At 38.5% G+C, this 125,559-nt stretch overlaps 7 protein-coding genes across 8 annotated transcripts; 6 read left to right on the forward strand and 1 right to left on the reverse strand.

Moving 5' to 3' along the window:
- The first annotated feature begins 323 nt into the window (after window positions 1–323).
- Src64B (Tyrosine-protein kinase Src64B) lies at window positions 324–54,270 on the forward strand. Its single transcript, XM_028316142.1, has 9 exons — window positions 324–640; window positions 35,354–35,438; window positions 39,127–39,261; window positions 40,586–40,796; window positions 42,123–42,394; window positions 43,333–43,520; window positions 44,135–44,341; window positions 45,059–45,241; window positions 52,638–54,270. Exons 2-9 carry the CDS (start codon window positions 35,390–35,392, stop codon window positions 52,980–52,982), a joined length of 1,590 nt encoding a protein of 529 aa, XP_028171943.1. The 5' UTR covers window positions 324–640; window positions 35,354–35,389; the 3' UTR covers window positions 52,983–54,270.
- Window positions 45,401–45,825, forward strand: LOC114361173 (tyrosine-protein kinase Src64B-like). The gene has a single exon (XM_028316141.1). The coding sequence runs from the start codon at window positions 45,652–45,654 to the stop codon at window positions 45,814–45,816; it is 165 nt and encodes a 54-aa protein (XP_028171942.1). The 5' UTR covers window positions 45,401–45,651; the 3' UTR covers window positions 45,817–45,825.
- On the forward strand, window positions 47,339–47,823 carry LOC114361170 (tyrosine-protein kinase Src64B-like). The gene has a single exon (XM_028316138.1). The coding sequence runs from the start codon at window positions 47,592–47,594 to the stop codon at window positions 47,754–47,756; it is 165 nt and encodes a 54-aa protein (XP_028171939.1). The 5' UTR covers window positions 47,339–47,591; the 3' UTR covers window positions 47,757–47,823.
- Window positions 48,340–49,403, forward strand: LOC114361171 (tyrosine-protein kinase Src64B-like). Its single transcript, XM_028316139.1, has 2 exons — window positions 48,340–48,710; window positions 48,818–49,403. The coding sequence occupies exon 2, from the start codon at window positions 48,936–48,938 to the stop codon at window positions 49,098–49,100; it is 165 nt and encodes a 54-aa protein (XP_028171940.1). The 5' UTR covers window positions 48,340–48,710; window positions 48,818–48,935; the 3' UTR covers window positions 49,101–49,403.
- LOC114361172 (tyrosine-protein kinase Src64B-like) lies at window positions 49,689–50,767 on the forward strand. The gene is made up of 2 exons (XM_028316140.1): window positions 49,689–50,035; window positions 50,543–50,767. Exons 1-2 carry the CDS (start codon window positions 49,895–49,897, stop codon window positions 50,564–50,566), a joined length of 165 nt encoding a protein of 54 aa, XP_028171941.1. The 5' UTR covers window positions 49,689–49,894; the 3' UTR covers window positions 50,567–50,767.
- Papst2 (adenosine 3'-phospho 5'-phosphosulfate transporter 2) lies at window positions 54,105–58,234 on the reverse strand. 2 transcript variants are annotated; one of them, XM_028316137.1, is made up of 7 exons: window positions 58,210–58,234; window positions 57,769–57,809; window positions 57,239–57,574; window positions 56,612–56,838; window positions 56,074–56,300; window positions 55,446–55,627; window positions 54,377–54,944 (listed from the first exon to the last, which is right to left on the reverse strand). In XM_028316137.1, the coding sequence occupies exons 3-7, from the start codon at window positions 57,538–57,540 to the stop codon at window positions 54,767–54,769; spliced, it is 1,116 nt and encodes a 371-aa protein (XP_028171938.1). In that variant the 5' UTR covers window positions 57,541–57,574; window positions 57,769–57,809; window positions 58,210–58,234; the 3' UTR covers window positions 54,377–54,766. The 2 variants fall into 2 exon arrangements, with proteins under 2 accessions (XP_028171937.1, XP_028171938.1); XM_028316136.1 differs by lacking the exon at window positions 58,210–58,234 and having other exon boundaries at window positions 54,105–54,944; window positions 57,689–57,793.
- Window positions 58,235–59,554: 1,320 nt separating this feature from the next.
- On the forward strand, window positions 59,555–71,436 carry LOC114361140 (E3 ubiquitin-protein ligase MARCH6). Its single transcript, XM_028316091.1, has 11 exons — window positions 59,555–59,693; window positions 59,775–60,863; window positions 61,830–62,081; window positions 62,600–62,800; window positions 63,123–63,308; window positions 64,367–64,495; window positions 64,631–64,721; window positions 65,127–65,308; window positions 68,070–68,254; window positions 69,668–69,857; window positions 71,080–71,436. Exons 2-11 carry the CDS (start codon window positions 59,811–59,813, stop codon window positions 71,194–71,196), a joined length of 2,586 nt encoding a protein of 861 aa, XP_028171892.1. The 5' UTR covers window positions 59,555–59,693; window positions 59,775–59,810; the 3' UTR covers window positions 71,197–71,436.
- The last annotated feature ends 54,123 nt before the right edge of the window (window positions 71,437–125,559 follow it).

Here is a 125,559-nt window from a genome sequence, read left to right on the forward strand (position 1 = left end):
TGCTTATACATCTCCATCCTTCGTCTCATTGTTTATTTTTGTAACCGTATTGTCAATAGACATCTGTTTTGGTAGCTCCGCTCCTCATTGTCACAGCCGCCGGTCCTAATGAATCTGTTTCAAATTCCAAATCCATTCCGTTTCATGTTGCCGAAGATTTGAAAGTATTACATATTAGGGAGGTCATTCATCTTTATTCGGGGGCTTTGCATTTGGTATCTCCAGGTTTGTGTGTTCGTTATCATATCAGCAACAGTGACACAAGGCTGGTTCGACGCCTTTACGAGCGCCCGACGCGCGCGCCCCCTGCTGCGTCTCCCCTCTACCCAAGTAACACTGATGCAGTCGCCATTCAGTCGCGGACGGTGCCACACGTCGCGTCCCCAAGAAAAGCTTCTCGTGATCGAGCTTTGTCTATATTTTAATGATGTGCCATCTGCTTCTTCGTTTTGTATTACACTTTGAGCGTAACTGAACAAATGCTGTGAACCTGTGCCCAACTGTTTCGACGTATTTTGTCTCTACATAGTGGTAGTTAACGGTTTCGGTGGTGTCGCTATCGTTTATTTTAACCAAGTTCGTGACAGTGTTTCAATTCTGGGATGTTTATGACGCTGTAAGATCATCTACAATAATTCAGGTACATTACTTTTGTTATTTTTAAAATATAATATGAATTTAATGCTAATGTAAGCATACCTTTGGTCTGAGGACTGAGGACGCTATACAATTTGATGCCCTCAAATTAGTATTAGTTAAAATTCTTAGAATTCGTTTATTATTCCGTCTGTGATGACATTAATATTTAATTATCCCACGATCCCACGGACGGAGGGTGGGATCGGTGTGCGGAAACGAGACGGCTAAACCCATACACTTTTAGAGGGGTTGTTGCCTGCCAGCATTTTGTGTTAGTCCGTCACACTATAGGGATTTACGTGTGAATATAATGCTTCGGTTATCTATTCATCGTGTATTTGGAAACCATTCTCGTTATTGCTTTCATTACGTGTGCCCCCATTGTTCCACGGAGCTTTATCTATAATCCAGTAATGGACGAAAAAGTATTTCAATTAGGCAGTATATCGTTTTATTCTATTTACATGGGCGTTTGTCTTCATTTGTTCCGTTAATGATAAATGACTTCAAAGCAATTGGATCGTGAGATCGTACTTCATGCCTGTCGAATGTTAAATGATGAGCCCAACCCCCGATACCTACATCACGCAAGTTTTAACATGAACACACCAGTTTTGACGTGTTCAAACACGAACTTATCAAAATTCCCAGCCCTGTTGTTGTTCGACTATCTAAACATTTAACTGAATTAGTAAAAAATAACTGTATTGTTTCTTATCTAGTTGTGTGAGTAACTTAAGTAAGTATGCTGTCTAATAACTTATGCAATATAACATTAAATAACTTCACATTTCTGTTATGTAGGTATACTTTCTTACTTAACAATAGCTTCATTAATTTCACACATCCATTAAATAATAAGCTCTAAATGAGAGGTGTATAATTGGATAATGATATTTTTAATTTTAAATCATACTTTCTACGTATTCATTTAGGTACATTTAGATTTAAGTAGGTAATTCATCGTAATGATCACAAATTAAAGTTAACGTGATCATTAGTGCTGAAAATTTATCGAATTTCACCTTTCTCAAATATTACTTGACCAATATTCTCATGTAGATAACTTATGTGTATTTATTTGTTAATAAAGACAAGTTTTCAATTTCTGTTAGCAGAAAAACATATAAAAAGTTCATTTAACTCAGCTTTAATTGCTGCAAACAGGGTTTTGCTTGGTTGGTCAGTCTGTTAAAGATCGTACATCTAAATCTCGTTTTATTGTAAAGAAACTGATTCAATGGATTCATTCAGAAAGCCTTCAATTAAAGTTGAAGTAAATCTTTAATTGACTCAACAACATCTTATTTTTGGGGATTGTGCGCGACGAATTTTAAAGTTATGACATAATAGTTGAATAGAACGTTTTAATGACCGTTCCACTGATTTAACGCTACATTTTTTATGTTCAATAATACGTTTCTATTAGCTAATGCATTTAGCGTCACTGTCGTATTAAGATTCGTTTGTCGTAACTTCAATAGCATTAATACGCCTGATTGTCTGCGGGAGAACGATCACTTAGTTAAAAGGACACTGACCCATTCAATCTCTAAGGTCCGATTTATGGACACTGTTGACATCAATGTTATCGTGCCAGTGCATCACACAATTCATGTTTGTATTACATCCGAGAATAGAGTTCGTTTTCATAACAATAAAATAACTTTCGCTCTCGGACAGTCATGGACTTATCTGCTTGTTGAAATAAAATTATACTTTTAAAAGCAAAGAAAAGATTTAAAATTCTAATGATGTTACAAATCTGTGATGACTCAGACATTCCCAAGATGCAGTTATTAGTCATGATGATGAGTTCCCTCGAGGCTTATTCGTTTTTGACACCTCGTTGCTTTCGGTTTAAATGTTATTAAATCATGTTATTTCAATTTCATTCACGGTATTTAAATGTGCTCGACACAGGGACCAAAAGATATACTGACCTCATAATCTCAATTTCACTTCATATTTAGTTTCGATTTTGTTTGAATTTGTTGAAAAGTTGCTGCCCAAAATAAATGGTATAAACTTGGAGTTGTTGCCACACTTAACTATTTGAAAGTGCTCAACGTGTCCGAAAATTTCTTCTTACTCATTCCAATATTACCGTATATTTGGGTTAACGATGCTTATTGTTGATACAAACGACTTTTCGTCTCCATCTCACTTGATTGATTCGCCTACATCTTTTGAAGATTGCTTCGTGTTATTCCTTTTTTATTTGGTTTCAGTTGGGTCATGTTTTATTCATGTCACATTCCTTCGCTCGGCATATTAGCTGTTTGAGGCATTTCTAATTGCATCTGAGAAATGAACACCCAACAATCGGATCAAAGGCCGGCGACCTGTCTGCTACTCAGCCATTGAATCGGTGGTTGTCATTAATATTTATGGGCAGTGCTCTCTTCCACCAACCGCTTCGGGGAAGTAGACAGTAGACACCTTAAAGTCTTTTCCATTACACCGTCCGCCATAAGAAGTACGTGATAATTGACGATAAAAAGTCCCCCAAAATTGGTCGATTGGGCTTTGTTGACTTTATATTTTTGGATACACAAGTTAAAATATTACCGTTCTTTTTTGCTTTAAATGTTGTTAATGGAAAATAAACCCATTACCAAAAATAAAATCAATTCAGTTTCGAATACTGTAATACGCTTATCTGTAGGACTGCGGTCTGTAAATTAATAATTAAAATTAACGGTACATTACATACCTACATTATCGAACTAAATATCCCCGAAATTTTGGCCCAAGCAAAAGCGAATTTAAATAGATGCAAAAAATTGTATAATAAAATACTGTGACTCCAATATATTTGAAGTATCGTGTCGTGCCGCATGACAAAGTGCAACCGTGCAAGACGATACTCCTTACAAAGAGATAGTGTCTCGCACCGCATCTTAGTCATCATTTCCTGGCATATCTAGGGTCAGGGAGGCAACAGTGACTCACTTTTTTTTCGAAGCTTAATAAAAATAGATATCGCTTTAATATTGGCCTAAAATTTGCTCACATTTTAGATACACTATTGAACTGTAACTGAGCACTCATGATTCTACATTATTTACTACTTATGTCAAAGTAGGAACCTAAAACAAAAAAATGATAATTGAGCCACTGTGGACTACTAGGTGTACACACTGACTCACTACCGTGGTACACAGTATTAAAACGTGGTACGGCAGTATTTATATGAAAAGAAAATGCCCATTCCGCGTAGTTTTTTATTAGAAATAATAACAAAACTGCACAAGCTATTCTTATTATAATCAACAATTCAACACGACTCTTAGTACTTTTATTGCTACCTATAAGATCTTAAGTCATCTCAATCTCTTCGTTATTTATTTCTTCCCTATTTTTCTGTCGGTTTTTTTCCGTGGCATTCTGTAAATAAAAAATAATCGATTTAAAGTTATAAAAATATTGAATTCGTATAAAGTATTAAAATTGAGTCACTGTGTACTTCTACGCCATTTTGTAAATATTTGATCAAAAAAACCAAGATGTAAAACAAATTAGTCAAAATTCGGATTAAAGACAATTGATACAAGACCTACTATCCGATAAATATAACGGCTATTACCTATAGCAACAAACAAAGATATGAAAACAATCGAAACTCACCTTAGAATGTAATTTAGTGGGCGCGAAAACAAAAAACATTCCCTCACCCTTCCGCACGGCACTTGACCGGCGAGCAAACTGGTTTAAACGTGTTCGGGTACCAAGACCTTTGAATCGGTAAAAGAGACAAATATATATTCCTATGCCTTCAGGTCGAAACAAGACTGAGCCACTGTAGCCGACCGAGTCACTGTTGCCTCCTTGACCCTACTCGTATATCAATTTCGCGTTGAAAGGTTTCCAAATTTCTTGATGCTATTCATTTTGTTTGAACTGTCGAGTAATGGTTCCCACAATTTTGATGACACCCTAATAATCATAAAAACGTTGTACCTATTTATGTTTCGTTTACTTCATCCATTCCCTAATTTTCTCCTAATGTAAAAGAAGAACAACACTAAACAAAGTTTGGTACAGCTTCTTTTACGTAATGTGTATGGATAAATACTTCATTATCGTCTGGAAGCAAGTTAGCGACGAAAACATTCTCCGTCGGACGTGGGATGTCAGTAGTTGCGAAACTCGCTGTGGGAGCTTCGAACACTCCTGGCCCTCCGCACGCCGTTAGCATAGGTAATCTTGACACTAATACACACAAAGATGTACAGATAGAACGTGCTTGTTTTGTTTGAAATTGAACGCTAAATTACGAGATTAAAGATATAAAGCAATACAGAAATTGGACACTTATCGAGGGAAAATGACAATAAAAATTTTGCCCATGAGACTTAAAAATTCAGAAGAATAAATCCATGAAGCGGCTGGATCAAGGTAATAACGAGTTTGATATTATGATGAATCTGACAAGCCCAATGTCACCACCTTGTCATCCGAAGACATAAAGCCAAGGCCTTTTGATACCGATCAGCTGTCCGTAAATACAATTTGCATCATTACTTGTGTTGCAATCTGGTTAAACAGGTCACAATGGAAGACAAGCGATCATATAACGATGAAGACGTCAAGATAGCAGCGATCTATGTAACTGACTGTTATGATGGATAACTTACTAACAAAGGTTGTTTTCGATTTGCTCAGGCGCTGATGGAGTGTTTGGAAAAACAACAATGAAATCGTGTTTGTCAACAGTTTCATTGATTTCGTAATACACTTAGTATTTCCGTACATGGTTGCTGTGTGCGAATATGATTACAGTAATTTCGGTCGTGACAATATGCGTTTAAGGCAGGAAAAGGTTTTTTTCTTGGAGTCTGCAGACGGAAGCTGCGATTGACGAGCAGCGCACGATAAGGGATCCTGCGGATTAACGCCATTAAAGCACTTGTTGATCGCAACCGGCTTCGTGATGATGTCTTACGGAAATTTGAGCAATTACGGTTTAGTATTCGTTAATACCCCGTACATGTTGGAGGCCGTGGAATAAATCATGCAAATAATCAACGAATATGTTTTAACAACGTAGAGCCATCCATCACCACATACGCGTCCACTATTTTAAAGGAACAAACAATTAAATTATGCGATGTTCTGATATAAAATAAAGAAAGTATGTTGTATTAACCCACCAAACGACATTTCTGATTAGTCTTTTACGTGACATTTAAAGGTTGAATTGCGGAGCAAATGTTAAATGAAGCAGGTCACGATTTTTACAGTCTACTTCACGTGCATGTCGCATCATCGACGAAGCAGTTATGTTTTGTAAATATTCGATGTTTGTTTCTCTTTGAACTAGTTTAACTGACAACAATTTAATCTAATGAATCGGTCGATTATCCAACGATGTATGAATCATCGGTCCTTAAAATAGAATCAGGAGGAGATGAATTGACGCCATTACTTTTTGGTCATTTAACTGACCGTTTGTCTCCACAAATCAGATCCTAAATAACACGTTAAGCACATGTCACTTGTGAAGCGCTGAGTCTGGAGGCGTGCTCTAAATAAAATTCAATTAATGTTCTCGCTACACCATTAGGTAATCTGCTCTATCATTGCGTTGTAATAAAACTAGTTAATACGGGACTACCAGATGATGGTAATAGGAACGCCTATGCGGGCTACGATTATTGCCCATAAAATTGCTGTTTCTGTAGTCTATTGTTGTTGCATTGCTATCTCTCTATTTAATTTATTCGTGGTGTACTTTTTACGGATGTCAGATAATGAATATCGTAAATCCTTGGTAGTCATTGAATTGCTGTTACCTTTTTCTCATATTTTGACTGGATCTCCGTGGTTGAAAATTCATAGGTTTAATTTGACTTTTATGATGGCCATGAAATAATTTAGTATTATAATAGCTTCACTCGCAAAGAAAATGTCTTAAGATTTATTCTATCAACGCAGGTGTAGCCACTTCATTCTCATTAATATTACCTAGCTGTGGCCCTCTCGCCTTAATAATTCTATAAAAGCTTTACTCATGACATGACTAATTATCGGCGCGTGACCTTCGTGTCCGGGCTAAAAGCAATGACCCCCAGTGCTGCCTTCACAATTCAATTATGCCCACTGATGCCAATACAACCTTAATGCTATTTAATATTAATAGCCTAAGTAGTATTGCCGAAGTTAAATGTATCTTTTCTGTTCATGTTCATTTATTACTTTAATACTTATTTTAACCAAAAGTTATAGCGATTGCCTAACTAATGTTATAAACTTATTCGAATACAAATAGTAGAGCGCATTGCTAATGATAAATGATGATGAACTCCAGTTGCATTGGAAATGACCTTAATTTGTGGTCATTTCTCCGAGGAACAGTTTACATTATGAAAAGGTTAGATAAAATGCCCTTTATTGTATGATTTCACGATAACTTTTCATTTCATAATAGTAATGTTCATTTCATCCACCCACGCATTATTTGTACAAAAGATAGAAGGATACAGGATAATAATAAATACTTATAGACTCTAATTCTCTTTTAGCTTTGATCTCTATTATATTTAGTAGATGTTACAATTTTGTTCTTGTATTAAGTCCTAAACGAACTAATGCATATTGCATTAAAAACATAAGACCATCAAGTAAGTGTCTTTTAGCGTTAACTACCGGAATTCCGTAGCATAAACTGTTGTCTTAATCATCTTAACGCACTTTAGAAACCTGTTCGATACCAAAATATTCGTGGTAATTTACACCATGCGACCAATCTGTGAGAGCTACCATTCATATATCATTTCTCTTAAACATCAAAGGATTTAAAACGATCCACCTCAGTATATGAATGAAAAGGACGAAAGTTGAAATACGTATGTGCTTTACCCTAATTAACATTCACTGTTAGACGAACGAAACGTGAAACGACCCCATTGAGATGATAAAAATACAGTTTTAAAATAAAAATAGAATTTCCAAGGGAAGAACTCGTTATGCAACTATGATCTCAGTTTGGACTTTGGAAGCTTTCACAAACTCGTCTTCAAGTTTGAAGATTCGTCTGTCGTAATGTTGTTCCAGTGGAGACTTAGTGAGCAGTAAAACTGACGTCGCATCAACGGTACCTTGATAAAACACCATAAACTCGGAATGGCAGTGTGTCCCGTGTTTGTGGTGCGCTGACCCTGCCGTGGCCGTTAACCGAAACGGACGATTATGTTTCGATCCATTCGTTTCTTTTACTACATTTCCAACCTCTGCTTTCAAACGTGACGCAGTTAAAGTAACTACTTCAGCAATAACTATCATTTGTTCTTCTGAACTGTTAAACGCTTACACAATCTTTTGTCTAAGAAGCCACGGTGAGACCATCTGGGCCGAATACGCGAGTGTAACTGTTTCTTAATTTGATAGCGAGTCAGTTGTGCAACCAATGCGTTTATCTAGTTACAGTGCGACTGGACAAAGGTTTTTAATTTTGTCCCTGACTACAATGCCTTTTGATTAGTGTGCTTACAAGTCACAATAGATAGGCACGTACCTAATTACTAAATAATTTGCGTGAACGATTATTGCAAACTGGATTTAACCGCATGCAAATTATAAAAAGTTGACTAATCGTAACATTGCTTAGGAAACTGCTTAGTTTGTTTCAATAGATGTTGTGCGCATTGGAACCAGTGGACCCGTTAATTTTCATGTGCTCTGATTGTCTTATTGTATTATCCAATTTGGGTACTTAGATGAAGCAATTCCAATAATTCGACTCCTGGAAACGGTTCAATGAGCATTGCTTATTGACTATATCATGTACTTATTATTCTCATAGAGATGTGTATCTTCTATAATTATGTTATTACGATAACTAAACAAAAACAACAGCTATTACATTCTTAGGAACTCCGTCAATCTGGATATTATGTTAACAAACATTGTAGTCTCAAGCTCAGTTGTTGAGTTTATCTCTGAATATATCCTTTAGAATCTTGTGCATGTGCATCTTAATTCTATAACATTACTTAACAACCACAAGGGCGATTCAGTATAACCAACGGTTGGCCGAGCTTACATCGATCGTGTCTACAATTTTATGAGTCATAAAATTACCCACCGCAATTGTATGTTCTAGGAAGACTCCAGGCATGTTTGTATTTCTATGAGTAACACTATGTTTAACTAATATAAAACTATTAATATTTTCAGGTACTAGCCATGTAATCCCTGTTCGCCACTGGTAAGATCCTCAGACTAGTCTAGTACTAAAACTAATGTTAGTCCCAAATTCGCAGCGAAACTTTTGGAAATTTTAGCGCTAGTTAGATAAACTGTGTTGTTTGAGTTGAAAACTTTGGCACATTAATTTAGTGTTTAAATTCATTATTATTCTACGTAAACTGAGAGCTAAAATACTACTTTTGTTTTGTTGAAGAGGATCAGAATGTTTATAATTCATAATTTGGGGTTTTGTTTCGTGGCTTTTGCAGAATATTTGCGAAGGTATGGCGATGCTACTATTTAAATTACTATATTGTTTACGCCCTATTATGAGTATGTTAACTGTAACTTTAGTTCTTTTGTTCAGCTTACCGAATTCTTCAGTATTTAATTCGTCTTTACCGGATGGCAGGATTATAAGAAGAGGATTCTTCTTTTAATCCTGTGTCAAGTAACATGAGTGTAAGATAATGATAGAGCATTATATCTAATTTGTTCAAATATTTTGTATCATGATGTACTATCACAACATTCGTAGTATGCAATGTGCATATTACCACTATTACCAGATATTACCAAACAGCAATCCAGTTCCCGTTGATATTATATTAGGTAAACTTAGTGAAAGTTTTGCTTCAGCGCGTCATGGCGGCGCAGTAATTAAATCATACTTGGCGTGCGCCGAATAGTTCTTGGAGCTTTGGCATGATCACTTTGAAAGCAGTACTACTGTCCATAATATTTCATAAATTATGATATGAAGGACTTCAAAAATATGAAGTTTGCGATGGATTTCCTGGGATGTAATTTAAGCGGGACTCAAGTAAATCTAAGACAATGTTAAATTTTCTAAATCGAGAAAGACATGAATTTTCAAAAGGATGGGTCTCTTAAAATCTGAATATTAACTAACAATCTATGTATATCTGATTAGATATGAATCAGAACAATGTGAATATGCCAGATTTTATCTTACTTTATTGTATAGGATACCCTCGGAGGCCCTGGTTAATTACGCGTGCTTACGGATATTTATACGTTTCATATAATTTTCTGAAGACTACAGAGACTTATTACCTTTTTCATACATTTTGAACATAAATCGCCTAGTATATTTATTTCTTACTTAACAATAATAGTCGGGAACTATGAAGAAGTACAATAATATGGATATCTTTGCATTGTTTAATACTAATCAGGTGCTGCCACACGACGTCTATACTTAGGCATAGCGCAAGATTTTTTAAATAACAAAAACTTTCACGGCTTCCAGCGGAGTTAACGAACCGAACGATATAATATTACCATATTTTTTCGCTGCTGAGTCTCGCGCACGATAATCTGCGGAGTAGGGCCCTGTTGAACTTCCGTTTGCATGGTTACCCTGCGTGACGTATGTGTTAAAGAGGATCATCGACCTTCATAAGGCGTTTAACCCTCCGGTGTCTTTGGCCTTACCCTGTAGAGATAGTTACAATTCCAACCTTGTTTCCAACTTTAAGTAAATCGACCCACTTATGCCATCGATTCGATACGAACCTCTAACAATACACGCCTCCAAATGGCATTGTGATTGAGGATTAGAAAGGTAGTTGTGAACGTGTTAACTCTCTTGGTCTTTTACTGAAATTCCCCAGATTGTGCTTTCATGCATCGCATCGTTATACACTAGTTTCGCCGAGAATGTTGAGATTTTCACAAAAGAGATCGTTGTGGTAAAAGTAATTTGACTCAAGTGCTAATTTCTAGAAAATATTTTGTTTTTAAGCCACCTATAACTATACAAAAGACTTGAATGTGCCCTTCATGCACAATACAAGTGAACTTACCGACTCAATTTTCTCACGAAACTAAACGATCTAATTCTATGTTACAGTATTTCTATACGAGTCAGTGGCTCGACCGCGGGAGAGCGGAGTCTAACAATACGTCTTTAGTGCAAAACCAGGGGTTACGGTAATCAAGCACTGTCAAGCCATAGATGTGGTGCCCTGGGGTGACCGTTCGATTTAATTGCAGTTATTACGCAACCCTGCCACTATTAGGTCCTCAATGCAGAAGCCAAGACCAGATTCCCAACCTTTTTTGCTCAGACCCCACATTTTAATGAGTACAACTCAATAATCATGTTAAATTCATGTAACCATGTACATAATTGTGCCTACTCTTTGAATATACAGCTTCGATGTACCAAAATAGGACGGATTTCACCAAACTGGCAAGGAAAACGAGGCTAAAATTATGATATTGATGCTAATTATATCTACCTAAAATGGATGTAACTTTAGTTCCTTGATAACACAAACTAGCCCCTATAAAAGGCCAGATATACTCGTACAACGACGCCGATAAATTCTTCAGCTGTCGAAAAACAGTGCAAATGGAAGCCATTTAGATGTTCTCAATGTCCACTGCTCCCTAGTGGGATCTTGAATCTTGATACTTGAGAACCGCTGATGCAGACGGTTCACTCCACGAACCTTTTTAGAAGAGAATTCTCACGATTATTGGACTTAAACTAGCAATCTCAGCTGTTAAAATTGACGGACGATGGACGGAGGCGTGACACGAACTACTCACGCTAGCAGAGTAATTTAAATCACAGACAAACTTATGATTCACACATAAATTATCGCGTTAGACGTGTAAACGTTTTAGTTATTTACTTAAATTGAAATAGGAAGCACGAGTAGTATTGATGATACCCTCAAGTTCCTATAGTTCAACCGAAGTTAATTGATACAAGCAGCTATTTAAAAAAATATTTATAAGAGCTTATGGAAGTAAAGTTGGTTACGAGTTTGGTTACCGAAGCAATTTTTTTACCCCATACATCCCTGGGGACTCGTTTACCGAAAATCGAAACCCATGGCCTACATTCGTCCCAAGTTCCGATCCATCCCATGATATATGGGGCCCTTTGGAAAATAATCTTGCCAATAATACATATACGAATGTATCACTATTAAAATATTTCCACATACAATATCATCGCCTAATCTTGCAAGGCGATGTCTTTGACGTCAGCAAAGTTAATTTGTTATTTTATGTTTTCGACAGACAGGTTTATTAACTAACTTCGTGGGTAACCCTTGTATCTTGGAACTGCCAACAGGGTCCACCTTTTTTTCGGAATTGAGATGAGGAACTAAAAACCTCATTTTATTTTTGCGAGTAGGCTTTTAAAAGCACCTTCACACGTCCCACTATTTATTAACCCTGCTTTGGAACAGTAAATGATCCAGTGGTGAGTAGAAGTTACACATTCGTTCGGTATGAGTAGAGATGTGCCGCTGAGAAAGTTCTCGTTCCCGGCAATATTCCCAGTGAGAATATTCTCGAGAACCGAGAACGCTCCCGGGAATATTCTCAGTGTTCTCGACAAAATACATTTAGTTTTAATTTTAATTTTGTTGTTTATATGTGATATTATTTGTAATGTTTCGATGTTTTATTAACTGGGCGTTAAGACTAGTCGTTATAAACAAGACATGAAACGAGTGAGTGAGATATTGCTGTCTTGCTCACTCTTTTCGTGGCGAACGCGTACCGCGGCTTTAGGACTCGGCTACGGTATTTGAACATCAGTGTGCCTCTGAGTTTTAAGGCCCTTGCCACCCTGGCGGATTGCAAGCGGATTCAAAGGGATTCAAAGTGGATTTAAAGCGGAGTGGCGACGCGACGGAGAAGCGGCGTGAAAATATCGTAAAGCTTCCCAAAGGCTGCCCAGCCGAGCTGGATTCGATGATTGACCTTTTTTTCGAAGTTGGACCTACCTAACTTGACTGTTTGTCCCAGGTATACATTATTGTCAACAACCTCGAGCGTAGAGGGTCCACCTTTTAGAGGAGTGGGTGCAACACGGTCTTTAGACATGATTTTTAAATCTTGTCCATGTTCATTTTGAGACCCACTTGTTGAGAGACTCTATTGAGGCCATCGAGCATTGTGCCTAAATCTTCTACGATCTCAGCCATGATTACGATATAGTCTGCTGTCTGGGTGATGTACTCGCCGTTGATATTTATGCTGAATCCGCTCCAGCCCAGAAGCTTGAAAACATCTTCCAGGGCGGTGGTGATGACGTCTCCCTGTCTCACCCCTCGCTGCAACTGGATAGGTTTCGGGTCGTGATCTTAAAACGGACTGTCACTGTGACGTGTTTGTACAAGCCTTTCAACACTTTAATGTATCAATAGTCAATTTGGCACAGTTGAAAAGACTGAAGCACTGCCCATGTTTCAAACGAATCGAAGGCTTTCTCATAGTTCAAAAACGCAAAGTAGCTGATTATACTCCTTGATCTTCCATATAGTCTGCCTTTGCGTATATTATTATGGTATATGGTACTAAAGCCTTTTCGGAAACCGGATTGTTCGGGGGGCTGAAAGTCGTCAAGCCTGCTAGCGTGGCTATTCGTAATGACTATCGAAAACAGCTTGTAGACATGGCTCAGAACCGAAATGGGTCTATAATTCTTCAACAAGGTTTTGTCACCTTTTTTTGAAGAGGAGTATTACCATTCTTCTAAGTGTCGGATCAATCTAGCTATCATGTATGTATTTTCTATAAAATGTATCAAATGATCCGTCAGACAGGCTATCCACAACTTATCCAGAAGTGGCGAAACAGGCCCTTACTATGCGATTGTGAAATATGCCCTTAAAGTCAAATAATAATAGTTTAAAAAACTAAAAACACGCTTTTAATTACTAACAGCACTAAAAAGCCAAAAATCATCAGCATTAAAGTGCTCGAAAAGACAAATCCAACGAATCCAAACTCGATGAGTTTCCACCGTTTCGTTTAGGAGGTCCTATGGCTACCTCCTGACTCCATGATTAGGACACTGGACATTATCTAGCACTTAAAGATCTTGAAAAGACATCCAATGAACCCAAACTCGATGTGATTCCGCCGTTTTGTTTAGGAGTTCTTTTGGCCACCTTCCAGTCCCATCCAGACCAGACCAGCTGGTACCACAATATTGTATTGTCATTTCTAATCTACATATAATTGCCAAGTTTCATGATGATACAAGACTTAAAAGTGCGTGTAATTCAGATTTTAAGATTCCATTACATAGTTAGTTACATAAAAACGTCTGCTCGTTTGCCTCCTATCACATAAAAAAAAATACACGACGACCTAATAAGAGCGTGTTAAAAACGAAAAAATGGACGGTTACATTATTTAATTACGTGTAAAAAGAAATTTCTGTCATCTTACATTATCATTAAAACGACATTTCAAGACGAAAAAAATAAAATATAATAAAGGTGCAGTTGCCAAGAATATTGCCGAGAAAGTTCCTGAGAATATTCTCGGGAACACTGAGAATATTCTCGGGAACACTGAGAATATAGCCTTTCACTGCAAATAGAGTGTATTGTTTAATATACACTTATCTGTTGACTTCATTTAATACTATTTTACTTAAGAAAGTTTGTTTATTTACATTTGATGAACATGATTCTCAACCTTTCTCACTTAGGAGAACGCTCCCGGGAACGCTCCCGAGAATATTCTCAGTTGAGAGAGCGTTCTCGGGAACGGCACATCAATAGGTATGAGCATTGAACAGTGCAAATGAGTTAAACCATAGTCAGTTCGTGCTAAATATAAATCTGCACGCTCAAGTTCAGAGACCTAGTAATGGATTTACTGTGCCGTTCAGTCTACCGCGAAATCCAGATAAGTTACTAACTTGCCGATACAATTTATTATTTTTTATCGTCGGCTAATCTATTTACAGTTTTGCTATCGTTTCTTTTAAATTAAAGTCAAAGTTATTGCGTATAATAGTGGATAGGTATTGTTATTTATAGAATGGGAAATCAATAAACTGAAAGCGCTTTTCTAATTAATGTTTTGGACGAGAAGTACCATTAACGACTAAACGATACGTTCGTTAATTAAGTAAGTACTCTCTCAGCTTCGTGAAATTTAATTGACGTAATCGCGACGAAAACGAATCTAATTAATAAATTCCATGAAGTACAAAGCATCGCAGTGCGGTGATACCCCGCGCCTTTGACATTGCGCTGAAATGTTTTCCTCCGGAGACTCACAACGCATTTCATTTCCCAACATTTTCCAACTCTGCATTTTTTAAATTCATTCGCCGCACATATTATTTTTACGGCGCTTTAAGATAATTGTAGAGTTTAACATGCTAACGGCGTTGTTTTTTCACCTCACCACCAAATTGCCTTTTGCGGACCGTTTCAGCTCGCTTATTTTGCATTCAAAATGTATCATTTCGAAATGTAATATCAATCTCAGTTCGTTCCATGTTCGAAATCAAACTTGAAACATTCCTCTCCCCGTCATCACAACAAGAAAGTCAGTAAGTGAACTGTTCGCAATGCAGTGATTCGAACTATTGCATTTGCGGCGAAATCAAAATTGTTCCGAATACTGCGACCACATTTCCCCAGCGGCGTTTACGATCGAGAAACGCTTGAACAATAACAGTTCATATGATATCGGTATTAAATTACTCGCGAAAGTGCTGATGCTGGACAGTTAATAGTCGCTTTATATCAACCGATTTAATAGATTCTTTTTTCAGTGTAGTTTATCTTAGTCTCTCGTTGTTCAGACGTGTGGATGCAACGTGTAGACAGAATGTTAGCAGCTTTGCTGAGAAACCCAACAAAATTGACTCCCGCCTCGGTATTCGTCTTTGTACATCTGTCGCCTAATTAGATCCAGTTCACCTGCTTGATTAATTCTCCAGGAGCGGGGACCAAAAAGGTCGTACAGGCACCATACAAGGCGCAGAAATCTGCACTGTGCGCCGTGGCTGTGTAATTGAGCGTATGATACGTGACGCTGACCGGCTGCGACCAGCCAGGGTGGATGAACGGTCTCTGCAGGGCTGCTACTTAGATATTGTACTTTTGTTTACTCACACATTTCTAGAAGAAAATATGCTACCTCCTAATTTAAGATTTCTTTAATCGGGCATTAACTTGCGTCATTTCCGCAATAAGGCAATTAAATCTCATTAAAGTGTTCCTGTGATTTCAAAGCCTTATGTTAGATGATTATCATCACATGCAAGTGCAATTAATAAATCCATAGATTTAAATCAGCACTATCAATTGGTGTTCGATTTGTGTAAAATCAATTAATGCGATCCATCTGGAGATAGTGGCGATAACCCTTGTTTCTACGCATTCTGTAAGTGGCTACATAGCACATGGTATGTGGACGTACGAAGCATGTGGTCAAGCCGCAGCTGCGCTGTGTCGCAAATGGGTGTAGGTAAAACAGTATTATAACAACATCTGAACAATAATAACGGTACACCTTAGACACGTGCGGGTATCACGTTTCGACTGCAGACACCGGCGTAGGGTAATTGTCACGTAGCTGCAATCATTAAGCCGCGCGATAATTGTGAACAAACATCCGAAACCGTGGTTGTTACTTGTTCCTCGGCTATTATTGCGCGAGTTTTCACTGCGCGAGCGCCCGCGCCTACAGGGGAGGAAGCGGCCGCGATAAGCCTCGACTCGAAAGCGTAATGGCTACTAATGTAACCAAAGAAAAGCGGCATATCGCCCCATCGATCACGTCATGACCCAACGCGGAAACATGATGGAAAACCGTAACGTGCCTGTAATACATTGCGCCTACCGACCGTGTGTAGCGGCCGTAAGACTCGCTTTATGTTCAGGTGGCTTCTCTTTGTTTGAAACTCTTTGATGTACTGTAAACATCTTTATACAAAGCGTTATTTAAATGGACATAATTTGTTTGGAGATTAATCGAGGTCCAGTGGGAGTACCGCCTACACTCCGTTGTTGTGAAGTAATCACGGTTTAAATCGTCCTTCAGAAAGGACAGAACTGAACAAACAAAATTTTCTTGCTATTTTTAACTTTAATTAGAGCTTTTAGCAGTTAGAACTAAATACGTAAACTAGCCTTTTCATCTTCACAGTTATTGCTCTGCCTACGTCCTGTGGAACGGCGCCTTTATTTCACACTTCAAATATTCGAGCCTCCTCCTCCCGAGGTTCCTTTGAACCCTGACACGGTGTAATGTCTGTGTTGATTTTCCTCCACTCTCCAACTACAGACTGTTTACTTGGATTACGTAGTAATTAGAACACTTGTTTATTAATTAGGACACTGGCACACCTTAATTAACTATCAAGGTGTAAACTTTTCATAAAAGTGAAAAATGTTTTAATATTTCTTTTCAAACCGTGAATACTCGTACCTTATTTGTACGCTTTAACTTTCTTATGTAATAAATTTCGACGTCGTCGATTAATTAAGTTGGATAAATTAAATTTATTTCTCTGCCATACAAGATGGGGAAGATGATGTATTTTCTTAATTGAAATATGATGTTATTTTATCCCCACGAATTCTGAGCAGCTCATCAATCCGGCGTCTAATGAAAATTCATCATAGTTCTTATTCCCTCAACGTCATACATATTGAACAGCCGTTCGGGTGTCGTGATTACGTTTTCGTGTACATGCGTATAGGCATGGTCTATGAACGCATCGAGTTCGTACATGGCATCAGCCACGCTATCGGAGTCATCATCATGCATCGTGATAATCACTGCCCGCCGGTCACGGATCTCCTCAAATCCGTTGTTTTGCCACCACTATTATTATTTATTTTTATTGCATGTGAGTACTAGTTTCCTGTTGGCATTGGATTCTATTGATTTAGTGACGGGTGGTTAGCATGATTACTATGTCAAGATGATTATTTTGACTTCCAAATGCTAATTTGCTTTTGAAGCCAGTCAAATCTCTAGGCCATTTCAAATCCTAGTTGCCTTGCTCACTGAAATTACCGATGCCAAAGTTGATACGGGTAAGTTACAGAATTTCGATGGTTGGAAACTAATTTGTAATTCAGTTTCAATCCTTTCTCTAAATAGTTGAAGCAGTTGTCTGATAACTGGAAAGTAATTAGACCTCAAGGAATGACCTTGACTGTATAAAATACGAAGGAAATATTTGGCAAAAAGTTTGGGAGAAAGATCGTAATTTCTTTCGAGATCGAACTAGCTACCTACTTAATATTCTAAAATCATATTGCTGACGAGATCCGAAGTTCCATTGGTAATACAAATCGTTGGTTTATGCAAAAGGCCAGACTAGCGATAGACTACTAAATTCTAATTCCTTATGCTCGCAGCAAGGTGTGTTCAAACTAGGGCGTAAAATGTTTCCAAGGGCCCTCCAGGGGCCGACAATAGGTGTTTTATGTGCTCGAACTCTGTATATTGCTGTAGAGCTCGTGTTTAGTATTTACTCTTGATATGGACTGTAATTTTATTTACATACCAGTTCATTCGCTAAGGGTCACTTACACTCGTAACGGCAGACTGAAGTCTTTAGGGATGAAATAATGCTGCGTTGGAAGGGGCGAAATCCGATACAATAGCTATTTTAGTAACGAACTTTGAACTTAAAGTCAGAAGGTTTTGAGAAAGCGTCAAACTTCTGTGTAAATATAACTTTAATGTTGACAGCTATATCTGTACTTATCGTTAATTGTAAAAGTTAGATAGAATCTGCCACTAAATCTATTTTAGTCATATCTAATTTCATCAAGTTCTCCGATGCTATTATTAGTAATTAATCATCTATGTATCTGTTTAACTTGTAAATCGTACAGCACCCGGTCATTAGCACAAATACCAAACATTTAATTTTATCTGGAATTGTGTGTATATGTTTGTGTTCCAATTTGTATGGGACCTCCTGATCGCCGCAGGTGTTTAGAGCGGATGCAGAATGACGACCCATCGGGCATCGGAAGCTATAAATTGTGACCGCCTAAAAACGGCACTTTAGTTAATTAAACTCCGTCTAATCGGATCGTATAATTATGTCAGTGGAGTACAAGGCCAGTAAGAAACAATGTAACACGTACTGATTAATTAATTTCGTCAACTTGGTAACTTACAAGTTTACACCTCTGTTTAGGGGTGAAAGTGACTATTGTATATTGCTTGCTAATTAGTAACTGTTTACCACAAAACTATAAATTAAACGTTTGTTCGGTTTGTCTTTAGGCCACCTAAAATGCTTTGTAGAATATTCCAACTTTTGGTTTTGTTTGTCAACAGTCAATTTATGTTAAAACAAGTCATTATAAAATACACCTACGTCATTAATGAAATAATGTTAGGTACATTACTTAGTTTCCAAGTGAGGAAACTACGGTTGCTTACAGGTCAGTCCGTATTAATGTTAACAACAGATTTTCCCTTTTTATTAATCGGTTACTTAGCTCTGACATGGTTGATTAAAATTCGTGAACATATAAAACTATGTTTATGTTGCAGTAACTGGCTGACTGGCTGTTATAACAAAAAACGCAGTGAAGTTAACGTTACCTTAACTTACATAACTTGTTTACCATTGTGTGGAAAAATTTAAAATAAACATTACCCAACTGCTCGCTGCAGTAAAGTAGCTATTAATAATGCGGTGTGCGCTGGAAGTCTCATGTTTCTACACCACGTAAAATCATAATAAATTATCGTCGTCTACACGAAAATATCTAATTAGCTACCCCTTCTTTTCTAGCAAGCCAATTTTTTGGGAGTAAAATTATAGTTTATACTCCCTCTTCCATCAATTTTAGCCAGTCCAATGCATCGTACTTTTTTATAGAAGTGGGTGCAAATAGGCATTTTGGTCACCTCATGGTGAAGCCTTCATCACCTGCCAAAATCGATTCAAATTGCAAACCAATCTTGGAATGTTATTAGTATTTTTGGTTTAATCTATGACTGTATTTTAAACCGACTAGACAAGTTGTAATAGTTCACGAAGCGAAGAAATCCATCCACGTTACTAAGAGTAGGTACGTATTGTTTCTTCGGAACTCTACCCATGCAACAAGCAACACGGATGCCACCGATGCGTCAACCGAAATAGAATGCCAAAGCAATTTCAAGCGGCAATTCTCGCTGGTCACCCCTCTTGGTATAACCCGAGTCTTGCTCATGTATGAAGATAAAAGATTACATTTACGTTTCGTCCCTCCGGCACAAGTCAGTTACAGTAGTTCTGAGCAAATGAGCCAATAAATTGTAGGCGACGCGACGGCTAGCCTCGTAGGTGCAGAAACATGGTGTTGACGATGGCCACCAGAAGTAGGTACTTAAGCTATAACTTCGTATTTTGTATACCTGAAAATTACAAACTAATCTACTTATTATTATTAACCTACTAAACTTACCGAAGTCCTGTGACTTACCTTGCATTTTGTTCTATTAACTAAATTTAAATGTATCTATGTTTAAGCTATGAGTATGTTTACATCGTGGTAATAATATGTAAACTGTAAGTCGACCACATAACTTACACTGTGTGATGTGTTTTTGGAGTTTAAATTAAATAACAAGTAAGCGAATCTGGGTGCGCGCGTAGGTAATAATATTATCGCGCGCCTAGAACATTCCGAGCTAGCCGTTAGCAATGCGGCCCGCTGATTGGCCGGAGGCCTCTCGCCTTTTATGGTGAGAAGCTTCTAGCGGCTCACCGCGCCGCACACGCGGCCGAGAGCCGCCAGTCGTCGTCGAACTCTCACCCTCTGCGAACGTACTAGTGCGCACACCCGGACGCGCCTTCATTTTCAACGTACCTACCTGGACTTTCATTTCATCTATCACCTACGTTCACCCATCGACCTACATCGTCTACACATGGGAACACGAAAACTTATCTTCGCAATACTTTCGTAAGACTATCAAATGAACTCGGCCGTAATTACTGAATCACAGCAGATTACGATCGACATGTTGACACAGACACCGTTTACGATAATTATCTCGATAAAATATTTGCACGAGAGTATCATTCCAATTACGTATTTTAGGTACGAGTATGTTGGGAATTTCGTAACGGTAAATGTGTTAAATAACTATGCTTCGTGCTTCGGTGAGTTTGCTCGGATGGAGTTCAAAGTACTCTTTTTATTGTGGACAGTGACGATTATTCATGCTCCCATAAGAAATTCGTAAAAGGCTTGCGCAATGATCGTGATGGATGCCATTCCATACAGTAACATTAGAGGCAAGTCCCACTTTCTCCTTATTCGAATAGCTTACATTGATGTTCTGTTATCCCTTATCCAGATCTCCGTTGTTCCCGCAAGTTGTTATCCGAACTCGTATGCAATATCAAAGGAGGGTAATCTTGTATCGTTGGAAAAACAAATATCCATCTGTAGGTAGAGCCGCAGTGAGGAATACTCCCAGGTTCGTATGAACTCCCGTCTTGCGGCAAATATAAAATTGCCTTGGTTTCCGAATTCATTCAGTCACGTTTCCGCGTTACAGAGTGCTTCTAAAAGGAAGCTCAATTTATAACACCGCAGCTTCGTTCGGTTTCTTATTTCTTTGTTCTTGTATTGTTGCTAACAGAGCATTTTTAATGTAATACATAATAAATGTAGGTACTTATTTTTATTTTGTGTAATTTTTGTAATCGAATCTTCGTTTCTTACATAACAATTTATTCTCGGTGCTATAAGCAGAGTGTAGAGTTGCAGACATATAAATCTTAATCAAATCTCAGCAAGACGCAATCGTATTATTGCCACGAGTACGGCAAGCAAGTGATAGCAAGGACGTTGACCACCGACACATCAACAACTTCCAAACGCTCTGTCTCTACACTCCCCTTTAACAATCTTGAGTGCCTTTCAGGAGTTCCAAAACTTCAATTCTGCAAAATATGAAGAGTTACAAACTTACAACCGAACAGCGTCGTTGAAATTTCCGACTGTATCAAGTATTAATTATAATTACGTTTCTCGAAAAAGTGACTGAAGTTAACAGTTGCGTGAGAGGCGTTCGGAAGTGGGCTACGCAGAGGGAAGCCATGCGGTATTGATCGCGCGCGCCCCACGCGTATGACCATCGGCGACAGGAGGGCGTCCCGGCTTCCCGTAACCCGTAAACACTCCAGTACGTCGTACGCGTCTATTGGGCTACCAACAGCTGGCAGGGATTAAATGCTTACACGAAATTGACAGACTAATACAACTGCTTCTGCGAACGCTAAGGCTGAAGCGAAAATTTATGTTTTACGCAGCAATGAATCATTTGAAGTGACTGAAGAAACGAACAAGTTAAACAATTAGTTTGCTGTCGTGTAAAGCAAGCCACAGACAATTTGCATGCGAAATTGTCGGCCGGCTAACGTGACGATGCTGACGCAAATGACGAGACGAATGTAAAAATTACTAAAAACGTTTCCTGAATAATTTCACGCTTGAAATCGTCAAAAATTTTCCACTAATTCTGGAAAAAGAATTTAATGTCGTATAATCTTTTTGTATCACGGCGTTTCAAAGCTTTCGCTCAACCTAATCTGTCTAATGGATGTTTGTTTTTATTTGCTACTATTATTTTCTACGGATTTCGGCTTACCCATTTGTCCCAATTCGGTGTTTTGAATACAAACATTGGGCGCTACCGTAAGCTGAACGGACATAAACATCCCGTGAAACCAAATGATGTAGGTTAACCCAATACAGTTTAATCATTACGATATTAAGCCTCTCTATATCCTCAACTAATAGGCTGAAGCCACCAAGTTGTTAAACAGATAATATTTTTAGTAAAGTGAAAATAAACGTAGGCAATACGGAAACAATTTTTTGTTGTTGCCGGAATGAAACTGAGTCGTCTATATTTATCAAACACGCTGCCCCCATGCGGGCCCATTGTTGTCTCATCCTGTACACTCATCCATTGTGTTCCAGTGTTGAACCCTGTTGACGTCCCGCTAAAGATATGCGAAGGTGAAGGGCTTATTCAGCAGCACCTAAGCTGCATCGACGAGGTAAACTATGGAAGTTATGTGTCCCTTCGGTAGGATATTACAAGATGCGGCGGGTTTCCCCAGCGTATGTCCAAGATATTTTATTGCAAGGGAAGCGCTATCTAACCTCAGGATAGAGAATTACAAACACATGCTTATCTTTTCGCTCCACCCCTAACTGCTAATATATTGGACAATGCTCGTTCAAGCGTTATTAATATCTTAGCTCACGCCTTAATGAATCAACTAATAGTTTTTAGTTCTAAACATTTTTATCTTCTCTAACTGGGTAGTTTAAAAAAGACTGATTTATCTTGAGAAAAATTTCTAATTTATGATTTAAAACAGAATTGTTATTACACTTTCGAAATTGCTAACAGTGAAAACCGGTCTTTCTATAAAGCTGTGTTCAGTAGCCGAGGTATTTCGCGCAGACGTAGTGCACACCTCGTCTTAACAGTAATCGGTTCTATTGTTTGCCTAGCCATTGTCAGGCTTAACATACCACACTTGTGTGCCTAGTGGATATGATCTAAGATACAGCGGGTCCCGTAAATGGCACGTATACTGCTTATGGTGTGAACGCTCCTACATCTAGGAGTTACGGTGTAAGGTTTGCCAAGTCTATATTGTTGCAAGAGCTTGCAGTATTTTTGCCCCTTCCGCATCACACACTGTAATTTTTCTGCAAACAATTGCATGGCGTGATTATTAATCAAATTGCAACCGATTTAAGAGCGGATGACGAGCAATTGAATCTGTCGTATCCAATGATCGAAGTACATGATATTGTGTGTCCAATGACGATGGTATCCGGCGGAAAGCGTCTAGTGATGCCTCCTTCGCAGGTCCATTCGAGCGTGTAGTGTGTTTTAATGAGCCTCATTATAAGCACGACTGTTTATCAAAGCTTCCTGCATAATCAGAGTTAGTGCTTACAAACCTTCCTTGCTTATTATGTTCGCAGCCTTGTATTGCAGCTCATGTAATTAGTGTTGTCGCTTCTGCGAATCAAGCATCCACACAGCATACTTAAACAGCCTATCAAGCATTGAATTTCTTACTTTCTAAAATGAATCGTGACCGAATTAAATCTCAGCTTTCAATTAATCATATAGCTAATTTATTATCATCGATTTAATACTTAGAATCGAATATCTCTTCGTAATTCTAAAGATAATTAGAAACAGGAGTCAGATTAGTTCATTAAATCCCTTAATCTACTTCTAGGTAATAATCCACCGTCACATGATAAAGCTTACGCCGTAATCATTAATATGGGACGAGATTACATACCTGAATTGTTTTTATTCCGAATATTTGAGATTAACTCGAATCTTGGTTGTTGAATAAAGGTAAGCATAATTTGTATGTTAAGTGATTACTTAGGTATCTCGTATCTCTAAGCAAGTCTTAGCAAGATAGCCCGTTAATCACGGGCATTCAGTTTGAGCACCCGACCGCCCGGACCATTGTCTCGGCAGCAGGCAGCTGCGTCCGACGCCGACGCTCACGAAATACAAATCAATGTCAAGTTCAGCAGAAGCGACGTGTGACGACTGAAAAGCGTGTAAAACGCTTTATCTATTGTGCGAAATCAGAACTGTAGGAGTATAAGGTTATGCAATTAACACATGTGTGTCCACCCACTTGACTGTGTCCAGCTATGTCTGTCATTCACGAATGTCACATTCCGAGTCTGACTTAGCTGACTGATTAACTAAGTTCATTGGTCAATCATCATCAGCTGTTTTGGGTGAAACTTAAATGGAAGGTTTTATGGAGGTGTACTATGTTAACGACTAAAAAGTATTCGTAAATTTTCTAGATTCTAGATTATTTTGGACTGCCGTTTCTCGTGTAAATTACTCTACTGCCAAGTTCATTGAAACGACGCGTGATAATTGACAAGTGGCAAAAGACACACTTTTTCTAATCTTTTGTGTAGCGCAGTAGGGAATTTGAGTTCACACGGATTTGTAATTAACTAATTAACAATAGAGAGCGTCTGCCACACGCATTGTTTCGTAGAAGGTTAATCTGTACGAGAGTTAGCAATAATGTGGGCGCATAATGTATTAAACAGGTGAATTACATTCTGGAATCTGGAGGATAATTCACGTTAAACGATTAACATGTTCAATTTCACCTGATACCATTTGCCGTTGGATAAAATCATCTAATATTTCATGCTATTAAATCACAACATTCGCAATATGGAATGTCGATGAATAATAAACGACAAGGATTCAAGGCTCTCACGACTCGCGATATGAGCAACCATACATTACTGTAATAAACGTTTATCAGTATCGTAAATATAGAGTGCGATGGAACGTCACAACTGTATCGAATGGTCGGAGTTCAATACCGTGCGTGGATGCTATTCGTCAACGACGATTAGTTCTCACAAGCGTGTGCAACAATACGGCACGTGCAAATCTCGTTGGAAACTTTTTACTGTGGGGAAATAACTTCTCACTGTTCCCTCAGCCCGTCTTTTGTTCCTAGCTGAATAGCTACAGCAAGGGTTTCCCTATTAAGAGTTGTTGGTGTGATTTCGCATTAACAAGTCTTCATGACCAAAACACAAAACTGCGTCACAAATATTGGATGGTCAGAGTTCAATGCTATTTGTGGAGGCTACTTATCGATGTAAGCTCTCATGTTACGCCTAGCGATTGCGGTCTAGCGCAAAACCACACAATGGTGACACGTGCCAATATCAAACATAACACCGGAGCACTCGCATGATTGCATAACATTGTTTTAGGGAATAAAACTATTTATGGATAAGCTGGGTTTATGTGATCTACTTTTGGTATAGAAGCCCGATGTTTTCTGATCTGGCCTTAAAATACCTTAAAAGCCATCGCCGGCGATCATAGAATGACAGATCGCGCGACCTGTCATTGGCCTATGATCGCGCCGGCGATGGCGATCTGCATGCGTTGGTGTGGTTGAAGCCTTACCACCAAAAAAATATCAGTTGTCGTTCTATACGATATTTTTATGGCTATAAATAGCCCGGGGAATTTTCTGGTAGACACAATAAAATATTAACAATAGTTATTTGCCACTACTTTTTGCAATTACGGCGTAATAACCGAGACGAATGGCAAATTGTTTTTCAGATGCGGGTCATTCAATGTTACGTACGTCTCTGGTTTTTACGCCTCTTGTATAAAAATTTGCTTTTCATGACCTTTGTCGAGTTTTTATTTCAGCTAAAAAGGTTTCCTTCCATCCATCCATTCCATCAAGGCAGTTAAATATTCAACTCTTTAGCAAAAATGTCTCAAGAACATAAATTATATATAACAGCGGAACGATGTTATTGACTAGTAAATAATATATTAGCCCTACTTACTATTATTTACTAGGCAAATGTAATACAGAAATATGTCAGCATATTCCTTATTGTTGCCAAGATTTTTTTGGGAAGAATATCCAGATAGAGTTCAAGGAAAACATTTGGCAAGAAACTGGGCTACACTAATTCCCTTTTATATTGAAAGGACAAATCTCGGGACTGAAATAAAACAGTGCCAGTCTTAACTTATTCTGATATGCTGAAGGTTCCTATAAAGTTTAATTTTGTGCCGTTATTGGAAGAATCATCAAGATACCTTTTATACTGGTAATGGTAGACACATCAATTACATAGGCTACCTTTTTAAAATGTAAAGCTGGCTTTATCTCTTCATCAAAGTCACAGCTCAGTGAATAAAAATAGGTGTTTCCGTGGGTGCTTTGTGGTTCAAGTTCAAGATTCCACCCCGCAGGTTATTGACCGGCCTCGGTACATGCGCGACGGTGAATTAAGTTTCTTCGCTTTTCAGTATTCCCCGGTCTACGGTCTACCCAATAAAATGGCTACGCGTTGTCGACGAACTCTCGTTTCACGTCTTAAATTGAATGAATTTTTCAACTGGATTGTCATAAACTTTCATATTTGGTCTCTCTGTATTCTTTTATTATTATTTCTCTGCGTTGAAGTTCTTTAATTTTTACAGTCGTTATAAATGTTGAGTCTGTTTATGTAGTAAAAACATCTATTTTTGGTTCAGATCAAAGACAAATTCATTGAGTTGCTATTTCAATTTTAGAGCGTTGCGAAAGTGATTACAGATTGAACAACATTTACTCGCTCGTTTGGATCCCCTTATCGCGCTTGAACAAAGCTTTCGTTAAGAGCGTTTACGCCGTTTGGCGCAAAAACAGTACTTTTTCAACTCGTTACAATCATTAACCAGTAATACTACAAATATGTTATAGGCATAAATAGTTAGGCAATTTCGTCGTCTAAATAGTTAATTGAGAAAATATTGCGATTAGTTTAGCATTTAAGAATTCTATCAAGATAAGTCCACACAGGTTTTGTAAATTTCCATTTTAGCGTCAGTTTACAAGCACGAGCCGAATCATCGATTGTGAATTGTGAACACAGTGATCCGCCAACATGTCTTTGCTTCGCTCCCCCCGCGGCGCCGCTGTTAAAACACGCCGACATATGATGGACGAAGACAAGACAAACAAAGTGAAAGTCGCTAGTGAAGTGTTGAAGAGTGAGGGCAGCCAGTCCACGCGCACATCGTCTGCAGCACGGCGACTCACAATTGAAGCTGCACGTAAGAGGGCGGAAATCGAGATCGAAGCGATCGAAGCCGCAGAAGCCGCTAGGAAAGCAGCCGCAGAAACCGCCGCGAAAGCCGCCGCGGAAGCCGCCGCGAAGAAGGCGGCGATTCGTAAGTCGCTGATTGACATTAAATTGAACGCCGACCTTTCCGAGCTGGGCTCGGAGGGGAGGAGTGTGAGGTCATCATCGGAGAAAGTGGAAGCTTGGCTTGACACAACACACATTGCAACGACACATCGGGAGGAGAAAGTCACCTGCACCGCGCCCCAGCAGCGTACTGAAATTCAAGAGCTGGCGGCTGCACTCACAGTTGCGATCTCCAACGCCGCTGCAATTAATCAAAACGACCAACTGTTGTCGAGATTGGCCACTTCCAAAGACTTGCCAATCTACTACGGTGACCCCCTCGACTGGTTACAGTTCCGGAATGCCTACTTCGAGTCCACCGAGATCTGTAAATACACCGACACCGAGAACATGTGGCGCCTTCGTAAATGCCTACGAGGCGAAGCTAAAGACGCAGTGTCTTCGCTACTCATCGATTGCACGTCACCTAACGAAATAATTGACATGCTAGAGCTTCGGTTTGGCCGACCCGAAATCATAATGAACAAGATAGTGTCACAACTCAAGAAGATAAAACCACTACCTGAAACTTACCACACCGAATTGGTGCAGTTCTCAATAACCATCAAAAACCACGTAGCAGCCGCCCGAGCGATAAAGCAACGCGAGTACCTACAGAGCCCCGAACTCGTAAACATCACCGTGTCAAAGTTACCTACACTACTCGTGACCAAGTGGGCTGACTACGCTTACGCCAACCGTGAGTTACATGAAAAACCTAAACTTGAGTGCCTATCGGACTTTCTCTACTTAGAAGCACAAAAAGTAGCCGCGGCCGGTGTTAGCTTCGTACACAACCAACACGAAGCCAGACGTAAACCAGAGTACATCAGAAGCTCTCACAANGTCGTTTTATGGCCCTCTAGACTGGCGGTTATCGGCTAGGACATTGATTTAGCTTTCAGGTAGATAAACATCTATTATTGCTTTGTCCATACCACCACGAGTAATAACTCGTTTTCCTAATCTTAAAGTCGAGATCGAATCTGTGTGCCTACCATGAGTTTACGTTAGGTGAGCTCGCTAGCGAATACGTCAAAAAATTCTATGAAGATTTTATTTCTTGAAAGTAGCCGCTAGAGGCGCTGCACAATATGTCATACATTTAAATGTCATTTTTTTACGCAGTCGCTAGCGAGCACACCTAACGTAAACTCATGGTAGGCACACTGTTACCGATGAATCGGCGCGACGCCATTTGCACGGCTTCAGCTGGTTTGTAGTTTAAACCCTCTTTATTGCTTGGATGCCTATGGGGCCGCCGGTTTAGGGGAACAATGGTGCTTTGCCGATGTTATTGATTGGCAGCAACAGGTGGTAGGGGCGCCCGTCCCCCGCTCGCGTCTCACCACCACAACCTTCACTTTCTTCATAGATTTGCTTCACGGCTCCTCAAAAAAGGGAGTCGTCACGCCTCATGCTCTTACTGTAACTTAACGAAGGCCCACAACTTCTTAATGAGCATCGTGAATAAAATAAACAAATTAAAACAAGGCATTCCTACGGACAGAATTCCTCGAAACGCTCACAATTTTGGTAAGCGTGCCGTGAAATGACAGCTGATTTATCATGGAATATAATTAATACTAATGTCTATTTTACGTTTATAAAGTCGTTGGAGGTTCTGATAGAGCTGCTTTGTTTCCTCCCTTAATTAAAATCTGTGTGAAATTCAGGGGAACAAATTGTATGTGGTACTAAAGTTACAGGGCACGAGTATTTTATCCAGAAGCAAACTTTATGGTTATGTTTCAGCATCATAGTTTGCATGTTGTGTGGGACAGTGAGATTGTATTGATAACCCCAGAAGATTACTGTCATTACTGTGATCGTGCGCCTCCACAGTGCTCAATCAATCGCACTAGATGATTTGTTCCGCTATTACGTATGTGTGTAAATCGATTCTCCATTCTGGCCTGTTACGATTTATCGATATCGTATGTTTGCTCTTCTTGCCTCGACTGTGAAAAATGGGTTCACCGTTTACCCTATTACACGCTGCATTGGGGTAAGAAAAGCGGATTTTTTTTTATCTTTGTACTCGTAACTTAAATTCTGTAATCCCAACGCTACGGCATTTTTAATTGCGTAATGGGGGTTATATTTTATTTCATTTCATTGCTCTCGACGTTGCTTTTGAACGACTACATTGTTTTGATTTCGGCCAGAAGCAATTCTTTTTGCACGATTTTAACAAACCACTAATTCAACGAAACGCTTGAGTCAGTTTAGGCAACGTGTCGATGTAATGATTGTTAATTAATTTGACTTACCTCAATAAACCATATAATTATCATACGAGTTGATGAATAGCGAACATAATTATTTAGCCGTCCGTAAAATAGGATTACTAATGTTTGGCCAAAAAACGTTTCCCAAATTATCACATCGNCCCGTGGGAATTCCTAAGTATCCTATAACCTGCCCAGGAGTATGAAGAATAATTGTACCAAGTTTCGTTACAATCCGTCAAGTGGTTTTTGTTTCTATAAGGAACATACAGACAGACGACAGACAGACAGACAAAAATTTTTGGCATCAGTATCGATCACTAATCACCCCCTGATAGTTATTTTGAAAATATATTTCATGTACAGAATTGACCTCTCCACAGATTTATTATAAGTATAGATTATGTTCAATACAAACAATCATAAAGTTACACTCACCCCACCCCGCGTCTCCGCATTCCATCGAATCCTATAAAAATGTGGTTTTTGGACATAGCGATACTTATTTTTCACAATTTTTATTTTTAAAAATTACTGGTCGATAGGTTATTTTATTTTGATGAATAAATGTTATTAAAAGTTTTTTTCTAAAACTGATAGCTTAGCTGGAAAAAAATATTTTCCATCCCAATAGTACGCCGGCTGCGCTCGATTCGGATATAGTGACGTCACGCGGCCCTGCGTACGTTGTCTTTTAGCGGCAAAAACGGCCTGTGTTTATTACTTAATATCTTCGTAAGTAATGGTCCGATTTGGATAATTCAAAAAGATATATCTTTCTTATGTCCTAAAGATTAACGTAGATACTAGTTTTATTGAATTTTCTACAACAGTACTGATCCTCATTGCATAGAATCTTTCGATCTTTACGCTTGCGTTTGGGCTAATGGGTTTTGACTGGTTTTGTAAAGGCTGTCCTACTTAAACAAATATTAAGAGATTACGGTTAATAAAACTATTAAATCTCAATCATAGATTTCGAATCTTAACTATTTAATTTAGAATTTCAACCAAACAGCATCAATTCTTAAGTTTGAATTGATTTTAAGCATAGTTTCGAAATACAGGCCTAAGACCAGATTACATTGAGTAATGACCAAATAAATCCTCAAGTCTAACTAAACAGCCGTTGATTAAAGTTAGTAAGTTGATACAAAAACATTATTGCAGTTTCAACTACACTCGCGAGCAAAACTATGGAATCACTTACATGAAGTTGTTTCCACGCGATCTTGTGTACTAACGAATTTGTTAGTAACAAAAAAAGTGGCACTATTTTAAAGATTAAACTTTTACCTTTAAATTGATACCAAATTCATTTCAATCACACCAGTATTTAAAAAGATATCCCGGCTGATGTGATGAAGTAAGGAAAAAGATATGTATCAACTGTTATATACGTCGCGAGTTGCGGCCTACTTACCCCCTATAAAAGCACGTGTTTTCGGATTTTTGCTTTCACACGTTGATCCGTACACATCTCAGCTTCTTTTGACACTTTACCTGGGATTCTACACCTTCAGAAGCAGCACAAATCCTTGCACTATTGCAAGAAGGGCTCAGCCAGCGGGCTGTCGCACGTCAGCTCCACATAAGCCAGTCCTGGGTTTCAAAAGTTTTAAGACGCTTTCGGGAGACTAGTGGCTTTATCCCGAGACCAAGTTCTGAACAGCGCCGGTGCATATCGCAAAGGGATGACCGTTTTTTCATGTCAACCTCTATGAAATCATCATTTGAGTGGTATCGACGTCCAGCAAGAGCTCAGAAATGTTCGTAGGATAGCTGTTAGCGTGTGGACAGATCGTCTAAGATACGTGGGACACTATTTAAGTTGTGAGCCTAACTATGAAAACAAAGTAGTTTATTATTAAAATGGTATTGATTGCGTTTATTGGTATTGTCTTTCATGATTTATATACTTTTTAATGTGTCTGAAATACTTTTCATAGCATTTTTTCCACTCAGCTTGAGGCACCTCCAAAGCATGCTTTTTGACCGCACCGACAGTTGCTTCNGGGATATAATATTTGGCAACATAAAACATTTGCTATATAAACATTTGCCAAGTAAAATTTGGCCAAATGATAATTTGACCAAATGAATTAGTTGCGAAAAGTACAGTTGCTAAAAGTTCATTTGGGAAATGAAACTTTGGCGATAAGTTGTTTGCGAAGTGAAATTTGGCGAAAAGTAATTTGGCCAAACGGAAGGATACCGTAAAATAACTGTTGCACCATACTGTGAACATTAGTTGCCGATACTAGTGCCTTTACATTCTAGACGTATCGACGTTTTCTGTCTCCGAGCTACAGATACGAGCTGCCTTTTGCATCGCAATCGAATGCTAATGAGTAACAACAAAAAGCTGTTGGAATTTAAAACATTGGTAACTTGTATAACGTGGTATTGGCTGCATCAAATGTCAAAGACCGGACGTTATTGTGCATTCTGTCCGCGCGGCTGACTTGTTGACAAAACGTCAAATCGTGCCGGCCATTGTGCGGTCATTGTCGAATACGCGAGGATCAGAATAAAAATGGTTCTAGGAATGGGACACGAGGGAATCTGGATTTCCGATTGGTCAAGCTTGCTCAAGAATTCATTAATTCACTTCGAAGAAATCGAAATTCTTCGAATGGATAAAAATAATTTGTCCAATTAGTAAAACTTGATCGATGTGTAGTTCCTTTCATAACAGAAACCATTACTACACATTGTTTGTCGTATGTGTATGTAACGTCTATATTGTTACGATATTTACGGTCGATTTGCTTGGAAACTCTCCCAGTTGATCCCGTCGACCGTCGTTCCATCACGTCAGTCTAATATAGCCTTCTGGTGTTCGGGTCTTGGATCTTTGATACTTTGATACGATACACGTCATTACCCACCCACCTTATTAATAGACTATTACGTTAACTGGAAATTGTAACATGGTAGTACTTCAGTACAAAACAATTGGCACTTTACTCCTAAACACAATGTCCCCAAAACTCTCCATGCATGAGAGCCATCGACTTATAAAAAGGGAAAACAAAAAATAACTAGCCGACATCAAAGACTCAACGAAAAGTTGAAAGCGAATGCTTTTCTACGTAAGAGCTTATGAAAGCATGACGTTCATGAAATGTAAAATGTATATTAAAAGATTTATAAGATCTTTTAAAAATTGCATTAAAATATTTACTATATTTATATTTATTTTATTTATTTAAAGACTTTATTGCACACACAACAATGTTCTGTACAAAAAGGCGAGCTTAATGCCATACGTCATTCTCTACCAGCTGACCTTGAGCAAAACAGAGATATTTAGTAGGCGGTGCTAAAAAGCTACAAAAATGTACACAATATAATACATTAAATATTATAATATACCTATATTTATACAAAATATATACATACATATAATTTATATAAAATGGATGACGAGAGGTAAGGGAGGATAGGAGAGGATAAGGGAGAAAAGGAAAGAATAAGGGAGATCAAGACGACATGATGCGTTCAAGAAAATGTTTCAAACTCCGTTAAAATGTTATGCAGTTATTATTATCTAAGAGTTTAGTGCGCGCATAATTTACCAGAGCAGTTAGCTAACGTATTACTTACAATAAGTAATAATTAGTTATTAACCATAGTTCCTGGCTCTATCTTGCTCGGAGTTTAGTTAAATGATAAGTTACTGCAGTACGTACTGGAAAACATTTTTACTCCTAAAAATCACTCGTAACAGGCTTCATTTAGCTTTCATATCAAACTCACCTAAGCTTATCGGACTTTTACCAAACAAATCACGGTTTATCAGGCAGAGTGCGATAAGAGCGATCGTACATCGATACATCACCGTTATCACCGTTATCAACCGCGACCCTTCGTGGGAACCATTGTAGTAACGTCAGCTGTAATGAAACTTATTTGATTGGGTTCTTTCGTTGTGAAATAACTGTATGGGCATGTTTAATTAAAACTTAATTTAATTTTGTACTGTCTGGATTGTTCTGATTGAAATTAACGCTCTACATTTTATTGTTGGTTCAATTGACTATATTTCGTTTCGATGGAAGGTTTAAAAAACTTTCCCATTATTTCCCAAACAAAAATATCTTTGTTTCTCAGAGTGAGAGAGTACAGTTTCACCGATTAGAATTAAGGCACCCTTTAGGCTTATAGTTATAGGCAGTATCAAATTCAATAATATTTTTATTTATCTGTCATTCATTACAGTAATAATTTATTTAACATCCAGAATGACTTTCGGATTGAGTCATTAATTAAAATGCACTTTGATGAAGGAGGATAATAAACATTGTACTATTATCTTAATGAACGATATCGATCTATCTTATCTGGTTACAATCGATGTAATCGGTAAGATACATAAATCGATATCGTTCATTAAGATAAAACAAATTACATGGATAAAATATGTTATAAGTAAGTACTTAGGTATTCCTAGAAAAATCATGTATTAAGCCTGGCGCAGACCATCGACTTTTAGTTGGTCGATAGTTGGATTGGGCTTTTATCAGTATTAGTATGAAAGTGCGCACATTACTTACACCGGTTAATTTTTCATAAAAATAAGTCGGGACCAACTATCGGCCGACTAAAAATCGGTGGTCTGCGCCTAGGCTAAATAAAGGACCTTCTTGTTTACAAACATGTGACGGTACTCTAACATTTGGAGGCATTTTTTCAACATGTCCTGTCCATTTTTTCAAAAAAGTTGAGCTTTTTTCGTACAAAATAAGTTGTATTTCTTCTTGTACTCGTACCGATGACCGAGTTATTTCTGTCAAGAGAAAGCGACCATCTGCTTATAAGGGATGACAGATGGTCTTTACATTACTGGATCAACTTTTTATACGTTTGTATGGCGTGTTCATTTCTCTACACTTTACCAAAGATATCATTGTTTATCAGTTAGTAAACATTTTCCTAAAATTAGGCGTTCCCCGTAATGAGCTATCATAACAAAACAACAACATAAGTGTGTTGATACTTGTGGTACTTAGTATCAGTTCAATTATATGGAACTGTATGTACTAAGCAAACCGGCATATCTCATTCAGGGTTGTGTTACATATGTATGCGATAACGATATTTGACTAACCTACTTGTAATCTCGACGTGGAATGGTCTCGTGCATATTACATGCGGCCATATTATTCAGTTGCTTGAACCTTTAGAGCTTTTGCGAAGACATGTTTGAAAGTAGTTCATTAAATCTTGCCATACTATTGTTTATGTATAAATTAAACATGCATTTTTGTTAGGGTTACCTACACCATATCGAATTACAAATGATCGGGGTTATATGCACAAAATTAAATTCAAGTAACTGCTTAGTTAATCGAAATTCTTAATTTTATGATCACGTAATGTGTACGACTCTCTAGAAACGCATCGGAAGCGCTTCTGTTCTTATAGAAATACACCTACTATATGTATATTTTTTATTTGGCATACATGTTAAAAATAACTTAAAAAGAAGAGTAAAAAAAGAAAGTCAGTCTAAGACAATGGTCTAAGATAGCAAAATATGTGCCAAAAAAGGTTTCAACGACTGCGAAGGACTACGAACGAGGCGACTTTTAATGTCATTTTATGTTTTAACGTGTATTTTTATATCTCTTTTTGAGCTTAGTTTCGGATGCCCATGGATTATTAATAATTAATTTTTCTTTTTCTTTGTTACAGAAGCGGCTTGGCGCGGCGTAGCGGGCGGGCCGCGCCATGGGTAACAAGTGCTGCAGCCGCCGCCATGACCCCGACAGACCTTTGGGTAAGCACCCATACTAATAAGCTCGTGGTGAATGGAACGTGTGGGGGTATACTTTGTGGTGTACGTAGGAGGGCCTTTTGAATACATGGTTCATTTAAAGTGTGTCCGTACAACGATTTCTTCTTCTTATTCGTTACGCTCTTGGCAGAGCCGTCGTGGTCACGTTGAGGCGTTGTTCACATCGGTTGTAGAGGCGGATACAACTCTCCGCACGATCTCCCGCCATCTCTCTCTATTGGCAGACTGTCTGGTGCAGTCACATAAGCCGTCTCCCACTGCTGATTTCACTTGGTCGGTCCAGCGCATTGGTGACCTGCCACGCGATCGGGTTCCTTCGACTTTTCCTTGGACGACCAGTCGTTCTATGGAGTTGTCATCCCGCCTTGAAACATGTCCGAAGTATTGCAGTATGCGCGACTGTACTATGGTTGATAAACGATTTCTATCGACTTCGAAAGTGGAAAACATTGATTTGTCTTCATCACCATCAGCGGGTCATTCTAAGTATCCGCTGCAGGATCACCACCTGATTTATTAGATGTAAATTGGTCTACCATCCCCACGCTAACCAAACGGGTAGAGACGATTTGAAGTTCGCATATTTGACCCTCAGACGCCTTTTATGGTGTTATTTCGATGATAAAAGATATCAAACACTGCAATAACGAGTTTAGGCACAGACTAGTGTTATCAATGGATTGTTCACGCTATCCAGTCTTATCCACAAGATAATAGGGAGATCCCTTATTTTTATTTATTTTCATATCAATTTAGCTAATTTTCTACCTATTTATATGCAAGTAAACAACACTATCTCACCTATAATTAATATCGGTTTGTATGACTTTCCACATATTCATAACATTATTAATCCTGAAATAGAAAATTTGATTCGCTGTTATCAATGAGGTAGAGTCAATTCCTCTTGTATTTCTATCTTTTTTTTCTTTTTTCATACAAAACAGTGTTACTATCTATCTATCCTTGTTGTAAGATAGGAACAATTTAGTACGAAACTCATTGCATAAAATATATCCCTTTTAAATTAAAACCACGTCCCATTTGAATAATTCAAATGCAAAAGATAAAAAATTTCATTATAATAAATACAGCAGCCCTTTCTATTCAAGTAGTAAAACCAGGAGGGAACATCGATAACACAGGTTTAGATTAGTATGATGAGTTACCGGTCAGTTACATAATGGTGGTTACCGAGAGCTACCGTGCGCGTTATCAGTGACAAAACGGACTGAATTTATATCCTAAGATACATGATCATATTTTACGCCGTCAGATCATAGTTTACGCCCGCCCGATACGAGGCGGCTAACGTCTGACAAATACTTAAGGGGCCTTAGTAAGTGAAAACGGCAATATTGACTGTTTTCTATTAGCTGTTACTTAAAGAATTTACGATATTTCGCACTGCTTATATAAATACGTGAAGCTGCTTAATGCTAGGTACAGTCTTCCCAACGAGTCACACAGACACTCAAACGTGTAACACTGTTACTCTTTGGGAACAAAAACCCATCAAATCACACTGTTACATTTTTAGGTACTCGTTTTGGTGTGACTGGTTGATAACAAGTAATTAGGTATTATGTATAGCAAAACAACACGTATAACGCCATAAAATAAGATGCCACAGCTTGATGTGTAGGTACCAGACTACCAGTAACTAATATTGCACGACCCTGGCGGATCATACTGTGTTACATGATTCGTCCCATAACTATGTTAATGACACTGCTGTCCGTATAGTGAATGGATGGATTGGACTAACTAAAGGACAAAAATAATATGTTTTTGTTTTAGATACACCTAACTAGCTAGCTGGATCTGTACATTTACTCTTTAGGAATATGTAGTTTTTGACTACTCTATTTTTCTTTGGTAAATCGTAAGTTACGGGAAGGGCAGCCAGCAGATCCTTATAGGTACTTCTGTGTAAACATTTGGGAACTACTTCGTGCAGTCTACCGCAAAGTTTACGGCTGTCGGAGTACAGAACAGAATATAGATCCTCTTTGTGTGTACGTCTGAAAGGGATTTGGGCCCTTTACAAATGTAAAGAGGACTGAATCCGAAACCGTACTCATTGTTTGTTTATTGTGCGGTAGTTTCAATTAATACGCCTCGCCTTATCGTTTTTGTGGTCTATGGTTAAGTGAATAGTAATATTTTCACATAATTTACATTTCATGGGTTTGTTTACCTTTGTAATCGCTATTCACATTGTTTTAAGAGTTACGAAAAAGATAACGGGTTACAAGTTACAACAGTGGAAACAATGTCATGCAGTCTTGCATGTCGTATCCCAAAATAAAGCAAAACTGTATCTTCAACTACTTAATCTTAAGTCATAACTAAGTTAGATTATGTTAGTTTCGAAACTCGCTCGATTGCAATGCAATAAATAATAACCAAGTTTTCGCAGTGCTGTAATTCAGTGTCCTAAATACTAAACTTAGGCATTAGGCACCAAAGCACGTATCTACACTTGCCTCGTTAATCTTAGTGCATCTTTGCAAAACTCGATTCGGTAATGAGGATCATTTCGATTTTTAGCTGTGAATGCAGATTTATAGGTCTAAGAAATCCTTAATATACAGTCCAAAAATTTTTGTTCTACGACAAAAATTGACGAAGTTATGGCCAAATTACTAAAAAAGTTCACTGACCGCCCGGCGCGGAACCAATGACGTCACTGTATCCGATGTATCGAACAGTTGATACATGTCTTTTTCCTTACTTCTTCACATCAGCCGCGATATCTTTTTAAATACTGGTGTGATTTAAATGAATTTGGTATCAATTTAAAGGTAAAAGTTTAATCTTTAAAATGGTGCCACTTTTTTTGTTACTAACAAATTCGTTAGTACATAAGATCGCGTGGAAACAACTTCATGTAAGTGATTCCATAGTTTTGCTCGCGAGTGTATAATGTTAATGACAATTCGTGTAGTTAACTCGATTCACTCTGCCGAATGCAATGACGCTGTTAAATCTTATAAATAGAAACCACAAAAACTTTGATTCAGAAACATGAAGGCAAAAAACTGGACAAAAACTCACGGCTTCAGGTAATCTTCATTGTAGACCTACAAAATGTGTGAAACCTTCTGGAATCGCCATAGAAGTTTACAAATACCTTAAAACAACTGAGCGGAACTCATTTCCTTGAAGCGAACAATGGCAAAGATTTTTTTTCGCACGCAGCTAAATGTGACCAGTTAGCTTTAATTTGCATCGGCATGTTTCTAGTTTACTCGTACATCGGTGTTTTGAGGTCAGCTGTATTGTGAAGAGTCATTAATGAATTTTAATGGCCACTAACCAAGTATGAATTTAGCACCTTTACTGTTAGAGAGATTGCTCGAGTTGTTAAATTACATTTTTAATTGCACGATGTCATCTCTTCTTTATTTATAACTATCTTTTGACCCCATATAATTTTAATTACTTTTTAGGAAGTAGCATGCGCACTGAATGTGTATTAAACATACCTGCGATGGGTACTTCTGAGATTTCTCCGGACGATTTGTGGTGTCAAAGGTGGGCGTGTCAAGAAACTGTCTACCTAATTACGTATACAACACTTAACCGCAATGCAATTAAAAAACACTAATCGTTTCACAAGCGTTTTCGACATTGCTTTAACTCCACTTTATCTTTTGTTTTCCAGTGTATCCAGCGTACAAGAACGAGACTGGGTTCACCGCGTGCCCCTCCCTGGAGACGCGGTATACGGGGGAGCCCAACAATCGAGGCCTATCACGCCCCCTAGCGGATATTGTGCGTACGCGCAACCCGGGAAAATGTAAGTAGAGAACATAATAATATTATATGAAGAAAGTAAAGGTTAAAGATGTAATTTGTCTAATAGACAAGGTTAATTTGAAAACCTAAACTGTATGCAAACCTAAACACCTGCACCGCTTTCATGTCTTACCATAAATAATTTGTGATTGGGTTAAACTCGACTCTGAGAAGTCTTCAAGTTTTAAGCCCTTGGGTCAAAATCGATGACCTGGCCTTCTTCCCATAATGACCTGCAGCCGATGGCCAATCATTTTTATTCAAACTGTCCCCTCCGTCTGTACATTGAGCAGGGTGGTTGCCTTGCATTGCATCACATAAATTATTATTTGCACTCTAGTAAAATCTTTGAGTTGCCTGGTTGTTGTGACCTGGCTGAGTTAAGTGGTTTATAATAAACGGCTTATTGCAAAACATACGCAAGTGTAATTAATAAAATATGACCGGGCCAGGCAGTTTATCTGATGTAACATACACGTTACGGGAGTTACTCAATTTAAAACACTATGGAAAGTTCACCTTTCTAAAGTTTAGTCATGTGACTTATGGTGCTATCTTCTGATGAAAATTATGATCTTAGAGCATGGAAGCATCTGGTAATGACAGCTGGTCGTAAACATAGCTATAAGTATCCGCCTGGTCTTTTTGCCTAGCCGCTGGCAGTTCTGAATGGGCGTCCTTATACGCTAACTAGCGTGAAATAAAACTGTAATCAAACCAATTCCGTTCGACGTAAATCTTGCATTTCCTGTGTAATATTTATGTTCTGTTAACTGTGTACATCAAGACTAGTGTAAATGTTGTCTCATTTCCTAAGCGGTAATCTTGATGACAAGCTAGAGGAAATGGTTGTTTTTGTGTATCATACGCAACATTATTAATGTAATTTGTACTGCACTTCTGCTCAGTTTATTTTTGAGTTTTACATAATTTGATGACAGCATGTCTGAGGACTTAATGATCGCCTGGCTAGCTACCACCAATACCACCATCTTATCTAAGTCTGTCGCCCTAACCCTAATGTTAACAGCATTGTTGTTTACGGTAGTTTGAGGTAAGATAGCCAGTTCCTCTTTGGTGGTTGAGGATTCTAGGTGAAGCTTGCTTCCACATTCAGCCTGATAATCAATTTTCATCAGATGAGATCCAGGCCAAGAGCTTCCACGTTATAGATAAAAAATCAAGTGAAGAAGTGACTGTTCTTTTATGTGCGTCCTATTATTTTACTACTCTAAATCAGCCATTCTAAGTCGGCTGCTAAAAAGAATCATATTTTAGTTATTATCTAAAATGGAAAGCGTATTGATTGCCTTTTTACTTTTCAGGTATGACCAACGGCGGCCGACGGATCGTGAAAGCGTTATGCGCGTACACAGCCCGCGCGGATTCAGACATCTCATTCCGAAAAGGCGACCGAATGGAGGTCCTCAGCGACGCGGAACCAGACTGGTGGAGGGTCTTACATCTAACGACGAGGAGAGAAGGCCTAGTTCCAGTCAATTTTGTAGCGGAAGAAAGCTCGGTGGAGTGCGAGGAGTGAGTATTGTTTTTTGGACCGCTTGTTCCCAAAAAGTCACACTGAAAAGTGTTACACTGTGACTCGTTGGGAAAAAGTATCAACTCAAGCCTCACTGTTATTCATTAAGACATCTATAATCTATATGTATTATGTATAACTATCTTCCTCCTTCTTCTTCATACATTAAGTAACTTTAATGTCAAGATAAAGTGATTACATTAAAAATAAGTTAAAAAAAAAGAATTAATTAGTGTCACGAGTTTGGAAGATAGGTAAACAGATGTCCTGACGAGTAACAGTGTGACATGATGTGATTGTCTTCCCAGCGAGTCACAGTATTACTGGTGTGAACACAACTTGTTGGGAACAAGCATTTTGGACTGGCGGATCTGCTCTATCACCGCAAAGCATCAAAGTTATGGTCACGTCTATACAACACGCACGATCGTTCACATCGATTCGTGCAATAATCGATTTTCATCACTCCATTGCTCTTACATTGCCTGCTTGTATGGCGTTGCATTTTGAATTGTTTCGTGCCGTTTTCAGTTTGTAATCGAATTCGTCTTATATCGCGATTTCAATAAGAATCGGAAATGACTTTAACTTATTATATGTCATAAAATAATTGTGACTATCTAAAACATATTTAAAAGCGATAGATTTTGTGGAAATCACGATTGTTGAAGGGTTTCCCCCCTGATTAACTTTTATTATGTACCACACATATTACAAAAAAAAAAAAAAAAAAAAAAAAAAAAAAAAAAAAAAAAAAAAAAAAAAAATTCCCACCTCTCGTTCCCACCACTGCAACTCCTGTGTAGCCAGGATCTACAGCTTGACCGCCACAAAAACCCAACCAATGAAGGTCAAGTTTGTCCCGGGGGAAAGTTAAACTGTCATTGGACCCGCAACGAAATTAATCAGAAGAACATAGGAGGAGTTCGAAATTAAGGTTCGACTTCCCTCCATTGCAAAGCNACTACACCGTGCGGGGCGGGGGGGGAAGTGTTATACACATATTACAACCATCATTAAAAATATTCCTTTGTGCAGAGTTAAAGCCGTAAAAATTTGATTATAAAATATGCGTTCTGGTTTTTGTAAATACATGCCAGCATAACTATGTACATAAAAAAGCTTTAACAGCTATAATTTCGAATGTAAATTTCGGTGTAATTACTTTTTAAATAAAGCTTGTAGTAGCCAAAGTGGAACAATACAGTATAAATTACCTACGTAACTAATAATGTACATAGCAGCTAACATAACGCTTGCTACAATAACACGGGGTCGGTGTCGGTGTCAAACCACACCCGTCTAACCGCCAATGTCTGCTAAAGGCAGCCTACATTTTGCAGCTGGTTCTTCCCGCACGTCTCGAGGAAAGAAGCTGATAAACTGCTGCTAGCTGAGAGCAACCCTCGAGGGACTTTCCTCGTCAGGCCAGCCGAGCATAACCCCCACGGATTCAGCCTCAGTGTTAAGGATTGGGAGGAAGGCAGAGGGTACCACGTCAAGCATTACAAGATCAAGCCGCTGGATAACGGAGGGTTCTATATTGCGACGAATCAAACGTTCCCTAGCTTGCCCGCGCTAGTCATGTCTTATACAAGTAAGTTTTCAGTTATTTTCTTTTGTAATATTATGGTGTTTTTGTTCATAGAGACATTCCAAATATCGTGGTGCTTTTATGCGTAAAGATATCAGATATTTCAATTATTATGTGGTATTTTGAAATACCTAACGGTTTTAAAATAGATGGAGGAAATGTGTTAAGGTAAATTTTACTACAGCCGTGTTTTCCTTTTGTTTCGTTTTATCCTGAAAATTATAGAATCATCGAATCTTAGTTTCATTCAATTGCACACGAAGAGAAAACAATATTCAGCACGTACCTACTTAACTCCGATTTTTTTGTTGGAACTGTAATTGGACCGATTCTGAAAGTTGAATTTTTATTGCTCTCCTTTTCCGTGGTCTATTTGAGAGTTTACTCTCTTGATCAGATATTTGATTCCCAGCTAGGATTGGGATACATTTTGAATTAAAATCAATTTTTAAGCATTACATAAAATTCAATTCAAATAATGAATAGTGAATTGATGACCGCGCTCCCTTTGAATTTAATTCAGTAAAGTTGTGGCACCTTACCGAGACCTTGATTTTCAGCTATTAATCACCATTTACTAACATTATTACTCTTCCAGAGCGCTAGGACTGCTGTGTACATGCATCTGTTACTAGGTCTTGATGACATTATTTATGTTCAACTGCTGGGCTATTAACCATTGACCAATGATAAAGGACGTAGCACAGTTATCAACCCGGAAAGGGATCGTAACCGTATTAACTCGAGGCGGTCAGTATTCTTTGTATGAAACTCCATACTTATCAGTTGACAGCGCGCGAAAAGCGAAAATAGCTTGCGAAAGGCGATGATCCATTTCTGAGTTGATAAGTCTGCTATGACCTTTATTCTGTTCTAAAGATGGCGCTGATGCTGTGCTTTCACCTATCAATCACCATTAACCAACCACATAACTCTTTCAGAGAACGCGCTAGGCCTCTGCCATGTGCTAGCGCGAGCGTGCCCGAAGCCCGAACCCCAAATGTGGGATTTGGGCCCAGAACTACGCGACAAGTGGGAAATCCCGCGAAGCGAGGTCCAGCTGTTACGGAAATTAGGACAAGGCAATTTCGGCGAGGTGTACTATGGGAAGTGGCGAAACAATATCGAGGTGAGTAGACTAGAATCAATCTTAAAGATAAAAGAAAGAGCCCTGTTTCAGAAACGATTTAATTCCCAAAGCTAAACCTAAAGCTCATGAACAAAATCTATGCTAACATCACCTGAAAATGTAAGGTTAGGTTTATTTACCAGCACTTTTATTCATGAATGATCCGGCTCGAAGGACCATGTAGTACACTAGATATGTGTTGGCGTTGATGAGGACTATTTATGTATGACAGAAACAGAAGTTTTGTAGTTTAACTCTATTTAATTAATCACACACGATAAGTACGCACTGCTTTTTAGATTTTGGGGTTAATGGAAGGGGCAGTGTTGCCATAGTTAAAAATTGACGTTAATAATATCAATTTATACTGCTCGCCACTTATAAATAAATAAATAAACCTTTATTGTCACCATAATAAAAAAAAACACATTAACACAGCTTAACTATTAAAAATAAGGTGACAAGGGCATCCGGCTCAGCGTAAGCTGTACGGCACTAGGTCCATGCAGCGGTGGTTTTCAGCCGGTGCCAGTCTTTGCACAGTAATACAGCGTACATAGGTAGTACATGCTTATATCATAGCAGGCACTTATATCATACTTTTCCAATTCCAGGTCGCCGTGAAAACGTTAAGAGAAGGCACGATGTCGACGCAGGCGTTCCTGCAAGAAGCGGCCATCATGAAGAAGTTCCGGCATAAGCGGCTCGTAGCTTTGTACGCCGTCTGCTCGCAACAGGAGCCCGTGTATATCGTGCAGGAGTATATGAGCAAGGGCTCGCTATTGGAGTTCCTGCGGAATGGCGAGGGCAAGTTCTTGCAGGTGCGTGTCAATAGAATAGAATAGAAAGACTTTATTGACACAGTAAATAAACCTTTTTAACAGACCTATCTAGGCTTTATTAAATCTATGATTTTAAAAACAAACGTTATAGCGACAAACTGCGTGATCTTCCCAGATCACGCAGTACGCGTAGTGTGAGTTTAAACAAACGCATTTGTTTAAAAAATATATGAAGATTTTAGTTCTTGAAAGTTTCCGCCAGGGCAGGGGCACTGTACAACCCGTCACTTTTTACGCAGTCGATATCGAATGGGTTTGACGTAAACTCGCACCACGTCCCCTGGTGGCCTCGGTACAACGTTAGTTTCGAGAATTGATGTTTGGAGATTTAATTATTTTTATCTTCGTAAAAATGACCAAGTACACGCTGTATTTCCTTGAACAGTTATGTAATTTTGCAAACATCTTTCATTTTGTTTTCCCTTTTAGTGTTCATATACACGAGCGGCTCATAGCCGACGGCAGTGGCAACGTCAGCTGTCGCCACCTTTTAGCGGCAGCTGTCGACTCGTCGACGGTAGCTGTCGCCACGTCGACGACTGCCGTCGACAGTTGGCGTTAGCTGCAGTTGTAGCTGTCTCTTTGTACAGCATGCGACAAGCTGCAGTTGCAACTAACGCTATGAGCCGCTCGTGTATAAAAAGCCTTACTTATTTACCTTACCACACAGTATTATAACAACCTATCTCTCCCCAGTTCGAAGACCTGGTCTACATAGCTGCGCAAGTGGCCTCAGGCATGGAGTACCTGGAGTCCAAGCTGCTCATCCACCGCGACCTGGCGGCGCGCAACGTGCTCATCGGCGAGAACAACGTCGCCAAGATCTGCGACTTCGGGCTCGCGCGCGTCATCGAGGACAACGAGTACTGTCCTAAGCAGGTGAGGATCCGCTGTCCTAAGTGAGCGACGCGACGTAATGCGACCTAGTGTCATGGGTAGGACAACGAGCGACTGATACTGCACGTAACGTGTGTCATAGGTGACTATGTAGGACAACGAGTCGTCGTTTACGTCATAGAAGACAACGAGTACTGTCCTAAGCAGGTGAGGATCCGCTGTCCTAAGTGAGCGACGCGACGTGATGCGACCGATACTTGACGTAACGTGTGTCATAGGTGACTAAGTAGGACAACGAGTACTGTCCTAAGCAGGTAAGGATCTGTTATCCTAGGTGAGCGACGAGACGCGACATGAAGTGCCATGACACGACATAATGCGACCGTTACTTCACGTGACGTGTCATACTGACTACATAGACCTAGTCTACATCGCAGCAAGTGGCCTCAGGCATGGAGTACCTGGAGTCCAAGCTGCTCATCCACCGCGACCTGGCGGCGCGCAACGTGCTCATCGGCGAGAACAACGTCGCCAAGATCTGCGACTTCGGGCTCGCGCGCGTCATCGAGGACAACGAGTACTGTCCTAAGCAGGTGAGGATCCGCTGTCCTAAGTGAGCGACGCGACATAATGCGACCGATACTTCACGTAACNTTATACTTCTTAAACTAGCGTTTTACAATGGTAAAGGATAAATCTTTATCACCAAAAGTGAAATTTAACTGACCGCTTCAGTTTTGTATTGATTAACCACGTCGAAAGTCATAATAAATAGTCGCGCGAAAATTTCCGCAAGTCAATTCCATGTTTTTGTAGTCAAGATAATTTTCAATTCAATGTTAATAATACAAAACGTGCTCAAATGATAAAAAGTTTTGAATAAGGTTGTAGTCAAAAATGTCAAACTTTTCATTAAAAGTATCAGATGTCGTCTAACAACACGTTATGTTGTCGAGGCTCACAACTTAAATAGTGCCCTAGTATAAGCAATAGAATTTGACTCCAAAAAGGCCTGCCACAGGCTCGAAACTGACGGCAGGTCACCGACAAGCACGCTTTCAATTAACTCGCACTTATTCTGATGGGTAGGCGAGTAATGGAGGCGAGTTTTGTTCTCCGATGAATGCAGACTGTGTTTGCGGTGCAGCAGTTGAAGAGGTCGGGTCTATAGGCAGCCTGGGGAGCGATTTGTGCAGTGCTGGTTCGTTGAAACAGTAGCTTATGGGGGTGGCTTGCTCGACTTCCCATCGAGATGTGTACGAGCAAATTGAAAGCGTGCTTATCGGTGACCTGTCGTCAGTTTCGAGCCTGTGGCAGGCCTGTTTAGAGTCAAATTCTATTGCTTATATCTTAGACGAACTGTCCACACGCTAACAGCTATCCTACGAACATTTCTGAGCTCTTGCTAGACGTCGATACCAGTCAAATGACGATTTCATAGAGAGTTTGACATGAAAAAACGGTCATCCTTCTGCGATGTGCACTGGCGCTGTTCAGAACTTGGTCTCGGGATAAAGCCACTAGTCTCCCGAAAGCGTCTTAAAACTTTCGAAACCCAGGACTGGCTTATGTGGAGCTGACATGCGACAGCCCGCTGGCTGAGCCCTTCTTGCAATAGTGCAAGGATTTGTGCTGCTTCTGAAGGTGTAGAATCCCAGGTAAAGTGTCAAAAGAAGCTGGACAACGAGTACTGTCCTAAGCAGGTGAGGATCCGCTGTCCTAAGTGAGCGACGGAATGCGTAATGAAGCGCCGCGACATGACATAATGTGACCAATACTTCACGAAACGTGTGTCATAAGCGACTACGTAGGACAACGAGTACTGTCCTAAGCAGGTGAGAACATTTTATGAGCTAAACGCGACCCTCCCTCAGATTTTGTATGGCAAAGACGACACTGTTGAGCTGTAGTCGCTAGTATTTAACTACTGCGACTTCGGGCTCGCGCGCGTCATCGAGGACAACGAGTACTGTCCTAAGCAGGTGAGGATCCGCTGTCCTAAGTGGGCGACGCGACGTAATGCGACCTAGTGTCATGGGTAGGACAACGAGCGACTGATACTGCACGTAACGTGTGTCATAGGTGACTATGTAGGACAACGAGTCGTCGTTTACGTCATAGAAGACAACGAGTACTGTCCTAAGCAGGTGAGGATCCGCTGTCCTAAGTGAGCGACGCGACGTGATGCGACCGATACTTGACGTAACGTGTGTCATAGGTGACTAAGTAGGACAACGAGTACTGTCCTAAGCAGGTAAGGATCTGTTATCCTAGGTGAGCGACGAGACGCGACATGAAGTGCCATGACACGACATAATGCGACCGTTACTTCACGTGACGTGTCATACTGACTACATAGACCTAGTCTACATCGCAGCAAGTGGCCTCAGGCATGGAGTACCTGGAGTCCAAGCTGCTCATCCACCGCGACCTGGCGGCGCGCAACGTGCTCATCGGCGAGAACAACGTCGCCAAGATCTGCGACTTCGGGCTCGCGCGCGTCATCGAGGACAACGAGTACTGTCCTAAGCAGGTGAGGATCCGCTGTCCTAAGTGAGCGACGCGACCGATACTGCACGTAACGTGTGTCATAGGTGACTGTAGGACAACGAGTCGTTTACGTCATAGAGGACAACGAGTACTGTCCTAAGCAGGTGAGGATCCGCTGTCCTAAGTGAGCGACGCGACGTAATGCGACCTAGTGTCATGGGTAGGACAACGAGCGACTGATACTGCACGTAACGTGTGTCATAGGTGACTATGTAGGACAACGAGTCGTCGTTTACGTCATAGAAGACAACGAGTACTGTCCTAAGCAGGTGAGGATCCGCTGTCCTAAGTGAGCGACGCGACGTAATGCGACCGAGTGTCATGGGTAGGACAACGAGCGACTGATACTGCACGTAACGTGTGTCATAGGTGACTATGTAGGACAACGAGTCGTCGTTTACGTCATAGAAGACAACGAGTACTGTCCTAAGCAGGTGAGGATCCGCTGTCCTAAGTGAGCGACGCGACGTAATGCGACCGATACTTCACGCAACGTGTGTCATAGGTGACTATGTAGTACAACGAGTACTATCCTAAGCAGGTAAGAATCTGTTGTCCTAGGTGAGCGACGAGACGCGACATGAAGGGCCATGACACGACATAATGCGACCGTTACTTCACGTGACGTGTCATACTGACTACATAGACCTAGTCTACATCGCAGCAAGTGGCCTCAGGCATGGAGTACCTGGAGTCCAAGCTGCTCATCCACCGCGACCTGGCGGCGCGCAACGTGCTCATCGGCGAGAACAACGTCGCCAAGATCTGCGACTTCGGGCTCGCGCGCGTCATCGAGGACAACGAGTACTGTCCTAAGCAGGTGAGGATCCGCTGTCCTAAGTGAGCGACGCGACCGATACTGCACGTAACGTGTGTCATAGGTGACTGTAGGACAACGAGTCGTTTACGTCATAGAGGACAACGAGTACTGTCCTAAGCAGGTGAGGATCCGCTGTCCTAAGTGAGCGACGCGACGTAATGCGACCGGTACTTCACGCAACGTGTGTCATAGGTGACTATGTAGTACAACGAGTACTATCCTAAGCAGGTAAGAATCTGTTGTCCTAGGTGAGCGACGAGACGCGACATGAAGGGCCATGACACGACATAATGCGACCGTTACTTCACGTGACGTGTCATACTGACTACATAGACCTAGTCTACATCGCAGCAAGTGGCCTCAGGCATGGAGTACCTGGAGTCCAAGCTGCTCATCCACCGCGACCTGGCGGCGCGCAACGTGCTCATCGGCGAGAACAACGTCGCCAAGATCTGCGACTTCGGGCTCGCGCGCGTCATCGAGGACAACGAGTACTGTCCTAAGCAGGTGAGGATCCGCTGTCCTAAGTGAGCGACGCGACCGATACTGCACGTAACGTGTGTCATAGGTGACTGTAGGACAACGAGTCGTTTACGTCATAGAGGACAACGAGTACTGTCCTAAGCAGGTGAGGATCCGCTGTCCTAAGTGAGCGACGCGACCGATACTGCACGTAACGTGTCATAAGTGACTATGTAGGACAACGAGTCGTTTACGTCATAGAGGACAACGAGTACTGTCCTAAGCAGGTGAGGATCCGTTGTCCTAAGTGAGCGACGCGACGTAATGCGACCGATACTGCACGTAACGTGTCATAAGTGACTATGTAGGACAACGAGTACTGTCCTAAGCAGGTGAGGATCCGTTGTCCTAAGTGAGTGACGCGACCGATACTGCACGTAACGTGTCATAAGTGACTATGTAGGACAACGAGTCGTTTACGTCATCGAGGACAACGAGTACTGTCCTAAGCAGGTGAGGATCCGTTGTCCTAAGTGAGCGACGCGACGTAATGCGACCGATACTGCACGTAACGTGTCATAAGTGACTATGTAGGACAACGAGTACTGTCCTAAGCAGGTGAGGATCCGTTGTCCTAAGTGAGTGACGCGACGTAATGCGACCGATACTTCACGTAACGTGTATCATAGGTGACTAAGTAGGACAACGAGTACTGTCCTAAGCAGGTAAGAATCTGTTGTCCTAGGTGAGCGACGAGACGCGACATGAAGGGCCATGACACGACATAATGCGACCGCTACTTCACGTGACGTGTCATACTGACTACATAGACCTAGTCTACATCGCAGCAAGTGGCCTCAGGCATGGAGTACCTGGAGTCCAAGCTGCTCATCCACCGCGACCTGGCGGCGCGCAACGTGCTCATCGGCGAGAACAACGTCGCCAAGATCTGCGACTTCGGGCTCGCGCGCGTCATCGAGGACAACGAGTACTGTCCTAAGCAGGTGAGGGTCCGCTGTCCTAAGTGAGCGACGCGACCGATACTGCACGTAATGTGTCATAGGTGACTGTGTAGGACAACGAGTCGTTTACGTTATAGAGGACAACGAGTACTGTCCTAAGCAAGTGAGGATCCGTTGTCCTAAGTGAGCGACGCGACGTAATGCGACCGGTACTTCACGCAACGTGTGTCATAGGTGACTATGTAGTACAACGAGTACTATCCTAAGCAGGTAAGAATCTGTTGTCCTAGGTGAGCGACGAGACGCGACATGAAGGGCCATGACACGACATAATGCGACCGTTACTTCACGTGACGTGTCATACTGACTACATAGACCTAGTCTACATCGCAGCAAGTGGCCTCAGGCATGGAGTACCTGGAGTCCAAGCTGCTCATCCACCGCGACCTGGCGGCGCGCAACGTGCTCATCGGCGAGAACAACGTCGCCAAGATCTGCGACTTCGGGCTCGCGCGCGTCATCGAGGACAACGAGTACTGTCCTAAGCAGGTGAGGATCCGTTGTCCTAAGTGAGCGACGCGACGTAATGCGACCGATACTTCACGTAACGTGTATCATAGGTGACTAAGTAGGACAACGAGTACTGTCCTAAGCAGGTAAGGATCCGTTGTCCTAAGTGAGCGACCAGACGTAAGGCGACCGATACTGCACGTAACGTGTGTCATAGGTGACTAAGTAGGACAACGAGTACTGTCCTAAGCAGGTGAGGATCCGCTGTCCTAAGTGAGCGACGCGACGGATACTGCACGTAACGTGTGTCATAGGTGACTGTAGGACAACGAGTCGTTTACGTCATAGAGGACAACGAGTACTGTCCTAAGCAGGTGAGGATCCGTTGTCCTAAGTGAGTGACGCGACCGATACTGCACGTAACGTGTCATAAGTGACTATGCAGGACAACGAGTCGTTTACGTCATAAAGGACAACGAGTACTGTCCTAAGCAGGTGAGGATCCGTTGTCCTAAGTGAGCGACCAGACGTAATGCGACTGATACTGCACGTAACGTGTGTCATATGTGACTATGCAGGACAACGAGTCATCGTTTACGTCATAGAGGACAACGAGTACTGTCCTAAGAAGGTAAGGATCTGTTGTCCTAGGTGAGCAAGGAGACGCGACATGAAGGGCCATGACACGACATAATGCGACCTCTACTTCACGTGACGTGTCATACTGACTACATAGACCTAGTCTACATCGCAGCAAGTGGCCTCAGGCATGGAGTACCTGGAGTCCAAGCTGCTCATCCACCGCGACCTGGCGGCGCGCAACGTGCTCATCGGCGAGAACAACGTCGCCAAGATCTGCGACTTCGGGCTCGCGCGCGTCATCGAGGACAACGAGTACTGTCCTAAGCAGGTGAGGATCCGCTGTCCTAAGTAATATAATATAATAATATCGTTTATTTCAGTGAGTGACGCGACCGATACTTCACGTACCGTGTGTCATAGGTGACTAAGTAGGACAACGAGTCGTCATCTACGTCATAAAAGACAACGAGTACTGTCCTAAGCAGGTGAGGATCCGCTGTCCTAAGTGAGTTACGCGACGTAATGCGACCGATATTTTACGTAACGTGTGTCATAGGACAACAAGTCGTCGTTTACGTCATAGAGGACAACGAGTACTGTCCTAAGCAGGTGAGGATCCGCTGTCCTAAGTGAGCGACGCGACCGATACTGCACGTAACGTGTCATAAGTGACATTGTAGGACAACGAGTCGTCATCTACGTCATAAAAGACAACGAGTACTGTCCTAAGCAGGTGAGGATCCGCTGTCCTAAGTGAGCGACCAGACGTAATGCGAACGATACTGCACGTAACGTGTCATAAGTGACTATGTAGGACAACGAGTCGTTTACGTCATAGAGGACAACGAGTACTGTCCTAAGCAGGTGAGGATCCGCTGTCCTAAGTGAGCGACGCAACGTAATGCGACCGATACTGCACGTAACGTGTCATAGGTGACTAAGTAGGACAACTAGTCGTCGTTTACGTCATAGAGGACAACGAGTACTGTCCTAAGCAGGTGAGGATCTGTTGTCCTAGGTGAGCAAGGAGACGCGACATGAAGTGCCATGACACGACATAATGCGACCAATACTTCACGAAACGTGTGTCATAAGCGACTACGTAGGACAACGAGTACTGCTTAGGAAAGCAGGTGAGAACATTTTATGAGCTAAACGCGACCCTCCCTCAGATTTTGTATGGCAAAGACGACACTGTTGAGCTGTAGTCGGTAGTATTTAACTACTGCGACTTCGGGCTCTCGCGTGTTATAGAGGACAACGAGTACTGCCCTAAGCAGGTAAAGAGTTAATCGATATATCCAAGCCAAGTTAACTACATAATTTTTGCTCGTTAGGTGAGAAGAGTAGAATTTTTATGAGCTGTCAACGCGACTCACAGATTTTGTATAGCAAAGGTGACTAAAAACATTGCGTCGGTTGCTACGCACATAAACGGGCCGGTATTCGCGGTTCGGCAATATTTGTTAAAGGGCAAACTGCCGTTTCATGCCGGCTCGCTAAGTCAGCTCAGATTGCGACCTTTTTTTATATCTGACTTTATCTTTCCCAGGGCTCCCGCTTCCCCGTCAAATGGACCGCGCCCGAGGCCATCATCTACGGCCGCTTCTCCATCAAGAGCGACGTCTGGTCCTACGGCATCCTCCTCATGGAACTGTTCACCTATGGCCAGATACCCTACCCCGGACTCCACGGCAAAGACGTCATAGAACAAGTCGAAAGAGGCTACCGAATGCCCAAACCGGTCGGACATTACCTCCCAGATGACATCTACAGGCTTATGCTTCAGTGCTGGGACGCCATCCCAGAAAAACGGCCCACGTTCGAATTCCTGAACCACTATTTCGAATCGTTCACAGTGACCAGTGAGATACCGTACAGAGAAGTGCAAGACTAGTGCTGTGATATAGTGAAATAGTTAAACTGAGGTCCTAGCTAATGAACCGAGTTGTGAGTGCATTGTGCCGGCTGAGAAAATGGTGCGCGAGACATTTCAGCCGTGTGAAACCGACATTTTCTTAGTCCGTAACCAAACATGCTTACGTTGACGCCATGTTTGTGTTATGTAAACAATCAATAAACATTTTTAGGATTTTTATACTCAAAGCTGATTGACATAATGAATACAGGAATGCGTGAGCTTCTTACATTTTTGGTCAGCTTTACGTTTCTGATTTGAAATTTTGAAGCATTGGCAAATTACGACATTGTTAAAACAACTAGAAATCACTGTACATAAAATGATCGAATATATGATATCGTAGTATGCCTATTCTTTGAACAAATGGCAAGAATTTCGCCTAAGCTGAATTATAGCAGGAGATGCCACAAAATGACTTCCTAGCATTTGACGACTTGCAAATTTAAATCTCGTCCTTATTTATTAGCGACTAGCTTTTAAGCACTAATGTAGGTTATTGTTTTGCATTTTGTACAAAACAAACTTTTCACTATGACATAAGCAATAAAATTAAAAAAATACAAAACACGATATTTTCATATTCTAAAGTGAAATGTGATATTTTTTCATCATAAGGCCCACTGAAGTAAAAGAGATCTCGAATTATATGCTCTTTCTGTTTGTTTCTATCATATTATACACTATAGAGATTATATTTGCACAACTTTAATGGTTTCATATTATGAAGCGTACAAATCCCGTTTACTAAGCCATTTTATGGTTATAAAATATTCCCATAAGGTTCCTTTGCAATTGAAATCTGCAAACATGATTGTGTTAAAAGTTTTTACAAGTTTGTATTACTTAACAAATCAGAAACCACTTTGTTTGAATCAGTTTGCAAAGGGGCCAACACCCTCGTGTAAAAAGACAAATAAAATTAGCTTTAGGACTATATACCAAAGAGTTATTTGTACATTAAGAGCAAATGATAGAGTAGACGGAGCGTATTTAATTTCTAGCATAGTTATTCTTGCGACCTGTATAATATTAATTTGACCAATATCCCACTCTTAATGCATATGGCAAAATTGTATTATATTAAAATATTGTTACTAATTATTACTATTGGATTCTAATATTGACTGATCACCGACTTGCTGTTAATTCTACCTGTAATTATTAACCTTTATCTTGGTTATTTCTGACGCCTAAAAGTATTAAATCTGCTTTAGTCATCATTTCTTTGAACTAGAAATTGTATAAAGCCAATGAAAATAGTGTCTTAATAACATTCCAAATATTCAAACACGTTAAATTTGGACACTTTTGTACTATGAAAACATTTAGATTTTTAAGGTTTTGTACATACAATGAATAAATGTCATTGATATAAATAAAGCTTTTATTTACAATTTCCACAATGTCGTAAATGCATGTCTTTGAATAATGCGATAAATACACAGATGGGAAACACAATGGATTAAATAATAAACTCATTCTATAAGCAACTTAAAGTACAGGAAAGTTACTTATGATCAGACAAACTAAATGAATTCTCAAATTCCAAATATAATCACAAACTAAGTTAATATACTGTGTGTATAATATTAGAAATCGCTAAAACGACATAAAAATCACAGATCCTCTTATATAATTTTATATTACATTATAATTTCATCATTTAGTCATTTCATTGAAACTAAAAAGAAGATACAAATATTAAAAGTATTAAAACCTATAAATTAAAATTTAATTTCACTATAACATACTTCGTGATATTATACAGTATCTGAGTATATTTTACTTTTAATCTTCAAATACCTGTATTCCGATTGATAGAAGTTCTGCATATAATGCCAGCAGTGGAGCAGTGGTATTGGCACATATTGAGGGTTTTTCTTGCTGTAGTGGTTTAGGTATATTGCTAGAGCCACCAGCATTCCTGACCACACATATCTGTAAAGGAAAATATGGTTTCATTCATAATAGCCGTATTTAAAGGCAGTTATGCAACTGTTTGAAGGGCAAAACAATATATGAATTTTGTACAAAAGACAGCACATCAGAATTCAGACTATAATGTACGTGTTTGTTGAAAAATCATCCTTATTACAAGTGCTTAAGGGGCCAGTGTGTAGCTTGATGTGCCATCGTCTGTACAATACGTCGACAATACGAAAATACAGATGAAACTGCATCACGCATTCACGTAACGACGTAACGATAATGGTAGGGTAGGCACTTAACATAATATTTAGAGTAGGCGCACACCGTTGATTTTTCGTCGACCGATAGTTTAGTCGGGCAGTTGATCAGTATGGGCATGTATGGGAGTGCGCACACTACGCCGATTCGATTTGGCCGATTCTTCATACAAATTAAAATCGGGCACAACTATCGGCCAACTAAAAATCAACAGTGTGCGCCTACTCTTATCAGCATTTCATAGCTACTTACTGGAAGACAAAAGGCTTGCTGAACAGCAAGAAAGAAATGACTATCGACAGCGCCTTCCTCATAGTTGTGACAGTCACCGCGACTGTGGCGCCACAGATCCGCACCAACGTCAACACCGCTTGAAGCCCCAGGTACCCAGTCACACTGAGCAGGAGAATGTTTGTGTACATTTTCACTGGGTTCTGAAAAGATATTTGGTTAAAAAAATGTTTACCATTGATACATAACTTTAAATAGGCACTGTTGCAAGTTTTAAAATCACCTCAAGGCTAGGTATCACTTTTATCAGTTGTATTTCATATACATTTACCTAATGTATGTTAATTTAAATATGGATAGATATTAAAAAAAAACATGAGCCTCACAGACTATACACCAATATCATAGTGTAAACAACTCAATCCCTACATGATGAGTACTACCAGACACCCACCAACAGATGGCGCGTTTCCGAGCCCTATTAGATTTCGAGTCCTAATTTGACTTGAACCTGGGACCCCTTTCATATCTACAGGCGTTTCCACGACTCGTGCTGCTGCGCCAATCAACGTCGTCAATAAACTTTTTGGTAGCACAATTTAGTTTCACTAAAAAAAAAATTAACAAGAAAAAAACCATCTGATATTACCTCAGCGCAGTAGACAAATCCATCACTCAGTATGCCAGTAGCACCAGTGATGACCACAAGGTAAATGCATGCGATAGCATACGAGTAGAACACCACTTCATTGTTCGACGCTTGGAACTGCTTCATTGCCTTCTCTTGGACGTTGCCAATAATTGCATCACATAACAGTGCCAATGATATGACCAATACACCAACAACATCAAAGTTTGGTGATGTGTCGGAATCAGCTGCAAAATAAAGGTAATCAGAATGAGTTCTTGAACCATTATCATTGCACAGACATTGCATAGATATCATTTAAATAGGATGTATTAGCAACTTAAAAAACAAAAGTACCTATTGTTTAGAATTTTTTGCATTTTATTTCGGCTATTTTTTTTATGCATGCCAAGGCAGGTATAGTAATCAGAATGAGTTAATACACATCATACTCATGACATCATACAGAGCGGTAAGCATCAAGCAAAAGTCAATACTTTTTTGCTTGAAGCTAAACAATGTTTACAAATTAGATAAAATAATTTACCAACAATCTTACCTAATGTGAACATTGTGAGTCCAATGCACATAATTATAGCAGCGACATAGTCCAGGAATCCGTACCGTTTACCCAATATTATGATGCTGCCGATCATCACGGGAATGAGTTTGCAGCTCTTGAAAATCAGTTGTGTAGGATAGTTTAGATAGCTCAAAGCTAGATTTGAAAAGGACATGGTGCCAAGTGTTAGAGCTGCAAGGATGGCATAGGTCCTGATTGGGACTCTGTAATGACAATTTTGTTTAGTTAGCACACATTTTTAATCATATTATTGTTGTTCATTTACTTAGGCTGAGTTGCACCACCTAACTTAGATCTTAACTTTAACAATAACCGGTGTTTTGTATGGAGTTTGACAGATTTTTGATGTTTGTCAAAGTTAAAGTTAGGTGGTGCAACCCAGCCTTAGTTGCTAAAGTTCATTATCCTGCAAAAGCAGGGTAGTAGGTATCAGTTACATTTTTAAAATTGCATTAAATTAACAATTTCCAAATAACAACACTATCACATTGATATTGTGGTCAGAATATAACTCCATATAATGGTAATTGCCTAGGTTATTACCACTAATCAATTAATGTGCTTATTAGTGACTTAATCAGAGTTTACACAATACATACTTACTTTCTTTTAATAGGATTCCTGATTAATGACTCCACGTAACTTAGGAACATTGTGATTAAAAATTGAACTAGTGTTATGTACAAACTCACGGGTTTGACCTCTGCCCCTGAGAATATTAACTCTAAATAATATCCGTAAGCAAGGTAACATATAAACACAAATGCCGAACATAGTAAAAACTGAGTCAGTTGACTGTAAGGAGTTATGTCCAGGCATAGAATGTTGATGGCAGCGGTTTTTTGGCTTTCTCTTCCATTGCTGGAGTCTTCAATCTTAATCACAGTATCCTTTGAAGAAATCATGGTTAAATTGTATTATCGCAGGTCACAGCATTATCTGTAAGAATATTTATGTTAGTAGTATCTTCTTTTAAACTATAAACTAACAAAAATTAAAATTCATAGTTTCAAAACAATTTTACAAGAACTTTTTTACTCGGTAATTATCTACCTATTAAATGCAGGAATAGTTTCTTCTTATTGATTTTTCATATCAATATATTTTAATAGCTTAGACTTTCTTTTCATTACCTTCACAAATGCGTATGTATTTAATTAAATAAAAGATTAAAGTTTTTTTTTTTTATTTTTATTTGTGGCAATTAAACCTCTCTGGGAGGTTTATTTCTGCCAATGTCGAGTGAAAAATATTGACATAGATATCAATAGAACGCGGGTGTTTCAGTTCTATTGATTTTTCATGGATTCCGTGGGGTTAAGTATGCCCGTAAGCAGGTTTCGAGACGCCACCGGGTCCAAAGCGGGTTGTTCATACGACAACCCACTCGACACTCGATGCGCGCTCAAATTCGAAGTATTTCAATGTTTTTTATAATTTATCACTTCACTGCACTTTAGAACACAAAATAACACCAAATTTGTACACTAAAGTCCATTAAATAATAAATTGAAACCATTAAAACAGATCGACCATGCTTCCCGTTCAACTACCCTCCACGGAAAACCATTAAAGTTTTTTGTACACGTCGATCATCCAATATTTTGAAATTTGACATGATTTGTTTGACAGTCGGTTGACAGACGTCAGTGTCACTGTCAATGTCAGTATGACATTGTTTTTTTTTTTAAATAAAAAAAGTTTCAATGAGTGTATAACATTATAGCTCTGTCCTAGCTGTGCCGACCGAACCTAAGCCACCACAACATAAGCCTTATGGGGAACGGGGAAAAACCGGAAAGGTGACCGAAATAAAAATATACCGTTTCAGAGCTAAGATTTTTCAAAAGTCCTCGGTTTTGGACCTAAATTTTTGTTGCCGTGTGTACAAAATAAATATAAACAAAAGAAGGAGCGAGGAGTCTGAAGCCAATTTCGACACTATAAAATTCATTTACAATTTTTTGGTTGGATTGGATGTGATAATGTGAATCGCTGTGAAGTGTGAATCGTCAACATGATAGCTCCAAAGATAATATAATCGATTTTTTCTGACAAAACTTTTATTAGTTGTCTGTGTATGCTCTTTGGTGTTCAGTCTATCCATGAAGCTAAAGATAAAAATGGAGGGCAGAGTTGGAACAAAAACTTGAGTCAAATACCTACTTATATCTATCTCGCTCTCTGCGGCCCTACCTCTCTTTTTAGTGTGAACTGTAGTATTGCTATCTTCTGATTTAAATCTCCTTGTAAATTCTTCGAAATAGCCAATTCACTAACCAAATCAGAAGTTAAACAAATAAATAATTAATATTTGAAACTAAGATTTCCTAGTTAAATAAAAAATCACAAAATTGTCGGCCATTTAGGCTTAATGTGTTGGCGAATCAGGGAATTACAATCCCAATTCCTGGGTAATCGGTACCATGTGGCAACATCGGCCCAATCCGGCCCATCATGGCGGTTGTTTACTATTTTGTTTATTAAGCAGTTAATTTCGTTTGAGATTGTTTACAGGAAATAATCATTGTTTTATCACAAGAATTGGTGCAAAATTTTGTAGTGCGTGGTTGCGGTAGTACGTGGTGTCCTGGAAGTGACATAAGATTCCACGCGTAAGTGTTTATTTCGTGATTTCCGACATTGGATCATTGTAAACATTTTTCACCTTTTTTACAGTAATTTCTTCCTAAAACGTTTTACCAGTAATTACACTTATCATTTTTAATGAAACCTATGTCAAGAAATAAAGATTTTACATTGGTTTCATTGAATTTGAGCAATTTTATATTTTTTGTTTATTTAGAAAGAGCGAGTCTGCCCACAGAGAGCGAGATAGTGATACTTAGTTTGTGCTTCAAGTAGGTATTCGGAGTGTGGCCTCCATTTTTATCTGTAGCTTCATGAGTCTATCTATGATCACTTTTTTTTTTACAGGATCTAGCGACACTTTTTCTTGTGGTTCGCAAACAAATAATTTAGGAAATAAACTATAATTTGCGTTATTTATCGTGTAAATCCCTCAATTACGACTTTATTATTGAGGTTTTGTAGTAAGGTACGTACTTATTTGAATAGAAATGTTGTATTTTGTGCCATTTTTTGCAAACTTGCGAATTCAATGTGTCAACTTTCGCAGATTGCAGCTTAGCAGTCGTCAAACTGGATTGAGACAATGATGGACTCGGACTCGTCCGGTGCGGACTTCTGCCGGTTCTGCCGGTCAGAGGCGTCGTCAGACCGGCCGCTATTCCACCCTTGCATCTGCACGGGTTCTATCAAGTGGATTCACCAAGAGTGCCTGGTGCAATGGATGCGGTATTCCAGGAAGGAGATTTGCGAGCTTTGCGGCCATCGGTTCTCGTTTATGCCGATCTACTCGCCCGATATGCCTCGCAGGCTGCCTATCCGCGACGTAGTGGGCGGCCTGGTGACTTCCGTTGCGTCCGCCGTGAAAGACTGGCTGCATTACACTTTGGTGGCGCTCGCTTGGCTCGGGATCGTGCCGCTAACGGCGTGCCGGACGTATAGATGCCTATTCTCAGGATCATTAGACCCAGTCATATCCCTACCATTCGACATCGTATCTGCTGAGAACCTGGCGAAAGATGTCTTTTCTGGGTGTTTTGTGGTGACGTGTACCCTGTTTTCGTTCATTGGACTGATTTGGTTGAGAGAGCAAATAATGCACGGTGGCGGTCCTGATTGGATGGAGAGAGAAATTATGCCAGCGCCAGCAGCAGAAGATATTCCTTTGCCTGACAATAACAATGACCTTGTGAATGATGCGCCAGCGGATGATGCGGCTAGAGAAGAAGCTAATGGAGAGGGTGGTGAGGACCCGCTGGTGGGGGACGAAGCCAACTGGAACCCTATGGAGTGGGACCGTGCTGCCGCTGAGGAACTGACCTGGGCTCGCCTGCTGGGGCTGGACGGATCAATGGTCTTCCTAGAACATGTGTTTTGGGTTGTGTCATTGAACACCTTTTTTATTGTTGTGTTTGCATTCTGCCCCTATCATATTGGCCGGTTGGGGGCAGCGATGGCTGGATTCACTGCTGAGGGTCCCTTTGCTGGACCCCTCACTGCCCTGGCTGGATATGTCTTAGTGGGAGCAATCCTGGCAGTTCTACATGGCATAGCATCGCTACTGCGTCTAAGAAGTGCCAAAAAAGCATTAGGATTCTGCTATGTGGTGGTGAAAGTTGCCCTACTGTCTGTGGTTGAGGTAAGAATACATAATTTGTAACAAATATTTCATTAATTTCTCCATTCATCATTAATTTTTTTGACCTACTAAATTGGAATTATAACTTCCTTTCAATTTCCTGCCATTGGTAACTTTGATTGTTAACCATTTCCAAATACTTCCTTCAGTAATTAAGAAATTGGTGGCCCAAATGAATACATTATAAGCGCTAATTAATAACTGCCTTTTCATGCCTTTAATTTAAGAAAAATAAAGACAAATCATGTTGATGTCAGCTGATTGATTCATTGTTTATATCTCTTCTTTGAGTTATTTATAACTAACTTACTTTCGACCTTATCTGACTGTCAACAACTTGACTGAAATGTTGCAATTTTTGCTTTATCATTCTCACTAAATATAACTTACTACAGAATATTGATAATTTTGCACATAACTACTATGTATTTCTTAACATGGAAACAATTAATTAATATGCACTGTTATCAACACACAAGCTAAAAATAAACCAATTAAAATGTTAATAATTTGGTGCCAATGCATTACTGTTTATTGAGATGTACAAACTTTAGAATTGGTTTACAATTCTGGCAAGATGAATAATATTGAATGTAGATTATAACATTTTCAACGTATGCTCAATGGTATTTCTACAAAAATAGATACAAACTGTTGGGAACAAATAGGTGGACCAACCTCTTTTGATATTTATCTTTGTTTTAATACTTTTTTTTATTATTTTTGATACCTTATGTTTTTAGTATGAAGTGTATGTTTTTGATAGCCTTCTGGGCATTTTTAAGCAAGAATAAACCTTTATTTCAACCGAAAGTATTTCTATTTTTGCCCGCTTGAGCGACAGCCGCTCAAGCGGGCAAAAATATAAATACTTTCGGTTATTACTACACAACCCAGCATAGCTGCTATATGCTATCTGATCTAATTAACATATAAATTTGAAAAAATCTTTCCTTTCTCTATCAGATCGGTGTGATCCCACTGGTATGCGGCTGGTGGCTGGACCTATGCTCTTTATCGATGTTCGACGCGACCCTCAAAGACCGCGAGGCAAGTCTCCAAGCTGCCCCCTGGACGCTCATGTTCATACACTGGCTAGTCGGCATGGTCTATGTGTATTACTTTGCCTCCTTCATACTCCTCTTGAGAGAGGTGCTGAGACCAGGCGTGCTGTGGTTCTTGAAGAACCTGAATGACCCTGATTTTAGTCCTGTGCAGGTTTGTAAATTTATTATTATTCAGTTTTAGTATTTATTCACAGAAGTATTTTTGTAATTTGGCACCTGGATAAATCCTTCTTTGTTAATTAAATTATTGCAAAGATACATACATTAATGCAGTACAGTAAAATCTCGATTATCCGGACATCCGATTATCTAGACTCATTCTTTACGGCTATAATTACCAATTTAGGGCCTGGACCCGGCACGGCGCCGTTACACGTTTCACGCTCTTTTTTCATTGTTAAAAGAAATGGATTCACCCAATGGTCTAAATCAGGGGTCTCCAAACTTTGAAGCCTTGGGGCCATAATATTTTTTTCGATTATCCGGAATGCCCCTGGTAATTCATTGATCCGGATAATCGGATTCTTTGATCCCTTTGTTTATTGCATTGCATGTTTAATAAAATTATATTGCATTGTACACATTTTATTTGTGTTTTTATTGATTAATTTCATTTATTTTAATAATTTATTTTCATGATACAAATGCCTTACCATAGAGTCTTTACAGGAAATGATCCACCTGTCAGTATGGTCTCACATTCGCCGACTGGTGGTCTCTGCCATGATATTCGGGACTGCTGTGCTGTTCATGTTGTGGCTGCCGATAAGAGTGATCAAGTACGTGCTGCCCGGATTCCTGCCGTATGCTGTGGCTGTCCACACTGAGGCTCCGGTCAATGAACTTAGCTTGGAGTTGCTGCTGCTTCAGGTGAGTTTTGGTATCACCATAGTTGTAGCCAATTGAAGATGTTGCTTCAGCTCAAAATATGAACCAATTAAGTAGCAGAGGTACTCCGTAATGACGTTTACATAATTTTAGGCCCGTCACTGTCCTTATGCTGGCATCTCATTTTGCGTGAGTGAGAGCGATGGAAACATTCGAAACTTCGAATAACATTTTTGGGAGTAAAACCCGTTTTCCCCAGTATCTAAATTCGCAAGACATAATTAGAAACACCATTTCAGACAGCCGTTTTCCAGAGCAAAAGTTTTTATCTTTTAATGAAATATCAATTCAATTATTATTCCAGGTGATCCTGCCAGCGCTGCTGGAACAATCCCACACCAGAACCTGGCTGAAGGCAGGTCTGCGGGCGTGGTGCCTGTGCGCCGCCGGCGTGCTAGGGCTCCGCTCGTACTTGCTGGGCGAGACGGCGCGCCAGGCGGAGCCGCACCCGCCGCCGCACCCGCCGCACCAGCTCGGCGCCGCGCACCAGGTCAGTCCTACGTCCAGGACCTAGTATGCTTCCCTGAGGTACACCATATTCTTCTTGGAGACTATCACTTATGTCTGCACCCGTTTGGACACACCGCTTGAGATTTGAAAGGTAGCGGGGAAACCAGTCGCTTATTAGAGCCGCGCCCGCTGCATTCGCTGGGCGCCGCGCACCAGGTCAGTGGACGCTTCCAGAACAGTCCCGCACCAGGAGCTGGCTGAAGACAGGCTTCCAAGCGTGGTGTCTTAAGGGCGCCAGAAGTTTGATCACCAGCCAGCCCACAATGGACTTCAGAACCTGTTCTTGAAGGACTGCTGTATTATCAGTATAGCATTGCACATAATATTTCGGCTCAGGATGTCAATTAGGTATACGAGAAATAGTGTTGGATCTAGTATGCTTCCCTGAGGTACACCATATTCTTCTTGGAGACTATCACTTATGTCTGCACCCGTTTGGACACACCGCTTGAGAATTGAAAGGTAGCGGGGAAACCAGTCGCTTAGTCGCACCAGCTAGGCGCCGCGCACCAGGTCAGTGGACGCTTCCAGAACAGTCCCGCACCAGGAGCTGGCTGAAGATAGGCTTCCAAGCGTGGTGTCTTCTAGGCGACAGAAGTTTGATCACTTCAGAACCTGTTCTTGAAGGACTGCTGTATTTTCTCATAATATTTCGGCTCACTTCAAATCAGCTTCAGGATGTCGATTAGGTATACGAGAAATAGTGTTGGACCTAGTATACTTCCCTGAGGTACACCATATTCTTTTTTGGGACTACACTTATGTCTGCACCCATTTGGACACACCGCTTGAGATTTGAAAGGTAGCTGCGAAACCAGTCACTTATTGCCACATACAGTTTCTGCAAATTAATGGGACCGTAACTGTGTCAAAGGCCTCCGCTATTTCTAAAAAGTCTCCAAGGCAGGCTTTATTATGGACTTGAAGAATGACTTACAGTTTGCGTTTCCTCTCGATTATAATCTGGTCTCTCTTTTTCAATGTCAATGGGTTGTAATCGTTTACGTGTTTCTAAAATAAATGATAATTTGTTGACAGGCGCTGATGCGACGCGACGGGCCAGCCGGCTACGAGCCATACGTCCGCGTGTCTTGGTTCCCGGTGCGACTCGCTGCTCTATTGGTCCTCGTTTCAATCTCCTTGGTGCTTGCTAGCGCTCTCACTTTGGTAAGTCGTTTAAAATTTTCTTAATCACCAATATCTGGAACCACTTTATTTTTTTATTAATAGCATGCTGTTACTTGTTGCATCTTATAGAACCGTCTAAATTAAATCAATTTTCTTGGTTTTTTTTTACAATAGGTTATCCCTGTGGCGATCGGAAGAAAAGTAATGGCTCTATGGCTGCCTAAGGCTTCAGAAGGTGTTCACGAACTATACACTGCGGCTTGTGGTAAGAGTTCATCAATTGTCTGAATGTGATACACAAGTGCATTTTCGCAGTTCGCACAGATGTGAGCAAGTTTACAAGGTTTTCAGCTAAATGTAGAATTGAATTCCTCTTCACGATAGTGGCTTTAAAGGCGTGGTTTCCATGGTTGATAACTCGGTCATGTGGGGAGTTTCGACTTGTATATGACGAAATCATGATAGCAGCGTTTAACGCCCGGCGTAAAAAACCCTGTAGACTACAGACTTTTTGTCGGCTGAAAGTTTGGTCGGCTTCTAATTTGTAATCGGATACCAAATCTTTTATACATGATCAAGTCCAAAGCCCAATCACAAGGTTTGTCGGGCGCAAACTGTTGATCTCATTTTTAAATAGCACCGGGGTGACCGTGTGATCCTTTCGTTTTAGGGATGTACGTTTGCTGGGCTTTGGGGCGAGGCGGTACGTTAGCGGCGGGCTGGGCCCGCGGCGGCCGCACCGCACTAGTGTCCCGCTGCATACTGTGGGCGCGCGTCGCGCTGCGGGCCGCGCTGGCCGCCGCAGCGCTGCTGGGACTAGTGCCGCTTATGTTCGGGCTGCTGCTGGAGCTGGTGAGTTGAACACAACCCTATTTCTTATGGCATACGGTTGGGAATGACATGACAAAGGTGACAACCCACCACCACCCAGAGTGGTGTGGGCCAGAGTAAAACTAACCTTAATTTGTATGGCATACGGTTGGAAATGACATGACAAAGTTAGCTCACGGCTGGAGCCGGTGAGTAGTGTCCCGCTGCATACTGTGGGCGCGCGTGGCGCTGCGGGCCGCGCTGGCCGCCGCCGCGCTGCTGGGACTAGTGCCGCTTATGTTCGGGCTGCTGCTGGAGCTGGTGAGTTCAACACCACCCTATGTCTTAATGGCATAGGGTCGAAAATGACATGACAAAGCTACTCAGCTAACGGCTGGAGCTGGTGATTGTAGGTGAGAGTAAAACTAACCTTATTTCTTATGGCATACGGTTGGAAATGATATGACAAAGCTAATCAGCACACGGCTGGAGCTGGTGAGTGCGGGTCAGAGTAAAACTAACTCTAATTTGAATGTCATATGGTTGGAAATGACATGATAAAGCTAATCAGTTAACGGCTGGAGCTAGCGAGTGTGGGCCAGAGTAAAACTAACCCTATGTCTTATGGCATAGGGTCGAAAATGATGTGACAAAGCTAGTCAGCACACGGCTGGAGCCGGTGAGTAGTGTCCCGCTGCATACTGTGGGCGCGCGTGGCGCTGCGGGCCGCGCTGGCCGCCGCCGCGTTGCTCGGACTAGTGCCGCTTATGTTCGGGCTACTGCTGGAGCTGGTGAGTTGAACACGACCCTATTTCTTATGGCATACGGTTGGAAATTACATGACAAAGCTAATCAGCACACGGCTGGAGTATTGTGTAGTGTCCCGCTGCATACTGTGGGCGCGAGTCGCGCTGGCCGCCGCCGCGCTGCTCGGACTAGTGCCGCTTATGTTCGGGCTGCTGCTAGAGCTGGTGAGTTTCACAAACATTGTTGTTACGGCGACAGATTTAGGTAAGATGGTGGTAGCTAGCCAGGCGGTCTTAGACCAAGCCCTGCCACCAACCAAACGGAACAGAAAAATCTGTTGAACACAACCCTATGGCTGGTTTTAGTGTCACGCGGACCGTCCGGTACGGCAGCCGGTCTGTATGAACTTTTTGGAGCGTTTAGAGTAATGCGGTCCGCGGAACCGCTCTCTCCGTAGCAGTTCATACAGATCGGCTGTGCGGAGTGATCCGCACTGACGGTCCGCGTGACACAAAAACCAGCCTATGTCTTATGGCATACGGTTGGAAATGATGTGACAGAGTTAGTCAGAAAGCAGCTAGAGTTGTGAGTGTGGGACAGAGTAAAACAAACCCTAATGTGGATGGCATACGGTTGGAAATGACGTGAAAAAGCTAATCAGCAAACGGCTGGAGCTTGTGAGTAGTGTCCCGCTGCATACTGCGGGCCGCGCTGGCCGCCGCCGCGCTGCTCGGACTAGTGCCGCTTATGTTCGGGCTACTGCTGGAGCTGGTGAGTTGAACACGACCCTATGTCTTAGGGCATACGGTTGGAAATGACATGACAAAGGTGAGTGTGGGCCAGAGAAAAAATACCCCTAACTTGGATGGCATAGGTTGGAAATTACGTGACAAAGCTACTCAGCACACGGCTGGAGTAGTGAGTAGTGCATACTGTGGGCGCGCGTCGCGCTGCTCTACTGGGACTGGTGCCGCTTATGTTCGGGCTGCTGCTGGAGCTGGTGAGTAACCGTATGCCCTAAGAAATAGGGCATACGGTTGGAAATGACATGACAAAGTTGCAACTGGTGAGATGGCTCTTGGCTTGTATCTCACCTGATGGTAAGTGATGATCAGGCCGAAGGTGGAAGCGAGCTTCATCCGGAATCCTCAACCACGGAGGAACTAGTTATCTTACCTCTAACTGCCGAAACACAACAATGCTGTTAACATTGTTGTTATGGCGACAGACTTAGGTAAGATGGTGGTAGCTAGCCAGGCGGTCTTAGACCAAGCCCTACCACCAACCAAACGGAACAGAAAAATCTGCCCCCACTGGGAATCGAACCCGGGACCTCTGCGTCTGAAGCAGGTGGGTTTACCATTAGACCACAGAGGCGGTTTGGCATACGGTTGGAAATGACGTGGCAAAGCTAGTCAGCAAACTACTGGAGCTGGTGCCGCTTATGTTCGGGCTACTGCTGGAGCTGGTGAGTTCAACACAACCCTATGTCTTATGGCATACGGTTGGAAATGACATGACAAAGCTACTCAGCTAATGGCTGGAGCCGGTGAGTAGTGTCCGCGCTGGATGTAAGCCGCTACCAACCGGGCGATGTGGGAATCATTGCGGGGAGGCCTATGTTCAGCAGTGGACGTCTTGTGACTGAAATGATAATGATGATGCAAATACAACAGCATGTGACTACTTCTGGCGGCGACGTGCGGCGATTGACAAACTCTAACCGATGCCTGCTGACGCCTGCTCTCTTTGTGACGAGAATTACGTTTCACGGTGCCTCGCCTTTGGCTGGCTCCATGCCGCTCGCTGTGTGTCGCACCGCATGCACGCTTTATGACGCAGCAGTACACAACGAAACAGAACGTTATTCACTATGTTTTATTTATGATAATAATATTTTACAGGTCTCTAAAAGCATAGTGATTTCTTGAGATCAAAACTCAGAGCAAATCTCGATAAGCTGGAAATAAAGTCCGTACGCTCAGAGAAAGTTTCAACAGAGTAATCTGCTGTAAGAAATAAAATCCAAAATTAATGACTCCCCGGTTTTCTCCAGGTGCTGGTGATCCCTCTCCGCGTGCCACTTGAACAGTCGCCAGTACTATTCGTGTGGCAGGACTGGGCACTCGGCGTGCTTTACACCAAAATCGTGTGCGCACTCACAATGATGGGCCCCGACTGGGCCATGCGCCGCGCCATCGAGAAGGCCTACCGTGACGGCATCCGCGAGATGGACCTCAAGTGAGTACAAACAAGGTGGACCGACGACATTATAAAAGTAGCAGGAAGGCGCTGGACGCAGGCCGCTACCATGGACCTCAAGTGAGTACAAACAAGGTGGACCGACGAAATTATAACGGTAGCAGGAAGGCGCTGGACGCAGGCCGCTACCGTGGACCTCAAGTGAGTACAAACAAGGTGGACCGACGACATTACGAAAAATAAATAAATAAAATATCCTTAGACATTTTACACTGCGCTTCTAGTCCCAAACTAAGCAAAGCTTGTACTATGGGTACTAGACAACGGATATTAACATACTTAAATACTTTTTTTTTAAATACATACTTATTATACATAGAAAACACCCAGTCCAATACAAACAAATATTTTCATGCACACAAATATTTGTACTGTGCGGGAATCGAAGCCGCTACCTCCGGAATAGTAGTCCGTTTCGAACCACTACACCAAACGGCCGACAATTAAGACATGAAGGTAGCAGACATCAAGAAAGTTCTCGAGTGGCGACTACGGGCTGGAAGATCTAGCGTGGGCAGGCCTCCTACTAAGTAGACCGACGACCTGGTAAATGTCGCGGGAAAAACCTGAACGTGGGCACCGCAGGACCGTTCATTATGGAAAACCTTAGGGTTAACCTTACCTTTGTCCAGCAGTGGACGTCATTTGGCTGACATCAGGAAGGCTCTGGATGCAGGCCGCTACCAACTGGTCAACATGGAAATCATTGGGGAGGCCTATGTTCAGCAGTGGATGTCCTATGGCTGGAAAGATGATGATAATGATGATAAGTACAACCACGGCGCCGGTGAAGCATCTCGAGTGAGTACAGCCACAAGGTGAACCGACGACATTATGAGGGTAGCAGGAAGGCGCTGGACGCAGGCCGCTACCAATCGGTCAACATGGAAATCATTGGGGGAGGCCTATGTTCAGCAGTGGACGTCCTATGGCTGAAATTATGATGATGATAATGATGATGATGATGATGAATACAGCCACGGCGCCGGTGATCAAGCTCAAGTGAGTACAGCAGTCGCTCACTATTTAGCGCCATTGGTGAGTGACAGGGTTACAGGACACTGTAGGCGTCAACTGGTGTGCTGTAATACGATAGCCCTCATTGGGTAATGAATGCTTCGTGACATCGAAAAAGTACCATGCATTATTGCATTTCTATTACGGATAAGGCGCGGTTCTTTCTTTAATACACGACAGCAGTGCACGTTTTTTCTTGCTCTCAAATTCAAATATTTTATTCAGTACATATAGGCCCTTTCCAGGGCACTTATTCACGTCCCAAATATAGCTTGCCCTACCACTACTTCGGGAAAATATATGGGCTGGTGTTGAGAAGAAGTGGCGGAAGAAACTCAGTCGCTCTCGAATTTAACACCCGTGCTTCGTTTCCAGATTCATCCTGACCGAAGTGGCCGCGCCCATAGTGTGCTGGCTGGGGCTAGCTCTTGCAGTGCCGTATGCGTTCGCGCACAGCGTGGCGCCGCTGGTGGTGACGTCAGCGGCGCAGCGCAATCTGCTGGCGCGCCGCGTGTATCCCGCGCTGCTGCTGTGCTGCGTGCTGTGCGCGCTCACAGTGTTCCAGGTGGGTACGCACAGCGTGCGCTGGTGTGACGTCACCGCGGCCTGTTGGCGCGCCGCGTGTACCCCGCGCTGCTGCTGTGCTGCGTGCTGTGCGCGCTCACAGTGTTCCAGGTGGTACGCACAGCGTGCGCTGGTGTGACGTCACCGCGCTGCTGCTGTGCTGCGTGCTGTGCGCGCTCACCGTGTTCCAGGTGGGTACGCACAGCGTGCGCTGGTGTGACGTCAGCGGTGCTGCTGCTGTGCTGCGTGCTGGCGCGCTCACCGTGTGCCAGGTGGGTACGCACAGCGTGCGCTCGTGTGACGTCAGCGGTGCTGCTGCTGTGCTGCGTGCTGTGCGCGCTCACCGTGTTCCAGGTGGGTACGCACAGCGTGCGCTGGTGTGACGTCACCGCATATCCCGCGCTGCTGCTGTGCTGCGTGCTGTGCGCGCTCACCGTGTTCCAGGTGGGTACGCACAGCGTGCGCTGGTGTGACGTCACCGCGGCCTGCTGGCGCGCCGCGTGTACCCCGCGCTGCTGCTGTGCTGCGTGCTGTGCGCGCTCACAGTGTTCCAGGTGGGTACGCACAGCGTGCGCTGGTGTGACGTCACCGCAGCCTGCTGGCGCGCCGCGTGGACCCCGCGCTGCTGCTGTGCTGCGTGCTGTACGCGCTCACCGTGTTCCAAGTACACATGATATAAGAATAGGTTTCCCTAAGGCCGTCTACCACATAGAGCGTGTTTCAAACGCCATCGTCTCGCTGTCGTTAAGGCAGCGCCTGCACAGCGTTGACACGGCGCACTAACGTTCTTTAATAATGCGACGCCAGCGCTTATTTTTTAGCTTAAAATAGAGGCGGTGACTGGTGGGCGCCAGTACGAAAGAAAAACAATTAGATTTTTATTGGACGCTACCGTCTACTAAGGTCCTGTTACTTACTAAAGCCTGGTCCGTGAGCACGTAGAATCCCGTCCAATGACCCCAAGCTGCCCATCCTTGTCGCTTGCACGTAATTATGTTGCTGTCGCGCTCGCACACTCACTGCGGGCGCGCGTCGCACAGTCGCGACAGCAATATAATTACGCGCGAGCGATAAGGATGGGTAGCTTGGGGTCATTGGACGGGATTCTACGTGCTCACGGACCAGGCTTTAGTGGCGCCTACTAGTGAGCGCAAATACGTAGCCCACATTACCAATTTTTGCTTTGAATGCAATAGAATAACACTATCTATTTTCTCCTCTAGATCCGCCAATTCCGCAAGTTATATGAGCACATCAAGAATGACAAGTACCTGGTAGGCCAGAGGCTCGTGAACTACGACCACCGGCGTCACAAGCAACAAGCCCAGCTTGCCGCCTGAGCGCCGCGATACCGCGTCACCATCGCGTTCGACCGCAATCAGTTCGACCGTAAGCACTTCGACCGAAAACAGAACATCAGCAGTGTACGCGCAGTGGTCTATACAACTAGCGTTGCCAGATTAGCATTTCAAAAGTCAGTACATAAAAAAACGGGTTTTGACTTAAAAAATCGGGACTTCTAAAATTACACATTGTATTTTTGTGATTAAAATAAAATAAAAAACAGTCAGATCAATGAAAAAATTCACTTAAAGTATTAGATAGGCATTCTCTACAATACAATGGATTTATGTACTCTAATTGTGGCTAGAAGAATGCTATATGGTGTTAAGTTCACCTTATGTAAATACTATAAATGTTGTAGTTCGATGTTTTAAATTTATAAAACAGCGGGATATTCGGCATTCCACTCATGCTGTTTTCTAAACGTCCTGGAAACGGGACGTTTTACCAAAAGAGACCTCTGGCAACACTAAACACGACACACCGGTCGCCTAACGGTCCGACTAGTGGTTGCAGCGTGGTGAACGAAACGCGAACGCGTAAACGGCTAAACTCAAACGTGAATTCGTATTCGACGCTAGAGCTGTACGTCAATAAATACAAGATGGTTAGTGAAAGAAAGAAAATCAAATATTTGGTGTAATGAAACTTTTTTTGCGTTATTGGGTCTAAATTTATGTGTTAAAGAAATTATATCTTTAATTTCAAAATAACTTTGATTCAATATAGAAAATTAAGTTTCTTTTTTTAATCGGTTTTGTTGACGTACGAATTCCGGTGTGGAATATGAATGCGGTATTGCTAACATTAGCTAACGTGATCGTGTGAGATGAACATTAATAATATCAATATTTTTTTATGTAATAAATAACACTTATCCTTCTAGAAACTACATAGAAAGAAATATAAAGCCATAAACTTATATTTTTAGTAGTTAACCTCTCACACGATCTATGTTACTAAACTCCGCTCGTCACACAGATAGAATTTCGTACAATGAACCCAAGCTATCCATTCTTATCTATTGCTGTCGCGCTCGCACACTCACTGCGGCCGCCCGTCGCATAGTCGCGACAGCAATTTAATTACGCGCGTGTGATAAGGATGCGTGGCTTGGGTTCATTGTACGAAACTCTATTTGCTCGGCGACCGGACTTTATTTGAAAAATACTTTGAGTATTTATAAATGTTCGAGACGTTAAGTGTAATCTTAAATCAGAACATGTGGTACTTCAAACGTGAACGGAGACCAAACTTGAAACTGTCGATAGAATTTCTTTTATTGTAAAAAATAATATTTTAAAAGACACCAAAGTGAGAGTCGGAATTCGCTAAAAAACGATTGGATCACGTAATTTCTAAAATTACTCACAGCCACATGTATTTTAAATATTGTATACTATATTTTAAGTACAATTTGAACAGTATGGAGTGCATTTTGTAATGAATAGGTTTTGTTTTGTATACGGTTTCGCTAACCTTTGATATTACAGCAAACATACAGTATGTAAATGTTTTAAATATTATTATGTAACTTCAGTTCTATACAGATAATTATATTTCATAGAAAAGCATGATATTCCTCAAAAACTTCGGAAAATAAGCATTATTACACTACATGATTTTATAAAAGCGTATTAATATCTAATGCCTTCCTGATATGAAACATTCCTGACTAACGAAACAACTGTGTATTTGCTGTATTATTCTTGATTAGCGACTCCCCTCAACCCATGGTTTACACGATACATGGTGTATCGTTTGCGGACGCTCGAAGCGTGAGGTCAATTTGCACGCCCTGTATAGTCACGAAAGCATTTGTAGCGACAACAGCTTGACCGCTGTGGCCATCCAGGCTACACCAAACGAAGCTAGTTCAGGTTAGTTACGACTATTTAATATTTATGACATCGGAAAGTGTAAATAAGTTCACGCCAATAGTTTTTATATGTACAGGGTGTCCCATGAAGAACAAGTGAAGCTTAAGGTGTATGTAGATCAAAGGATGACTCACAAACCGATGATGATAAACAAAATGATTAATGAGTCATTATAGAAACAAATATTTGCCAAAAACTTAGACACATTGCAAAAAAAACCTTCCTTATCAAAGTTAACAGACTGTCGAAGTTTGTATGGGAAATAATACATTTTTGTGATTTGCCCTTTATTTTTGATGAATGTTTCTTTATTTATGACTAACAGTCACCTATTACATATTTGCATTAATTAAAAATAGTACATACTACAATATACACTTTAAGCTTGATGTGACTTTAATAGGACACTATGTATCCTAAAACCTGATAGATGTTTTAAATCAACTCTTTGTTTAGTATACGTTCTATTACCATACTAAATTAAAGAATATCTGAATGCCTACGATTTACCTCACTGAACTAGTTATTTTCGCCTTAATTTGTATAGAGTAGAAGAGAGGAGTCTATACGTATATTACATACATTCGAAAGAGTACGCTAAGGTGTGTCGTCCATAGTTAAGCTTAGTTTCTTACCTAACTTTCCAATATTGATATTGTTCCATAGGTGTTGGTTCGCATAGCTGACGCAGTTTCCATAGTTGTGCAAACATAAGAATAATATACTTCGTACAGATCAATTTCTTCGCAAAGGTATTAAAAAAAATCTACTCAATATCGTCAACAATATAGTGCAATTTAGCTTGCCTCAGAGTCCAGTCGTTTTACTCGAGAAAAACGATTCAAAATAGGTTCATACTTTTACATACAGCCATGCCGGCGTGGCCGCCGCGCGTGTTTTGTTTTCGATGCCTACTCGGGGAGATGAACAGGCCTGTATTACAAACACTATGGAAAACTGCGTCATGATTGATGATATGATTTCACACCATCTGATTAAGGGTTAAGTTTATTTAATAAATACATACAATAAAAAGACAACAAACTGGTAAAACGACACTATTACTAATTATTTAGCGTGCAACAAATATAAAACGGCTTGCCAAACTTTTAAAAAGACTTGAAACCTATTCGAGCTGATTTTTCAACCGTTAACATTTGGTTCGTGTACAAAAGAATTATAATATTATGAAGGTTATAGGTTTTTATTTATTCGCTACTTGACGATTGAAAAATTGGCCTAAATACTATGTATGTATTTGAATTTAGTCAGAGTGATATTTGATTGTAAAATAATTATTGTATCTAAAATGGGTGTATACTATTGGTAGAGGCTGTTTGTTTTATATTTTTTATAATTTATCATATTTTTTTTACTTATTAATTAAAAGAGATATAAAGAGAATTATTATCACTCTGAACAAAAATCGATATTAAATTAAAATAGTTTTTTTTCTTCATATTTGTTTGCGAGAGCAGCTTATTTGTGAGTTATGTTTGTAGAAATAGTAATAGATATTTTGTACGAACAAGGTTGTCGTACTTATTGTCGTACAAGTAAAGGAATGACTGAAATCAGATACAGAGAAAATATATTACGTAGAAGCATTGGCACTGCACCAGGCCAGATTCGCTTACGTAATCGTTAAAAAAACCATAATAAACGATGAAGAACTAACATCCAAGTTGAACTGCCACGAACAGCTTTGTTTAAACAAAATATTGTAACATTACTGTTGGTCTAGGGCTTAACTGAGTTAATGCCTGAGGTATGGGAGCGGCACGGGAGGGCATTTTTGAAACGTCAAACGTCAGCGAGACGCGTTTGTGTGCTTTGTCACGTCATAAGGAGCCGTCCATTAATTACGTGAGACGTTTAGGGGGGGAGGGGGTCAAGAAAAACCTCACTAAATCTCACGTAGGGGAGAAGGGGGGTCTCGACAAATATCACAAAAATTTTTTGAACAAGAAAAAGGGTCAAATTGCGAGAAAACTGGGTTATTTTAAATTAAAAAAATGAATATATTTTAAGATGATAGTGATAATTATTCAATGTTTTTATTCTAAACCGTCTAAACAATAAAAAAATTAGAAGAAACTGTATTTTTAAAATATTAAATCCTAATCGAAGCATAGATAACCCATTTACATTGCAAATATGTATTTTATGTGGGGAGGGGGAGGGGGTCTAGAAAAATCTCACCAAGGGGGGCGGGGGTTTGAAAAATTGCCAAAATTGTCTCACGTAATTAATGGACGCCCCCTAATATGTCATTGTCACCCCTCTCTTGTCGCTTCCATATCTCAGGCACTGGCTCAGTTAAGCGCTTGACATATAAACAGAAGGACTGATCAAATACAGGCCAAACGGTTGAATTTAATTTATTTTTGAAATAAAATACGATTATTTCATATTTTACAACACTTGAGGTCCTTTTGGCCAGTCCTCGCAAACGTGCACTCGGTAATCTTGAAGTTGTTGTCGGACATCCATTTAGGTTAATGCTTCATAGGATGTAATAAATCAGTCTTAATTTTATTTTAGTGTAAGGCGTAGTAGACACGCACCCGTACGGTCAGAAAAACAATTAAAACTATTGTGATTTATTGATCTATTTTGCTTTTTAAAAGCTTCAGTTAAATTTTAGTGGTAATTGAGAAAAAACTTCCTAATTTCATAAGCCGTTATTGCACTAACATGATTAGAATTGATTTCACAGCTTTTTTGATATTTGCATTTGATTTAGATTCTTTGCAGCGGCACGGAATTAATAAATGAATAATAACTACCCTGTTTCTCATTCTACCTGCGTGTTCCATTCGCTGGATCATATTTTATTTCTATCTAGCGTTGTTAAGTAGTTTTATAATATAATTTATTGTATACTGCTCAATCTTGTATTTTGTTTTATTGACTTAGTTTTGTTTTCTTTATTTTGGGGACTTATTCTGAAGATACACATTAGAATCATTTATTTATATGTATGAAAATGTATAACGTTAATTTATAATTATGGTGTGGTTATAATAGGAAGAATAAGTCCCTAAAATTGTTTTTGATTTATTTTCTCATTCACCTTCTGGCTGTAGTTGTACATTATTTTAAACATTTAATTGGCCAGAGTAATTAAAGTGGAGGCTCCATCAGTAAAGAGTTAGATGACATTAGATGCAGGTAATAAGCAATTTGTAAACAATAAATTAATTATTGAAATAACTAGAGTTTAATTTCCAATTTCCAAAAGGTCAAAAAGGTTATAAATACCTACATTTTTCAAAGATATAGGGATATTTCTGATCTGAGGCAATTCAATTTAGTAATCTCGAAATAGAGTCGTTTTCTCGAGGAAAATAGAATTAATAGATTGTTAATTAATTTTGAACGCACGTGCAATTAGATTTTTACCCGAGAGAAAATACATTACATTATTTTACGTTATTTTACTATTTTAACAAAATAATACTTAATTTTATCATGATGAGTAACTAGTATGCGTTCGAATTGTTCTGAAGAGGACTTAGTTTAATTCGTTCTATGAATTAGAGATGATAGCTTTCCCGTTACAAATATTAACTCTTTCGAAAGGTTATAAATCATGATAAACTAAATACTCGGATCCTAAATAAGCAAGCGATACACGGAAGATTGGATAAACATGTAAGAGATTTCCTCGAAACCTAAACAAATACAGGTAGAGATTTCAGTTATCGTATATTTGGATTGGGAACGATTTCAGGACAGCATAGCTCCCTGTGGGAGAAATTTAAAGGGCGTTAAGGCTTTCTGTCTATGGGAATGTTGCAAAATATTATTTATCTATAAACTATTAAAAAAAACAAATCCCAGTCCTTTTAAAAAATCGTACTTAAATGTATCCAACCCTAAAATAATACCTAAGTTTTTCAGTTCCCTTTTAACTTGCAGTACCTAACATTATGGAGCAAAAAAAATCGATAGATCTACGATCTTTTCAAGGCGAGAGTGAATAGGCACTTACAAGGCAGATATTATGTATCATCCTAGTCTGCACCAGGTGCGACTGCGGTCAAATACCTTGTTGTTCATAAAAAAAAACTTCATTTCTCCTTTGGAACAACCAACACACATTGCCCCCGATAGTCAAAATCACAGATCAAAATGGAGATAAAAGGTTTAAAATAATATAAATGGGTTGTTCGCTGTCCTTGAGTTTAACTTATATTCATGGACATGCTCATAATGCTAATAATACTCATACCCAAGGACATGGACTAATGCTCATATCCAAAAATCAATTTTAGATGCGCCAACTATCAATAAATAGTGACTGAGTTTCTTGCACTGCTTCTTCTCAGCACTGGCCCATTTATTGTCCCGAAGCAGTGGTAGGGTTAATATTGGGACGCGTTAAAGTGCTTTTTAAAAGCCTATTTGCAAAAATAAATGAGTTTTATCGGGGGCAGCACTATTGTCCTCGATTCCTCCCACAGTCCCACTGGAAATCTTTCATCACATCTCCGGCCTTCGGGTTGTACCTACTTGCAACCGAATATAACATTAGCGCGCGGATTGCACGTCACGCTTTAATCAAGGCCCTCGACATATTGCTGAGACGCACTGAATTTATATTGCTCCACTACTCGACGGCTTAGCAGTTCAGGGACGTTGGGATGGGTGCACAACGATGCATCAATGTGGGAAATCGGAAAAATACTAGTTGAACTTTTTTCCAGGATATTGCATTCTTTCTTTCCGCTGTTTACGAAAGCTTGTTACGGTACGGTAACAGACAAACAGAGTTACTTTCGCATTAATATTATACATTTTAATGCGAAAGTAACTCTGTTTGTCTGTCTTGCTTTCACGCCTAAACCACTGAATCGAATTTGATGAAATATGGCATAGAGATAGTTTAAGTCCCGGGAAAGGACATAGGATAGTTTTTATCCCGGTTCTTGGAACAGGGACGCGCGCGATAAAGTTTTTCTGTGACAAACAAAATTCAAAAGCTAGTTTTAATATACATATGTGTAACGTAATAAGTACCTACCTACGTATGAATTTAGGTAATAATAGAGACATTTCTATTTATTGATGCATATAGAAAGTCCCCTGTGTATATTTATTGAGCTGTAAAGTGAACGTTCAGATTCAGTCATTTCAGATTAAACCCGTTCGCGTCGTAACAGGATCGTTTTCGTCGTAACAGTGCCTTTTCCAATTGCGCATTGGGTCGTCAAAATAATGGTTGGTTTACTTCAATTGTAGCTCTTTATTGGCGTTTAAACAACCACAAATGTTATAAACGCCGTCGTGTCCCAGCCCTACAATGGCGTCTACCAATCTTTTATGTTCGCATTAAAAGCAGTACACGTCTTAATATAAACTGGGAGATCGTTTGTTTTGCGCTAAATGCCATTCATAACCCGTATCCATATTATATTAAGTTTATTTAGTGACAAACACAGAATGTCTACCTAAGATATGGACAATGATACAGAGGTAGGTGTATCAGACCTTTACGGACAAAAGAACGCAAACGTGTGGGTGGAATTATGTTGTTGGCTATTGTTCATACTTAATAATAAGATTGTAAGGTATATAAACTATGTTACATATCACACATTGTCACTTGAAATAATTCGTGATTGGACTTTGATCCAATTTGAGTACTTGTGTTAGCTGAAGACCAGAAATTTCAGATATTTGTTCATTAATATTACGTTCATTAAGTCCGTTTGATGGGTATTTGTGGTAACGAAAGGTCTCTACCCTTTGAACTTACTGGCAAAGATAATGGTTGGCAATAACGAACGTTACCAGTAACAACGTATCCAATCAATCCAATTAATTCCCAAAAAATATTCAGCATAAAACAGGCTTTTGAAGTCAATATTCTGACAGGCTGATGAGATTTCACGAACGAACATGTGTAAATAAAGCTACAGGCAATCAATTGAAAACGTACCAAAGTAACGGTAGGTAACGGTACAATAAAATCAAATGTGTGATGGTATTCGTCCATTCAGTTTTATAGGGGGTTTCATGGCTTGTAATTGGCATGGTGCAATGGTGGAATAAGGTAGATGTAGGTAGCTATCTCCTCCTTGCAAGGTGTTTTTAGTATAGCCTGTGATAGCTCTTTCCAATTTTGAAACTAATTCAATCAATGTTGTTTTTGTGCTCGTTTATGCATAGGTACTGAGATTTGAGCTTCTATTCCATAGACCAAAACTAATTAGCCAATCTAGTTTGCACCTATGAATTATAGGTATATCCTTGTAATAATTGAAAATAAGTGATTGTTATTCAAGTGATAAAGCTTCCAAGAAAACTCACTATTAAATTAATTAATAATAATTTACTTATAAACTTTTGTTCAGCAGTGGACGTCATTTGGCTGAAACGACAAATGTTTGTTGTTAATTAATTTAGGTAGGTACCTACCTACGAGTACATACACAATGAACAAAAGTGGTTAAAGGTAAAACGCTTTGTGTGTTGTGTGTGCTTTTAAAACATAATTTATTAAAGAAAATCGCTTAAAGATAAGTCGCTGATTGCACTCGGTCAGCTTTATAAAACTAGTGAATTGAAAGATAATTTAAAAGGGGTACAATTAACAATGAATTAAATAATTTCCGAATTCGAGTCTGATTTTATACAGCGTTGGTTTCGTAATTGCCACATTGTTATTTTATCAAAATAGAGTTACCTATGTTTAGGGTTTAACTCAGTCAATGTCTGAGGTATGGAAGCGGCACGGGAGGTATGACATTGACATATTATGATGTGACAGAGCATACAAGCACGACCTGCAAGCTTTCAAGAAGAGAGCGTATCTTCACCTTAAAGGCCGGCAACGCACCTGTAAGTAACACCCCTGGGTCAGCGGGTGTCTATGGGCGACGGTAATCCCTTACCATCTGCCCCCCTAGACAAAACGCACTTTTTGATCGAATCGAAAATCGAATCCGTCAAAACTCCATACAAAAAAGGGGCTTTTCGACCACTTTTCGACTGGTTTGCGATTATAATTTGCACTTTGTCTAGACCCACAGGTGATCCATTTGCTCGTTTGCCTCCTGTCACATAAAAAAAACAAATCTGAAGGAGATGCCCGTTTTCACCATCAATCCCTAATTTTTAAGTGACCCCTACGGTAACACATAACAAAATTTTGTTTTAATAGGGGTCACTTAAAATTAAGAATTGATGGTGAAAACGGGCACCAGTGTCGCTATCGTTTGACGTCTCAAAAACTCCCGTGCCGCTCCAATATCTCAGTCACTGACTGAGTTAATCGCTGGACCTATAGTTACAAACATCCACGCCTCATAGGAGCGTATATTGTTTTGCTGGTTCTCTTAATCTATATACAGGGTGTTTGGCGCATCGTGTGCCAAAATGATTTGGCGGATAGTATGGGTCATTTCCTATATTTTCAGCCCCCATAACACGTTCCATGCCAGGCGGCTACTTTTATATTAATTTTTAGTAATTTCACCAAAATACCCAAATCACATCATTTAATTTCAATTTAAAAAAAATACTAGGCGTAGCTTCAAAGTAAATATTTTGTGAAGTTTTTACCTGCTTTGAACTTATTGTAAAGTAAAAAAAAAAGGTTCAAAATTCAAAATTTGAATATCAGTCCGAGTAGAGTCAATGCACTAATTTAAGGAATTTGTGAGGTTGTTGTTATTATTTAAACAAGATTAGTATACCGTTTTAATGGGGATAGACTAGAGAAGTTTTGCTAAAATCCGAAGATCGCTATCTCTTTTATTTTTTTTATTATAGCCATGTAAACTTAATTGTTCAGTCCATTTTTAATTTTTCGGAAAACTTCAAAGCTGAATTTAAAAAAAACTAGATGATATTTGCCACTAAATTTAGATTTGATGCAACCCTACATCAATGTACGTCAAAACAAAATATTTACTTTGAGGCTACGCCTAGTAGTTTTTTTTTAAATCGAAATTAAATTATGCGATTTGGGTATTTTGGTGAAATTACTAAAAAAATCATATAAAAGTAGCCGCCTGGCATGGGACGTGTTATGGGGGCTGAAAATATAGGAAATGACCCATTCTATCCGCCAAATAATTTTGGCACACGATGCGCCAAACACCCTGTATATAAAAGAAAGTCGTGTTAGTTACTTCGCTTATAACTCAAGAACGGCTGAACCGATTTAGCTGAAAATTGTCAGGGAGGTAGTTTAGAGCCAGGAGAAGGACATAGGATACTTTTTATCCCGTTCGAAATAAAAAAAGTCTGCTTATTTATTGCCATTAAGGCGGAACAAAGTTCGCCGGGTCAGCTAGTTACAAATAAAAGAACAAATAGCACTTCGTTTTAACTTTTGCGGGCAACTTTATTGTTTGGTTACGGGTATATTGGCGTAGTAACAACAAACGGAATTACAGTTTATTACTTATTTGATTGGCGGTTTGTAGGTACTTTATTCCTTCAGGGGGTAATGTTTCGTGGTTAGATGAACAAATAACAAAGGAAGATATCTACTTCCAAGTATAACTTCCTAATTGAAAAGTATTGTTTGGGTTTTTCTAACTTTCATAAAACCTAATTGTATAAAAAAAATATAAGGTCGTACGTATTCGAGTTTTCTATTACATACAGTTCATATACAATTGGTAAATAGGTAATTTAATTTTTTTTTAAATGCGTAAACCGCAAATTCGCGAACTTGCCATGTAAATTAAACTAAAGGAGTGCCTCTATATTTCCGAATTTTATTATTTTTGCCTTGTAATATAGTTAAGAATAAGAATAAGAATGTTAATGTTGTTTAATAAGGCGAGGTTTGCATGTAATAGGGTGGGTGCCAGGAGAAGGGCCGTGATTCCTCGGAGTATAATCCTTCATTTGAGAGAAGGTCTGCGCCAGACGCATCTTCTCATGTGCTCTGTTTGATCCACTTGAACGGTCGCAAGTGTCATGGTTTATATTTTGTTTGTACGCGAGAAAGCCCTTGATGGAAAATATAATATGATGTTGATTAAATATACCTACGACTAAATAGAACACACACTTTATTGTCAAACAAAATTAAATGTGAACTTAAACAGCCTACTATCTCACTTCTTAACAAAAGGTGTGATTGCGGTCAAATACCTACCTTGTTCTGCATATATTCTTGATCTGTATATTGATTAAACATAACTCCGATTTTTTCCAAAAAAAAACAATTTAAAAATTAGTTGTTAAAAAAGCGTGGAATTGTGGCAATTTTATCTAGAGCGAAATCGCGGGTAAAAGTTAAAGTAAATAAAAATACACAACACCAAATTTAGTCTTGTGAGAACGAGGCTCAGCCGACCTCGTTGGGTTTCCTTACGCAGAAAAGGATTTTCTGTAAATTTCTACGCAAATAATTTGGACTATTTTTACCTTTGCTTTGACCCTTCGTATCTTGCTCCGTCTAAACAAGGCATTATTGACTTTTATTAAATCGCACAACTTCCTAAAAACGTGGGTGTGATGATTACATGACCTACATTTCTGACAGCTTTTGCATAAATACATTTTGATTTAAAGCTTTAAACCGAGATTTTAGAATTAAACCAAGTTTTATGAGATTTTTAGGCCTAATAAATTGTATAAACTGACTTCAATTACTAGTTTTTTAATCGAATACTCCAAAGTAGGTTAGTTTTAGCTTACACTTTTTGGGTTTACGTAGGTAAATGTTGATTTTATGTTAGAGCCTTTTAACCTTAGTAGAGTCCATGGGTGGTCATCCCATCGCTGCAGGGTATTATCCCTACTTTTACCATGTTTAGATAGAACCGAGGTAGAATCTATACCATAGATACATATCTTAAAGTTTAGGGTACATAAACCTGTATCTATAGGGCAGTAAATAAAATCCCTTGCCTTAATGTGTGATTTTTTAAATAACGTATTTTTTAGATACGTTTTTATTCAATCAAAGTTACTCAAGGCGGATTTCGGATTTAACATGTACAGACGGCCACACTGTTAACTATCCATTTCCGTTATGCTCTCGCTCTAATCAAATGGCGATTCTTTGCGATAGAACGAGATGACATGACTGGCAATGGGCAGTTAACACTGTTGCCGATAGTACCTACCTATGCTAAACAAGTAGGTTTAACAAGTTTTCAAATTGTTAAATAAAGATTTTTTCTTTCTTTTTAACTCGGAGTTTTAACATTTACGTAGATAGGTAAGCATGTTAAAAGTTGAAACGACAAAGTTTTGAGTTGGTTTTTGATCGAAATCGAGAAATGCAATGCATTCTGTGCAATGTCAAAAACTCCAAAGAGTATTTTCTTGCTTCACATTCAACTTTCAAGCAAGAGTAAAGCTACGGTTGGAAGCTCGTTCCATATACTAAATGGACCGTACGTCGGAAGGAACCTCAGAAATATGGATGGAATGAAAATGTGAGTTCGCCATTCACCGTGCACTCTCAGCTGTAACTAGGTTTAACATCGCTTGCTTATTGTGCGTCACCGTAACGACGTTATTGGTTGTAGTCCTGCTTTTGCTGAATAATCAGTTTTGTAAGGATGCGGGATGCAGAGCAGCTGTGTTTCTAAGATTAACTAGGTAATATTGTTTCCAATAAAGTGCTCTACTTGGAATTTTCATGCAGGAATACGAGTATACTATTAATGCTGTTATGTTATAACTACAGCTTCTGTAGAGCTTGTAACATTTTGAATTGCGTCATCGTGTTACCAGATACCTACTATTGAAAAGTAACCTATTAACGAAAAGTTTAAAAATAATTCTGCAATATAAAATGGTTTATGAAACATAATAAATCAGTGCCTGCAAGCCCGTAGACTACTATATAACTTTTAGTTGTAGTAATTTCATGTATGCGTGTTTGTCTTGTTGGTTGTCCTAATAAATAAAATAAAATAAAATAAATATTCAATTTCTCCATCATGTTTTCAATTAAGCTGCGGGAAAAATACTAATATCAAATCTAAATATAGGTACGAATCTAGACTAGAGACACAAACAAAATAGCTTTCACAACGGCTCAATTGAACCAACGTTACCTAACGATTGCGGTGTTAACTGATATAATGTTGAAAATTAGATCTACTCTGACGATACGATTAAGGTCTTAGGGAAAGGTACTATGTTTACTTTGGTTGTAGACCTAAAGGCATAAGCAAGAATATGTAATACTATACGTGCTCTATCCGCCTGGCCAAGATGAGGGTTTGTAAACATTTTAATTGGCCTGCTGGGTCTGTTAACTAATTTAAATCGGAACCGTACAGGTATTTAAATAGACCTAGTTTTAATTCATATATTGCGATTATGGAGTTTGTCCTAAATTAACTAAAGAATACCTTTAAATTAAATTTAACAAGCTGAAGTGACAATGGGCAGGGCACATAGTACGCAGAACTGACGGCCGATGGGGCAGCAAGGTTCTTGGCACAAGGTGGACAGACGACATCATAAAGGTAGCAGGAAGGCGCTGGACGCAGGCCGCTACCAACCGGGCAACATGGAAAGCATTAGGGGAGGCCTATGTTCAGCAGTGGACGTCCTATGGCTGAAATGGTGATGATGATGACCTTTAAATTTGAACTCTAAACTAAAATAAAAGATACTGGCCACGTATAATATTGAATTGATCAAGTCTGAAACTAATTTATAAATACATTAGAAGTTAGATTAAAATGGCTCCTTGTCACATTTTCAACTAAAACCGTAATGAACTTCTTTAAATTGTTCCGACTCATTAAGACGGTCCTCCAATAAAGGCTGAAGTGGCCTTTACATCTGACGATAGTAGCGCGGATAATTTTGTCATATCGATAAACAAGTTATAAAAAAAATTCTGGCGAGAGTCGCCCGTCGATTCCCACCTTAAGCAGTTCGATTTTTTCAATTTATTTGAAAAATATTTCGATAAACAAGGATTTTTATTTTAAGCTTTAATACTACAACATTCGTTTTTGAACTACACCTTCTTTACATGATAAAATAGCATTAGTTTATTTTAGCATAATTATTTTCTCAGTACCGGAAAACGCAGCGTGTGACGTCCACCTACAAGGTGGACCGACGACATCGTAAAGGTAGCAGGGAAGCGCTGAACGCAGGCCGCTACCAATCGATCAACGTGGAAAGCATTGGGGGAGGCCTATGTTCAGCAGTGGACGTCCTATGGCTGAAATGATGATGATGATGATGATTTTCTCAGACAATTCGATTTAAAATAAATAGGAATGTAGTTATCTATAGCCTCCGTATTCCTAAACTCATACCACATTATTTAACCTTCAAGTTACCATTAAGTCAGATGAGTTTTGGTGAAATGATGGTACGCATAAGATTATTAATTTCCAGTAAAGTGTTATAAAGAGAAAAGTCATTCATAAATATCTTCATGAAACTGAAGTAGTACGGTGTAAAGTCCAGGAGTCGGCGTCGCCTGGACAACATTTTAGACGCTTTGTAATTCGAACCGATTTGTTGAGAGCCTTCGGGCTAGGGCTGTTCCTATGTTATATTCTTCGTTGTGTTAGTGGACGTAGTCTTATTAAAACTTTAAAATAAGAGATTATATTTATTTCTGGCTAGATATTACGTGGAAGTAATTTTGGCCTAGTGGTAGCGGATTACTTCGCCAGAGTTCTGCGGGTTTGAAGGCTGCTTCATACCTTAATTAAAGAAACATTTGTGAACATGAATAATGAACATGTCTTTTCAGAAAAATATTTAAATAAAGTGTGGTATCCATCCTAGCACTAGGTACATACAATTCAGCCATCTACCTACATAGTTTTCAATTAACTGCAAGGGGGCGTCCATTAATTACGTGAGACGTTTAGGGGGGTGAGGGGGTCAAGAAAAATCTCACGTAGGGGAGAGGGGGGGTCTCGACAAATATCACGTAATTTTTTTCAGCAAGAAGAAGGGTCAAATTGCGAGAAAACTGGGTTAATTTAAATTAAAAAAATAAATATATTTTAAGATGATTATGATAAATTATTCAATTTTTCATTCTAAACCGCCAATAAAGAAATTACAAGAAACAGTTTTTTTAATATTAAATCCTAATCGAAGCTTAGATATTACCCATTTTCATTGCAAATATGTATTTTAAGAAATCTCACCTGAGATTGTGGGGAGGGGGAGGGGGTCTAGAAAAATCTCACCAAGGGGGGCGCGGGGGTTGAAAAATTGCAAAAATTGTCTCACGTAATTAATGGACGCCCCCCAAGGTACAGCTGGTAGCCCTATACAGAATTCCTACTCCATCAATACTCGGGAGTTCGAGGTGCTATCTCAAGCTAGCTCGAGTATTATTGACGTCACTATCACAAAACTTTCCATTGCAAACTCGGTCGTAGTTTACCTATTTGACAAAGCAATGTACCTGGGTAACTCTGAATTATATTTCCTGGACTGGAAATACAAAAGCAAATAAAACTAAATAAATGGAATCAATCTCATCTGAATCAGTTGAAAAAGAGTTAAACGTTTTAAATAACGCAGCGTGGGACATCCACCCACAAGGTGGACCGATGAGCCGACGACCTTTTAAAGGTAGCAGGAAGGCGATGGATGCAGGCCGCTACCAACCGGGCAATATAGAAATCATTTGAGAAGAAGTTCAGTGGACGTCCTGTGGCTGAAATGATGATGATGAATCTATTATTAGTCATACTTATTATCATCATGATCATCAGTCTACCTTAGTTTAGCAATTAAGAGCCTCTTCAATTTTAATCTTTAAAACTAAGGCTTAAACTATGTTGTCGCTGCTAACTAAAAAAGACTCCACGATGCGCTGTAAAACATACCATTTAAAATTCTTTTACCAGAAACTGTAATACGAATACCAACATATTTGAAGACGGAGAGTAATGCTACTAACTAGAGCGCAAACAACGAAAAACAAACATAATAAAGGCAATGGGAAAAATAATTATTCATACTTACTGACGCGCACCTGCGCTCCGCAGGGTTGTCGCTTGTTGATTGGCAATAATACATAATTTAAGAAAAGTACGAACAAACACAACAAACTACATACATATACTTAAAATAATTCTTCTTAGGAATAAAACTTCTTCTTTTTCTATGTGACTTTGGATGTAGTAGTCCAGTCATTTAAGCTTAAATTAGGTAAGAATCTCGGAATTAGAGATACCCAGCTGTAAGTCTGTAAATACTTGTATATTGACACCCTAAAAGTTGTCTCAAAACCTACATATGGTAGGGTGTAAGCAACTATTAAATTTTAAGGTCAAAGGTCACAAAAATCGGTTTTTTGCGCTTTTTTGGAAATATCTCATTTCCTATGGGTTTTTTGCTATTTGTATTTATTATCAATATTGTAGAATACTAAATTCTCTACAAATTTTGTTTANATTTTTGACCGACGGTAGCAAAATAAGCGTTGACTGTATCCAGTGATTCTTTTGGAGAGCTAGCAATATTTAAAAGCTCTGAGTTTTGGGATTTTGGAGGTTTACGCTGGGTAATATTATTTATGGTATGCCAGTAAACAACTAGAAAGCTAGATTTTTCAAATATGGAATAAGTACTCGTAGATTTGGGTAAAATAACGTAATATTATGCTATCGTTTATTATGTTTGTGAATTGGCAACCCTATTTTAAACTAAATAAATCCCTCCCGAGAATGAAGTTCTGAGCCAATTTATTCTTCGAATTAAAACTTATACGAAGATGATATTTTCAGGGATTTTGTTTAGGAAAAATGTAGAGTAGTATATTTTGGGCTGCAGATAATTTTTATTAAGAAGTGCATAAAGGCTAATGAAGAATTTAAAATACCTATGGTTTCGTAACTTCTTAGAAGGCCTAGATTGAAGTTATTAAATGTTCTAAAGGGATTTTGTTTAAATATTAAATTAAAACCGGAAAAATATTCTTTCAAAACCAGTTCAAATTAACACGATCGATACAGTTTAATAATCACAGTTCTGCACATAATTTTACCCATTTTACCTATTGAAAGGGATTTTTAGCTCACTGACAAAAGAAACACAGATTTGCAAAACTACGTCACGGTACTTGGGTACACGTACTTTGTAGGTAGGTATAAAGTATTTTTATTTTTCTCAAAGATACAATAAGGCCATGATAACTCAACAGATATATTAGTCTCTCGTGCTTGCTTATAACATAAGTGTCACAAGTGTAGAAAGATGAGTGTCGTGCGAACATCAAGGGACAAATGTACGTACAGACGACAGTAAATCAGACTATACTTATTTGTTGAAAAATCGTCCCTATTACAATTACATAAGTGTGTTAAGCTTGAGGTCTCTCTTCTGTAAATTCCATTTATAAACCCTCGAAAAACATTCCATGTTGAATTACATAATAAACGCGCCACTGTAACTTTCTTTTTATTCGAGAACGATGTCGCTGTCATCGTATTTTAATTAACTTTCGGTTTAATCTGCTCGCCATTTTGTGCGAAGAATTTCCATTGCGGGTGTTATGTCGAAAAAGTGCTTTTTACTTTTACTTCTGTCACAATTTTAATTCCATAAAAAACTTCTGACTAATCTCTTTTTATAGCTCCGACACGTTTTATTTCAAATTTGATGTTACAAAGTTTAAGAATTCTCAATTCACTCGTAAAACTGTGGGCTAGCTTAAAGTTTTTATTTCTTTCGGATGAAGTAAGATAAAAAAGAGCTTTTTTCGTTGCAAAAGTTAAGTTAATGTATAAATTATTAGTTAATTAGTTCTGTTTCCTTTTAGGATCTTTTGCTCTAGTGGACAAGACAGCTTTGTTCTTACCTCATTACCTGAATTACCATTCATTTATTAGTATTATTACCATTAAAGTTTAGTACGTTTATCTATACCGTCGTTCAAGTGAAATTAATAGGAAAAGCGATCAGCTGTTAACTTTGCTTAGACTTTGGAAAATTACTGTGAAAGCTAAGCAGACCAAAGAAGAATTTCTTTGTTGATTTCGCGTTGAAATTAGATATTAAATAATCTGCGAAACAGTAGAATATAATAAATTGATGCTTTTCTTGCCTGAGGTCAAAAATCGACGGGTGTTATGACTTTATTCTTTAACAATATGTCGTTAAGAATTAATTGGCTGAATAAGTCATCACTTAAGAAATAACCTTTTATACGATTTTTATTATGAGAAAACAATTTTTTCTTTTGCGACTTAAGCTTAAGCAAGACAAAATGGCAAGTCTTAATACTTACCTAAGTAATCTGAGAAATTTCGAGAAAATAAGGGATCCATTAGCAGCTTCGACAAAGTGTGCCAAAAGGAGGCATTATCTAAGAGTGCGTCTTTGTGGATACTAGGGACGCTCTACCACTCTTATTACGAGTACTATCGATGGTTCATATTACCTACTTAGGATAAGTTATACTATGTTATGGACCGACGCGACGATCTGGTAAAGGTCGCGGGAAGAGCCTGGATGCGGGCAGCGCAGGACCGTTAATTGTGGAAAACTTTGGGGAAGGCCTTTGTCCAGCAGTGAACGTCATTTGGCTGAAACGAACGAACGAACGATACTTTGTAAAGGCTTCTTGAACATTCCATCGTTGAAATCAATAAGAGCCTGTTCTGATGGGAGATGAGAATGAAAAGAAAATACGTCCAAATTGTTTGCCATTAATATTATTTTTCTCAAATGAAAAGATTTACTTACGTAAATAATACTTATTTAGCTTTATTACGCTAAATTTTTTTATTTAAATCTGATCAACAAATTTTCTTGAAACAGCACATCAAGCCTAACACACTAACGTCTTATCTCGATAGATTTTAAAGGCAATTTACGAAAAATTACAGTTTGACGTGCTGTTGACTACATAAGCTATTTCGACAACACTAGTAAACACGTCATCAAGCCTCTCTCTTGGGGATAGCAAGGCTGGGCTCACGCTGCGCGTCATGTCTATTAGGCACATGATGATTTGGGATTACGTTACTTTATTTAAGTGATCTTTCATCCTCATCATCATCATTTCAGCCACAGAACGTCCACTGCTGAACATGGCCTCCTCCAATAACTTCCACATCGCACGATTGGTAGCGGCCTGCATCCAGCGCCTTCCTTCTACCTTTCAGGTTGTCGGTCCACCTTGTGGGTGGACGTCCCATGTTGCATTTTCCGGTACGTGGCCTCCACTCCAGAACTTTGCTGCCCCATCTTTGATCTTTACAAACTTCGAACTCCTCCAATGTTCTTCTGATTAATTTCGTTGCGGGCACTGACAGTTTAACTTTGAACGCCCGGGACAAACTTGACCTTCACTGGTTGGGTTTTATTGGCGGTCAAGCTGTAGATCCTGGCTACACTGGAGTTGCAGCGGTGGGAACAAGTGATGGGAATAGTCCCGTAATCTTTACAAAATATTTTTAGCAATTGCTATACAATAACACACAGCAGTAATTTGCGCTGCAGCTTCAATGTGTATTAATTAAATGATTTCGTCACCCTGAAACGTAATTACATTCCCAATATTTAACTTACGTTTGCAATTAAATCAAATGAAACCTTGTGAAATCTTATGTCAGTTGTAATAGGCACGATTTTACAATAAAAACGTGTAACATGCTATCTATACATAGGGTTGCCAGGTCCAAAAACAAAGCCGGGCTCTGTGCTTCATTTGGCCGGACGTTTTATCCTAAAAGCCGGACAATTAGTGAGCCCACGAGTGAGTTTCATCATCGGTTGCTCAAGGTCCTGATGCGTGTACTTCATGCCTGGCGTGGCAGTCTAATAAAAAGCGTAACAAAAGCCGGACCACCCGGACACCAGTTATTTTGGCTGGACACGCAATCACAAAGCCTAACTATGTCCGGCTTTATCCGGACGCCTGGCAACCCTACCTACACATAGGTACTCGTATCATTTTTCATTCGGTATCGACAAAAATGTGCCATTAAAAGTCCGAGCTTTAATAATACCCGCCATAAATCAGCCGACTTCACACATTTGTAACGCCATTAGAAACGTATAACGCTAAACACTTTGGGGCTTGTTTCATAAAATAACGGGCCATATCGTGCCCGTTACATTTGACAAATGGGGGTTTGAACTTATTGGCGCGGCGCAACAGATATCTGTTGCACTTGATTTTAGTGTTGCCAGCTTATGTTGTAATAATAAAGGCCCACGATTCTAAAACGTCAAGTGGCAAAAATAAAAAACTAAACCCAGTATTGATATTAGCGCCCTCCGGTTATATTATAAATGGTAGGTAGTCAAACGTGGCAAAAATCGGAACCAGCGATCCAGTATTGACAATGGCGCCCCCCTGTCAATGTCACGAATGGAACGGTTCAGTGTAGTTGATCTATACATATTTTTAATTAAATTTAAAATTAGTCAATTTTGAAACAAATTCATTCAATATACTGGTACTGAAAATAAATCTGAGTGAATGGCTTTTAGTTACCGCAATAGTGACGTCATTCATGGTTGGGTGATGTCACATAAACACATTAAACGGTTGTGTGTGATGTCATTTAAACAGAAACTACTAAACTTATTTCCCCAGACGGTGTGATCAAAATAAGATATTAAAATTCAAGTCACATAAATATTATCTACGTGCTATATCCATATTATAAACGTAAATTAAAGTAGAAGGAATCGGGAATTTCCCAAGAGCTGTTTCTGATATATCAACAACATGTGAGCTGTCAACTCCTGTGGGGTTAAATATTGAATAGGCCTTAATGGAACGTCTGGCACTATGAACTGCTAACACAGACTAACTTATTATTAGTTAACTAACTAATTATTAGAGTTTTGAACAACCAATCTGTACCAAGGTAATGGTTGAACATTAACAACAGACCGAATTTTCTTACAATATGATATGATACCATTTATGAGTCTTCAAGTTGATCCACTTATAGCATTTTATTTGTAAAGTAATAAAAAGAGAATGTCCAAAAAATAAAAATCTCATTGTTCGAAATAGCTTAACCCTAGAGAAAAACGGTCGTAAAATTTTTACCGCCGGGTCCGTAGCGCTGGCATCCCCGTAGTCGGGCCGTAGCCGCGTAGTGTTTGCTACGCCGTAGACGCGCTACGACGCGCGCTCCGGCCGCCGTACTACGAGTCTTGCGGTCGCGCGAGTGCGAACTGACATACATTTTTTAAGTGCTGTGGACGTGCTGTGTATTTTGTGGGTGTCTTTTGTGTATTTTTAAATTTTTATGTATTTTTACGTCATAAATATTTCGTGAAACAAAGACCGTTTGAAAAATTTATAATAAGCAATTTTGGTGTCAAAAGCTAGATCAAACTTAATTTATAACTTTTGAGTATTTTGTTAAGTAATTGATTCAAAAATGAAATTCTTTGGTTAAATTACGTTTGAAAATCTAAAATGAAACCGGAAATATTTAATGATTTCACATTGTTTTAACGACAAATAAAATAATAAATACTTTAAAAGATAAAGTTGCATAGAATTTGATCCGGTTAAAGTCAATTTTAATTCAAAGTGTGATACAAATTAAACAATTTTAATCACGCGCGTGTTTCCCAATTGGATCTGTCAAAATTGTAATGAGTTACGCAAAACTTTTGGATCAAACCTGAGGGTAAATAAGGGTTATTAGTTCGCTCCAACTTCGTAAGTAATTGCTGTGATGGTTGATTAAACACACACGAAGTTACCGTCAGGTTCGCGAAATTTTCTGTTAACAAATTAACTTTGACTGCTTGGTGTTATACAGGGTGATTTTGTAATTAGTATCCCAATTTTTTTAATAAGCTCTATAGAACAATTTAACAACACAACTTTATCTAAATTATTTAAATCGTGAAATTTTTTACAAAAAAAAAATATTGAAATTCTAATTCGCGGGTGCCCATTTATCTTAAATAAAGACTAAGGCTTATATTCGCGTACCATTATGTCTATTAAGCTTTGCAGTTAACTGCATGTACGTATTTTTCTATGAACGAAGCAAATTATCCACGTCTGCCAATATTGAATAAAAGAAATTAGTTAAATTTGAAAAAAAAAATGTTTTCTTTATGTGGATCGATTAAATTACTAATCCTGGATACTGATTGAATAAAAATCAGCCTGTATATTATGAAAGGTGTTCATTATTCTGGTGAACTTGTAGGAAGTAGGATCGAAAAGTACGAGTAAAATTTTAAAGGTACAGTCAAGAACATATTTTAACGGAATATGGCTTCGCAGGTTTTTTATTTATTGAGTACACAGATAGAAGTGATTGTTGTTGTATTAATTTCTCTGAAATTTCACAATCTTTTAAGATTTTTTAAATCTCTCTTTTTTTAAGTAATATTACAGGATGGTGAGAAACGTAACGTAACGTTAAAGAAGTAACTACGTAGACAATAAAAATGCATGCTATTTGTCAATAAAAGAAGATTATTAAATTAAATACTGTAGAAAGTCATTCTAAACCACCAAAACACTGTAACTTATTATGTTGTTTAAAGATGTAGGTAACTCTTTTCGGCCGCTAAAGCTAACACAGCGTTTGATTTAAAAGTTTTTCTTACTAATCTAAAATATTTATGGATACTGAGAAAGTTCCGAATTTATTTATAAACTCCAAACTGAATTATTCAACGTAATTTGTTATAAATCCGTTCAGCCGCTTTCACTTTGCCATGAATATTTAACGCGCGAACTTTCACATTTACATTGTTAATTAATTAAAAAAAATTGAATGTAAAAATAAATAATATGAGACTACAATAGCAAACATAATAGTATGTATTAGGTACATTAATAAAAACATTTTTTTTCCTCGAAACTACTAAGGATATTTACCTACTATTTAATGATTTGTTTCTTTTAATAGCGTCTGCAAGTCAAAAATCATGATTCATGAGTTTTAAACTGACTTTATAAAGGAGGATTCTCAATTCAGTTGTTTTTTTAAAGCTTTTTTTTATTGTACGGGACGACGCGTCGTACTTCAATCAACCAGCATGATAAACATTTTGTAATATTCTATTTTTCAACAAAAGTGTAGTCAGATGTGCTAGTGACTATACAAAAACAAAATACTATCTACAGGGTGTTAGTTAAATGGGTATATGAGCCGACACTAGCCCATGTTAACATGGGCATATAAATGGTATGGTGAAGTCAGAAAATTGATATCTTCATTTTAATTATTTTAATTTCATACAAATCGGATTTTATAAAATTGATATCTTCATTTTAATTATTTGAATTTTCATACAAATCGAATTTTATAAAATTGATTTTGTATGAAAAAAAAAATGATGATATAGAATTTCTGACTTCACCATGCCATTTATATGCCCATGTTAACATGGGCTAGTGTCGGCTCATATACCCATTTACCTAACACCCTGTATAGCTAGCGTACATTATGCTCGTGGTTGTGATGAAACATTTTGTCTCCTGCGGGATTAGAACCAATTTGTCTCTGGAACAAAACTTCGGCGACCTAAAATTAGATGAGTACAAAATAAGGCTACGCACACTCTGCCTATAAGTTTCGAATTCTTAAACACCAACAAATTTTGCGTGGTCGACGCCATATCCGAAAAAATGGAAAAAGTTTTACAACTTTTTTCATTAGTTTCCAACGGACAGCTTTTTGTGTGGATTAACCGACGTGAAACTTAATATCTTGACGCCTTTGAATTTTATTAAGATGTTTCCTGAATATTTTTTGAATAAAGGAATGATAAAAATAACAAACAAGCGACTAAAGAAAAGAAACAGGTCGTTTCAAATTACGTTTGAGAAAACCTTTTCTATTCTCAAGAAGACTCGTCTTATAATGGTCAGTGGACTATAACAAGATCTGGACTGAGATTTGAGAATGGATGTAAAATAATTGTAATTAATTGCAATTTCCACAATATACGACAATTTTTTGGAAGTAGGTAATTTAATCCTTATGGATGTAGAGTCTCGAATATTTGCTAACATTTGTCACCCCTTTGTTCAGTTGGATACAAAAAATTAAAGCTCAAAGACAACCTTTGCTAAATAAGTTAAGTGTTACCTAAAACTGTATTAACCTAATTATTTCAAAACATATTTAATAACTAAAAGTTCCCCAGACAGAGTCTGGCCATTTACTTTGTTATATCCCGACTATCAGCGATTTTAATGAATGGGAGGTATTTTCCGGGTCGGACAGAACGAAACAGGAACGGGTCGGACGGAACGGAACAGGAACGGGTCGGGTAAACCCGGGATAGTATCCTGAGGGATGATTATAATTTGATTCTGAAACGCGACTCACAAAACGTTATTGATTTTACATTTATTGGGAATGACGACGCGTTGTGGTTATGTTATGGCATATAGTTATCATGAATTTTATGAATGCTCAATAAATTTATCCTTGCAAATAATTTTGAATAATTTACTCACTATCTTTTGCCCGCGGCTTCACCCGCGTGAAATTTATTTTGTCACAGATCGTAATAAATTATAGCCTATATGTATTTCCGGATTATAAACAATGATACCGTAAAGTTTCATCAAAATCCGTTCAGTAGTTTTTGAGTGAAAGAGTAACAAACATCCATCCAGACATCCAGACATTAAACTTTCGCATTTATAATATTAGTAGGATACAGGTGCTAACGTGTAAGTAATAACAACTGAAAATAGCTAATATTAGAAAATAAAATCTTTCATGTATGTACAAACGTCCCCAATGCAGGCGGAAAGTCAAATAGACAAAAGGTAAATCACACACCAAATATAGGTACTTGGTCGACGACGCAAAAAGGTAGACAATATGGTGGGCCATGAAACTAGCGATACCTACTCGTAAAATATTGTTTAAACATTTATACAAAGTGGTAACGAAATCCCTTGTCTGTCACTAGCTTGACTCTTTGGTAATGATTACTTTGTGCGACAGGGATTTTTTTTAAACGACAAAAGGCAGGAATCACACCTGATGCTAAGAGAGCTATGCCGTCTAGGGTGGCCTAGTATGGTTCACTCTCGCCTGTAAGATAAATTTAAGTAAAGGATTTTAATAAGCAATGAGTTTTTAGGTAGAAATTTGTATATTCCCATTTATATTAGTTTTAATTTTAGACTTTATAGCTAAAAATTTCGAGTGGCGACCACGGGCCGGAACACTCATTATAAGTAACTCGTAGAATTTTGTATGAATTATGAATTGAAGACGTAGTAGGCCTTCCACTAGGTGGACCGACGATCTGGTGAAGGTCGCGGGAAGAACCTGGAATGCGGGCAGCGCAGGACCGGTCGTTATGGAAATCCTTGGGGGAGGCATTTGTCCAGAGGACGTCATTTGGCTGAAACTAACGAACAAACGGTGACGGCAGAGTAGAATACATTTGTCACCAACCCCTACTCTTCCCGCGGGTGTCGTAAGAGGCGACTTAGTCCACACATCAAACAGAGAACGGGCAGCAGCGCTCTCTGAAAAACATCAATCTTTTAAACTGCGATCTCCAACCCGCCTGCCAAGCGTGGAGATTATGGCAAAACCCTCCACTATAGTGGAGGAGGCTCATAGTCCAGCAGTGGACTGTAAAGGGCTGTTGATGATGATGATGAACGAACAAACGCAATAGATTCTCAATAGGCTAGATGACAAAATTTTAATTATTTGTCCGTCAGACAGATAATTAGAAAATATTAGACTCATAATTTTTATATTCTTTCATAATTAAATAATAACAGTGCTACATCGAGTTTAAATGGCGCGTTACGTCACGCTTGAGTAGATTTTTTACTCAAAAATGACGTCACGCGACATTTCAAGTCAATATTACTGTAAAAAAAATCAATTATAAAAGAAAATAAAAAATGTGTCCAAATTTTATTTATTATCTGTTTGACGGGCTAAATGAAATTGCGATTTCATTACCCAGTCATCATCCCTATTATCCATGCTAGATTTCAAGGCCCCACTTGAAATAGGCGATAACTCGCGAGTACGGCGGCCCTTCGTCCGCCTCTGGACTGGAGCGATTGCCGCGCAGGCATGTGGAATGGTGACAAGTTGTGATATACCCGCCATTTTTATATTTACCAGTTTTTCATGTATGAGAGCCTTTAAAGTATGTAACATTTGTCGTGTATTCCATACAGTAATCTCTTAGCTATGTCCTTCATTCGTTTCACCCGAATGACGTCCACTGCTGGAAAAACGCCTCTCCTTAGTCCTCAAAAATTGTATGCGACGTAGATACAAAATAAATAATGAGTAAATATACGTTCCTCTTATTTTTGCCATCAGATAACAAAAAAACTTCGTGATGTGTAGGAATACCAGGAATGAAAAAAGGTAATTCAAAATCAAAGTAAATTTTAGCATTATTCCTCATAAAAACTTTGATGTTTTAATAAGATTAAAATTGGAGATAATGGCAATAATGGGAGGCCATAATAAAGCCCGTCGAAGTTACAGGATTATTAATTGTTTTTGGGACACAATAAAACACAATGCTCCACATCTTTGTTTTCTATTTGTTCCAATTACGTCTGAACTGAATGACACTAAAAAGATGTGTGGAAGTGACAAGCGACATGTGATTAGTATCCGCTAGGCGTGTGGGGGAAATCAGAAAAAGTGTTCTGTATTCTTATTTTGCTAACACATAATTTGGACCAACTTTGATAAAAACTGTCTATTTTGTATTTAATCATATTTTGCACCGATCATGTATAATGTCCAATATTCTTTCATGAACTTTAAAAATGCACTGTATAAATGTTTAAGTCCACTATTGCATGCCGTGGCAACCTATAATTAAGGCAGCACTTAGATTAAGTTTAAATACGTTGTAAATATTGATTGTCGTCTAGTGTATGTCTTGTTGGTTGTCCTATTAAATAAATAAAATAAAATAAAACTTTGAAGTAGTACTAGGGCACTATTTAAGTTGTGAGCCTCGACAACATAACGTGTTGTTAGACGACATCTGATACTTTTAATGAAAAGTTTGACATTTTTGACTACAACCTTATTCAAAACTTTTTATCATTTGAGCACGTTTTGTATTATTAACATTGAATTGAAAATTATCTTGACTACAAAAACATGGAATTGACTTGCGGAAATTTTCGCGCGAAGATTTATTATGACTTTCGATGTGGTTAATCAATACAAAACTAAAGCGGTCAGCTAAATTTTACTCTTGGTGATAAAGATATGTCCTTTACCATTGTAAAACGCTAGTTTAAGAAGTATAATATTGTATGTCATTAGCTCACCAGTGAACTTTGCGAAAGTCGTCCAAAATGACTAATAGTGGCGGAATAAATTGATGTTGTCAGAAAAATAGAACAAAACAAAAGAAAGACGTGAGTGTTTCTGTTTGGTTGAATATGAAAATCGTTTCATAAATTCGGAAAAATGCATAAAAATGTTCAGTGCCATTAGCGTGCTAAATTAGATAGTTCAGTACTGATAAGATTTGGGCTTATCGCTGAGCTATCTACGCAATTTAAGACCTAAATTGCGGCACTTTATACAAATTACACTTGCGAAAGTTCGTGCGGATTCCTCATTAGTGATAATAATCTTTTTCAATAAATAAATAAATAATGAAAGAAGTTCGATTTTCGTCGGTCGCCTAAATGGATGAAGACCAAATGTTTGCCATAGTATTTTATTATTACAGATTTAAAAATAACTTTGGCATCTACACCCAATAAGTACCTAGTTCCTTCAACACTACTACTTAAAAATTCATATTGAAGGAAAAAACTTTTGATGTGGGTATAAGTAGGTACTTATTTGAATAATTGTGTATGAAAGCACAAAAAGCTGAATACTGGCATCTTACGGAGTTGTAATTAGAGCTTTTTTGCAAGAAAATTCACAGTCTGATACTTATGCTTTCGACCGTATCTAACATTGAATGAAGAATAAGTCTAAAGGCAACAAAGGCATTTTATTCATATTCTAAGCACCCAACACCTCTCCAGACAAATCCTGTTGTATAAAAGGTATAAGAGGAGCATTACAGGTTACTCATATATATCTGGATCCACCGCTCGCGATTCAACCGGCATCAAGGAACCGAAAATAGCAAGGGTGAATGTATTGTGTGTAGGGATGGGAAAGATTGCGCCCTCTGAGTCTTTTGGACAGACTTATTTGGACCTAAAGTCTCTTTTTACCCGACTGCGGCGGAAGAAGGGTTATCTTTTTTCAAAAGACAAGTGTGACTCAAACACATAAGACTTTCACAAATGTAGAACAACTTTTCTATCGAGTTCACTGCAAATTTTGAATTATTAGGTAGCGGGAAAAGCCTAGATGCGGAAAGCTCAGGACCGTTCATTGTGGAATTCCTTGGGGGAGGCCTTTGTCCAGCAGTGGACGTCATTTGGCTGATACGAACTAACGAAGATAGAAAAACATTTAATACTTATTTTCATGTGTATATTTTTTTGCAATAAAGAACTCTAGCTGGAGTGTTGGAACTAGAGCTGTTAATCATGGATGATAAACTCAGAATTTTCTGAATTGAGCCTTCTTACGCGGTTTTGATAAAAGGCTCGTACCTAACTACTCTTGGCTTATTTTAATGTGTGTCTAGCAAGATCTGCATAATGACTGTAGCCCTTCAAGTACCAGCAAATCGAGACACCAAGAAATCATTTGTTACCGCGGTCTCATGCGACCACTTAGGCCCAGTTTTTTGATTCATAGTTAAAATAACTAATTGTTAAATTTTGCTACTAATTGTTAAATATTAACAAAATGTAAACTAAGGCTGATATATGGAATTTGACAGATTTTTGAGTCAAAAATCTGTCAAATTCCATATAAAAAGCACCGGTCATCGTTAAAGTTACGGTCAAATAGTTAAAAAATGTACTGAAAGTCAAGCTAACCATTGTTCGAAAAAAAAATTATCATAAAACTAGCTTTTGTCCGCGGTTTCACCCGCGTGAAATTTAGTATGTCACAGATCGTCATAAATTATAGCCTATATGTTAATCTGGGTAATTATTATTATTTATTAATATTAGTAGGATTAATCACTTGTCATTTGACATCTCTCAAATTTGACTATTGGTTATTTAAAAAAAAAAAAAGGTTTCTACGAATTAAGGCACCATCTTACTTTGATTTTATCAAACGTCAAAAATCTGTCAAACTCCATACTAAAAACGCATTGAAGTAATATTACTTAAAAACGCCGGTTATCATTATTGTCACGGTTAAAGTTAGATGGTGCAACTCAGCCTAAGTCTTTTTAGACTCCTATTTTTCCCAGCACTAATTGTGAGGTGGGACCCAGAGCCGTCGCGCGCACCTGCCGCAACTTATGAATACATAAACGCTGTTTTTGAGATAACACTGAGGCAGGGATGGACTTAACATATCAATATCTGAGATTTCCATAAGTCCGAACACTGACATTTATGACGGAAAACGTAATGCCACAGATAACATAATACGAAATACGTAACACGAACGTAAACGGATAATAATAGACGTAAAAGCCTACAATTTTGCTTTCTAGGTTCATAATCGAGATATAACTTTCTCGGTCTTGTTTAAATACAAAGTAGAATATTGACAGCAGTTTAATGTTGAGCTTATAAGTAGAATCACTGCATCCGAAATGCATACAAAGAAAATACATAAGTACCTACCTACAGCTTACAGCACAGTTTCCCCAACCTTTATACGACTCTGTATTAACTTACTGATGTGATGTAGATACATAAGCTGTGCTCTTTTCTTATTGTCATATTATATCACTCTGAAGTTTTCTGGTTTCAAAGCTGTTTCTTCTATATTTACCTACATTCCTAGTTGTATCCTTGTTGGCTTGCCGCACTAAAGGGATTCCGGTCGTCACTTGTCACTATAGCCTTTGTCAAAGTACGTATCCTCTCTAGTTCCATTGGTATGGTAATTTTAGTCTTTGCACTCTTGGGCTGCTGCTTCGAACGTTTCTCCGAAGTTACTTTAGTCTGATACCATATTTCGACATGACATTACACAGACACTACGCTACCTACATTTGTCGCAGTGTCTTACGCCCGTATTCACAAACATTACCATGAGGTCTCACAGTGCCCGTGGACGCACAGGGTGACACATAAACAAATCACAGAGCTCTATTCAACGCTGTGCGTTCGATTTGCTGCTTCACTTAAGCAAGCATCGTTTGTGAATACGGGCGGTAGTGTCTTATTAAAGAAGCAAACAGTCGATGAAGCACATGATGTCGTGCCCTGCGTGACAACGGCACTCTTATGGCAGAGTTTTGGGTTGACACTGTGAAGATTTGTTGTCGACACGACAAGAAGAAGAAGAGAGGAGCAAAGCAATGGGAACCAGTTGCATTTCTTCACGTGTAGTGAAGATTTTTCTAAAGAGTCACGTGCTTCCACTGGTTTTAAAAAACTGTTCTCTTTATTAGTCTTTTAGGAGTCGTCATATTATGACGCGTCACGTACAGTCAGCATTAAATAGTTTGTGACACCCAAAGTGGCCAAAAAGATCATAATAACACGTCTCTGTTACAATGGAAAAGTTTCGTGATGTTGAAAATATTCGATTTCACTGAATGTGGTTAAAATAAAGACCAAAACTAAAAAGCCGGTAAAGTTATTTTTGAAATCCATCAATAAATGGCTGAGAAATTAATTATCTGGGGGCACGGCAGTGCCCCCGCCAAGTCGAGCGCGAAGCAAACACTGCCGTACCATCCTTTACTGGAACCATTTCGCCGCATTTTCAGGCCCCTATTTGAGAACCTCTGGATAAGACCAGAACGCAGAAATTTTCGTCATCTAGTAAGCTATAATCACATACTTAAAATCCAAAATTTCAAGTCTGTAGGTCATTTAGTTACAAAGTTAAGCGAAAGCAAAGTTTCGCATTTACGACACTCACTCACTCACTGATGATCATCAAAATAGAACTAGTACTTCCCATAAACTCAGAGAGCTGAAATTTGGTACAGAGTTAGGGTTTAATGGCCACATAAAGGGAAAACTATAAAAACTAGGAAAATCGAAGATCTGAAGTAACACCACATTCATAATACTACTCCGGCACCGTGGTGTTCGCCTCTATCGCTCACCGCTAGATGGCGCTAGCACTAGCAAGCGGTGTCCAGATTTGTTTCCTTTCTAGAGAAAGTCATCGATTAAGTTGAATGTTGTGTAATGCATTTCGTTGATTTCGTTTATTATATTGTAAGGTTCGCTAAGGTTATGTTATTAAAACAATTCTGATTCGTTGTCCATTTTAAAGGTCGTTGAGTTTATTTGTGTTTAATATCGTAAAAAAATGTCGATAAAACGACGACGTTAAATAATTTTGCCACGTTCTACAAAAAGAAGTGAAATCCCACTAAAAACATTCTGTAAAAATCTAGCCAAGTCTCGATGGATCTGGAAAAAGTAATGAAATCTAGACAAAGTCGTGCCAAGTCTATGGTTCCTTACTGCGATTTCTTTATTATTATAGTGAATGTTGTGTGACTTGGCCGTTGAACAATCTTTATTAAGATAATCATACATAAGTATTATAAATACGCAGCTTTACTGAACCTACAATTGAATGGTTATTGTTGAATCAACGTTTTCCAAGTGGCAATTTTCCATCGTCAATGGGTAGCGGTTCTGGCGACAGATTGGTGCAATGGTGTCATGGAGCACCTGGTTTTGTCACCCTTCAACGGCCAAGTCACACAACATTAACTATAATAATAAAGAAATCGCAGTAAGGAACCATAGACTTGGCACGACTTTGTCTAGATTTCATTACTTTTTCCAGATCCATCGAGACTTGGCTAGATTTTTACAGAATGTTTTTAGTGGGATATAAATTACCTCCATATTATAGGCGGTGCCGTGACGTCAAGCCACCTGTTCAAGTTTCAATCACAATGCTTACCACCCCTGTCGAGAATGACACTAATGTCAAAGTCTTGGATATGTCAAAAAAGGTTACACAATTTTACTAAGAAAGAATCTTGAGTGACCCTGGCTGAAAAATTTAAAACTACTGGATTTAAAAAAAATGGATCTGTCAACAGCACTGGACCTTCCCCCCTAGACAAAACGCACTTTTTGATCGAATCGAAAATCAAATCCGTCAAAACTCCATACAAAAAAGGGGCTTTTCGACCATTTTTCGACTGGTTTGCGATTATAATTTGCACTTTGTCTAGACCCACAGGGGTGATTTACTGTTTGTACTCCGAATGACTGTCGTGACAACACCGATCAAAATGGCGCGAATATTTGTTATGCGCAACTTTCGGGCCCTGTAACTTTTGTATTTGTAGAGATATTTTCATGATTCTTTCACAATTATTATTAATTTTACTTATATTTTCAAGATTTATTTAAAGAAAAAAAATTAGGAACTTTTCCATTTTAATAAGGTTGTGTTGTCAACTTTTTGTCTCAAAGTGGCTTTGGGTGTCATGAACTATTCGACGCTGACTGTACTCGGATCCCCTCACTCCAGCAGCCTGTCGCGTCACGTACACCAATTGTGCTGATCCCGATTACTTTTCTAGTGAACGATTATTTTATTTTTACGGCCCGCCCGAACACGAGGCCTTTATGGAATGCTGAAAAACAAAACGTGAGAATTATTTTATCACTCTCCCTAGAATTTTTCGACCGGCGTTCGGCAATATGAGATAAAATTGGTGCGTTGGGCGAATCGTGTTGAATATGGTGTTCCGTAGCTTATTTATATATTCCCATGTCATGTTAGTTATGCAGAATGTCTATCACAACTTACCTAGTCGTATCATGACGTTATTTCCATCCTTTCGCCTTTTGTGCCTGTTTTATGTAAATATATGAAATAATATAAAATACTAGCGGCCGCCCGCGACTTCGTACGCGTGGATCCTGTTTTACCCCCTTTTCCCGAATTTTCTTTGCTATAAACCTCACAGAGCCCGAGACCTTTCCAACGAATGCAAAACCGTGGAAATCGGTTCGTGCGTTCTGGAGTTATAGCGCCAGGGAGGAAAACCCGACTTATTTTTATATAGTAGATATTGTAGCAAATACAATACTTATTGTTCTAGGAATGAAACCTTTATAAAAATCGGAAATTTTAGGTAATTTACCAAAAATATACCTGATATTTATCTTTTGTTGTAGCTATATGGATGCGCGAAATGAAATACGAGTTTATACCTACTTATCAGGTGCGATTTGCACTTTATAAAATGACACAGATTTGGCAATGACTGTAAACTTTTGAAACAAATCACGCTATGTCCGAAAGTAAATACAGAGCCTTTGACTACGGATCCCTAAAACAGTCTGAATTCATTCGTCCGTTCGTTCAAATGCCGACCTTAATTTGAGCGCAGCTCAATATATGGCGTGAACACGAGTTAACAGTGATGTACTGAAATCGTAATTGTAATCGAGTATTACGGCACGTGTAATCGATATCAGGACATGCTGTATGAACTGTTTGAAGTTGTCCAATTTGAGCGTTCTTGAAAATACGAGTAGAAATATGGGCTGATTATTGTGTTTTCTTAGCAATTTGAGATACACAATGCACTTCGATAGCGCATGCACTTGAGTGCATCCAATTGTTTCGACGAGTTCTCTCTCGCGTGTGTACGATCACTATCAAACAATAGTAATAAATATAATCGGTCATTCTCCGGATCTGGATTATTTTGTTGATTACCCCGACCTTTTTTATTTTTTAATTTAGAGTAAGTTTAGGTAAAACATTTCAAAATAGACATTATTACGAGCATATTTTTTATATTGGCCCATCCGTAGCAAGCAGGAATAAAAAGTTATGCGACATCAAAATTTTCATGGTCGGGGTAATCAAAGTTGGGGGTCAGAGTAATCAAAAATAAAACAAAATATTTTATTTTCTAAGGTTTTTTTTAAGTTATGGTAAAATAAATGTTATTATAACTAGCCATTTGTTATTTTGATGTATAAACGACAATATTGTAAAGTTTCAATAAAATCTGTTAAGTAGTTGTTGCGTAAAAGAGTAAAAAACATACATTTATACATTATACATATAATATTAGTGACTCAATGTCCTATGTCTCCTATATGGGACAGAAGGCGTCCACAACAGTCCTCCATCGCATTCGGTCTTGAGCTTCGTGTTTGNTCTAGAATGATTGCTCAATGTTGATTTAGTCGATTTTCTCCTGATGGGAACATGTAAGACAAAAATAAAATTTCCAATATTACAGACCTTCTAGAGCAGATGCCGCGAAAACTATACAATTTATAGAAAAACTTGTCTATCTCACCTGTAGCAAATTGAATATGCTTTTTTGGTTCAAAGTAGTCATGTCACTAGGACGCATAGTTTCCGAGAATTAAGCGAAAAACTGAAAAGTGGCACCTTTAAACCCCCCTCTCCCCGCCGGCTCAAGGGCTAAGGGCGGGGACTTTTGCTATGTTCACCTCCTAACTAGTCTAAATAAAGTCCTGAAGTCAGAAATTGTGTTCTACAGTTTTCCATCTATAATGCTTTATTGACTGGACTAATTACTCTTAAACTAACTGATGTATCTTAACAGTTATAGTTTTCCTCGAAAGTTCCTTGAAAAAAGTAAAAGTATTATTACGAATTTTTCCAGATTTTTCAGGCCAACAGTTTAATTTTAGAGGGGGGGGGGACTACGGAACATTTTTTTTTTTATTATTATTTTTTTTTTATAAAAGACATTTTACTCTGCGCCGCTAGCCCCAAACTAAGCAAAGCTTGTACTATGTACTATTGTACATTGGAATATGGACAGAGAATATACGATGATACGTGGGTTTAAAGTGAATTTAATAATTCAAGGTTGTGAGCTTTTTTCGTTATCCTATTGAATGATGAAACTGCATAATCTAATCATGCTTTTAGTAAAAAATAAATTCTTAAAAACTATATCATTTTACCTATTTCTGTGGTTGATTTATGAAATACAGCGTCAGGGGTTTAGACAATGAAAAAATCGCGCCATTGTACTAAGTAAGGTACGAAACAATAGGTCTATGCAACTCAGGCTGGGTTCCACCATCTAACTTTAACTTTGACAAACGTTAAAAATTCTGTCAAACTCCATACAAAAAGCACCTGTTATTGTTACGGTTAAAATAATATGCTAAGACTAAGAAAATGATAACGATTTAAAAATAATGTTGGTCTACTTACTTCAGATATTCTACAAATCAAAAAGTGTTTAGTTTTATTCTGAGCTTAAAGCGAATGGTACAAATACAAATTGTTTATTCAATGTTACTAATTCAATGTACCAACAATAAATTATTTGAATCTCGCTTTACACTATTCGCTGAAACGGCGGTTTAATATGAAATGTTTCTAAAATTTATGAATTGAATTACAAAGTACCATGAAATATGTTTTGGATTTTGTTACAATGAAATCCATGTAAATTCATATAGCTTTTACTGATCATTGTTGAAATTCCGGTAAATCAGAATTCAAATATCATTTATAACAAAATGGAAGGAATAACGTTCAAATAGGTAGGTAAGTACACAGTTAATTTCAAAATTTCGAATTGTTGTTTTAATTTAATTTGGTTTGTCATAACGGTTTGTAAATAGGTGCTGCAATTGTTCCAAGGTACGGGATCAAGTTTCTTAACTGACTGATAGAATTTCCTGCAGCATTCTTAAGTCCAGGAAAAACAGTATTTTTACTTAGGGTGAAGCTCGCTTCCATTTTCGGCTTGATCATCAATTTCTATGTGCAGATGCAGACCAAAAGCTTCCACGTTTTGGATAAAAGAACTTTTTACTGCATCGTTCTAATATTTTATGCATCTATTGTGAGTGAACAAACACGATAGCCTATAACTAAAACGTCATGCGATGGTATACTTATTAAATTAATAATTTACAACAAATATGGCATAACGGTTTTCTCAATCACAAACATAATTCCTATTACCAACGAAACAGGGTTCAAGTCCGCAGTTATAATAAACTTTGATTGAGTCACCGAGGTTCGGGCTCGGCCCTCTAATTGTTTTACGTTGTGACCCTTGTTCCCTCTTGGGGATGGGGACGGGTTTGGTCCATTGATTTCTACATGCTACGTGGGCAATTGAAGTAACGCTTCCCAAAGATTCATGGTAAGAACTTGATTTTTTTTTTATTTTTTATTTTTTATTTTTTATTTATTATTCATTATTGAGCAATTACATATTTGATCCAAATAGCGTCCTAAATCCTTTTTAGGTTTGTCTAGACACTATTGTTCTCTATACAAATAANAGTACTCAACAAATACTCCATTAAGACTGTATATAGTCCGTTGTCAAAAGTAACGAATGAAATTCGCTCGCCAAAAGATATTATACCTCTTCAGACGCCGGGTGTCTATAAGATCGATTGCAGCTGTGGTAGTTCTTATATAGGACAAACTAAGCGGTCTATAGCTGAAAGAGTCAAAGAACACATAGCGGCTGTAAAGAACCAACAGACGTGCAAATCTGCGATAGCTGAACATTTGTTAACTTCGGACGTTAATCACTGGATGGAACTTCATGACCCGAAAATCCTCTCAACTGACAGGTTATAAAGGTGACATGTTAGGTTGATACGTGAAGCCATTGAAATTAAAAAGCATAAGAATTTCAATCGAGAAGATGGATTTAACCTATCATCAGCGTGGAATCCGGTGATAACGAAGTACANTCCCAAACCAGAGACAATGTGAAAATATCGTTTTCTATATTGTCCCGGCCGGGAATCGAACCCGGGACCTCAGGATTGGCGCGGCAAACCTTGAAAACCGGTGCGTGCGCCTCTCCGCCACGGAGGTCGTCAAAAATATTACCTAAATGTAAAATAAAATAAAATATTAAAACTTCATTTTCTCAATATTCCCATATAAGAGAGAGAAAAAAAATGCACGGAAATTCATTGGATATTAGTATGTATCATCTGTGATAGGTTTCGTTTGTGTCCGCTACTTTTCGAAAAGTGGGGCAAAAAGTTCCCAATGTCATTTGTTCTGAAATCGGGAGCGCGGACACGTCGTGGTAATCAATTTTTGACGACTTACGATTTTTTTTAAATTACTTAATTAACTATTATTAACTATTTCTGTGGTTTAACAACAAGAACCAAAGTTATACTATTAGATAAAAATATTTGTTACTAAAATTTTATGATATTCGGGTACTTTTTGGCCCCGGACACGTGATTTTCTTGGCCGGTGGAATGACCCTAATATACTTAATCTAAAGATAGAGCTACCTGGATACAATTTTTTGATGGCGGTAACATAAAGTAAACTCTCAATAACGAAGGATCTATTTAGTTATGTTACATAATCCTAGATTCACATAATTTCGTAAACTGTTTAATTTTATGTGTGAGATTTTACTTTAAGTTTCCACATTCATTCATAAGTGTAAAATTAGCAAAAATAGAATGTCAATTTAACTACAGATCCCTAAAATATAGGTTCACCGTACAGCTTGATGGTAAATCGAGTTTCCAACGAGGAACGCACGTCGAATACGTATCATGTTATAATTTTTCGTTGATTGTCCGGATTTCATTCAAAATGTGGTTATCGTTTATCAAAGTGCTTTATTTAAAATATAATTGAACTGTTGATTCGAATTGAATTGCATTTTGCTGTTGATAGCTCTTTTTCTGTTGAAGGTTTAACGATTGTAGAGTCACTAGAATCGGCCCCGATGTTTAAGATATTGGCAAGTGTATGAAATAAAACAAATAATGAAAAATTAGTCAAGTGCGTTTCGTGGCACGCGCAGTGTAGGGTTCCATAGTTTTCCGTCGTTAACACAATATGAAGCAAGCAATTACTTCATCTAAAGTAACTTTTAATATTTCCTTCTAAGGAATTTTTACTAGTTAAAAAAAATTATAATACATTCAGTCAAATGACTATTTAGTCCAGTCAATGAATGCCTTAACGACGGTGTAGAGAGAAAACCGTGGAACACAATATCTAAAGAACCGTTTGAGGCATATTTATAAAATTTAAAACTGATGTATATCTTGCAAGTCTCAACACATGAGCCAAATTTGAAGTGTTAATGCACAGCAGTTTTTGAGTGATGAGGAGTCAAAAGTGGCTCAAAGTGATTCGTCTAAATATACGCACGGTGTAGTCCCCTCGCAGGAACTAGGCTTAACATGCTCCNTTATGCATCAATATAAAGTAAATATAGCTGCCATTTTTCTAGGACAACGGAGAAAAAAATGATTTCTGAAAATCATAAATTATTAAATAATTCCTAAATTACTGCAGCAATAACCATTTATTTTTGCATAAAGGTAGACGTTATAGTGATAGGTAAATTTATTTACAAAATTCTGACTTAATGTAATTTTTTTAGAAAATATGCTTCTAAAACTGTTTTTTTTATAAAATCACAATATCGAATATTTCTTCGAAACTAAGCAAATACAACTACTAGTTCCTTCATCAATTTTATACATAATAGTAATATCTAACAATTGAATTAATAAAACAGGGATGTCCGCTTCTAAGGCAAAATAAAAGACTGTGCTGTGGCGCGTCTTTCCGTTCTATACATGGCCAGAACGCACTTAGAGGTGGGCGCCACGCCGGCGCGCCGCCGCCGCCGCGAATTTTATCACGCCGCCGCCGCCGACGACCAGCTGTCGGCGCGCCGATACTGATATTGTANAAAATTTGCAAGGATTATTGGGCATTAGCAGACTACAATCGTCAAAAAGATTTTATTCTTATGAATGTCCAGGCTAATCTACCAAAAAGAATAAAACTTGCCGCGTATAAAAAACGCACTACGTCACGTCTTTATTTTTTTCAGAAAGAGGGCAAAGCCATCAGAGTATGTGAAAGATTTTTCAAAGCAACTCTCTGCATATCAAATGGCCCTATTAACAAAGCATTTCTAGGACTTGGGCAAAGTGGAAATTTTGAAGGACAAGATAGACGCGGAAAGCATACACCAAGTAACAAAACACCAAAGGAAGATGTTGATTTTGTAAAGACGCATATTGACAGTTTTCCGAAATTAGAATCGCACTACTGCCGAAAGACTTCATCAAAGTTGTATTTGGCACAAAATCTCACAATTTCCAAAATGCACCAGCTTTATTTAGAAGAATGTGAAAATAATTCTAGAGTACCAGTTTCAGAAAAAATTTACAGGGACATTTTTTGCACACAATTCAATCTAGACTTCCACAGACCAAAGAAAGACCAATGTCTTTTATGTCACAAGTACAATACTGCAAAAAAAGAAAATACGTCGGATTTGGCTGAGTGGCAAGAACAATATGATAGGCATATAACATTAAAAAATCAAAGTCGGGAAGCTAAGAATTTGGATAAAGTACGAGCTAATGAAGATGAAAGTTTTATGTCTATTACTTGAGATCTACAGAAAGTACTTCATTTGCCAAATAGCAATGTTTCACTTCTCTACTATCTACGAAAATTGAATGTGTACAATGCTACTATCTACGAGGCACGAAAACCAAATGATGGTTATTGCTTCATATGGAACGAAGTTAATGGTAAAAAAGGCAGTGATGATGAGATAGGAACTGCTATCCATCTTTGGATTCAACGTATTCCTGAAGCGGTAAAAGAAATATCAATATTTTCTGACACATGTGGCGGTCAAAACAGAAACCAATATTTATTGAGTTTGCTGTTGTATTTAGTACAGACTACGAATTTAGAGGTAATTGAGCATAAATATCTTGAATCCGGCCATTCCCATATGGAAGTAGATAGTATCCACAGTGCAATTGAACATCAACTTAATAAGATCCCTGTTTACTCAATGATCGATTTGTCAAATGCAATAATTTTAGCGAGGTCGAGTAAAAAAACACAGAAAAATGGAAAGGGGAAAAAACCATACGAACCAGTACAACTGTATTTTTCTGACATTGATTTGAAAGACCTTAAAAATAACATTGTTAAAAACCGATCGATATCAAATGATGGAGAGGTAGTGCAATGGCTCAAAGTAAAATGTTTCCGATTTGAAAAAACAAAACCAAATATTGTGATGTTTAGATACGATTATATATCCCCGTACAAAGAACTTGACGTCAGTTTATCGGATGCTGAACAAAAGATTTTAAAGAAAGGTAAAGCTGGGGCTGGAGTACACAAGAAAAATCTTCGAAAGCGTAAACTAGATGCAAATGCTGAACTATTAAAATTTGTTTATAATGACTACAAACTGAAGAAAGTCTATAGCCAGCCAATTCCTATCACGAAATCAAAAAAAAAAGATTTAATGAAAATGTGTGATCAAAAAATTATACCGGTCGAACTTCACCATTGGTACTCAAATTTGCCAGATCAACCAGGACCTGATTATGTCAATGACGAGAGTTGTTCATCGGCCGATGAAAACTAAAATGAAAAGGGGCTATTAACCAAATACTCATTGTGTCAAATTAATAATGTTTAGTAAGATATTTCGTTTCAATGTTTGATTGAATTTTTTTTGAGACTGATTGTTTTGTTTTGTATGTGACCCAGAGGATAAAAGGTCGCTATATTGTTATTATAATTGTTAAGAAAACTAAAATTAAAAGGGGCTATTAACCAAATACTCATTGTGTCAAATCAATAATGTTTAGTAAGATATTTCGTTTCAATGTTTGATTGTATTTTTTTGAGACTGATTGTTTTGTTTTGTATGTGACCCAAAGGATAAAAGGTCCTTAAATTATATTGTTATTATAATTGTTAATTATATTATTTGTAAGGGGCTATAATAATATACCCAATTCTTAGAAATAACACCCGCTACGTCAGCGTGACGTCATATCGTTCGATCCTGTTGTCTCTGTCTTAGAGAGGGAAGGCACGAGAAACCGGCCGCCCCGCGCGCCGCCACACTTTGCTCGAGCGCTTGGCTGTGACGGACGTTCTCTCGGTTCAGGGACTGTGATATTTGTGACCTAGATCATTATTTCTGGCATAGGCATATTTCTTTGTTACATTAATTTGATTTGTGGAATTATTGGTTTCGGTTATGTAATAAATAGATATCTGCTGGTGCCGTACATTACTTTTAAAAAAGCACTCTCACCTCTGATCCTTAAGACAATACTTATTGTGCCAAATTAATAATGTTACAAAGATATTTTGTTTCAATTTATTGATTGTATATTTTTTTGTTTGAGACTGAATTTTTTGTTTAGAATGTGACCCAGAAGATAAGAGGTCAATAATAATATATTTTGTTATTAAGATTGTTTATTATATTATATTAAACGTAATTTAACTTGATTTAACATATATCACGGTAATCCGTTAAAGTAAAAAGTAATTATTTCTTGGTTTGTTATAGTTGGCCGTCAGACAAAAGTCATTTTAACTTCATATTTGGATTTTTTAAAAATACTGTGTACGTTATTTTGAAATGTCAGTAACTAAAAATGATTAAAAAGACTTATTTCTATATATCGGCATTTTCATTGCGTCGCTACCTTTTATATTTTTTTAATAATGGCTTTTTGTCTCTCCAGACTTCATTAAGCTATTTCTCAAAATCATGTTTTTGCTAGTTAATGACTTCTTGCAATCAGCCGACGAAATGTCAATGTACTAAATTCATAATAAAGCAATATTTTTGTATTATAATCGTATTGCATAACTTATTCATAACAATAACAAGTATCACGGTCTCAACAAGATTTTGTTCATTATAGAGTATTATTATATACATTTATTTATTTTTATTTTTATTTATTATTCATTATTGAGCAATTACATATTTGATCCAAATAGCATCCTAAATCCTTTTTAGGTTTGTCTAGACACTATTGTTCTCTATACAAATAAAAACAAACGTTTTAGTATAAGCATTCACAACACTTTCAGATATACAAAATATTATTTTAGCGAGTGCGCACTACGATGACGAAAGACTCGACGTTCGATCGCGATCGCAGACCGGTTGGGTACGCATTGTCGTTGTGTGCGTAGATAGTACACAAAGCCCCGTCCAGTCGTCCGCCACACGCATCTGCGCTTGCGCCCGCCTTTATAGGATGTTCCAATTTGGTACACGCTAATCATACAATTGTATGTACATGTGATGTGCGGTAGTAGTATGTAGTTTAAATTAATTACGTTAATAATTAAGGAGATATAGCTTACGCAAAGAAAGAAAGAGAATTTTTAGCATAATAATAATTTCATGTATTACTTTGAAGATATCGTGTTAAAGTTGTTTTGATATTATTTTTATTAATTTTATTTTTTATTTCTAATGGCATTTTATTGATTAGATGGGGAATGATATATTTACTTGTCCTTTTTCCATATTCGTTCGTAGTTTTCGGGATAAATAGTTTTTTATTAGTGATGCTTCTAGTACCTATTTTGTGATTTACTGGGATTTGAGTATCTTTTTCAAAATATTGCTCCATCAGTAAATTATATTGGACTTTTTTATGTATAGGTAACACACCACAATATTGAAATAGTCCTTCTGGATCTTCTCGAAATTTATTTTTTATTTTATTAGGGACTATTAATTTGAGTAGCCTATGTTGTATAGTGAAAATTTGATCAAGGTAAGTTTTATAAGTACGGCCATAACTACTCAGACCGTAGGATAAAATACTATCTACCAAAGTCTTATATATTGTCAATAGGATGTTATACGGTACTTTGCCCTTAATTATATAAAGCTTTGCCATGATTGCTCTAAGTTTTTTTGATACTTTATCAATGTGCTTAGCCCAGTTAAGTCTATCATCAATCACCAATCCAAGATATGTGTGATCAGCCACTTGCTCAAGCACCAGGCAGCTGTTGGAACACTGCACATCCGCGTGAAGACAATCATGACTATGGGCCACTACCTTCACGCTTACATTAGTCAAATAATGATTACGCCCAGAGCGGACATGAATAAGTTTGGTTTTATTAGCGTTGAGAACAAGTCCCGAGTCATGCGACCACTTGCAGATTTCAGTGAAATCCTCTTGTATGCGTTGTTGTGCAACCAAGGGATCTTTATCTGCTGCCAATAAACACGTGTCGTCCGCGAACTGGTATACCGTACAATACCTAATAACATTAACTAGGTCGTTGACGTATGTAAGATAATGCAATGGACCAAGAACTGACCCCTGGGCTGTGCCTTCGGTGACATTGACCGTCTCACTAAGCATATCCCCTATTTTGACCTGATAGCTGCGATGGCTTAGGTAGTCTGTGCACCAGTCCAATAACTTGCCTCTTACTCCACTATTTTCTAGCCTTTTTATTAGCAGGTCATGGCGCAACGTGTCAAATGCCTTCCCGTAGTCTATAAATACTAAAATTACGTGTTTTTTATCATTAAGATGCTCATTAACTTCGTCAGTAAATCGGGACAGAAGCATCGTTGTGCTTTTCTTTGGTTGAAAACCATATTGTTGAGAGGATAAAATGTAATTGTCTGAAAAGAATTTTTGAATTTTTCTGCACGTAAACTTTTCAACCACTTTGTCTATAACTGGCAAGATTGTAATTGGACGGTAGTTACCATATTCTTGTGTGTTTCCCCCTTTGTAAATTGGTCTAACTATGCCTATTTTTAATTCTCTAGGATATCTCCCGGTATTTATACTAGTATTTATAAGCCGTGTTATTGCGCCGACTATTTTATCAGACAGTCTCACTAGGTCTACTGCTCGAATGCCATCCACGCCTGGCGCTTTATGGGGATTAGTGCTTTTTATGATTTTGTGTATTTCTGGGCATGTAGATTTTGGAAAGAAAATTGATTTATCCACTAGTTTAGTGTAATTATCTTCGCTCGTTAAGTTACGTTGGCAATTAGGGATAATAGATTTGACATTGTGTTGAAACTTATCAGCAAATTTGTTAGCTATCGTTTTTAAACATTTCTCTTCACCGAATGCTTTTATTATTGATTGATCAATTGATTTTGTTATTTTTCCTGTAATATTATTTATAATTTGCCACAACTTTTTTGTATCATTTCTATGTTTACTTATTTCATCCCTTATATATTTGTTTTTATTTTTGTGTATAATTTTATTAGTTTTATTTCTTATCTTATTATATTTTAGTCTAAGCTCCTTATTACTAGTATCCTTTATCCACTCTGCAAATAGCTGGTCTCTTTTGTATGTTAAATTTATGATTTTTTTGTTTACCCATCCGTGTTTACTACGTTTTGAGGAGCTAACTTTTTTTTGATACTTTGATTCCTGATAACAGTCATTAAAGCTTTTGTTAATAAATTGGTATATCTCATTTGGACAGTCCATGTTTGATGTTGAATCCCAATCTACTTTTTCCAGTAAATTTGACAGTTTATTATTATTTAGCCGAGTAACACAAAGAGGAACATCCCGTACATTTGAGTTACCTGCTATCGTTGCCACAGTTATCCTATGGTCCGCCAGTACGGTGCAGAGTGCGGCCGTGTACACGTCTGTCGCGCGGGATCGGATAAAAATATGGTCGATGCAGCTTTTTGTTGTGTAATTATTTCGTAATTCTATCCTGGTGAAATCCGTGATACCGCACGACAGACCGTGTCCACTCATAGTTTCCATGTATGACTTTGTGACAGGATTTTCGCATTTAAGGTTAATGTTTATGTCTCCCAATAGTATCAAGTCTGTGCTCTCACATCGGTTAAGCAGTTTATCAAATTCTACAATAAAGTTTTGTTTATCGTTTTTAGGTGGTATTTATTTGTACTTCTATTAACTGTNAATATGATTATATATCAATATGATGATATGATTTCGAGCCCCTAAGTAGAAAACCAACTCTTTAGAAAGCTGGGTGTGGTTTGACAAGCGCAAACTTGATAAAAGAATCCTTTTTTTTTATTGAATCAAAATATTTTATTGCAACTTCAGTATGGAGGAATTCGTGGAAATCAGTTAACTAAATGATTGCTCAGTTTATTTTCATTACGTAGATTAAATAGTTTTCAATAAATGAAACGATTTCATGGATTGCCTATTTTAATTAACAAAATATTTGCGTTGAAGGCAAAGTCTACCATTTAAAATTTGATATGTTATGAGCTTTAAAGGTTACATAGCTTTTTATCCGACTACAGCTAACCAAATAGAAAGGGTTATGATTTTAGCCGTCTATGTATGGTACGTACTATCGGGGACTCTTCCGCCTGACCACTTTGTAGAAATTTTAGCGTAAGCGCATCGCTCCGGTCACGTGCTCACCCCGTCTCTAATTGGTTACGCATTTTACTATATTTTTACTACGACCAATAAGAGACAATCAGGGCTTAGGTTGCAATACGACATACCATTGTGCACTTTATTGTCATACGGTTAAGGTTTAAAACGAAATGTTTCTTTTTCTTCAATCTTTCTTAGTTTTAGGCTGAGTTGCACTTGCACTACCTAACTTTGACCGTAACTATAACGGTAACCGGTGCTTTTTGTATGGAGATTGACAGAATTTTGACGTTTGTTAAAGTTAAAGTAAGATGGTGCAACTCAGCCTTAGAATTTAATAGAATTTGGTTACAAACAAATAGATATGTATTTTTTTTAATATTGTGTTTTTATACGAGGTCTGTCTGCTTTTTGCTTTGGCGATCTGTCGACATATTCTCTCCTTTGTTTTTTTGTGAAGTTTCGTGATCAATAACCGATTGATTTGTGTTGACCCGTGCTAGTAATTGGACTGTTTGATTGCCTTTTTATTGACCTCCGCTCGATTACTGAACCATGCCTCTCAAAATAATTCTTATATTTACTTACAAACTTATCTATTCATTGTTAACTGTTTAAGTATTATTTAGTTTGAAGTTTAATTGTTATTGATTTAAGACCTTGTGTAAAGACACTTAATGTGCAATAAAAAATTGAATTTGAAATAAAACTAACTTAATATTATAATATTTACGATAACCAATTACCTGGATGTGAGATGTTCCGTTTTAAAGATAAGTGTTTCTTTAAAACGGAAAACAAAATATGCATTAAAAATAAATAGAAACCTATTATAAGTTTTTATTTACATTCAAGGATTTAAGAAAATTATAGCCAGATCTTACAATAATTGTTTTTAAGCCACAAATATTCCTTAACTCTTTACTAATTAATTCAATAACATATTGTTTAAATAAGTTCCGAATAAATTAAATACCTATTAAATAAGTAAAATTCGAAAGCAACTGTATGATTTTGTATTTCTCGCCCTAACTAGCTAAACTAATATCATGAGATTTACACTCATAATATCAACAATAACACCGGTCAACAAAAAAAAAATTTTTTTTTGCGCATGGATTTTACTTATTATATTCTGATTATATAAGCAAATTTATATAAAAAAGTGCGATTACAAATCGAAAATATTTGCTTTTTAAGAAGTTATAGCGATTTGAATTTTCCATCTTCATAGTAGAATGTCTCTAAAGATGCACATCTCATTCTCATTGGGATATATTTATATATAATTATAGGGGCTTATTCGCAAGAACAAGGGGCACGCTTTCATCAAAATATAGTGGGATTTGAGAAACGACGTTACCAAGGCCAGTATACTGAAAGCATGATAGGGTTAGATTTTTATGAGAAAAATCTTCTATGGAACATGACAGGGAATTAGAACTTTTTATTTTTAATAAATATTTGGACTCTATTTTAAATTTTCTCTTGTGAGAATGAATCTTAAATGCATGTTTGGTATGTTTTAATAATTAGAAAGAATGAAAGAAAGATGAAAAAAAAAAATATTTGGCAACAAATTGAATCATCTCTATGTTCATGTTTCATACATTCATTGATATGAATTTTTCTATTTTTTACACATAAAAACAAATTCAGAACATTTTTTTGTTGTTATTCTTATTTCTAGTTTACAAAGCAATAAAAATAAGCTATGCATAACCCGTGCGCAAAAATGTTGTAGACAGTTGTAATTGTAGAAAGGGCTACTTTTTTCTCGGGAAATTGCATAGTTACCTCGGAATGTGCGATAGCAATTTTGTGACCCGAGCGGGCAATCGCTAGTTCAAATTTTACACGAAGCCTCATATAATATTTTGTAGCGATTCTTTATTGGGTTTCAAATTGACTAAAATGCGACGTTGCCAAACGAGCGCTACGGATGCGGGTAATAAGCAATACTCAATCCTAATTGCTTTACATAGAGCTTGGTTTGCTAGGGCAAACATCTACAGTGGTGCGCCGACGCTGCTTAGACCCGAAATATGAATGAACGGGGGCGGAGCATAATCGAGCGTGTGTGTGCAAACAATTTAGGCCCTTAAGGTGTCAAGGCGTTCGAGTCCCCGATAGTACATGTACATACCTATGTGTGAATTATTTCAATTAATCCAGGCTAACTAATCACATTTCTGTTGTAACATCGAAGTGAGCAGTATATCAAGGAATGTCAGAGCCCAATTTATTGCCAATTGGGTTCTGTCGTCTAACCCCAATCCGACATCCTCGGGAGTGCAAGGATTTAATTACTTACCTTATGTTTAATCACACATTTACAGGGTGACTAAAAGTCACCCTGTAAATGTGTGATCCAACTGTTGGCATCCTTTTAATATAAGACTCTACTCCTGATACATAGTGCATTCCCCAAATATGAGACAAATCCATTGAGTTTTTTTTTTACATTATTTTTACTGTGTTTCTATTACTGTGCTCTTATAGAGTTTAAAAATATTTTACAGTTAACAACATCAGCCTATACATTTTATTGCAAAATAACACTTAATACATCGAAATAAGATGCCACAGTATTATGCTAGAGGTGCTGTAGTTTGTACAAGATTTTAAATATTGAAATTTTAACTCATTGGATTTGTTTCATATTTGGAGAAATGTACTATGATTGGATTTGTTTCATATTTGGAGGAATGTTCATGAGTAGAGTCCTATTTTAAAAGTATGCCAACGATTGCAAAGTCACCCTGTAGTATGATGAAATTTAAAGCTCATTCTTTACGTTGATACACGAGAGAGTTAACCTTTCTGATTATCTTTCTGTATAATTTACTCCAATTTGAGGTTTCAGAGCCATTTTGCATTATTTCTGAAACCTGAAGCCGTGTTTTCGTAATTGACTGTATAACTTTGTGATACCTACGTAAGCTGTCTTGTTTTTGTAAGATACTAATTTAAGTGTACCTACTTAAAATTTCACTTAAATAACAGAGGTCTTGTAGAAGTAGAAAATAAGGAAAAAGCTCTAATTGTAACAGCCATCGGCGAGCAAAAAGTTAACTTACTCTATTAGTTCTTTCTCGCTATAGGAATTGAGAAAATATTCTTAAAAGTAGTGACCCGATTGCCTTATTGGATTTATTAGAACAATGGAGTGCGGTTAATAAAATTAGCTATCAATGTTGAATCCAATCTGATAATATTAGGTAAATAGTTCATGAAGTTGGATAAGGTTATTTTATTAAAGATCAATTATTTTAGCCTAGGCGCAGACCACCGACTTTTACTTGGCCGATAGTTGGGTCGGGCTGTTAATCAGTATGGATGTATGAAAGTGCGCACATTACACCGGTTGAATCTTCATACAAATTAGAATTGAGCCCAACTATCGGCCGACTAAAAATCGGTGGTCTGCGGCTAGGCTTAAAAAGATTTAACAGTTTAAGCTGTCGGAAACTTAACACATTCTTCATGTTAAAAGGCTTCCGAAGAAAAATTTCTAAAGCGATATTTCAGACTCGTGAAAGACCAGCGTTACTTCAAAACCGACAACATAACTAAGTATAGGAGCTTCGTCCATTCTTCTCAGGGCGTTTTGGGAATTCGCCCGTAGGGATGTCATACGATTGAATAGTCTCAAAATCGATTAAAACCAGTCAAGTGCGAGAGGATACGTAGGTGAACTGAAGGTTTCGTAACATCACACAAGATGACTTTGTGCTATAGATATAGATATAACTATCGAAATATCCATGTACTATGTGTAAAGCATTTAGCGGAAGTAGGCTACTCTGTAAATATTTTAAACGTCCATTTATTAAGCAAAAATTTACAAATAAATACGCGACTGCGCACTTAGACACTTCTTCAAATCAAAAAATCAAAATCAACAGTGTCTTATTCTGGCTAGACTAAATAAATTAGTGCTTGCAAAAAAATTGCCCGTATGGAGCCTTAACACGCCTCATTATTTTTAATGGCGGTGAACTTGTGTTTTGAAGCTAAGATAACTAATTTGATTCGTATAATTAATGTTGTTTGACACCCCTAGCTCCGTAGGGGTTGCTGAACGGCAAAACGCCCTATTAAAACTTGCCAAGAGCCGATTACTGATGTTTGGCCTGAGCAGCTGTTTTAGCCAATATCATTGCGTAATATGTACAGTTGAGCGCTTGTATTCCCCATCTTTCCTTACGCAGTAGAGACATGGACAGTACGCGACTTACTTATATTTTAAACCTAAGAAGGGCATTTTTAACTAGCGTCTATTATCACGAATAAGAAATAGCCCATTGCTTTCCAAACCCATTACTGTTGTGATTTTTTCACCTTCCCAAAACTCACTTCCTGTATTTTCAGAAAATTTCTGTGGTAGACGTAATACCTGTATTTGTCTAAACTAAATAAGTAGTCTGTGGTAGAAGTAATAATCTTATTATGTCGATACGGCACATAGGGCACCCGTTTAGGGACCCTAAAAGTAACCTATATAAATAGTGACCAGTAGCTATCAGTTACTAACAAGGCTACTGTTTCTCGTTTGTGGCTCCGCGGTATACCGAGCGCCAAATATGCAACCAAAGCATCCAGAATGCATGCGACGCCTGTGGTCTAATGTAGTGTTGCGCTCTGACGCAGGATACTTCAAATAATGTCGATATGGTACATAAAATGCATCGTTTTCAGCCGTTTATACGGGACCCTAAAAAGTAACATACAGTGACCAGTAGCTATCAGTTACTGACAAGGCCACTGTTTCTCGTTTGTGGCTCGCGGTATCCCGAGCACCAAATATGCAACCAAAGCATCCAGAATGCATGCGACCGCCGCCTGTGGACTAATGTAGTGTTGCGCTCTGACGCCGGCTACTTCAAATAATGCTAGATGGAAATTAGAAACCTTTATTCACCCACTTATTATATAAATTATACTAGACTAGCATTTGCCCGCGGTTTCACCCGCGTGAAATTTAGTTTGTCACAGATCGTCATAAATTATAGCCCATAACATGTTATTCTGGGTTATAAACAATAATACTGTAAAGTTTCATCAAAATCCGTTCAGTAGTTTTTGCGTGAAAGAGTAACAAACATCTAGACATCCAGACATCCAAACTTTCGCATTTATAATATTAATAGTAGGATATTAGTAGGATTTTATTTATTTATTTATTTATTTATTTATTTATTTGAACACCAACAAGGTGTGGTGGATTTTCTAAAACCCCTTTTTGAGCGTACTTTCACCAGGAACAACGTGTATCTTTCTAGTTTTCTATAGATTGTCATATAATAATGTACCCTTCAAGCCCCGCGAATCGAAACACAGTAGATAATAATACATTGTTATGTGTTACGTGGTCTTTTGAAACTGCTTGGAGTTTGATGGTTTGATGCAAAAATCTCAATAAACTTTACTCGTAAGAGTTAATAGTAGTATAATAGGTGTAAACCTATTTGTACAATACTAGAACTGTAAAATGAAAAGTAAAATGTTAAAACATTTATTTAATCCGAATCAGCAACACTCTTTATTTCATCGATTCCTTTATCCAGTAAACATGCAGAAATATACTCTCCTCGCTGCGCTTATTAAACTTAAAATATGCCGGTTCGAAAGCGCTGTACAAAGCGAGATGTGAACTTCCGAGTATCGCTGCTGTTTGGTCGGCGGTAGAGCCATCGTGTTACCATTATATTTCTCTTCAATAGCCGAGCTCTGAACTCCGTGCCAATTATTTCTTCCAAACAAATACGAAAGCTGACACACGACATTGAATTTGTTTTTGCCGGTCACAGACATGTGTCAAGTAGTTTTACTCTAGCAATAACGACTTCCCACTCAGGATTCACAAATTCTTACAAAAGTTTTTGCAAAGGTAGCGCACATTATGACATTGTAATGTACGATAGTTTCGTTGGAGTAACAATGTATTGAAACAGATGCTTTTACAATATACTTAGATATAATATTGGTACAAATATTATTTTGCAAACGACATAATACTCAATACTCGATTATTTATTGGTTCCATGATTTTACAAACTATAGAACATTATAGTTACATTGTTACGAAGTTTACTAAACAACTTCATAAACAGCTGGTTATTCTTGATACTACGATGTAACTTATTTAAATTATATTTCAATAGAACTCTATCGTAGTTTAATAACAATATTACCAGTTAAAATGGCACAGCCTATACAGTTGGAATTCCAATAAACTTTATGTCATTGTACACTTACTTGGAAGCATACGCTTTGTTGTTGTTCGCTGACGTGGTATCGGTTCAGTGAAGCCGTGTGGTGACGGCAGAGTAGAATACATTTGTCACCAATCCCTACTCTTCCCGCGGGTGTCGTAAGAGGCGACTTAGGGACTACACATCAAACAGAGAATGGGCAGCAGCGCTCTCTGAAAAACATCAATCTTTTAAACTGCGATCTCCAACCCGCCTGCCAGCGATAATAGTCCAGCAGTGGACTGTAAAGGGCTGTTGATGATGATGATGAAGTCGTTATTATCAGTAATAAGTTACAGTCGAGTTTTTACTGCGATTCAGCTCAGAAAGTTATTTGATTCTCTTAGGTCACTACTTAACTATTAACTATTACTAGTAAACTTTTGTGGTTATGTGGAGCATTTTAAGTACATAAAGTGAACTAAATTTTAACTCTTTTGAGTCTTTTTTATAAGTTTTTACTGAGATTCAAATATGTTAGATACAAACTGATACTTTTCTAAAAGTCATCAGATCATAATTTAAATATTTTGCTTGCTTTTGCTCCGTTTTCGCGATATTGCGTTAATATTAATAAAATATTAATACAATTATGTGTGATACACTATCATTTTGGGACGTTTCAGGTGGAATCTACGTTATATTCGGAGTTCATTAAAGTTCCATTAAGTACCTACTTTTATTCTATACACAGATATTGTTGAGCTTTAACCTATTAAAGTTTAATGCGGCGAGTTAGCACAAAAGGTGGTAGTTCGGAACTGCATCGCCGGCAGAATGGAGCTGATATCGCCTATTATAATGGGACCATAGACGGGACGTGATAACTCGCTGTAGCGATACAAACGAGGTATTGCTAGTACTAGGGTTGCTATTAATTTATCAAAAACACTAAACTTACACTTGCTATTTTGATCTACCTAATACGTAAACTTTAATCGCTTACGTCTTTTGACGTTCGCATGTGACCGCGTAACAAATTTATTTTATAGACACTGTAGGTCTCGATTTGCGGAGACACCAAATCATTACAAAATAGCAAACTCATTTTTTAACAAAGATTTGAGACTTTTTATCTCTATATTTGGGAAAACTGCCTCATAGATTGAAATGTTCCGGTAACGTTGTGATCAAGGGCGTGTTCATTACATAAAAAAAATGGGAATGATGCTAATCATCATCTGGGCTAATCATGCCGAAAATATTTTACAGCATACAGTAGGTACAGAGTAAATACAAATGAGTAGGTCATCTTCATAGAAACGCACCGAGCGCGGTTTGTATGTGAGCGCGCCAATACGTATGCGGCGCGCACGCATCACACTGACAAAATTTAGCGTGGATTAGCGGGGTGTTGCGCCGAATTTACTCTGGTAGGTATAATAAACTTCTGCTAAAATAAAAATAATACAGCTTAGTTATTTTGGAATACATCAGGTACTCTGATTAGATTTTGAAAACCACGCCTGACTCTTATATCTAGGATAAATCTAGGACAAACCTGGAAAACCCGGGTCGATGGCAACCCTAGCCGGTATCGAGACCCTATTATACTGTCACCTGCGGGAGTGCATCAATGTTTGTTGGTATAAATTGCCTACTTTAGCCAAGGTTTTGGTTATAATGACCTTGTACACTCAGGTTTATTGTAATTTTAGAGACGTACAATTTCAAAGTTATAATAAGTATTATAGTCTAGAATGTTTTAAATGTTAGGAATATTTTTCACAGAGATTTCAAAAATTCAGTGGAAAAATACCGTGAATGTTCTGGATTTTAGAAGTGTTTCCGAAAAAGAAACATATTATGTGTGTTGTTAAAATGAAATGTAATATTTTGACTGCGAATGTTATTTCGCAATACGAATAATTACGTTTACGTAATTACGAGTAATTTTACCTGAACACCGCTACCACATCATTTATTTTGTGAAATCCAGATACATATCACAACTACAAAAATGTCTTAGCATTTAGCTCAATATGCCGCTGTCGTTACGTTACAGCTGTAAACATAATGTTGTAAAGCAATATGTACTAATTGTAGTACGTAGGTACTAACTGGTTCCGACAATACCTAGTAATTGTCAAAGGGAAGTCACGCTATAAGCACGAGGCACGAACTATGGCGCTTCGCAAAATTACCAGCTGCATATATCAACGCTTAATTAACAAGTTAGTTAGTAGATAATTCGCTCATGTGACAGTAATTTTAGCTACATAACTAAGTAGATGTGTCTGGTGATTACATTGTAGACGGTGGTATTGTATTTGTATATGAGACTAGTTTCTGCCAGCGAATTCGTACGCGTGAAAATGGTTTGAATAATATTTCCCGTTTTTCTTTACTGCTTCGCCCCTATTGGCTGCATGGTGATGTTAATAGCCTTCCTCGATAAATGCGCTATCCAACACAATTTTTTTTTAAATCGGAGATAATTCCTGAGATTAGCACGTTCAAGCGCAACAAACAAACAAACGTTTCAGCTTTATAATAATAAGCAAAATGTAATGGCTGTGTTGTAGCTAACATATCTTTATTAGTACAAAAGCAAATGTCCTAACCCACCAGGATAAAAATAAAAACGCCTTAAGTCATAAATATATTTATTTTAAGCTTTTTATGATAAAGCTTCACTTTTTTCGAGGTTAAACCCAGCTTACATCGTGGTCGTTGAGTGGACAGGATAAACGTGCTAATCCATGAGCAGGATTTGGCTTAAAACTAAACGACGGTTATTTTTATCTTTTTATAAAAAACACTTTTTAAAAATAACCCTCCTTCTGGCGCAGTCCGGTAAAAACTAGGCATCATCCGTGAAAATAAGGGATTTAGTTTTCCACGAAAAAATCTAAATTAGTGTTAGATCGCGTACATACAGCTTTACGCTTATTCCGTAATGAACAGTGATCCAGTTTTACGTGGAACATCGGGTTTTCATGAAAACACGCCGACACATTTTCGATCCTCAATAACTAACTAGTTTAGAAATGTAAGTATGTAAGTAATATTTTAAATAAAGTTGCCCATTATTAAAAAAAGTTTAGAAAGAATTTGTGACCTAGCAAA

The sequence above is a fragment of the Ostrinia furnacalis genome, unplaced genomic scaffold, assembly GCF_004193835.3.
Source record: "Ostrinia furnacalis isolate ACB-3 unplaced genomic scaffold, ASM419383v2 OfSCF5438, whole genome shotgun sequence".
Taxonomy (NCBI): domain Eukaryota; kingdom Metazoa; phylum Arthropoda; class Insecta; order Lepidoptera; family Crambidae; genus Ostrinia; species Ostrinia furnacalis.

Coding starts and splice junctions, on each gene's coding strand:
- Src64B (XM_028316142.1), top strand. CDS start 35,390: ATGGGTAACAAGTGCTGCAGCCGCCGCCATGACCCCGACAGACCTTTG. Junction 40,797..42,122: donor AGCTCGGTGGAGTGCGAGGA/GTGAGTATTGTT, acceptor TGTCTGCTAAAG/GCAGCCTACATTTTGCAGCT. Junction 42,395..43,332: donor GCTAGTCATGTCTTATACAA/GTAAGTTTTCAG, acceptor TAACTCTTTCAG/AGAACGCGCTAGGCCTCTGC.
- LOC114361173 (XM_028316141.1), top strand. CDS start 45,652: ATGGAGTACCTGGAGTCCAAGCTGCTCATCCACCGCGACCTGGCGGCG.
- LOC114361170 (XM_028316138.1), top strand. CDS start 47,592: ATGGAGTACCTGGAGTCCAAGCTGCTCATCCACCGCGACCTGGCGGCG.
- LOC114361171 (XM_028316139.1), top strand. CDS start 48,936: ATGGAGTACCTGGAGTCCAAGCTGCTCATCCACCGCGACCTGGCGGCG.
- LOC114361172 (XM_028316140.1), top strand. CDS start 49,895: ATGGAGTACCTGGAGTCCAAGCTGCTCATCCACCGCGACCTGGCGGCG. Junction 50,036..50,542: donor ACGAGTACTGTCCTAAGCAG/GTGAGGGTCCGC, acceptor TGTCCTAAGCAG/GTGAGGATCCGTTGTCCTAA.
- Papst2 (XM_028316136.1), bottom strand. CDS start 57,540: ATGATTTCTTCAAAGGATACTGTGATTAAGATTGAAGACTCCAGCAAT. Junction 56,839..57,238: donor AGGAATCCTATTAAAAGAAA/GTAAGTATGTAT, acceptor TTGTCATTACAG/AGTCCCAATCAGGACCTATG. Junction 55,628..56,073: donor GATTTGTCTACTGCGCTGAG/GTAATATCAGAT, acceptor ATATCTTTTCAG/AACCCAGTGAAAATGTACAC.
- LOC114361140 (XM_028316091.1), top strand. CDS start 59,811: ATGATGGACTCGGACTCGTCCGGTGCGGACTTCTGCCGGTTCTGCCGG. Junction 62,082..62,599: donor CTGATTTTAGTCCTGTGCAG/GTTTGTAAATTT, acceptor GAGTCTTTACAG/GAAATGATCCACCTGTCAGT. Junction 69,858..71,079: donor GCGCGCTCACAGTGTTCCAG/GTGGGTACGCAC, acceptor TTTCTCCTCTAG/ATCCGCCAATTCCGCAAGTT.